At 37.9% G+C, this 122,091-nt stretch overlaps 1 protein-coding gene and 1 non-coding gene across 2 annotated transcripts; one reads left to right on the top strand and one right to left on the bottom strand.

Moving 5' to 3' along the window:
- Positions 1–37,371: 37,371 nt before the first annotated feature.
- OPN5 (opsin 5) lies at positions 37,372–121,828 on the bottom strand. The gene is made up of 7 exons (XM_055330871.1): positions 121,824–121,828; positions 63,856–64,008; positions 59,851–59,970; positions 55,869–56,039; positions 52,197–52,531; positions 40,560–40,801; positions 37,372–37,435 (listed from the first exon to the last, which is right to left on the bottom strand). The coding sequence occupies exons 2-7, from the start codon at positions 63,983–63,985 to the stop codon at positions 37,372–37,374; spliced, it is 1,062 nt and encodes a 353-aa protein (XP_055186846.1). The 5' UTR covers positions 63,986–64,008; positions 121,824–121,828.
- Positions 41,915–42,021, top strand: LOC129513237 (U6 spliceosomal RNA). The gene has a single exon (XR_008665199.1). It is a non-coding gene; the product is annotated as a U6 spliceosomal RNA (small nuclear RNA).
- Positions 121,829–122,091: the final 263 nt, after the last annotated feature.

The raw sequence follows: 122,091 nt of genomic DNA, 5'->3' as shown, positions 1-122,091 counted from the left end.
TGTCCTCCAAAAGGAAATTATTTATGAAGGAAGGCGATGAATATTATAAATTAAAATCAGGTTTTCTTTTTATGTCTGCCTCTTAATCCAAAATTGGGGTTGCCTGCCACAAAATCGAGTATATTTCGTCTCCTATAATTTCTGGCGCATTCATTCAGGGCTCTCACTTGGTATAACTTCCAGCAAAACACTTTCTAGGGAGCAACAAGAGATTGCATGGACAATGCTCAAGTTTAAATGTTCATAGACAGTCCAGTTCTGCCTCTCTTTAGCTTACCAGCTAGATGATCTAAAATGTTTCAGAAATCTTCCTGCTTGAATTTGAGTGTGAGATGTGAAAAAATTGGCATCCTTAAATGTATTATCCTTGGACCTCAAGGTATCAATAGAGGATTATTCCTAATTACAGTTTGCTGCAAAATTAGTATAATTAAGTTAACTTTGAGATGTGTTAAAATACCAGCTTGTAAAAGAAAACTTAATGGCAACTATTAGGGTGTTTAATATCTGTGTGCTCAACATAGTGCCATCTTTCCTAAAGGATTTACTTCATGTTTTCATTGCTATTCTCCAAATGAAATTCAGTAATTCGTTAAAAGTTTGCACCTCTTATATTTAGACAGTATTGCAGAGACATAGAAGCACTTTTCACAGACACATGGTTAAAGTGATTTGATGATGGTATGAAATTGGGTCAGCATTGCAATACAATTTTGAAAAAAAATTAGAATGCAATAAAAATGTAGATTTTACATGTGACTACTTCACACTACCAAGACTCCTCCTTTATAGTTTGAACTATTCTTTTATCTTGCTAAAAGGCAATCAGAAGTCAATGTGATGCTTGAACCAGGACAGAAGTTTTAAGAACTTAGGTATTTTTAAATGATGTAGTATTGCAGGACACAGGTTAGCCCCCACAGGAACGCCACATTCAGATGAAACTTTGTGTTGTCAACATGGGTCTATTCTTACTAGTCTCGGGAGAAAAAAGATTTACAGTTTTTCTGTTGATCAAACACCGTTTCCTGCAGGCAGCACAATACACCAGCACATTGTTAGCACCACTGGTACAAAATTATTGAAAGAAAAGAAAAGGTCATTGTTCTGGAAACACATGAACCAACACTGATCATACAGAATTTTTTCAAGTGGGGCAATACAATGATACGAATTCTTGTGTCTAGGTTTTCTCCAATAGATCATTTTTGCTGGATCTAGAAAACTCAAAAGTTCCCTAAGCAACTTTGATCATAAATTTTGTCATGCTTCAGCTTTTGGCAGTTTTGATTCATTACTGATTATTAATATTATTATTTACATATGAATATTGTCCTTTCTCATTATGAAAACACTATTACAAACATATATGGATTTATATAAAGGTTGATGACTATACGTTTTTTTATATTAGAAAACCGTGTGAAAACAAAATTAATCTGATGAATGCTGTTAATTATTTTAACTTTTTTATTAGGTATAAAATGTTCATAAAATTATTCTCTCTATAACTTACCAAGATTTATCAGCTTGTGTAATTTTTATAATCAGAGGAGTCTGGTTTTCTAATTAAAGTTTTGTCAAAGAAAATGAATTGTATGGCTGTTTCCTTCCTTGGAGGCATATTATTAAAATGCCAAAAATATTGTCCAGGTTTCTCTCCTCCTCTATGTGGTATGCAAATGAAACTGTACGCAGCCAACACACCCGGTTTCAGGCTATTTTAAATTCTCATTACAGGGAAAAACAAACCAAAATACTCCTATGCATATCTGAATCCCATCAGAAAAAGCTAAAATCAGGAAGACCATGCAGTTCAAAACCAATCATATTGGAGCCAATCATATCATTAACTTACAAGTCACTTTTCCTATCTACTCCCAGTTTGGGGAAAGGACTAACATGTTATCTTAAACATTATTATCCTTCCCTCAAACAAAGTGGGCAAATCTCTATATTTGTAAGCCTTAATTATTCCATTTCAAACCCTAAATGAAGAAATTTACTGGTATCGGAAATATAATCACTGCATCTCAAATCCCTGCTAGTCCAGGAAGTAAGAGCAACTAAACTGTAAGAAAAGACAAGTACAACATTGCACACATCAGCTGCCATTGCCAAATTTCCTATGAAACAGATAACTAAAAAGGAAAATATTATCAGATAGAGCTTTCATCGAAACTTTCTCCAAGGAGTCTGTCTTACTGAGTCATTGGGAGCAAATTGTATGAGATAAATCATAGGAGAGGCAACGAAGAAAAACATCTCCAAAATTATCAATTTCAGGACCAGGTATCATGATTTCACTCCTTTGACCTTTGATCTTGAAAACTTACCACTTTTAGGAGTTCCCCATCGAGATGCAAAAGTCTCTGGAAAAAGTGATATTGTAGATCATAGTGGTAAATCATTAGTACTGTAGCAGGGGTTGGCAAAAATGGGAGTTCCTTTTTTTTTTTTAATCTGAGGGATGATGTGTTATAGTTCTAACTAGAAGAAAACTTAGAGAGAGTTACATTTCACCCCCCTCCTTTGTATATCAAAGTCCAGAATTCCTTTTTTTTTTAAGTCAAGAATTGTCTCTTCAACACAAGTTATCTGTCTCAAAATAATCAGATCTGCTTGATTATATGCCAGATGGGCCATGAGGTAGATATTTTAATATAGAAAACACCAGGGCAGCCCAGGTGGCTCAGCGGTTTAGCGCCGCCTTCGGCCCAGGGCATGATCCTGGAGACCCGGGATCGAGTCCCACGTCGGGCTCCCTGCCTGGAACCTGCTTCTCCCTCTACCTGTGTCTCTGCCTCTTTCTCTCTCTCTCTCTCTCTCTCTCTCGCTCGCTCTCTCTCTCTTTCTCATAAATAAATAAAATCAAAAAAAAAAAAAAAACACTACTCAAGCCCTCAACCACTATTACTTACCTTACATAAGAACTGGGCTGTTCTTCTAGGCTCTATCAGTTTATAACCCCTGGGTCTGTATATCATCCCTTATATACTAAATAGCCCATGCATCATCAACAGTGAGTGCTTAGCTAGGCTAAACTGGGCTCACTGTAAACTACGATTCAGGACCAATGGAAATTTTCCTTGGAGAGTTGATGACCGGGAAAAAAAGTGGCTTATTGGTCAAGAAAGATCTTGTGAAAGATAAATCTAGTAGTAAAGAGAAAATTAATAAACATTTGAGCCATTTCAAAAAAAAAAAAGAGCTATGAGGGGTGAGGGGATAGGCAAAAGGTGTGAGGGAGTGTGAGAGGTATGGGCTTCCAGTTATGGAATGAATAAATCATGGGGATAAAAGGCACAGCATAGGGAATATAGTCAATGATATTGTAATAGCAATGTATGGTAACTGATGGTAGCTACACTTGTGAGCATAGCATAACATATAGACTTGTCAAATCATTATGTTGTATACCTGAAGTTAATATAACACTGTGTGTCAACTACACTTCAATATTAATTAATTAATAATAAAATGGTAAGCTATGGGGCCCATGCATTGATAGAAACGATTAAAATCAGGGTGAAAGAGAAAATGAATATATAAGCAATATGCCCCTATAGTCAAACTTGCAGAAAACATTTTAGATAATATTCCCCAAATCTTACTTGCAAATTGCTTGGGCTCGGCACATTCCCATGGTTGGAAGCCTGACAGCATCAACAAATGAACAGAAATGAATCTTGCTGAAGGGAGGTATCATCTGCATCCCCAAGAGTCAAGCATTGTTTTACATCTTCATTATTGACTCAGAACAACTGATAAACCAAATCTGCAACTGATAATAAAGTAGTCAATGTTCCTGAATTTCACGAGGGAAGAAAACCAAGAAATACAGGCATAAAGATGTTAAGGATGCAAGCATTAAAGAACTCAAATGAATTTTGTTGAGAAACACATGCAGAAATTTACCAGAAACTTGGGTTTGGAGGTTGGGTTGGGAGGAACATTAAAAAAAAAAAAAAAAGATAAACCAACAGAGTTCAGCCCAGTTACAAGAAAGCAAACTGAGACTACATGTGTAGTATTAAAAAAAAAAAAAAAGGCCAGTGCTATTTGAGGCAACATGCAGTATGAAATTGAGAGATGAAAATGGTTTTTATATACCACTGAAATGGGAGAATTGGCCAGTTTCAATCCCAAAAAAGTTTAGGACCAATTGGAAGGATCAGTAGTGAGAAGAAAGATTGGAAGCAATTAGATGAACACTTACAGAAATAAGCCATGGCTCAGGAAAAATACAGCAGTGACACACAGTGGTGATGGAAATTTGGAGGAAAATAATAGATCTGAGCCAGTAAGCCTAAAATATGTCCCACTTGTTCACTCTTGGGCAGTTCTCATGGTAGTAGTTGCTTGAAAAAGCAATTATTGGCATTTCTACAGGCAGAGAGTGAATTTCACTCTACTGTGAGAATGACGGAAGAAAGAAGAAGATGCTATTTGGCATCAACCAAGGTTTCTGAATTTTTAGTTGTAGAATCCTGTCTTCCAACATCAGTGCAAACACCACATTCATAGAGCAGATGAGTAGAACAGCACTGAAGCCAGGAGCCTTTCACATTTACCAGTCTGCTTCCAAGCCCTCAAGTCCCCTGGAAAAATTGCAAAGCCATGGGCAGATGAAAGCACAGAGAATCTCCTTTAATTCTGCCTCATGTAGCCCAATAACAACAGTTAGCTTTGTCTATAAAAGGAGTGGATTACATTAACGATTTCTAAGGCGCCTTCCATTTTGGGTCCCTCCAGGTACGCCTCTGCACGTTTGGCAAGTGAAAACCATCACATTCTACCTTAGCTCTTACTGACTGAATTATGCCAAAAACAGAGACCTTTTTCTCCAGTCAACCTGCACTCTTCACTGTCCACTCCACACTGTCTGTTGCCTGACTTCCTACCCAGACTTGCAATCCTTTCTACAAATAGCTAACCTCTGCCCATACACCTCTTATAATGGCCCCCTTGTGAGCCAACACCTCCTATCTTTAGATAATTGTTAGAAAGCTTCTCTTTAGTTGATCTGATATCTATGCCCACACTTTGACCCAATCAGAATACATCTAGCAATCTTTCACATAACGGATCCTCAAATATTTGTGCCTCTGAGGATTCTCACCTTCCAGAAAAACAAAATGAAATACCCAGCCCTACCAAGTACTGCTCACATGACATGATCTGCCGACCCCTCATTATGCTGGTTTCCCTATTTGAACATGTCCGTGCTCCTCAGTGACTAGACACAGAATCCAGCTGCAGTGTGAGGGATCATTTACTACATGGTAAGAGGGGCCATTTATTTCCTCCTGAAAACAGCCTAAGGTTACATTAGCTGCCTCAGCAGCCACACCACACTGTTGGCACAAGCACAGTACGTTATCACATAAGCAGAGCACTATTACTTCTCAGAAGCTCCTCAGTCACCCTCTTACTGATTAGACTCTGGGAACTCACTCCTCTGTAATTTACTGATAGGAAAAGCTCTGGGTGACCATGCGGTGGTGAGCTCCTAATTTCTTGAGAAGCCAACCACCAGCCTAAGAGAGAAGCTATTCCCTGCCAGCTTCCCTGACTCAGATCCTATGTAACGTCCTTCAAAGATTGATCTTTGATTGGCAGTTTCAGTGCCCACAGCTCTATCAGGAGTGAGTCATTCATTTATTCCATCAGCCAAAGTTTACTGGACATTCCCCACACACACACCTTCCATATTTCAGGTATTAATTCCTGATTTGAACAAATACTTTCATAATTTCTAGATAAGATAAAATGAGTACTAGAAAAATCCCACCTTCTATTTCTATTATATGCTTACAAAATCACAGTACGTTCAACCAGTTCTCTGTAAAGCACTTCTGTATGCTCCCCTCGCCATCTTGCTCATGGGAATAATCATTATATATCATGGCTGCTGCATCTAAAACATGAAAGGTGGGTTCTGAAGTATTTGTTCTGAGATACTGAAAGAAATCATCTCCTATCTCACATGTGAAAACCTTCTCATTACAGACCTAGTCCATAATGGTGTCAGCTTTCTGGACGGCAAGCTGGCCTTCTCATTCCCGCAGATCTCGGGGCATGTCCTGACTTTATAATTTGCAAGTCATGGGATATTTGGCAAGTTGCCTAATCTCCCTGAGTTTCTTGTACCTCACAAATAAAAATACATTTTTAATAATTACATCCTTGGAACTCAGTATTGTTTGACTTCTTTTTTCCTTTCTGCTACCTAGAATTTTCTTTCTCAGTGAAGTTTAACCAGGTGATGTACATATGTCATTACAGTTTTTATAGCCTAAAGATACAATATTTCAATTTCAAACATTTCTATCACGGCCCTGCTGCAGCTTCTCCTGGGCTGTATGGTGTGGAGAAAAATTATAGCCACCAGTGGGCCAGCGTCCAGAACTGTTCATTCTTTCTCCGGCCCATGGTACTACCACACCGAAATGTTTGTTCAGTCTTTATCCAGCCATTTACACTCACCAGTCATTAATTGAGCATCTACTTCATGGTAGACTCTGGGATAAGCACCATAGATATAAATACTCTGCTCTAAGTAGCATACATGTTGGCAGGAAGAATCCAACATGCTTTCTTTCCAAAAGTGTTAAAAGGAGTAATATATTATTTGATTGAAGTCTGCATGAAATTATAGAAGAGTACTAAGGAAAAAATGCTCAGTTCTATCTGATTGGAGGTAGGGAGTGGAAAAGACTTCATAGAAAATGTTTTTGGACTAAACCATATATTCTCCTTTGCTATTGTTCTCCCTGGAGCCCAGCAGAAAGTTCAGGTGCCAAAGGAGATTGAGACACAGAATTTGTTACAGTGCCAAGCAAAGTTACAAGGAAAGAGAAGGAGAGATTTATCCAAAGACATGGCATTTGTAACTCTTCTCACAGAAAGAATCTGGAAATTTGTCTACAGTCGGGGTCCTCATGTAGCCACTGACAAGGATCCCCTCCTCAACCAATACCTCCAAGAAACCGTTACCTCCAGAAAACAAGTTTTCTTTGGTAAGCTTGGATTCAAAGGTAAGCAAATTCTGTGGTCTGAGGGATATTTCCCTCAGACTATGACAAAGTCTAATTGGACATTATCTGCCCCTCAAAGTAGAGCAGAGTAGTACCTAGATGTCAGATGCCCCAGCATGTGTCCTGTGTTCTCTCCAGACCAAGGTGGAAGTAGGACTTGGCACATCTTTCCATTCCTCAGAAGAAACAAAATCTGCTCACCCCAAGACATTAGTGAGTAATAGGATCGAGAGGAGATTCAGAAAAGAAGATGAAGATATTTTATACTCAAACCACCGTAGCACATAATCCTGTGATGCTCTGAGTAATATTAGTGCTTCTCACCTGGAGTTTCCTTTCTCAGCCAGTCCCAAATTGTGGTCTTCTCTCAGATGTTTTTAATCCTTTGCTTCCTTTTCATAGAGAAATGATTTATTTCTCTGCCATGTCCTCCAAATTCACCTGCTCTCACTCAAGCACAGACCCATAAAGAACCTCCTGGCTACCAGGGCCTACCCACTTTAGAAGGCAATTGGAGTTTATAAATAACATTTGCAAGAAATATGTGTTTACCTTGTTGGATGCTACTGAATAACACTGAAAATTTGCTTGACAGAAGTTTCTTTTTTCAGCATTTCTCATTTCCATGTTTCCAATATTTATCCTCTTACACCACTGCAGTATGTCACTCTGAGGTATAGCTTAGTGATTAAGTACATGAAGCTTGGAATTTGAAATCCAGGTTTCCCCTGCTATCTGAAGGTAGAACATTCCTGTGAAAGCTTTCATAAGCCAAAATGGCATAAAGAAACAAATACCATTAATGTGTTTAGAAAAATGTTTTAGCATTCCCAGACCCCAAAAATAACATCTCTTGGGTTTCTCTGGTTCTTTAGGATACATTTTGCTAAAGTCTGCACAAAATAAATGGAGATGAAGCATAGATGCTCACAGACACAGTTCAAAGCTCTGGTGCCTTGATGCTGAGATATTCAGTGTAATTCCTGGGGAAGGAGCTTGGTGGGGCCATCCCCACTGTTCTGGGTACACACTGCCTCTACAAAGGCTTGATGCAAAACAAATGCTGAATGTTATTTTCACTTTTTGCACTTTTTTATAAAATCAAAAATCCTCTTTAAGATTTCTTTCAGATAGTGCAAGCAGGTACTATTGTTAAATCTTTCATTAAAGCAAAGTGGCATAAAGGGGGAAAAAAGCAAGTGGCATGACACAAACACCCAAAAAGTGGACATACCTCTATCTGGGTTCATTTCAAATCTTATATCTGCTGGTCACCCACTTGAGCATAACCTTGAGAGAGATAGTAAACCTCTCATTGCCTTGGTTTCCTAATCTCTTAAAATGTGAATGCATTATTTCAACAAATACATTTTAAAATTAATAACTACTATTTGTTTATTCACTTGTTCATCAACTATGTGTTCCATATGTTCCTACTGATGTTTACAAATTTGTTCTACATAATTACTGTAAAAGTTTTAATACAGTTTATCATATAACTGTTGAATAAGCTATTGTCATTATTTCTATAGGGCTTATAAAAACTTCTATTACTTGGAAAATCTATTCTTGTTGATCTCTGAACCTGTATTCATTCAATCAATTTGCCTTCTGTTTTTCCTCCTCTGTTCGTACCAGCCTCAACCTTGAGAAAACCAGGTATATTGAACTTCATGACTTCTAAATTTGTTGACTTTTCTCATATTTTCAAAGAGTTGGGAGATAATGACCTTCATTTAATATCAATACTCTACTAATTATAGAACAATTTTTCTTCAGTACCTTGAAGTCATAAGTCAAACTCCAAGTATCACTGTCTTGTGGAAATATGGGAATTGAAATATCTCATTGATTAAATTCCAGATTGACAGATTTTATTGTCCAACAATTATCAAGAAATAAAATATTTTATCAACCGCTGTGATGGGCAATGATTTAAGTGATTCCAAAAGGTTAGTTTGAATTTTCCTTTCTTTCAAGTTCATCTTTTCATTAGACCTATCAAGCCAACCCAGGTGATAATGCTGGTACCAAAAGTTAGCTTTCTCCATGGATGCAAGCCCAGATGATAGATTCCTGAGAAAAAATAAACTATTGGTTTTTTAAATCACTCAGTTTTGGAGTGGTTGTTATGCAGTGATAAATAACTAGTACACCATTACACTATAACATCTAAAAATCATACAAAGCAGAACACCAGTATTGAAAAACACTCTGGCTTTTGTTTTTTATAAATGGAATTACTAGGCTCAAAGAAATTAAGTGACTTGTCTATTGTCAAGACAATAGAAATTACACAATTAGAATATATAATTCATATTTTCTTTCCACGATTTAGGACCTTTTCATTGACTGTCTCCATTTTTAATGTCTCTTCTTGTTTTCTGGAATGTTTTTCACTTATTTAAAATCTTCTCCTTCTTAAAATACTTCAATATTTGTTTTGATTCTAGTTAAACATTTGTAAAAGGGCTAACATTCTTTGTATTTGTATTTGGGTTTTCTTTTTTAACCTTCATGATCCTTAGTTACAACTTGTTCTGTATCACCTATATCAAAGCCAAAACTGGCAGAAGTTATTTTCCTATAGTTTCAAGTCAATACTTTTTCATCCTTAAGGCAAAGCTGTGAAGCTTAATGTTCCCAGGAAAGAATTATGACAAAGGGGAAATACCCTGCCAGAAAGTGAGAAACAGGAAAAGTCTGCTCTCTCTCGGCTAATTGAAGTGTGAAGAGAAGCAAAAGTAAAGGAAGGTCATAGAAATACATATCTCCACTTCTCTTCTTTGTACCAGAATCCTAATTGGAGAAAGCAGTTTATATAGGCTTAGGGAAAACTGAAAGCAAAGGAGGTTTGGTTTTTTGTTTGTTTGTTTGTTTGTTTGTTTGTTTTTTCTGTTCTACTTTGAAACCTTGGGAAAAGCTTGCTGGGATGATTGACTCAAAACCAATATAAGACACTATAGCACAACAGAGCAGCTCAGGGAAATGACTAGGGAAATAAATGTCTTGTTTCCCAAAGCCTGCCCAGGGCATGTGGAGACAGAGAAGCTCCTGAGTATCTTGAGGAGAGAGTAAGGAGACATTGAGAGAGCCAGTGGGCTGATGGAACCTGGAAATTAGGCCCAAATGACATAGAGAATTCACTATTGGTGGAATAGACAGGTAGGTGGGAACAGGGATAGGAGAAGGAACTACTGGGAAGCCATGCTGACTGGAAAGAGCACAGAAAAGGGGAAGGATGGAGTATTCTTGTGGGACACCCTCCAAAGAACTACCTGGTAGTATCCTCTAATGTAGGGTGGGGGGAAGCAAGTTAAATGTACAAGATATAATCGCCAGGCTTTGATTTTGTAATGTTTCAAGATACCAGCTTTAATCATTTGGTAAAATGATTTATCAAACTTCTACTGCATCCAAGGATAGATTATTTTGCATAGATGGGAGCTGCTCATTAATCCTCAACTCTGTAACTCTCACACAATCACTGAGCCATCCACTGCAAATTAGTAGGAGAGTAGTAGGACTGGAAAGCAAAAACACTGAGTTTGAGACCTTTAATCTAATTATTTTGACTACCCCTTTTCCAGAAAGTGGTAACAGCTTCTCCTACAGATCAGAAAAAGTCTCTGATCCAAGAATTACATTATTAAAATTATTATAATTTTGTATTTCAAAGCAAGAGTGAAGGTTGGAATCTCTAAACCCAGTTTTAGTGTCATCTCTGATACCATCTCCTTCTACATTCATTTTCTCAGTAAATATTTAATGAGTACCTACTACATGTCAGGCACTGTGCCAGATACTTGGGATGCAGCAGTGAAAAGATAAATGAGTTCCCTTCCCTCATCAAGCTTAGACTCAAGGAGAGAGAAAGAGACGATAAGTAAGGAAATGTATTTTTTTTAAATAATCATTATAATCATAATGAAAATTGAGTGGTGTGAGAGAGGAACTTGGAAAGGAACCAGGAAAGTCCTCTTTGTGAAGACATTGATAGATCTGGCCCCTGGGAGAGCCAGTCCCACAAAATATCAGGGAAGAGAGTTACAGCAAAAGACTATGGCAGAGACAAAGACTCTGGGGGAGGAAAATGCTAGAGAAGACACCATAATTGCTGGAGCACAGTGAGCAGAAGAGTGGTATCAGAAATGCTGGGGAAGAAGACACCTTAAGCAATACATATATTATTCTAAACATGGTGGAAATCCACCCGAGAGTTTAATGTTGATGGCTAACCTACTCCTTTTTTAAATATTAAATAACTAGGCAAAGGAGGAGTTACCAGAAAAGGACAATGAAAAGGGATAGTCCGTGAGATGTGTGGAAAGCAAGACCTGTGAGGGGCCCAAAGACAAAGCCACTTTCCACAGAAGTAATTCAGGCTCAGCCAGTTTAAGTGGTCTGGAGATGTCATGCCCTCATGCCTTCTCTGTCATCAGTTATTGACTGGATGCCCATCTCCTGCTACTCTCCCCAGCCACGAAACTGCTCCAACATCCAGCCTCCTCTCTTCACTGGTCTGTGACTTGCTGATTTCTCTTGTCTTTGAGTGTTTCTCTGAATGCTCCCTCCACATCCATGCCTTTTCTCTAACCTGGCTTTTCTGTTGACAAGATTTCTCCTGTACTCTGTTATACATAGAGATGTGAAAATTAAATGAAAGTACCTGGAAACGTGTATACGATCAAACCCATAAGGGGTAGTATAGAATTAAACATGGGCATCCCATTCACCCAAATCAAAACAACGTGAGACAAATGTTAAGATTGAATCAAGTTTCAAATTCACTGACACTGTCCAAGGGCCATGGACTTTGAGAGGGAAGAGCAGGCAAGAAGAGCTTTGGTGTCTACTGCGTGATGATTTCCACATGACGTAGAAACTAAACCTGGGTCCAGAAAACAGGGAGAGATTACTACAGAGAGAAGAAAGAACATTCTGTGTAAACCAATCTGCAAATTTTTTCATTCTCTTTGCCACTCACTTTTTGAGGACTAATACTGAACTTTTGAGCCCTCTTATATGCAGTTCTTACCTCTGAGTGTCTTGGAATGATGCTTTTTTTAATGATTTCCACCTTTTCTCTGCATCTAATCTGCGGATCTAATTAGTTCAGCACTTCAAAGCCAAAAAGGCTTTTCTCTGTGCTCTCTTTGAACATTCTAAAATCTACCAGGAAAATTCTTTCTCGCACATCTTTTTTTTTTTTACCTATAGCCCCTCTTTTCATTTATTTCTTTTCAGATATACATTTTCTATTAATGCATTAATAGGGTTTGGTGCTGTACTTATTATAAAGGACATTTGGTTTCAAATTCTAAAACAATCAGGGGATAAAAGCAGAAGAAAATCTTCAAATATTTCTTTCAAAACTTGAGAGTTTCTTTTCATCTTGCGCTCTTTGTAGCTCATGATTAAGTTAAAATAACTGACTCCTGTTTAGATCTCACTATGTGCCAGCCACTGGGTGAAATGTTTTCTACAGTTCATCTCACTTAATCTTCGCAAACATACCACAAAGTAAATACCACTCTTACCCTCATTTTCCTGGTTAGGAAATTGATGTTCATAGAGGTTAAGTAACTTTCCCAAGATCACACAACTGGGAAAAGTTGGAGCTGAGGCATGAACCCAGAGCTGATGCCCAAGCCTATCTCTTAACCAGGCTCTACTGTTTGAGAATCAGTACCAATTGTGAAAATGTGAGTCCCTATCTGATACCTGTGAGTTAAAGTGAAAATATGAACATGCTCTGGAAACTACAGGCAGCCCAGATCAATTTTCCAGATCTTCCAGGCTTTGACTAGCAGGTCACAACAGGTGACTAAGATGATTGAAGAGTTGGTTGAGGAAAGTTAATGGAGGAGCCACTTGATCTTTTGAATATATGCTGCAAGGTGTCACTCAAACAACTGCCATCATGCTGAAGAGTACTAGCCTCTCTCATAATTTTTTCTAATATAGTCTAAACCCATTTGGAAAGTAATCATCTAAAATGAAATTACAAATCCTAGGAAGAACGATTTTGTTCTGCACCTGAGATCATACTTTCCAAGGCATTACTATTCAAGCATCAGGCTCATTCGTGTTAGTGGAAAAGAAAAAGAAATCTAGAGCTATGACGGGCCCTGAAACTTTTGGATCTCCTATCTGGCAGGCAATTTTGCTTTCTTAAGCATTTTGACAAGTTAACTTTGCTCTCCTGCCAAAAGGCTTCTGCTGAGAACACCCAGTTATTAGTACAAATCTAAGGAGCTATCACCCTGTCCCATTTTCAATTGAACTTGACCTTGAAGAAATATTAAGTATGACTTGTTTAGATGGTAAGAGAAGAGAATCACTTCATTCTGCCTTTGTCAGCTCTTCTTAATCAGAATAATTTCACACCAAGAGGAACCTGTGACATAATGAATTACTAAAGTGTAAAATCCTCCAGAGGTACACTGCTGCTTTACTGTTATGGGACTGAAGATGTACAACTGTAAATAGATTTTCATAAGACATCCCCTGTCACTTCGCCAAGTGAGATGAAGTAATTTCCCCATCACTGAATCTTTAGATTGTACAGGGAAGGAAAAAAATAAAATACTCAGTTCTTTTTACAAGGGAAGCTTGTTATTTTATTTCACCTTCAACTTGATCTTCAAATTTTATGAAATCCATATTACCTACATTTTATAATAAAAAACAAGAAGGTGGCAATTTTATTGACCACAGACAGTTCTAAATTTTTTTAACTAATATTTTCATTTGAGATTCTCCAAAGTCTATCAAAACTCCCTCTGTGGAGAGCTAAATGTTTTTTATTATCTTTCAGAGTCCCCTTCATTTCACACATATCAGCCCCACTTCAAATTTGCCTTTTTTTTTTTTGCTTTGTCACCAAGGACAACATCTCGGAGTCATTGAGTCTAAAGCCATCTTTAGACAAGCCAGTTCTTGGTCCCCTCCTATGTTTTTACATGTATCCCATATTTAACCCTTCTCTCCCTTTTCTAGGACCATCAGCCTTCTCTTGGCATAGCTCAATACAATGACTTTTATACAAGAGAACTCTGGCCCCCAAACCTCTAGTTTCCCATGACCATCAAGATAAGGCCAATGCCTCAAAATCACTTACAAAGCCCCTGGTCCAGCCTCAAGTTTTGTCTTCAGCTCCATCTCCTAATTTTCCCATTCCCCAGATCCTGTCCCTATCTTCTACAACTCTGAATGTTATTTTTAATTATTCATATCTATGGAACATCCAATCACTTATATTTTATCTCCTTGGTACATTTCATCTTCCACCCCAGACTCCCACTCCCAGTCTGGCTGCGCTCGTTGCTCCCTCTTCACACTCCTGGGCTCAAGGCTACTCATTTGTACCCCTGTAGCAGGATTCTGTGGCTTGTGCTACTGCAGACTTGCTCACTCTCTGTTTCCAACAGAATCTAAGATCCATGAGGAAAGGAAACAAAGTTGTTTTTGTTTGTTTTTTGGTTTGTTTGTTTGTTTTCCAGACTTTTATCCTTAGAGCATGACTCAATCCTAAATGCACAGAAGGCACACAATATATGTTTCCTAAATAAATAAACATGTGAATGAATTAAATAACTTTATTATCTACTACTTAACTTAAAATGCTATCCCCTGCCAGTTTTCTCTTCCCATCTTTTGGTAGGCAGAATAATGGCCCCCAAAGATGTCCATGTCTTAATCTCTGGAACCTATGCATATGTTATGTTATACAGCAAGGGGAAATTAACATTGTAGATGGAATTAAGCTTATGAATCAGCTGACCTTAAGGAAATTATCCTGAATTATCCACATGAGCCCAACATACTAACATGGGGGTTAAATGGGGAAGAGAGAGAAAAGAAGGTCAGAACTAGAGAGATGGCATCATGAGATATATTCAATCATCCATTGCTGGTTTTGAAGATGGAGGGCAAGGTCCAAGAGCCAAGGACTGTGGTCAGCATTAGAAGCTGGAAAAGGCAAGAAAATGAATCTTCCCCTACAGCCTCTAGAAAGAAATGCAGCCTATGTGACACCCTGATTTTAGCCTGACGAAATCCATTTCAGACCGTCAACCTCTGGAATTATAAGATAGTAACTTTGTGTTGTTTTAAGGCATTAGGTTGTGGTAATTATTTACAGCAGCAGTAGGAACCAGATAGAGTCTTCTAATAAATTTTCACCTTGGTTTGAGTTTTCAATATGTAGAAATGTTTAGCAACCTTCTTAGTCTGGGGCAGTGCTTCAAACTGTTCTATATGTAGTGTGTGTGTGTGTGTGTGTGTGTGTGTGTGTGTGTGTGTGTGTCTGTGTGTGTGTTTTGGATTGACACCTTGGAGGTGAAGAATAGATAGTGGATACAAACCCAAACAAAGCAAAAGAACCCCCCCCAAAAAAAAAACCCATATCAGTAGTTTAACATAATATACATTTATTTCATGTTATAACTCACAACCACTCAGCCAAGGGACTCTTCACTCCCCACCCCAATCTAGGAGACAGAGCAGTTTCCTCTCCTAACCTGACTTTGGGCTTCATTCCTAAAAATCCTAATCAGATAGGGAACCACAGTGCAATCTCTTCTCTGAAAGAGGGAAATTGACTCAGTTCCAGGACTAGATAGATAATCACAGAACCTAGAACAAAGGTCCATTGTGTGTATATGTGTGTGTAGCGGAGTTTGTGGGGGATTTGTGTATTTTGGAAAATGTCACCAACACATTTTCTAATACACTGTTCTAACACTGCTTGTTTTAAGCATGGTGGCTTTTGAAAGTACTGGCTGTCAGTACTAAACTGGTCAGGGCCCTCAGAAACCACTGAGTCTACACAACTCCATTGTAGTCAAAGGAAGGTGGGCAGAAGAGATACATAACACTTGCAGGCATAACCCATAACCTCTCACCCCTTGAGTCTCCACTCAAACTTCCTCTTTTTGTAGTAACCTTGGAGATTGCCATTGAAAATGGAGATATCGCCAAATGAAAGGAACCTGACTCTGAAGGACTGAATGGAGCAGGGTCCCTCGGCCGACTGGACCTGAGTTATGACATGAAATAAATGTGTATTACATTAAACTACTGGGATGGGGGGCTGTTTGGGGTTCTTTTGCTTTGCCTGGGTTTGTTTGTTCATGTATGTCATTACTACAGCATAGCATAGCCTTCGGTTTGTTTTGTTTTGTTTTTTAAGATTTTATTTATTTATTCATGAGAGACACACAGAGGCAGAGACATAGACAGAGGAAGAAGCAGGCTCCCTGTGGGACTCCATCCCAGGATCCCAGGATCACAACCTGAGCCAAAGGCAAACTCTCAACCCCTGAGCTATACAGGTTTCCCTAGCATAGCCTTTGTTTTAACAAAACTTAGCAGCAATATTTTCAAAAGTTTGAAAATGTGACTTTCACTCGCTTAAGAGCTGGTTAATGTCTGTCTGTATTAATCCCTCTTATTTGTACACATCTCTTTCTGTCCCCCAGACTCTCTCGCTCTCTCTCTCACTCTCTCGCATGCATCTACTTTTTTCCTTTTTTTCAATATTCTTTCCCATGTATTTTTTTTTTTGTTTCTTTCTTAAATGGCCACAACAGAGAATTGTGATTTTGGCTATAGTATTGGGTTTATTGTGTAGTATGTCTTTCTAAACTTCAGGGACTCCTGGGGCAATATACAATCACCTCTCTACTTCTAGTCAGTAGGAGAACAAGCTCTCCTAAACTAGACAATGCTGCCTCCCAAGATGAAGGCAAAAAAAAAGTTACAATAGTATACATTTATTGGTTGTTCCAATTTTTAGAGGGTGATCTTGGGGGATTTGCTTTTATTTAGGTAAAGAAATCAGTGACATAACTCTCAGAGATATTCTAAGTTGCTTAGATAACTCCCATTGCTACCAAATGTTTAGAAAAATTCCTAACCAGTGAGTATTTTTACTTAAATTTTGTAGTTTTAGAAAAGTCCACACAAATCACCATAATGGGCACATAGAGAGCTACTGAATAGTACAATTCGGCTGGTCCCTTTAATATAAGGTATCTTTATTTCAGTTCTGTCAAAGCCTCTCATTTATTACCCACTGTGCTGCTGAACCTTTGGATTTAAAATAAACAATACCAACAAAATCAAAATGATTCAGAGTGTCAGTGCAGTATATTTTCTTTATTGAAAAAAAAATGCACTTGACTAACACAGCTGTGCCTCAAAAAGAAAAGAGAGAGAAATTATTTTAAATGTGTGGATAAAGAGAAACTGACAGAGATGAGAAGGACTAATCCATTTTTTCTTCCCAGTGCAGGAGTCAAGTGTGCCCTTCAGTTCAACATACAACTGGGTTAAAGATAATGAATTAGAAACTAAAACAACTTCTGAATATTCTCACAGAGAGAACTTACAAATGCTTTGTACAAGTTGACTTGACAGATTATGCTTCTAGAAGTTTTCAAGATAATATTCAGAATACTAATCATCTAAAGGAAGAAATAATTGGTGGTTTCAAGGACATTTTTACAATAATAAATGCATCAAGAAGCTCAACTGCTGTTACAATGAATGAAAAGCTTAAGTTACCCATTGCTTTCCCATTGCTTAGAATGTTCTTTCCCTCTTGAGTTATTATTTTTTAGTCATCTCTGGATATTGAAGAGTGAGCACTTAACAATATATGGTACATATTAATGATTCAACTTCAGTAACAACACTTTAGCTGGCATTAGCCATGTATTATCTCAAGCTTAAAAAATAAATACAAATAATATACTAAATATTTTTTTCAGAATTTCAAAAAATATACTAGAACTTGATATTTTTTCTGAAACTCTGGTGAACAGGTATAGAGCTACTTGGTTTCAAAAGAGAGCTTCCTATTTCTTGTCATAGTCACCATTATTACCACAACTCCTTCCCTCAAGATCACAAGTAATAGTAAATATGTACCTGCTCTGTATAAAGAATGACAACATTTTTGAAGTGCAGCGAATTCATTGATTTTATCATCAATTCAACAGATTTTCATATCTGTTCACAGAGGATGGAACAATATGGACACCACAATCCCTGAGCCATACTTTCTGAGGCCAGACTCTCATTTATCTATTGATCTATACACATCTCAGCAATGAACACTGGGGTAAAGATGAAGAGTCGTTTGATATTTTACAAAGCAGCACATTTAATGCTTGCCTTAGGTAACTTTAGGTAGATTCTGAGGATGAAACTTCAACAGGAAAGAGAAATTTCCAAGAGTAGTCTTTGAACCCAGTTGAATTTATAGCCAGAATAGCCTATTGTATTGCGGCCCACTAAGAAATGTGTAAAACTTCTAAGCTAAGAAATGACTGTTAAACTTTCTGTAAATAAAACCAATTGTCACAAGAGTAAGAAATATGCAACTTTCCCATTTCAAAGAAATCCAGAAATAATGCAATTATTACTCAGCACAATTTCTTTACAAACATTTTTGGATGAGAGCTAGGCTTATTGGATGCAGGTATACATATGTGTATATAAAGATGATATACATACATACATAGGATTATATAAATAGATAAATAGATGGATGAATAGATAGGTGATGAAGGAAGGGAGGGAGGAAGGGAGGGAGGAACAAACGAATGAAGGAAGGAAGAAAAAAAAGAAAGAAATGAAGGAATGAAGGAAGGAAGAAAGAAAAAGAAAGAAAGAAAGAAAGAAAGAAAGAAAGAAAGAAAGAAAGAAGAAAAAAGAAGAGAAAGAAAGAAAGAAAGAAAAAGAAAGAAAGAAAGAGAAAGAAAGAAAGAAAGAAAGAAAGAAAGAAAGAAAGAAAGAAAGAAAGAAAGAAAGAAAAAAGACTGGTTGTTTCCTCAAATTCTCCCATGGAGTAGACAGATACATTTTGTACCTTTAATGGTATTTGTCATCTCACAATTGGATATTTGGATAGCACATTGTTAGTCAAAAGCCCCAAATAACTCAGGCATAATGGAATTATACTCCATTGGATTCAGATTGAACTTTATCTCTGCATGAGAAATTAGTTTTCATTCCAGCATTTCCTTATGTCAAATCACTAGGCAGAGGTAGCACATGTCTGGAATTGAAGCAGCCATTCCTCTCTAGGCCCATCTTGTCGAAATATACACCTGTGCCAGATCTTCCTCCCTCACCATTTCACACGTATCACTATTAAGTTTTTAGTTCATTTTTCTAATTTTTGACATGTTCATCTGCTATTTGATCCCTGATTTCTCTTTCTGTGCTCTGAAATTCAGTATCATGTCTCTTAAGCTTGATTTCTGAATGTTTCCACCATGAAACCATGCCCACAAGAAAGGTATATTAAATGCACGGTGTTGATAAGAGCCACCCTAAGGATACATGAGTCACTAATTGCCATTAACCATATGCCTCTTTCTGTGAAGCTTGATTAAGAAAATTATGATTGGTTAAAGAAACAAGGATTGGGAGAAGTCTGATTCTTTAACATCAAAAATTCTACTCAAGGCTAATTTTCTAGAAATCAATTCCTCTAGGTCTGCTTCTCTCGGTGCCCTTTTGTGACCTCTGCCCGACTCTAGCCCCAAAGCTTTCAGTCTAGATCCTTCTATATGAAGATTCAGTTCAATAAAAGGTAATTTAAAAAGTCTTTTTTTTTTGTAATGCAAAACCAATTTATTTCCATGTACGACAATGAAGATTGGGATACTATTAAAAGTAAAGCAGTCTTCTGTCAAATAGAGATCCAGATTTTTAAGTAGCTGCTTTTGGGAACTACTACGATGGAAGACTTGCTGTGTTGCCTTCGGATGTTAAGCCTGTCTGCCTGATGCTCCACCAAACTGTTCCGAGATGCCTTCCTTCGAAGTCAGCCTTTCTAATTCCTTCTGATAGCTATGCTGGTATTCCAGATATTTTATGTTCCTCTTCTGTTTACCCACAAACCTTTTCAGGATTCTAAGAGAATTTTTAGTTATTTTTAAACTTGTTTAAAGATAAAGTCTCAAGCACTTTGGGATTCCTTGATTTGTCTAAGATTTTGCCCATTTTTTTTCTCATATGCATATCACCCTGTTATCACTGAGATAGGATTGGAAGAAAGCTAATCAATTATCTTTGCTTTTATACATCTTTGTGCAATAATGTTTAGATTGTTCAATGAGATCATTTTACTATTTTGATTTTAAGTATCAAAAACACTTTAAAAAATTATTCTTTGTATTTCTTATAGTCTCTTTGGGATAAACCAAAATCTGTCTACATTTTCTCTCATTTTAACATTAGCAATAGAAGAGACAAATATAATTACACTGGAAATTATTTTCCCCCAACAATTCAAGTGGCCACTGAGAATATTTGTAATTCACACAAGCTTGCTCTGAAAAATAACTGGAAATCTTCTCCTTGGGGTTTCAGCATGGAGTCTCAAATGGAAAATTAACCTGAATAGTGTGATCACAACAAACACACAGTTACTGACACTAGAAAGGCCTCCCATCCACTGCCCTCCCTCCACCCTAACCTAAAATGAAATTCCCCATTGTGCCAGCTGACTCACTCTTTTCACCTCCTCACCTGATAATAAGATGCACTCTTCCACTGATGATAACCACATGTGCCCCCTGGGGCTTCCAGTGAGACACCACTCCTTTTTAATTTCAAAAGATGATATACACTACCTTCTCATCTAAGATTCAGTTATTGCAGACTCTCTCATTTCTTTTACCAGATCTCCACAAATCCCTCTGAAAGTTATCCTCAGCATATACCAGACACTTGTATACATGCTTGCAATGTTTTAAGGTCTCTTTTCCTCAATAATATTATTTTTGTGAAGTAACTGCCATGCTCAGGATATTTCAGGAAACACACACTTAACTCCCAATAGGTAAAACAGGTGGAAGATCCTGGATTCATGAAGGCTTGTCTAGCTCTATCACTAGCTTTCTGTGCCTTTGAGGAAAGCTTTGCGGCTCTCTGGGTCTCAACACCTCTGAGAGTGAAACATGGATGGATTGCTGACTTTGTGGGCAACTGAGTGCTTTAAACATTCATTGATTTGAAAGTTTGGTGTTAGCAAGGAACTCCCTAGAAGCACAGAATGGAGAGTTTTCACTCTGGATTATTGCAATCTAATTAAACCAAACAGAAAATAAATAAGATTTACACTCTCGCATCACAATAATCACTGACTGCTATTACGTATACTTGGAACTAGGAACTAGGTGGCCATGTCCAGGATAAAAAGGCTGCCTTCTTTCTTCCTAGGACTACAGATCTCAAAGTCAATACTCATGTATCTTGTAGGTTGATACTGTGTGATTGGCTCTTCTGTTATTCTCTGACTTATTGCTCTTGGACTGGCTGAGCTTCCTCTCATCTATGAAACTGGAGGCAGTCAAATGGACTCCTGTTTCAGAAGAGCAGTTCTGCTTGCATACCCTCAGACAATATACTTTTTACAGGGGGCTCTCTTCTCATTTTCTGCTGCCTTTCTCATAATTTTATTGTTCCATTTTTAACCTTTATTATTAATAATAATGTGGAATTTGTAGGTCCAAATTTGTAATGTTTGATCCCCAAGAAAACATAATAAACAAGGGTTTATTATGATCTCCATTTGCAAATAAGCAACCAAGCCTCAAAGAAATGAAATTATTTTCCCAAAGCCATATTGTCAAAGTATAAGAACTGATTCCTTAATGCTGATTGTCTAATCCAGGGACCAATGTTCTTTTTGTTGTATCATGGTGTCTCCATATTTTAAATTTATGCCTTCTTTAATTATGAGAGGGAATATAATAGTAATGAGGTCATGGTGCTTTATTATGTATTTTAATCACCTGCAATGAATGTTTGTTATCTAATTTTGTGGTCTAGATATAAACAGTACCTAAATGTACTGAATTGTCCTTGATAATTATAGCATGGGAGAAAAACCTATCATATTTGCTTCTCTCAACCTATTTGAATGAAGTGATAATGTTCAGTATTAGCAGCCACCCATCCAAATGTTCCCTATCTCCATGCAAGTGCGTCCTAGCCAGAATAAATGCTCAGATAATCAGAGGTGTGTTAGTTTACCCTAGTAAAGCTCAAATAATGATGGTGCTTAATTCTGTGTAGCTATTACACAACTGTCCTATTTCCCATGATACATTTGAAAACAATTGCATAGTTTTTTAATTTCTTTGCATAATTTAGTAGTCAGGGGAAAAGATACCAAACATGAACTTTAGAAGGTAATACGTTGACCTTGATGAGGAAAGTGAAACTGATGATAAATAGCTGCTCTTCCCAGCTATATCATGGACACTTCTGTGAAGGAACCATTATAGTTCCACAGAGCCTCTTCCATCACTGACTAGACTGGGGCCAGAGTTTCCAAAACAAGCTGGGGTCAGGGGTCTGAGGGTATCAGAGGAGCTCTAGCAGAGTTCTCCTTGTTCTAAAGGAGCAAAGGGATATGATAGTCATAAGTTGTCCTAAGAAAACTAAATCTTTAGACTCCTCCTTTCCTACCCTAAAACATGATCTATATACTGAGGGAAGCCCCAGACCTTACCTGTAGAATATTTTGAAAAGAGCATTACCACTAGCACACTCTTCTCCATCAAGTAATTCTAGATTAAGGTGGTCTCCCCAAATACCCTATCCCTTTGCCTCCCCAATTCACATTAACTAGAACAAACCAAGAGTCAGGTCATACTCCATGTGTCAATGCAATATTCATGGTTCAGTCAAAGTAAAATGCCCTGGACGTAATATCTAGGTTCTAATTCCAACTCTGTAATGAATCTGCAACCTGGGGCAAGACATGGACCTTCTCTGTGCTTTATGGGCTAAATAGGAATAACACCAATACTACCCTTTTTTCAAGACATTGGGAAGTTTATATAGGACAATAGATGTGCAAATAATCTAAAAGTACAAAGCACAATGGAAACAGAAAATATTGTTAAACAACATACCTAGCCTAGTGATTCTGACCAAATGTATTTTGCTATACTTTTGTTTCCCTTGTCATCACAAGAAAACAGGTGTATATCAATGCCACTAGAGGATACTTCCATTATCAGTTGTAACTAATACCTTCTCTCCAAATATATATATATATATATATATATATATATATATATATATAGCACAAGGGTTGAGAGCTCAGGCTCCACGGGTCACACAAATCTACAAGTAAATCCTGCCCTTGTCTCTTCCCTACTGTGTGACAACTGTCAAGTTATTTCATATTTCTAAGCTTGAATTTCTTTATCTGAAAATGGGATAATACATTCAGCTATAAATCTCATCTCAGAGATTATTATAATGATTAAGGGAATGCATATAAAAAATACTTTACAGAAAATTTAGCACATGGCAAGTGCCTAGGAAATGCAAATATTATCTCTTAACATTTCTTCCATATATGTAAATAGGATCTGCTGGAAATAAAGAGTTCCAGATTCAATCAAGTTTGGAAGATACTGGTTTAAATGAGTTTTAACATGCAAACTTCTCAGAACCATTAATGTGTTAATGTACAGGGCCTTTCAAAAAGGAGAGATGGTGTCTAGCATTTCCCCAAAGTACATAAAGTAACCCTTTATGTTTGCAGTAGCTTTGCAGGATAGGGTTTTTGTGGACCATGCCTTGGGAAATTTTGTTCTCACAAATCAGATACATAAAACTGTGGTGAAATCCCAGGGTGTTATTTGCTCCAAGAGGAGAGGGGAGGAAAGGAAGTGGATACAGGTAGACATGATACAAGATGAGCCATATATCGATCATTATTGAAACTGGGAGATGGATACATAATTTATTATACTATTCTTTCTCTTTCATCTATATATGAAAAATTCCATAAAATGTTTTGAAAAGGGACAGCCCTGGTGGCCCAGTGGTTTACTGCCGCCTTCAGCCTAGGGCATGATCCTGGAGACCCGGGATCGAGTCCTACATCAGGCTCCCTGCATGGAGCCTGCTTCTCCTTCTGCCTCTCTCTCTCTCTCTCTCAATGTGTCTCTCATGATTAAATAAATAAAATCTTTAAAAAAATGTTTTGAAAAGATATTAAGCCAACCAGAAAAAAATATGTGTACACATACACAAAGTCTAAGAGGAATGGCTGAGGTTTACTGATTCACTCAAGCAAAGGTTAAGTTATTTGCTTCTCTCACTTGCTTGGAGATGAAGCTCCTCCCATACTGATGAAAGAACCTGAAGAAGTCATCTCTGAGGAGAATCCAGCTAGTGAAATTTTTACTCTCGTACGCCTACTAGATGTACTACTATAGTCAGAATCAACCAAAGGTCTGGCAGGAGGAAAAACAGAATCAGCTCCCAGATGACGAGAATTGAATATGTCAAACATATTCAAGTGACCCAGTGCAATAATTAGTAGGCTATACTTTCAGACTCATGAGCATCTCTCATTTTAACAAAAGCTATTTTTTGGGAATACCAAGATTCCTAGCTGCCAGGAAATCCTGAAGGACTTACAGTTAGCCTAGAACCTGTGTCACTTGCCAAAGTGCCCGGTTTATTATATTAAGAGAATCATCTCCAGTGATAACAATGAAATTGCCAAGCAATTATCACTTTTCTGGCTTTTTAGACAAATTTTCCCTAATTGCCCTTTTGTTGTAAATGGCATCATTTTAAACATACCCCATTATTTTTAATCATGCCCAATAAAAGGTACTTTCATATTTGCATCATGTAGCTAATGGTTTAAACTCACTTGAGGATATTAACAAAATCCTATTATTGTTCAATTTAACCTTTAGAAAGTCCACAGATAACTGACCCACCCGTCACCAAGATTTGTGTTTATGCATTAGTCATTTCCCAACTAGACCATTTCATAGTCTCTTGGCAGGCTTTTTTATTCATCTCTTCTGTATTTACAATCCACTCAAAATTTATAAGGTGGTTAAATTTGTTTCCATCTTCTAAATTTCCTGCTTCCAGTCTCACTCTGGTCAGGCATAAGGACTTTCCTCCTTACCTAAGAGTTATTTTTGAACTTAAGTTTGACTTTTCTTATGTTGTTTCTTTATATATTCCAAAAGAGAGAGAGAGAGAGGAAAGGAAAAACAAAAGCTATTCTATTGAAATTTATAGGAATAATGGGTCTCTGTTTTGCTCTTTACAAAAAAATTGATTCAGGTTACCCTGGTTTCATTTCTTTTCCTCCAAAGAGTTCTAATAAGGGGCACTCCCAAGATCCTTAAGAAGGAAGAAAAAGAAGAGGAAGTAATTCGGTTATAAGAATCAGACCATTTCTGCCTACTCAGGATCCACTTCTAGAAAACTGCAGCTGGAAAAAGTATAATGACTGGGCACATTTTGATCATAGAAGGCCCACAGTATTCTCACTGGAAATAGTGTTGGTCCAGAACCCCGGAGAGGTGATCAGATACTATGGTGAAAGCATCAGGACCAAACCTTGCCTCCCTATTCTGGTGACCCTTCCTATCAGCAGAAGACGCTTTGCATTAGTTTTTCAGTTATAAAGATTTTTTTTCACCAGTCCACACTCACCTCTGCCCAGCACCTCATCTGCAAGAAAACAAGTCAAATTACAGATGTGAAGTTTTCCCAGATGAAGACTCAGATTAACCTCCTCTACCCCACACTGTATCTAGACCAGCTTTCTCAAGTTCCAGTTCAGTAGGAAATGAGTCTCTTACACACTAGGTTGCCATGTGCATCAGCAGATGTCGGAAGCTCAAATTTCCAGCACTCTGTAGTTGATAACTCTGCCTAATATAGGCAGCTAATATATTTGATTTCAGTATTCAGAGAGTGCATTGTCACTTGGGTATTCCTTGTTAATTACTTTCTCCTGACAAGGAAATAGGGTGGGATTGGGCAGCTAGAGAACTAACATTTGTAGGCTAACTTCTCTGTATGTGCCAGACCAAATGGGAGCATTTTAGATGCACTCTTCATGTCCAATATGTGTGTCATTCCTCTTGTAGAGAAGAAAAAATTGAGTTTCAGGGAGACACATACCACTGATAAGTGGACAGATTCCAAAGCTAAATTCAGACCCTAATCATCTAATCATACCTTCCCCACTACACACACACACACACACACACACACACACACACCAGGACAGGGATTAGGATGGATATTGTCATAAAGGACAGCTACTCAGTGAACTCTGTTCACCTTCTTCCTAGATGCAATTAGTTCTGGAGGTTTGAGCTTTCTGGATGCATATCATTCTGTTCCCTTCCTGGACATTCTATTTTAGTTTGGGCCCTTTTTCTTATCCATCCACCTCCATAGTCTCCCAACTCATTTCCTTGCATTCTACTCCTACACATCACCTAGAATGAAATGCAACCTCCCAAGACTAACCCAGAAGGCCCTCTAAGATGTGCACCCTAATCATCTGCACAGCCTAATTTTCTCCTACACACTCTATGATCCAACTAATACAAACTGTTCTCCATCCTTCAGGTATGCCTCAGGGACCAGTGCCTCCACCTCCTCCTGAGCCTGAACAACCAATTGACCCCCTAAGATTATGCTCAAACTATACTTCCTCCTTGAAGCCAAACTGTCTATCCATCCCCTGACCTTACTTTTCCTGTTAGGAAATAAGCTCCTTGAGGGTTGAATTCATATGTTATTCAACATCACTACCTAGTTATGTGCTGGACCAAGGTCACACAACTAACCAGAGGCAGACCCCAGTTCTTCAAACTCCCTTAACAATGTTCTTTCTAACAAGTATGTTGCCTGCACTTTGCTGGAAACATAACAGAGTTTTGTGCTATTATCTCTTGTGCTATTCAGAACAGCCAAAGCAAACTACATCCTGGAAAGCGTATCCCTCACACACATAGAAGAGATTTTTTACACCACTTCTGGATTATCAGATCAGTTTACAAATTTGTGAAGTTTGAGGATTTTGTTTGAAGTATCTGATCAACAGAAGTGTGGGATGATAAAAACCATCAATCAAATGACATTTCCTCAGAAAAAAATAACTAATATGATGTTGGTTCATAAACAAGTCTACACTAGTTCTCTCGTGGCCAATCTGCCCACAAATCAGACTCCTTAATTTAACTAAACTGCTCTTCTTGCCAGGCTCTACATCCTTCACATTAGCGTGACAACTGCAAAAAAATATAACATATTATGTATCAGGATCTCCATTTCAATAAATATGCATTCCAACTACTCTGTACATAGTTTTGTGTTTTAGGGAAACTAAACTGGGTGCTCATTTCCAGGCTTTCTGGCTCATTTTCAGAGTGAAAAATAGTGAAGCTACTGAGCAAGTATTTGAATTGCCTTGGGAGAGAAGACAGAAGGAGGTGCAATCTTAGGTGGAAGAAAAATATTCTGTCTTATTTTAATTACTTAAGCCAGAATTTTTTTAATCAGGGAGGACATTTCTTTTTCCTTTGCTACCCATTAACCACATCCAATTAATTAGCCACTCTTGTCATTTTTGAATTCCAAAATACTTCTAATCCATCCTTTCCTCTGAAACCCAGGTACAACTATTCAGACCCTCTTCAGCCTTCAGTTAGATAAATTTTTCCCCACTCCTTCTTAAAACCATCCTTCAATGGTTCTCAAACCCTGGAGTGTATAAAACTCACCTGGGGTGTTTATTTAAATAAATACCACTAGATTTAAATATCACACAGATTTAAATAGGCACCACTCCACAGAGAGCCTGATGTGGGAGGTATGGAGTAGAGCCAGGTGATTTACATTTTAAACAAGCAACTCTGATCCAGGTGCTCCAACTGCTGTGTTTTGATGAGAATGTAAATCAAATTGACCTCAAAGTATATGGTCCAAAGTGCAACTGTGAAAACAATCTTCATGTACTAAAAACACAAGTTTCCCACAGTCAGCTGGAAACAAAAAAAGCTATTGACCCTGATGTCATAATGTTCAAAGACCTTCATGAATTTACAACCCTTCCTTGTCTCTATTCAACTTCTTGGAGCCTCTGCAACATATCATGCCTTTACATAGAGTGTACTTTTCCTCACAAAACTCTCTCTAGTTTTGAAGACCCTTCCAGCAATTTCTTCTGACCAACTCCTATTAGAAATTTCCTCTTCCAGGACAGGTCCCATTCCTTCCAACACTAATCTGGTTTAGGAGAGCCCTCCTATGCTTATACAGCTCATTGAGCTGCCTCTCTCATAGTACTCCCCACAAGATAAGACAATCATCCTTTATTCATCTGTTTTTCCACCAGACCATGACATCTTTTCATAAAAGAGCATGCCTTCTTTTTTGTATAGCTTCCTACGTACTCATTAAATAACGTTTACTTGAGTTTATTTCACCTTAACACAACCTCATACAACTGATTCCCTTATGAAAAGTAAACAGACATGACTTTCACCTCCTGATTCTATAAAAGGAATGGAAAGTGGTTCTTAATATCCCATTACTTTTGTAAATTGAGCAAAGAAGTAAAATTATTATAAAAAACCTAGAGTGGGATTTTAAAACAAGCAAGAGGGAAAGAGAAAATTTAAATACAGAACAAATCTCTGTCAGCCCCTACAGCAATAAGAGGCACAGGCTGTGAAGGCAGCCTAAGAGAGCTGGAATCCCAGCTCTTCCAATGACTGTGTGACTTTGAGCAGGTTGCAGAAATTCTCTGCACCTTGGTTTCCTCATAGGGAACAAAGAATATCCTCTAGAGTTTTTAAGACATGTAAAATAATAGAGCAGATTTGGGCCGATCTTTTCTGTGAAGTACAAGAAAACACATATTTTAGACTCTTCAAGACAATTTCTCTGTCTACACCTCAAAAGAGGAGGTCAGCCACAGACAACATGTAAAAAAAAAATGAGTGGTTGTGTTCCAACAAAACTTTATTTACGAAAATAAGCAATGGGCTGGATTTGACCTGAGGGTTGTAGTTTGCTGACCTCTGCATGCTTGCAACATGTTAAACTTAGTAATATTGTGGCTGTTATTATATTCCTTTGGAAAAATTTATTTCTTGGCAAGTAACTTGAATTTTGACCTTTTATTCAAACTTTAATCATATAGCTCCCACTATAATGAGAGCACATCTCATCTATTTGTATTAATTGGAATCAATACAAAATGGACTGCCACCTGAGACTCACAAGCCCAGAGGATTTCCCATCAGTACTTATTTACATTGATCATCAGAAATAAAACCAGGAGAGTATTTTCTGGGAGAATATAGCTCCCCCTGTAATTTCAATCATTCTGAAAAACAGAACCTAATTTGAAAAAACTTGTGAGACTCTGTAACAGGAAACATGCAGCAATAGCAGCAGTCTGACTGATGTGAATGATTTTGCTTGTTTGAAAATCATTTATATTGAGTGATAAACGTTTAATTAATAGTTGTCCTAAATTAAATCAAGACAACACTGAATGAAATTAAGATGCTAAACTGCTAAATATGGAATAAATAACTTCTTTTCTCCACCCTATAGCACATTTATATTTATAGTAACAAAAATTATATATGTATCTCTAATTACCTATATATTTTTATATATATAAAATATGTATATAGAAAAAATCCTAAAGATATAAATATAATATATCTTTAGGATTATCCTAAAGATAAATATATAAATATAAATAAATATATTAATATAAATATAATTAATATAAATAAATATATTATATATATATCTTTAGGATTCTTCAGTTATTTCTAAACAGCAAGTCATAGCATTGATGCCACTACCTAGAAAAAGTAGAGTACAAAAAGGGTGAGGCCAATAGCTAGATGTTCAAGATGCAGGGAGGCAGAAGGCTTGTGCAACTAAATTATGAATACAATAATTTAATCCTTCTCGTATTTTCTTTAGGAGCTAAAAATAAATATTTTTTAATGAATTTAAAGAGGCCACAGCTGCCTCCTTTCTATATCAACTTTTGCAAGCAAAATTTTTTGTAGGGTTTACCTAGAAATTGTTGCTCTATGCCCACATGCTCAACCCATTATACTGTAGGCCCTTTGACCCTTGCCAGGAACACTTTTGAGCCAGTTGCTTCTTACACATATGCCTACCTGGTCTTCTGGCTCCAAGGCTAACCTGACTGCTAACTTCCAGGATTGTCATCCTACCAGTTCCCTCATCTTCTATTGCAGGCTCCTAATTGGTGCCTGCCCAGCTAACTTAGCAAACAATAGCAGGAAAACACTCGAAAGAGGTGGCTGGGGTCTTTCCTCTTGCCCTGAACTATCTTCTTCTTCAGAAAGGTATCATCTTTGGAGAGTGCCCAGTTTCATCCCCATCCTGAGCCAAGGGCTTCATCTATGCCCCCACATTCAGGCTCAACTGCAGAATTGGATTATCTTTTGGATGGATGCCCTGCCAATTCCCCTCTGGCAGCACATTCCTGCAAAACACTAGTTTGGAAGTGCTTGTATAATCTCCAGGCCTGGGCCTATATTTAGAGAAAGGTGCCAGTTTCTCCACTCACTGGGAGTATTCAGAGTGACTTGCTGTTTTAATACTATTATTCCTCACTTCCAATGCTTTAAAGCTTTTTATCAGTCGGGGCTCATATATGGCTTTGCTTCTACATGGATGGAGTGTCAAAATTTGTAGATTCGGATATAATTCTAGGCAGTTTGGATAAATCCCACATGCTTGCTGCCAAACTTGGCTCATTTTTCAAGTGGATCAGATGCTTTTCTTTTCCTCTAACAAAATTAGATTTTGTTCATTTGGGTGTGTGTATATGTGGGAAGGGTGGGTGTTACAAGTGGATGACTCTTTCAAAATAGAAAATACTTACAAAAATGTAACTCTTGGTATTAAAAATATATATATCCTTCTCTGTGAACAAGTTAGCTCTGGGTAGCTAAACCCTACTAATACTGCTGTATGTAAGGAACATGCTGACTCACCCAACAGCCTCTTATTCCCTTCCCTTGGTTCTTGGGAAGGAGAATGGGAGCCTTGTACCCAGCATTCCAGAGGAATTATTGTCTTAGATTTCTCCCTCCAGAACACCTGGTGTCATACTATATCCCTGTCCTGAAGATAAAACACAGCTTAGAGCGTATCCTTCTCAGAGAAGACTCTCATCCCCAGTGTCCAAGGACACTTTCAAGACCCCAGTTTCCTCCTGTCATACCAGCTGCCAATTAGCTGGGTGCTACTACTAGGCAAGTTCTGTTTGTTACCATGTACAGTGGGGAAAAACTCATAACCACATTAGTCTTAACATAACCACCGACTTTAATGGACATGCAAACTATCTTGTTAAATCGCAAATTCTGATTCAGTAGATCAGGGTTTTGGCCCAAGTTTTGTGTATCTAACCAGCTCCAAAGAAACACCCAGGTTCTGTGTCTGAAAAACTACACTCAGGGCAGCAAGAATTTAGACCACACTGTATACAAATCATACATAGACATTAGTAGGTTAAAAATCCTAGATAGGCCTTCAAAATGGGACATTTTCTGCTTTAAATACACTCTCCAGATAGGAAGCAGGGGTCAGGTAACTAAGAATTTCTATAACTAACTAAACCCCAGAATTTCTGACTCTGCCACTTTCCCACAAAGAAACATAGTGGGAAATTCTAGTGTTCTCACCTCAGTGAAGTGTCTACGAAAGACTGATCATCTTGATCCTTCCATTAGAGCTAAACAGACAAAGTACTCTGGCTGCCTTATTCCAAGATGACTCCCACTGTAATAGAGCAAACCTCTACTCTCTTGTTCTAAACCACAATCTGCTGCCCCCAGCCATGGCTCAGAGGAGCCAGCATCTTTCCAATATGGCAGTTCTTAACATTAGTAGTTCCCTGTGGCAGAGATACCAGTGGCCACTCCCACAGAATCTTGGTGTCATGTTTCTCACCACCTCAAATAGCTTGAACATTTGCCAGATCTATAGTTACTGGACAGCTTAAAGAACATACTCATATTACCTTTAGAAAAGCATTTACAGTTATCACTATAGAACCCACTTGGAATAATTATATGGTTTTTCTCATAGTGATGATAATAATAGCTTCCATTTATTGAATACTTTCAATGGGCCAGAACTGTCTTAATAATCTTACAAACTTTATTCAAATTACAATAAATCCTAATAAGGGTAAGACTGTCCCTACTTCACTGCTAGGACAACTGAAAAGACTAAGAGATCAAAGGATTTGCCCATTTCCATGCAGCAGGTAAATGACAGCCCCTGAGTTTGAGATCAGGCCTAGCTAACTCAGCAACTGTACTATACTTTTATATGATGCTGTCTCTCTGATGTTCTAGGCTTTGAGAGAAAATGTGCAATTCTCAGTGTACCAAATCACCTGACCAGCCCAATTTTGTTGTATCCTAGAAAGAAAATGGATTTGTGAACTTTCCCTCAAATTCCTAGAGATGACAGGAGATCATTGCCCCAGCAATGAATGAATTTGGCTCTAGAGGAGTTGGTGGAAGCCCCATATTTCCCTCCTCATCTGAGGCACAGAGGCACACGTACAAATCAATTCCCAGGATCTGTCCTGACATTTTGCAATTTCTCAAAGTATCCCATTAAAATAAAACCTATTGGCATCTACTGATCCCCAACTAAAAATTGTTACTATTAAAATCTTTGCAATGTAAATAGAGGTCAAGACTTTGCTAAATCTCCACATTTTTTAAGAACACATTCTCTTCTTCTTTTATATCTCTCAAAACATTCAGGATTGTGTGTACTGTAGACACTTAATAAAAGCTTCCACAATTCAAAGCTGAATAAGTAAATGCAGTATTTAGAGCAAAAGCAATTAAGAAATACTAATTCAAATATACAATTTAGAATCATTTTTGCTCTCAAATACCATCTAATGTATATAATGTGTGTCAGTCTTTTCTAGAGACTGTGGTACATGTAACAGTACCATATACACAAAAATGGGCACACATGCACACATATATATAGTCTATGATCAAATTGAGAAGGTCTATATATACAATTACTACTATTGCATCTCATCTCTCTGGCATGATTAAAAAAAAAAAACAGGTTCAAAGTAATCGAGAACAGTACTTTAAAAGCCAGTGCTTATTCTGATTTAAATCTCTTAGATAATATTATTTTAGGTGTATCTTCCTCAGAGTTCCACAACCTAATGAAGGTTGAAAGTTGTAAAATCTTTGAAAAATCATTCAAGGTCACAGTGGTGACCAATCGTTTTGCTATGTGGGTTCATGCCTTGACACTGGACATCTCTCCAGTATGTTTTCATACCAAATTCCTTTAGCTCTTATATTTCTTGCCATTCACTCCTTTTCCCAAAGGAGTGCAGAAAAGTCAATCCTTTGGCCTTCTGAGCAAGAGGCCTGCTTCAATTTCTACAAAATTAGTTACTGAATCAAAAGCTCATGCTACCTTCACTAACCTTTATTTTATAATGATGTATATCCTCACTCTAGATAAATCATCCTCTGACATTTCAGCAGAATTTCAGACATTTTATTCTGCAGGCATCAGCAATCCCTTCAATATCCCACTCACTCTCCATCTCATCCTCTCTCCCTCCTCCTACTCTTTCTTTCTTCCTTCACACTAACTTAATGGAGAACCATTCCCATTGGCATATTTGGGGTTCATATTTCTAAAAAAAATCATTAAAGATAGTACTGTGTTTTTCCAGGGAAATATAAATGAGACAAAAATTCTAGTTACCATTTCAGTTCTAAAGAAGTATAAGGGGCACCCTGGGTGGTTCAGCAATTTAGCGCCGCCTTCAGCCCAGGGCCTGATCCTGAGACCTGGGATCAAGTCCCATGTCAGGCTCCCTGCATGGAGCCTGCTTCTCCCTCTGCCTGTGTCTCTGCCTCTCTCTCTCTCTCTCTCTCTCTCTCTTTGTATCTCTGTGTCTCTCATGAATAAATAAATGAAATCTTTAAAAAAAATAATAAAGAAGTATAAGGCTTGATCTTGAAACAATTGCCTTCCTGAGAGTTAAATAATTGGGTTTTGCTATATAATATATTCCTATGCCCTCACTCAGAAAAAAATCAAAATACTTTTGGATTTTATATGATTCTTGAAATCCAACATTTCAAGTTAATAGGGCATTTCTATTCTTAATCTCCATTTCACAAATTCATTTATTCATTATTTATTAAGGAGGCAGTCATACTTAAACAGGTACATGGGAGCAAGTGAATTTAAAATAAAGTATAAATTAAATCTAGGATTTTACACTCTCAATTTGGTATTCTATTCCACACTTCCACATCTCTCCTTATTCAAACCTGACAGCTACTCTTTTGATTTCCAACCATTCAATTTCCCAGTGCCCTTCCCATAGCAGGCTCTAGGCCAGCCACCAGAACCCAAAGGAGACCAGGTATAATGTCTGCTCAAAGTTTCAGTTTCTTACACACAGCCTCACCGGCACAAAATGTAATGTCTTTTCTCTAAGCTATAGTAAGCTTAAATTGAATTTGTAGAAGTGTTTGGGGACACATAGAACTTTCTCAAATCATTGGAAGCCCCAGGGGAAGGGGCAGTTATCCACCAACAGCCTGGTATATGCAAGCCAACCCTCATGGGCTCATTTTTTTTCTTCTCCATTCTACCCTAAGGACCAGCTTTCTCCTTCCCTATCAATACTGGTAACAATCCTGGTTCCTCCCAGCTCCCAGAAAAAACGTGGAACCCAGAGCATACAGAATCACTTTTTAAATCATATTTTTCAAATGGAAGCAGAAGTGAATTTTCAGATCTTCCCCCAAAGATTCTAGTGTTTACCCTCTTCCTCCAGACCCCATAAGTATGCTGATCTTTTCTTATACATTTTTTCCCAGCTGATTAAAAGACCACACCCTAGTCAAACAGTTAACAAATGACAGGATGCAGTCTACCTTCAGAGGCTTCTATACAGTGTCAATGTGAATGAATTCCACCTTTTAGACACTAATCTGAATGTTCTTTTCCACTGCCCTTCACCATTCGCTTCCATAATCATTCCTTCAAAACAAAATGGAAAATTCTTCACGTCATTTTCTTGAGGTCTTTTGAAACCAGCATCTCTACCTTAATGTTCATTCTTTTCCTACCTGCTTAACTTGCAAATTCTAATCCCTATATGTCAGGTCCGATTTTAGATTTTTTTCACCTGTTATTTTAAATATCTTCATCTGTGTTGTGGACAAACCTCTCAAATACGATTCGTTGTCTGCCTCCAACCTTCCCCCCTCCTGCACGTTGCCCCTTTGTAGACACCACTAACCTCACTGTTTCCTCAGCTTGGTTCCGCATCCCTTGGTTCCTCCACCTCCCATGCAATCAACTGCCAAGATCTCCCACTTAAAATAACTTAAACCTATATTCTCATCTCCATGTCTGTTACCAGTCCTTAATTCAGGCCCTCGTAAGCTGCCATTTCTTTATAAAGCTGCCCACCTGGTCTCCCAAAGTCTACTCTTGAACCCCATCCCCATGAAGAACAATCTACCCTCCACGCTGCCATTAGACTGGTCTTTCTAAAAGTTATAAACCACATCACTTCTTTCCCCTGCCTAAAATCCCACAGGGCTCTGATCCCCTTCAAGGTTAAGATTCACATAACATCATCAAGAACAAGGCCTGACCACAATTTCATGCCCCACTTCTAACCACAACCCCACATGTTCATAATAATTATAGCAATTGCTAATATGTAAGGGCTGCTTCCTTCATTATAGTTATTGTGCTAAGTGATTTATGTGCATAGTTTCTCATCTTAGCCTTACAAGGACCCTGTGAGCAAGCTGTTGTTACTATCCTCATTTTACAGGTTTGCTGAAGGGTAAGGAGCTGGAGACACAAGGCAGTCTGACTATGCTCTGAACCTGCACCCCCCTCCACCTGAGATACCATGCTCTTCCACCTCTCCGTATTTTACTCATCTGCCTACAATTCCCTTGCTCCTCCAGTCTAATGATAATCTTGCCTCTTTTGTTCCCACTTGGGTAAGCAGTCCCAAGTCCCAGGCAGAGTGGTCACTTCTTTGGCTTTAATCAGAGAGTGTTTTATACACACATCTACTGAGCCTTTATCATAAACCACTGATGTACAACAACTCCATCTTCACTCCAACTCTGAAGAAAACTAATTAACAAAAAGCAAAAACAAGGTACCACATACTGGGGGCTAAACCTTGGAATATGGTCTGATCTCTATAAATCCTCAGATGGAAGATGTGGAGAGATTATCAAAGGCATTGGAGGGGCCTCTCCCTTCCCTCTTCCTCTTCTCTCACCAGCTGTTATCAGCAAGGTGGGATAAGAATTGTTGAGCAAGACTTAGGGTCATAGGAAAAGGAGGAGGTAAATGGGTCAAGGAGCATGGGGACACCTACCTAGAACTGGAATGAAAATAACTGCAAGAAAGATGACCCTACTCCTTGGATTAGGAAGGAAAATCAGATAGCCATGTCTTGAAGGCCAATTTGGACCTGGTATTTACATGTGTGCCCCCACCTTTCAGTAGTTTTTAAGGAGCAAGCATCTGCCTTTTGAAATCATTCTATCCCATTCTTATGTGCATTTCTTCATCTGTACATCTCACAAGGTATTTGTTGAAAACAACCAATGAACAAGGGAAATAACAAAGTTAACAAAGAACAAACAAATTTTAAAAATACTTATGTATAGCTATTTTCACTACATTTGTTTCTTGAGTAATTATAGCTAGTAATGCCCTGTTACATCCACAATGTTTGTATGCGCAGCTTAATGAGGAAAATCCATGTGGGTAAAATTATCATCAGTGGGAATTGTGTTTGTTCTCAAATGCTGAGATACAAGGGAGTTTTCCATTTAGGGGTTTAAGGCAAAATTGATTTCCCTAGAGGACTGCTTTGTGGGAATCACTACCATTAGAGTGTGACCCACTGTTAGCATGAGTGTAGAATGGCTGCAAGAATCAGAAGCATCCACCAGTCAAAGAACCACAGTCCCAACAATCACCCATCTAAATGGACCCCAAAACTGCCATCCTGGCCCTCCATTAAGAAATAATAATGATGATGTAATGAAGTTAAATAACATTCTAATAAATAAAACAATTAAACATTTTTCTTAGTATCTCAGAATACTTTGGGCATGACAATTAGGTTTTAAAATATAATAAAAAGAAAATTCCAGGGAGGCTCATCCTAGTTAATATTCGTTAAATAGTATCCTATAATCTAATTTCCATTTGGCCTTTGGAATTTCCCAGCAAATCCTGGCTGAAGGAAAAAGAGGGAAAGTGTACAAAATATAAAAATATAATATAAAGAGAAAAGTGTAGTCACAATCAAGCATCAACAGCAGTGAAGAGGCAAACAAGTGAATAATTGTGTCCATGAGTGAGGCTGTGTCCATCTTCATACCTCTTGATGTATTTCCAGCACAGCAGAAGACTTCCTGACTGTGGTAACAGTGTGCAGCCTAGACACAGAAGAAAGAAAATGAGATTTAACATATATATATAAACACACAAACACATACTGTGTATTTATACCATAGTAGGCATGTCTACCATGAAGATTATATGTGCAAGATTTGAATTAGGAGAGAAGGAAAATAATAATTTGCTTAAAAATAGTCAAAGTCAAGAAGTCCCTTGAATAGAGCTTTCCATAAACAAGCCACTTGTTCATGACACATCTGTGCCCCAGTGAGTTTCCCATCCTCTGAACAAAAGTCATTGCCTACCTTTGGACCAACCAGACAGTTGCACCCTGTGACTTACCTACAAAGAGTGTTCTTTGGAAGAAAACATTCAAACTAAAATAGTCAGGGGAAGTTTATTACAAGGGCAATGCCAGAATTGAGGGCTTTGTTATCTGTTCATTTTTACTCAAATATGAGGAATGTAAAATGCCTCAGTCCTTCACTCTGTACCCCCAGTGTCATTTGAACATTTATATTGCATGTAAGGTTGGCCTAGTACCTGAAGTCTGGTTCCCCTGTCACTCACTGGTCTCTCTGTAGGTGGCAAGAGAGGCCTCTGACTACATGAGCTTCACTGCCAATATTTTTCTTTCCTGGGCTCTGGTTCACCAGCTTTTAGTAATGGCTGGGTACAAGAACCATCTGGAAGAGTTAACCAATCAAAAAAACTAATGAAGCTTGGGCCCAATCCAGATCACTTGAAGCCAAATCTCTGCAAGGGAGGGTCTAAGCAGCAGTTTTTCAAAGTTCCCTCAGTATCTCTAATATACATCCAGGGTGGAGAAGCACTGTTTATGAAATACAGAAGACTACATCTGGATACCCAGATGTGATGAATAAGAGCATTTCAAGACGGGCTCTTGGCCATATTTTTTGCTGTAGTTCATCAGCTTTTACCAAAATCTCAGAGGACTCAATTTAGGGGGAAAAATTAGTTAACTTTTAATGAAACTATAAAAATTACTCAAAATTTATTTCCACAGTCTCACATTCAACACATTAGCTTTTTTATTTGAATTCAAAATATTTCCCAAGAGGGTCTCCCATGATAAGCAAATTCATTTCAGAGCTCAGAAGAGGAAAAAACAAGAATATCCATTAATCTAGTTTAATTTGACTGACTTGCTCTGGTGATGCATTAACCACTCTAGACTGCCTTCAAACCGCTTCACCTCATTCTATAAGCCTCAATATTATCCACTTTTTTTTCTTTTGCTTCTTTAGAAAATTCTCCTCTGAAACAAGAGTCTTCCAAAAATCAGGAACTCATCACACCTCTTCAGCATTCCTTTTCTGAAATGTTCCAAACTTTAAAACCCAAAGGCTTCTCCCTGCTTTAGTGCTACCACCTGCTTTCTCCACCGCAATCTGCAAGACTCTAGAATAAGGAAATAGCACTTGTCTTCCTCCAGCAAAGCAACTGTATTTCGTAGAAATGGCTAATGGGAGCAGGCGAGCTGAACCAATTCTTGCCTGCCTGGCTGTCCCAAAGGTCTGCGGCCTCAAGTCACTGCCTTCCTCATAAATTTCTCCCTTTTCATTATTGAGTGTTGAATATTTATGTGCTGTTCACACTTGAGAGCTAATGTACAGAACACAGGATCAGTCCAAGGCATGATTACAAGGTAGGTGAGATTTGCCTTCAGCCATTCCTGTCAAATTCCCATCATCTCTTTCAGAGGAAGAAATGCCCATTATTTTCTCCTGCAATTGCTCTATTAAAAATACTCTCTCTAACCTGGATTCATAACAAAGTATTAATAGTTGATAAGGGCAAAGTGTTATTACTGCTAAAATAGATGCATTTGAGCATTCAAATTTATTCAATTCAATAGAAAAGGCATTAGCCATCAACAATGTGAAAGAAAAAAAAAACCTGCTAACACTTGTTATCTAGCCCTTTCCAAACACGCATTTGGTGTAATTCTTACAGTTTCAAAAGATGAGTGTTGCAATCAGCTCATTGCAATTCTAGGCTCTAAGTAGTTCTTTTGCCAAAAGATACAGGTAAATCAACCAAATACTGGTCTTCTACCTCCAAATTGTGTATTTCTTCCCCTGTACCACAACAATGACAATACTACTTTTTCTTTGTGCCTTTTTTTTTCATTTGATACTGTACCCTAAATGGTAAGGAAAGATTTGTCACTTGCTCAAGTATAGTTAAAGAACAAGATAAACACCCACAATCTCTCCTAGCTAGTTCTACCTTTTTCTCTCTTCTGTCTCCTACTTAATCAATAAAAATAGTACTGAAAAATAACTAGACATCCAGTGAGTAAGAATTAATAGAAATCAGAGAACCTCGACCTTCTCGACACCCCTCACCTCAGACCATGCATTCAGGTGCCTGATCCACATTCCACTGCTAGGACTGGTCCTGAATGAACACAAAGCCCACACATCATCCTCGACTCTTTACTCACCCTGAGCCTTGAGTAAAAATGATGCTGGATCCCCAAACTCCCTTGCTTATTTTATAGCAGAAGTAGTTTAGAGTGTTTCCAAACCCAAAAGATCTGAATTTAAATCTCTGCTCTGCTACTTCCCGGCTGCGTTAAGCACAGACAGCTCACTTAAACATTAACCTACTTGTACCTCCATTTCCTTATCTGACAGAGAGAAGGTACAATAGGGCCTCTTGTGAAAATAACATAAAGAACCTGACAGAGAGTACAATGTCACCTCCCTTCTCTCCTTCTTTTGCCTGCCCAAATCCTATACTTGTAGCTAGAGATAGAAACATCCCAAACAGGAGAATCCTTTCTGTTGTGAGAACTTCATTTTGAATCAATGCCATGTGGAATCATATTCTTAGAGTAAAATGGATTTGGTCCCAGATAAGGAAGAGTGAGCAATAGTGGTTGCTTGAATGGACATAGCTTCCTATCTTAGTTGCTCTACAATCAAAAATTGAATTACTTTTCTCATTATCTACCATGACATCCAACCCAACATATCTGATGACTTCAGGAATTTTGATGAATAGAAAATACAGTCTTCTTTAGACTCCTCCTAAGTGATGAGCTCTAATCCCAAGGAGACAATATTTCAGAGTGGCTTGAACCCCACAGGGTTTTGAAATGATATCATTCATTTCTGGCTTCTGAAATTTTACCTGAAGTCTTCCAAAGATTTCTTCTTGGTTGCTTTCAAACGACCAGTTTGGCAACAGGCAAATTTGTAATCAATGACCTGGTAAATGATGGGGTTGTACATTGCTGCTGATTTTGCAAGTAGGGTTGGCACCACAGAGAGTTGAATGGGGATGGAGTCTGGCCTTCCAAAAGCTGACCACACAGAGACCACTGCATAAGGAATCCAGGCAATCAGGAAGCCAGCACAAATCAGCATTGCTACCTGGTAAGGGAAAGCAATAGAACAGAGTCAAGACAACTGATGGAAATGATGGGAGTGGGGAAGACCAGCAGCTGATTTACATCTAAGAAAGTCTATTATTTTTCCATTTACCTGGCCTGTGGATATATTTCCTATGGACTTCGAGATGTTCAGCCAGAGAAAGTTATTATAATGCTTTATCCCATTGACCATATCCTATTTGTTCTTTACTCCAGAATCTGAATGTACCAAAAGACCCAAAGTTTAACCCTAAAGAAGTTGGCAGATTTTACATTGGGTAGGAAGTCATGCTAAGAAGACATCCATGCCCCTGAAATTTCCAGACTTCTCAACCCACGTTAATAGAAAATATGTTCCATCATATTTGGAGCTAGATGGAAAACATGTTCACCTTGAAGAAATTTTAAATCACTCGTATTTGCCTCAGGAAACAGAAACTTTGCCCTTGTTGGAAATTTTAATATGAACCTTCTTCAGAGATTTCTATTAAGTGTTACTTCTTTTGGCTCATTTTCTCAAGTATGAGGCTTGGATAGTGAAAACTCACTAGATATAAAGTAAAATAGAATCACCGAGTTTTAACTTAAGTGACACAGTGGCATAAAGCAAGACTTTTCCAGAAAGCATTTTTTCTCTCACAAAATTATAATTACTTTAGGAACCTCTTAATTTCGGATCAAAGAAGAGAGAGAGGGTTTTAAACACCCTCACTAGTTTCTCACCATCTGAAACCCAGTCCCTCTACTAATGTAGCCCTAATTAGTGCCCTGTAACTACATACCTGACCCTACAGATTATCTCACTTGAATTCAATAATCCCTTTTTAGCAAGTGTTTGGTGCCAGACACAATGCCAAGTGCTGTTGGGGACAACAGTACACCTTCGTGCCCAATTGCATCCTTCTGGAATACAAACAACTGCTGTACAAGGAAGAAGAGTATTTAAGTACCAGCAGAAGAGGATCAAATTACATGGTACAGGGCAAATTCAGAATGGTTTCATGAGGGACGTGGCGTATATCCTGCATGATGGCAAGTTGAAATAAAGGAATGGAAGTGAGATCAGCATGAGCAAAGACACAGGTGTATGTGAGGTTTATAAAGAAACTAGCAAGTGCTTGCTTCAGCAGCACATATACTAAAATTGGAACAATACGGAGAAGATTAGCATGGTCCATGTGCAAGGATGACATGCAAATTCGAGAAGCATTCCATATTTTTGAGGGAAAAAAAGGAATTAAAACTAGCAAGCAATTCACTTTGGCATAGGAGATGAGGCTGGAAAGAAAGATAATATCTGTATATTCAGGGTTTTTTATTACATATGACTGTACTTGCACTTAATTCCATATGCTTTGAGGCACTAGTAGGTTTTTGGGTTGGAGACTTAATGAGAGCTGTGTTTAGGAAGATTAACCTAACTAGTGAAATAGTGCAGGAAGAAATTGCAGGTAGAAAAACCATTGTTTATTCATTCGATCAACAAGCATCATTGGCATCTCTTACATGTTTTTGTGTCAAGGATAAAGTAAAGAACAAAGCAGACACAATCCTTGGCCACATAGAATTTCCACTTTTAACAGGTTTGTTTAAGCAACAGTCTAAACAAGAAATGAAAGGGCTCTTACTTTGAGTGAAGTTTGAGCTTCAGTGTTTATCTTAAACATGAGCTATTTCAGGTCCTAGTTAAGAGAGCGTGCACTAACTTTGAAGTATTTTTATACTATTATCTACTAGAGTATTTTTTGTAAGATAAATAATGAGATGATATTCAAATGAGTGCTCTTTGTAGTGGACATCTGGTTTTGTTTGCATTTATTTTCCTCTTCTTCTTAAACCTTCTACTGTAGCATCACCAGTATCCCTTCTACCTGTAGGCAATGGTATGGAGCTAGCATCATATGACCTAAGCCTGACCAGAGGACTTCATGCCCCTAGCCACAATAGCAAGAATAGGAATGGGCAGATGACTAGAAAGAGCATAATCAGACTCATCTTAGTGATTTTATAAGGGATTTGTAGGAAGAGTGGAGCATCCTTTTATCCAAGTGCCCCAAAACCCAGAGAAGACAAAAACATGGAGCTGTCTGGGGCAGACACCACTACCTCTTTCCCCAGTCTCATTTAAGAAGGAAAAAAATAGTGTTCCTAACATGAGAGTCATGACAAGCTAGTGTAGAGGATCTATGAAAAGGAATAAGACACAAAATGTTTTATTAATAACAATTAAAGCAATAACATTTATGCTTGTTTTTTGTTTTAGTAATTCAACTGGCTAAGTTCTTTTGTAACAAAGTCATTTGTATGCCCATATGCATTTCAATATGCTTCCATGAGAACAGAGATGTGGCATGCAGGGAATGATCCATAGCCCTATTTGACCTGTGGAACAGCCTGTAAGTAGGATGTTTGTCCTGAGAATCCCACATCTGTGGGCTGTGTCAAGAAAGAAGCCTGGAAAATCCACCATACGTCTCAGGTCATAAAATTCTACCCAAGAAGTTCAAGGCTCAGCTCTAAAAATTAACTGTAGCTGAGACACAACTCAGTTATAACCATTTCACTCCATTTTACGAGTATTCTAAATCTCAAAGATATGAATGAAGTGAGCTCAGACCTCCTTCAAGTCCTGAAGCCCTGCGCCAGGGTCCTGCAGCCTTGCTTTAGGGTCCTGAACCAAAATTCTTGTCTATGCTTAACAGTTATCAAGCAGGCCTAGATCATACGTGTGATCTCCTGCTTGCTTGCTTTTCCACCTCTCTGCAGAGGGTTACCCAGGAGAAATTGTGTTTAGTTTGGTCTGTGTGACTTTCATTTGTAAATGGAACGGATACCTCAAGGCTCAAAGTGAGGGTCTTTTTTCTAAATTCCCAAATAAACAATAACTGTATAAATAAAACTTGCTTTAGCAGATGTCTGGGAACTTAACATAGCTCCACCCTTTCTCTTTGGTGACTCATCTGATGATTTCACGGTGTCTCAAAAGTTGTTTTGTGTTGCTGTCAAAGTCATTGACAAAAAAATAGATTAGCACTTAGTCCAAAATATTTTCTACATTTTACATATTTTCTGCTTTTATGAGGGTGTGCAATGGGAAGAGGAAGGACTTCAAACATGTGCATTACATTATCCTTTTTAAAAGGACATTGGATTTAAGTGCCTTAAATTGAATGACTAGAAATCAAGTTTAAAAAGCAGAAAGAGGGATAAAAGCCTAGATCTAAAAGCGCTGCAGAATGTTACTTATGTTTTTGAAGTGAATACAAAGTTAACATGAGGCCCATTTATTTTTTACAATCTTTTTCTATTAAAAAATACTCCACAAAATATTAAAACATTAAATATTAAAGGCATCTTAAGATATACTCTATAAAAACTTACAAAACTTGCATGTTACACTCATTTTCCCAGTGCTTTCTACTCAATGTGGAACATGTTTAATCTTTCATCAGTCTGCTCTTTCCTCATTTCTGAGTGTGTCCTCATTTTCATTTTCCAGAATTTCTATTCCAGATATCCTTAAACCAGTTCTAACACAGACACTGTACCTGTCAACTTTTTCTAAGTTGTTTATTTTTTAGTCACTTCACTTTTATCACTGCCTTTTGGTTTACTGGAAAAGCAGTAAAATTTCAATTCTTAAATTAGGCAATTTTTTGTGGGAGGAAATTCACAGAATATGTGTTTTGCTTCTACAAAAGAATCACACATCTGCAACCCAGTTCACTTTAAATAGATCTTGCTGCAGAGGACTAAGGAATATCTATATGTTCCAGCTACAATTCAAATAGGCATTAACTTAAGTGTCACATAGGCAATATTGTACATAGCACTAATAGAACAATGGGCTTAGAAGTAAATATTATATAAGGCTCTGTCTTTGGACCTAATTCATCTAAACCATTCCAGCAGATATGGTTTCCAAGAAGCAAAGTCCAGCCCTGTCTCTGTGCTGAAGCAGTGTGGAATCCACAAACATCATGGATAAATGTACTCAGGTTTGGATTCCAATTGTGGTTCAACTCCACTGACCAGTATGAGTGAAACAACCATTTTGGTTCCTTCCATCAGGCTCCTTTGCCTGGATATCAGTAGAGCCTCAGCCAATGTTTGAAGTTGTGTACTACCTTGAATAATAAAATGGTTGAAAGGAGGACATGGAATTGATGTGGAAGTGAAGTTTAAAAAGAGAGGCAATAAGATGGAATAAATTCCCCACCAATAATAAGATTGATCACATCCTAGAACCAGCCAAACTAGTGATAACAAGGATATTGCAGTGGCTAGGATGAGACAAGATCACAAGGAGCAAGATCACTACATGTATGCATTGAGAAAATGGTGGGAGAGCATAGAATTGACCAGAAGACGAGGATAATAAGATTTGGTTTTCCTATCTTGAGTCTAGCTGGCAAGCATATGGATTTGCTCCCAACTGATCAAAAAATTGATATGAAAAGATGATAATGCAAGAATAAATGCTAGTTATGAGGCCACTACCCCCACATGCAGGCAGCCTCTCATTGAGAGACACTACCAACTGGGGGGGGTGTTGCTTAGCAACCATGATCCACCTTCTTTGGCCCTCAGTTCCTGACATGTATAAAAATAGGGGTGATATTTAGCTTTCACACCACCTTTGAAGAAATAATTTGTTGACCCTAAGCGTGTGTAATTTGAGTATCTTCCTTCCTTCCATTTTATTGATAGAATGACAAAGAAGACAACTGTCCTAGGTCCTTCTTCATGCACTTAGAAAGAAAAGAATTCTGAGAGCTTTGCTGTGTCTACCATCATGTGAGCCCTGGTTGTGATCCAAGTAGAAAATATTAACTTGTACTTTAAAAAAAAAAAAGACATAGAAGGAGGGGTCTGTACTTCCCCACTGCAATTTTCTCAAATCTTAAAATACCACTCTTCTAGCAAAAGCTGTGATTGAAAGGAGAGGATGTGAATTAGGTCATGTCACTCTGTACATCTGTGTTGCAGGGTTTGGGTCTAAAACTGAACACAACATTCCCCAATGAGGCAGCGGCTGGCTTAAACAATAAGAGATACAAATCTCTATCTGGCTCAACCAAATGAGAGAGATTTTACTGTTCATTGCAGATGAACCAAACCCTTAAGGTGAAGAAATTGCTACTCAGCAGGGTAACATAGGTGGAGAGGCCAGGTGGTTTTAGCAGTAAGAGTTGTTGCTGTCTACCCTTAAACAATTCAACCAATCTAGCCATTTTTATACAACCTAAGAGTTTTAGAAGATAACTTGGGCAGCATTTAGTTCCCCTTCCCCACCTCCTTTCACAGATGAGAAAAACGAGGCCCAGTGAGGTAAAGTGGTTTGTCCAAGGTGAATCAGTCAGGATTCTGAGTTCCAAACAACAGAAATTGACTTTGGCTGAGTGAGACAGGAAAGGAATGGGTTAGTTAGAGCATCATTGAGAGCACTACACTCAAAACTGAGACCAAGCAGACAGAAATGATACCCAAAATGGTGGCCCAAACCAGCTCTGATACAGAGACCCCTGCTGCTGCTGCCATACCCTCAGGAGACATCTCCCTGCCCCTCCACTGGAGTCACTAGCTCCTGAGATACACGACTGGCTGGAGCCTAGGGTCATAGTTGTACTCCAACTGCAAAGGAATCTTGGAAAATCAGTGACTGGTCCTTTTGTATCTTTTAATTTAGGAGTCAGCCTTTGCTCAGATGTGTTGCTCCCTGCCATTCCATTCCCCAAGATTCAAAATGTTGGAAATTCCTCAGCACAGAAAGGAATTTATCCACTAGCAATTAAAATAACAAATGTCAGCTATATGAGACTCTCCATGGGCTAGTGGCAAAACAGATTCACCCCTAATTTGAAATTCTTTCCTTCAACAAATACATATTTTTATATGCATTTACTTATATATATCTTTATATTTCATTTATATTGATATAACATAATTAATTATATATTATATGATTTATGTCATATCATGTTATAATGTTTGATTTAAAATGTTCAAGACATCGTGCTATACCCTAGGGACACAAAATGAACAAAGTGATATGGTTGTTACTCCACAGGCCTTACTGACTAATGCTAAAGCCAGACATTGAGCAAATGATCACAAAAATAAGTATGTGATTATAAATTAATTATAAATTATGCCCAATTCTAAAAAAAAATGTAAAGACAGCATTGACGCATTGTAATAGGAAGATCTGAATTGAATTTGGGGAATACTTTTCTGGGAAGTGGCATTTAAGATAAGAACACTTACGAAGAATCAGAGAAAATAACTTAATTGGTTTAAAAAATAAAAAGCAAAAAAAAAAGCAAAAAAAAAGGAAAAAATAAAAAAATAAAATAAATAAATAAATAAAAAATAAAAAATAAAAAGCAACGCAGTTCAGCTTTCCCACAAACTGCCCTTAGAGTTCTCCTAAAAGGTTCTCTGAATATGAACCCTCAGTGATAAATAAGACTGGATGAGCAATCAAAGAGAGGAATCATTTGAGGAAAGCAGAGATTTACATTTATGATTTTTAAAAAGACTCCACAATCAGTGTAAAAGAACAAAGCGAAACAAAATGCCTGTCAGTAATAAAAGGGACAGAGGAACTCAAGTCAGGGGTCAAGGGACCAATTAACACTCATCAAGGTAATTAGATTAACTTAATTTATTCAATTATGTATTCATTATAGCAATCTTGATTAAGCATCTAGTAGGTGCCAGTGAGGCTCAGTAGCAAACAGGATGTTACACTACTGTTCACCTACCTACTATTTGCAAAGAAGGACAAGCGTGTGGCTCAATAAAGTGAATGTATGAAGTGCTCTGAAGACCAATTGCAGAGGGACTTAAACTAGCCAGGGAGGATCAGGAAGGCTTTCTGGTGGAAATAAGGGAAAATAAGAGAAATCCAGATGCCAAAGGATCAAGATACTACTTATAGACCCAGAACTTCTAGATAATCTATTTGTGCTAAATAAATAAATATTAATTACTAATCCACACAGCATAACAATATTTGGAAAAATTAGTCTATGCTTCTGGTATTTTCTGCCTGTTACTCCACCGCCCCCCTCATTAAAGCAAAAGCAAGAGTGTTCACTGCATTGTGTGAAGAATTTTTTTCAAGCAGAAATACCCAAAGAAGTAAAACACTCATTTCTCAGCTTGTGAATTTTAAAATAGAAATTTGAAACTTACAGAAAAAAAAAATAATAGAGAGAAAGGGGGTTTGAGTATGAAAAAAAAAAAAAAGGACAGAGTATCCACAGCCAGAAACTTGTAGGACCAGAGCCATTAATCTTACTAAATGGGAACAGTTTTTGAGGGATGCACATGATTACAGGTTTCCCACCCCAAAGTGGGTAAAGGAACTACAGAATACAGCTTGAAGGTGAGGGAGGACCTTGGAGGAGCTGGTAATTGACCTTGAGAAACTGTCTGGATGCTACTCCACTGAGCTTAGCACAAAGGGCCAGGGATGGTGCTAGGGGAGCAAAGACCGTCAATGCATTTGGGGATCTCAGAGCCAAACACTTGTGCCTTGCTTCCCAGGGTCCCAGCCAACTCCCAACATACACATGCAGTCAAAAAACAAGGAAGGACAGAGAAATAGCTGGAATTGCTGATGAACCTAAAGAGGACTTCCAGTTGGAACAAAAAGAATGCGAAGTGACTCATGACAACTGATGACTGAGACCGGAAAGAAACTTAAATATCTCAGCAATACCATGGTCAATAAATTAAAACAACTAGACCAGGAGCCCCCACCCATTAACACCACAGAATTATAAAAGCCTCTCTAGAATTTATACATGGACCTGGGAGGAGGAGGAAAATCCCCAATTCAACTGAATTTATCTTCATTGTTTAATATTGTTTGTTTTACAAAGTCAAATGCAGACATGAAAATGAGATGGTACGGAGTCCTAGAAATATAAAGAGAGTGTTTGTTTTTATTTCTTGAGCTTTTTTTACAGACCTCTGTTGGCAGTCTGTTAAATTTCAGCCTGCTACAAAAATCTAGCAAGACCATCGTTCTTAAAAAAATTAATTCAAGGGAAATTACAAAGCAGAGAGATATTTGTAGATGGGTTGTCAGCTTTCAGGTGGATAAGACCAGACTGGCAAAATGCAATCCCAGATAATAACCCAGCTGGAAATCATTAGAGTACCCAGAAAAGTAAATTATTTTGACTCCAGAATCCAAGGAGGTGGCCTTTAAGTAGTAAGCTTTTAGACCAGGCTGTTCTAAAAGATCAAAAGCACCAAATGAATAAGCAAACCACCAATCCTGGGAGGTGGTTGGAGGAAAAGCTTTCTAAGACTATGAAAAGGTGCAGTGTAAGGTTGTTTTTTTACTTATTTTTACTCAGAAAAAGTTAAGATAAAAACTAAATGGTAGGGATCCCTGGGTGGTGCAGCGGTTTGGCGCCTGCCTTTGGCCCAGAGCGCGATCCTGGGGACCCGGGATCAGTCCCACGTTGGGCTCCCGGTACTCGGAGCCTGCTTCTCCCTCTGCCTGTGTCTCTGCCTCTCTCTCTCTCTGTGTGTGTGACTATCATAAAAAAAAAAAAAAAAACTAAATGGTAATTGAAAACATTTTAAATTTAGCACAGAGATGCCAAAATAGAAAGTTATGTTTATCATTGTGGGTTGAATTTTGATTTATGTTTTTTGCATAAGTTTTAATAATTAGAAGCTTTTTATATTCAGGTTATTTTAATATAAGTTTTATATATATAAATGAGGTACAGACATATTGTATAATATATGAAATATATTATATAATGTAGACATTATATGTAATAGTGTCATTTAGTATATGTCAAAAGAAGATATGCATAAAATAAAATCATACATATAGATGCCTACACTTTTCATTTAAAGATTTTATTTATTTATTCATGAGAGACACAATGAGAGAGAGAGAGAGGCAGAGACACAGGCTGAGTGAGAAGCAGGCTCCATGCAGGAAGCCTGATGTGGGACTCGATCCCCGGACTCCAGGACCATGCCCTGGCCTGAAGGCAGGCGCTAAACCGCAGAGCCACCCGGGCTGCCCTACACTTTTCATTTAACATCTCTTTGGTTAATCTGGTCTGGGTGAGTCTGGCTATTAGATCTATATAGTCCATTCCAGGTCAAGGAGACTAATAACCACAAACCAAATTAAAGGGTGTGTGCCAAGTTTCACCTCATATGTATAATGAGCTTCAGAATCCCTCACTAAGCAAATTGCCCACCATCCAGAATACTCAAAGAACCAGATGCTAGGGTATTTATAAAAGCTAACTGTGGGTGGAATTAGGCAATTTAACTAACAGGAGAGCAGATGATGAACAACAGACTCAGAAAAACTGGAGAAGGACCTCATGGAAATAAGGATCCAGGCTCGCTAATCAAAACAATCAAAATGTCTTGAGTCCAACACCACTGGAAGGTGGCAAGAAGAGAGAGAGTCATATGACATCTCAGCAGCTTTCTGGTATGCCAAACTGCAGGACTACAAGGTAAACTCAAATCCACTTACTAATGTGATGGATATCACATCATTTTCCTGAACATACTTCCATAAAGTATTGAAAATTTTTATTATTGTTGCATTCACCCTGTTCCTAGAACAGTACTTGATTCTGAGTAGGGTTTGGATTATACGTAATCCAAATTTATCTTGGATTCATTTATTTGGGTTAATTTTTTTTTAAGTTATAGGTAAGACCTAAAAGGAGACCTAGAAATGAAGAACTTAGTTCATGACCTTGGATTTTATGTAAATAGTTTTTTTTTCTATTTTATAGCCAGTTATAAGATAAAAAGCCGATAATGATTCCTGATCCTGTGTTTTTATCCAGGTAGGACTTCTCTATTATGGGATTATGAGTATAGATTTAAAGTATTGAAAACTTTCTGGAGCTGTTACTCAGCACATGGAGTTGAAGAAGTAAAGGTCAACTGGAACCAACAAAAATCTCTAGCTCACGTTGTGCACCCAAAAGATCCTTGTACCATCTCAAAACATCTGCAATTCAAAGAGAGGAATATTACTAAAATAAAGGACCTGACTTACTAGAAGTGATCTCAGGTCTGGAGGAAATTGTTACTATAGGACCTGAGACAAGTGGTCTCCAAAGTAGGCTGTGAGGACACGTGAAGTTGGGATGTCAATAATATGACTGATTGGGATACCAGAAGGAATGGTTAGAACTTCAATCTACATTTAATTTTTTTATCTTTAAAAGTAAAATAGAAATTAGGGCATGCTAATGTTAAATATACAGTTTGATGGTATTAGCTGCATGTCATTTATATTGAGATACCTGCTGGGAAAATATCTCTTTCAATATAAGAGTAAGACAGGGGATGCCTGGGTGGCTCAGCAGTTAAAGCGTCTGCCTTCGGCTCAGGGTGTGATCCTGGAATCCCAGGATTGAGTCCCACATCGGGCTCCTTGCATGGAGCCTGCATCTTCCTCTGCCTGTGTCTCTGCCTCTCTCTCCCTCTCTCTGTGTCTCTCATGAATAAATAAATATTTTTTTTAAAAAAAGAGTAAGACAGGATGAAAGTGGGAAGACCCCTACCTTATACTTCCCCAGAATTCCTGAAAGTTGCAAGAGAATGAAGGAACTACAGTTTCTTTAACACCTTCTAGGCCCCAAATGACAGAACAACATGATTTATCTCATTGAATCTCCACCATAATCCAATGACATAGATGTTACAATTCTTGTCACACAAGTGAGAAAATAGATTTAAAGTTTAGTATCTAGCTCTGGGTCACAAACCTGGCAAGTGTTGCTGATGGAATGAGAACCCTAATCTGTTCCCAAATTATGTGTTCCTTTCATCATTACAATATCCAAGGAACTGTTGACTCTGAAGCTCTGCAGAAATTGCTCTTATGTTAAGCTCCCATAGGATAGTAGATGTGGTAAGCTCTTATGCTGTAAATAATATGGGGTGGCAGGATGTCCCTAATCACACCCACCAAAGTCCATACAAAATAGTAAGTACTATGAGGCATTTTATGATGCATAGAAGTTATTATTATTATGACTTAATAATATTATTAAGTTATTATTATTATGACTTAAATAATTTTTGAGAACCAAGAATGTCTTATTCAATAGAGAGAAAATGCTCCCAGTAGATCCAAATTTAGTAGATATTAGAAATGTGTGATGCTCTGTGTGTGTGTGTGTGTGTGTGTAAATGAGAGAGAGACAGAAACAGGAAAAAGAAATACTAGAAAGGTTTAGATAAATAATAGCAAAGTTCAGAAGTCCATAAAGAATAGAGGTTCTAAGTTCTCTCAGTCCCCAACACTCCCTAACCTTTTTGCCCTATGAAGTTTTAATCGATCAGAAAACCCCTCTGTAAATTATTCCTGTAGTTACCTTGGTTAGTTTCATTTCCAGCACATGGCTGCTATGTATCCGACTGTCGAAATGAGCTACTTCTTTGGAGGAGGACTTAACCTTGGCAATGATCTTCACATAGGAGAATACAATCACAGCCGTTGGGAGCAAGAGGCAGAAGAAGAGGATGTTCAGGATGAAAATCTGGCCACCCAGGGAGGCCTGGGCCAGCCACCAGTCCAGCGTGCATGAGGTTCCGAAGGGCTCAGGTGCGTAGTCCCCCAGACCTACCAAGGGCATGGTGGTCCAGAAAGAAGCATAGGCCCAGATGACTGCCAGGCAGATGTAGGCGTGCTTTCTTTTCAGCCAAACCCCTGGAGGTAGAAGAAAAGCATTACCGGGATGTAATCTGCCCTACACCCAAATACCTCCCCTCGATATGTCAAATTCCACATCCAAAGAGTTATTCCATTGGATTCTGGGAGAAGTGGTCAGGTAACTGAATTCTGAGGGAGAGTGGAATGAAGGGAGAAAAGTTCCAGAGCATGGGCCTTTTTCCAAGAGAATAAAATCAGAAGTGCTTTCACAGGGAAGGTTTCCATAGGCACGCAGGAGCCTTAGGACGGGTAAGTGACAAAAGCTGAGGAAAGGGGACAGTAGAGAGATAAGAAGATGCCAAAGACAATGAAGGAAGGATCTTAAGAAAGCATCCAGAATGACCTTGAGATCCTATCAAATACGGGGCCAACTGGTAGAATAGAAGGACCAAGCCCCCAAAAGCATTTATTAATGGTTCATCCAAGGTAGACTCCTTTGGGGAGGGTGACAAATAATAACACATTGTTTGTGCCTTTAGATACCCTTCTCCCTAAAGGCTTTCATGTCTCTCATCTCATGCATCCTCCTAAGTACTTGTTGTTGGGGGTTGGTGGGCCACAACCATGACTGCGTGCAGTGACGTTAAATTGGCCGACCCTGCATTACAGGACCAAACTTTGAATCTTCAAACATGACTAACACAGCAGTCATGCTCACATGGCCATAGCAAGAGAGGTAGAGAATCTAGGTAGATTTTACCAAGTTCTGCAAAAGTAATTCTGTGAAAATACTTTCAGAGAAACAAAAAATGAGCTCCAGGTTTTTCAGAAATAGTTTCCATCAACCAAAAGAGCATTCCAAGAAGAAGAAATAATGTAGTCATCTAAGAAAAGCTGTAGAGCACTAGTGATCATCTTCCAAAGTTTGACATAACCACCAAAATGGGGCAGCCTGATATACTGCTGTGGCCCACTAAGAAAATTATCTCCATCCCCCCGTGTATCACCTCAAAGAGAAAGGGTCAGAGTAGTGAATCCTCACTACCTTGGGTTTGGAGTAGCACAGAAAAAAAATATCAGAACACAGACAAAAAAAGCCAAATGACCCCTTCAACATAGACACAAGGCCTGCTTCCGCTTAGAGCCATATGCTGTTGGGGAAGTCAGTAGGGCCTAATTCTTCTCATTTCTAGCATTTGACCCTCTTCATGTACCCTTTCTAGATGCCCATGTTCTTAGCAGTAAGATGGAGGAAATAAGAATACATTGCTTACAGGTTTTGTTAAGGGTCCACTCAAATAATACAAGGCCTGATTTGCATACTATGAAAGACTATATTAACATGAATTTTTACTCCTGTGTTTGTCTCAGCACTAACAAGAAATATAATGGGTTGTATCTATACTCTGTTGTCTCTTTTTTAAAAAATATATGGCATTTTGTATTATAAAATTCAAATTTCTCAAGCCCAACCAGAGGGAGGTAACAATTATGTAACCACAATATATGTCAGCTCCTGATTATCCATTATAATGGATTAAACATTGGCACAGATAACCACATATATTTAGGGGAATGTGCATACGCATACGTATAAGCATTTATGGTTAGGGTTACTTGGTGAGGTGTTGTATACTTACATTCGAGTATGGTGAAAGGCTGTCAAGTACAGGAGGGAGTAGATTAGTAGATTGGTTCTGTGTTGCTCCAGAAGTCAGAACTAGGACCAATGGGTGGAGATTACTGGGAGGCAGTTTTGTCTCAATATAAGGAATAACATTGTAACAATGAGAGCAGACCAATCAGAGAATGGGCTGCCTTATGCAGTAGTAAGCTCCCCGTCACTGGTCACTGGAATTATTCAAGAAGAGGCCAAGTGGCTGTCTGTCAGGGATGCCTTAAAACAGTTTATCACATTAATGGGAGAAAGGTCTCCATGTTCCCAAGCGGTCTTCTAATTCCAACATTTTAAGACACTGTGTAGAGGGTTTAATCATGAGTCAAATCAAATGGTGAAACCATTCTATTGAGGTTCAATCTTAAAAGAAGCTGGAAAAAAATATACAGTTCCCATATGGACTGATGCCCTGCAATGATTCTGGGGAGTGGGCAGTCTCACCTCTTTAATGGACACCAAGCCTAAATTCAAGAAAATATTTTAAAAGCAGAGACATCAAGGTATAGTATTCCTCAAATATCCCCAGGAAGTTGAAATTCTGACTTCTCATTTGTAAAATCTATTAAGTATATTTAAAATCTACTTTTATGACCAAAAACAATTTTATAGAAAGTATATGACTCTGAAGTCATCCAGAATATACATAACTGAATATTTTTGTATTATTGGAAACTCTGATTTAAGTTATTTCTATTGGAAATGTTATGCTTTTTAGAAAAAGAGATGCAGATTAAAAAAAAATCAGTGCTAGTTCGTGAAGATGATGGTCCATGACCTTACCCTCCCCTGCATGGTTTCCTTAGAGTCTGGGACTATAAACTTTTAAAATATAAAGGAAAATTCTACCACATTGAGAGTGTCAAGTCAACTTGATCTTTCCCATCTCAGGCTCCAGGCCATCCTCCATCTCCATGGTCACAACTGTTCTGATTGACAGATTAACAAACAGAGAAGCTTTTTCCAGAAGGAGCCAATACTATTCCCCAGTTGCACCTGGTTCTCAGTATTAAACTTAAGAGCCCAAATGCTTCTCTTTTGGATTCAATAAGTTCCCAGAACCCCAAGAAGAAAAAACAATAAAAATTTATTTTAACATTATTTTTTTAAAAAATCTTGAGCCTCTGAAAACCTTTTTATAGCTGGCTCTCCCCTCACCAATTCTTATAGTCACTCATCTTTCTACCTACAATCCCACAAAAAGAATGTTGAGTGATATTTCGGTGTGTGTCCTTTCTTGCCGGCACAGCTGCACGGCTCTCTAACTTGGAGCTGGACATTTTGGAATTCCTCATCTCTGAAATCACAGGGAACCTGAGTCTGAAAGGAGGATCAGAAGCATCTTTCTTCTAATTACACTTACCATATGGGGAACCAGCTAGAACATCTCAGACCTAACATCCTTTCAATGCGTCTTATCTCTCTGTTTGCATGACAAAATATGGTAGAAGCTTATACACGTCATACAAGGAAATGATACTTGCCAAAAGCATTGTAGCCAAACATCAGACATTCCTATAAAAGTAGTATTAAAAGAAATCTACATCAGCACGGGTTTAAAGCTTTAAACTTATGTTAGAACAAAATAGGCTAGAAATGGAGATACTCTTGGTGTCCCAGGTTATTAGTAATCTTTGTTCATCACCTATCAGTACAGTATTTACAGTCTGACAATCCACTAGTTTTGACTATCAGGGAATGAGAAACCTTCGTACTTACCATAAGATAAATAGCAGATTTTCAGATATCGATCCAGGCTGACAGCCGTCATGGTGATAAGACTTCCACAGCCAAAGAAAAATCCAGCCCATCCATACCAGCGGCAGCCAATCCAGCCAAACACCCAGCGGTGACAGAAGCAAGAGATGATCGTGAACGGTTTGCCTACAACTAGAGCGCCAAGCAATTTGTCAAGGGAAGTTCCCTCCAGTTAAAATTAGCCACCTGCCTCAACTCACTGTTGAGTTATATTCTACTCAGGCAAGAGACAGCTATTTTAGTCAAGTTAAGGTTCAATTTGTTTACAGCCAGACCCAAAAACAAAATCAGAGACAGAGACAAACCATAAGAGACTGTTAATCCTAGGAAACAAACTGAGCTCTTGGAACCGGGAGGGGTGTGGGGGGCATGGGGTAACTGAGTGACAGGCACTAAGGAGGGCACATGATGAGATGAGCACTGGGTGTTATACTATATGTTGACAAATTGAATTTAAATAAAATATTAAAATAAATAAATAAATAATAAAAAATAAAAAGGAGGGCATGTGAAGGGGGTGCCTGGGTGGCTCAGTCGGTTAAGCATCTTCCTTCTCCTCAGGTCATGATCCAGGGTCCTGTGATTGAGCCCCACTTCAGAAGCAGCTTGCTTCTCCTCTGCCCCCCATCCCCTGGGTTGTGCCTGCATAGGCTCTCTTTCTCTCTCTCAAATAAATAAATAAAATCTTCAGGAAAAAAAAAAAAACAGAAAGGAGGGCATGGGATATAATGAGCACAGGGTCTTACATAAGATTGATGAATCACTGACCTCTACCTCCAAAACGAATAATTCATTATATGTTAATTAACTGACTTTAACTTTTAAGAAAATTAAATTGCAAAAATTTCAAAATAATTAAAAATAAACTATTCCTCAGCTTCCATTAGTGTTTTGCTTTCTAGAAAGCATTTTTTCTACTTTAATTCACACCCCGTGCCCTTCATATTCAGCTATTATATTCAATCTTCACCCTTCCAGAAGGGAATGTGCTGAGGAAGCTCTCCATGATCTCTACTTGCTCTTTGTGATCTATGTATCATAAGGTTCCTGAAACCTATCACCTGAGGAAAACATATTCACAGGAGCCAGTCCTGCCGCATCCCTCCAAGGTGTGTCCCTTCTTCCATAGCAGAGGTACACTCAAGTTCCTGTTAGTGTAGTCAGTGGACACATATTTCTCGAGTGCCTTCTATAGGTCAGAACATATTTCTTGAGTGCTTCTGTAGGTCAGAACCAACACCTCCTCTGGTTGTCTGGATAGCTAGTGTCGCATTCCATCTTGCTGGACTGTGAACCCCCATATTAGAACTTCCTGATCCCAGAGGTCTAGCCCCATTGTCAGTGAGGAAACCAAGTGTTAAAACTGTTCCTTATCCAGCAAATAATTATTCAGTGCCTCTTATGTAACAACCACAGAGCAAGGTGAAAGAGGACAACGTGGAGGTCGAGATCAACAAACATATTTTATAGTAAGGAGGGCAGATAAAAGAAATACATAATTTTAAATATAAGATATGATATGATGGAATGATAGTGATTAGTGCTGTGAGGGAAAAAAATGAAGCCAAAGGAGATAGAAACTGTTATTTTATATAAGGGGATCAGGAAAGACCTCTCTGAGAGTGTGACATTTAGGGGGATGTCTAAATCACTGGTAGAGATCTCAGGCAAATGTCTAGAGGGGAAATATTGTAGGCAGAGGAGACACGAATGCAAAGCTTGAGCTAGGTGTCAGCTGGGTGGGGGCTAAAGACAGCAAAAGACAAGTGAAAGTGACTCGGATGCAGTGAAATTAGTATCTGTTGTGCCTGGGGCTATTTTAAGCTTCCTTCTGGAGTGGAGCCTTTGGTAAACCTTTGGAATATCATCTAGGTTGCCTCCCTCTTCTTCACTTAATAGTTCTGAGCCCGGCTGCACACTAAAATCACTGGAGGAGTTGTTTTGTTTTGTTCTGCTTTGCTTGGCTTGGCTTTATCTTACTTTGAATATCAATTTCCAGGAGCCTAACCTCTAGAAAGTCTGATTTAATTTATTGGGAGCAAGCTCAGGCATCAGTATATTTCAATATACTGTTTTTTCTTTTTAGCTCTCCAGTGATCCTAATACACTTATACACTTGTGAGCCACCAGGATATAAACAACAAACACTAGTCATATAGATGAACACCTGGTCTCTTCTATGTACTTCAAGGTGTTTATAATGGAATATATATAGTTGACCAAGAAAAAAGAAAAACAGAAATGTTTAAGATTTATGGGAATGGGAAATGTATTAGAGATACTCAACGTCGAAAAATGATCTAGGTTCATCAGCAAAAGCTATCACATGGAAGAAAATGTTTTCTTGTTGAATTACTCTGAAGACACATGCAGAGGAATGAGGTGATTTGTGCAACCCTAGAGCAGATTTGCTTGGTGGAAAGCAATTTCAATGTATCAGACCAATTAAGGCCATTTTTATTCAAGCTTCGTCTAATTCAGCCTAAACATGAACCTGGTATTATTCGCCAGTGAAGGATGTGGATGAAATGGCAGGTTTCATTCGAGCATTTGACGTTCAGTACCAGGGAGAGAGCTGTCGGGGCTCAGCAGGGAGAGGACCGGGAGAGCCATCATTCATGTTGCGACACTGCCATCGTGTGGCCATTACTAGAATAGCAACCATTCTGCAGCCTCGCATATTGCCTAGGGTTCATTTCAGCTATTTTCACGGAGGAGGCCTGACATAATAAGCTTCTCTTAATGTGCATGAGCATTTCTGATAAGAGCTCATGATATTTACGCCTGTCCATACTGAGTAAAGCTTTCCCAAGTAATGAAGACTCTAAGGAGCATCACATCTGCTAGTGATAAGTACTGGCTCGATAGGTAGAGGCTTATTATTGAGCCTTGTTTTTGGAGATTGGCAGTGACAGAAAAAATCCTCTTATGAAGGGAGAAACAAATATCAGAAAACATTTTAAAAGGGGCCTTTTTGGTGGGAAACTGCTAAAAAAAAGTTTCCAGTAGAAAGAGGAGTTGTGTGCTGTTCATACCCAAATTTCCCCAATTTAGCAGAATTTAGGCTCCAAAGTCAGGTTTGAGTGTATCTAGCCAACCCTGGGACTGAAAACAAAGGGAGGCTACTTACCTAAAATCATTTATAGCTATAAAAATTAATTACAGTTAAAGAGAAATTGTTTTCGAATTCCTCCTTGGCTGGGTTATCAGAGAAGACAAAGAAGCAAGAAATAAACCAGTGATTTCCAATTTTGGCCCCGCATTAACTTACCTGATAATACTAATTTTAAATATCCTGATGCCCAGGTAAAATTCTCAACAAATCAAATAAAAAATTCTGGGTATAAAACCCAGCCATGAAGTTTTTTTTTTCTTTTCTGTTGTTCTGTTTTGTTTTTTAAGTTCCCCACATGACTTTTTTGTGCGTCCAACTCCAAAACCGACTGAACCAGAGGCTTCCTATACTTGCAATCAGTCTGAAAGCCACATTTGAATATACCAGTGGGGCAGCTCTCCTGTCTTCCTACACTCACCTCTCAGACTGTCTTCACCCATCATTTCAGCTTCAAGACCTAGCCCCTTGATGTTTATTTTAACTGTGTCCCATAAGGATGGCAGAGGTGTGAAGGAGCTCACCACAGGGATCTGTAAGTTTCTGTCTCCTAAATCATTTAGCAGGTTCATTTTGAGATGTAGCGTTACAAGGTATCATGCATTATTCCACATTGTAGTCTTAGCATCTAACGTGCTGGGCACACAGAAATGTTAAATGGATGATGTCTTGGGCCTGATGACACTCACTCAGTTGACTTACCACAAACTCAGTAAAGATGATTTGTGAAGGGAGGAGCAAAAGGAGATGGGGGAGGGGTGACCTCTGAGCCAGTGAGGACTTTAGAATGGGGCAGAGCTCAAACCCCCAAAGAAGAAACGGTTGTGTTACCTGAAATCCCCAGATCACAGATTGCTAAATTGATAGTCATTATTTCCGCAGGTCTCAGCTTCTTCTTTCGTCTAGAAGACATATAAAGGACATACCCGTTTCCAAATGTGGACAGAATCCCTACAAGGAAAAATATAAATTCCCACCGTTAACACTAGGATTTGGAGTTCACTCAGATATGAAACACTTCTCAACTTCAAAAATGGACACCATAGACTTAGGAGGGTAGTGAGAGGACTCTAAATAAAAATCTAAATTAAGAAGATGAAGTAAAAAGCATGAGTTGCAAGTGACAGGTGAGGGATGGGTTGCCTCCAAAGGGAGAGGAGTCAGGGATTATAAGACTGAACTTACCCAGAAAAAGGAAATGCTAACTTCCCAGTGAAGCTCAGGAGGGTGTGGGAATCCCCATGGTCAGTTCTTGTACTGGCCCCCAGGATGGAGTATTTCCTCAGCCATTTTTTACCGAGTATCGGCTTTATAGAACTCCCTCCCTCTAAGAAGTAGGGTTAGCCCCTAGGCTCTTGATAAATTCTGAAGTTGAAGTGACCCCAACCAGACAAGGTGCTCTCACTACCACTGTGGGCGCCTGAGGGAGCCCCAGCATTCAGGAGAGGCAGAGGCCAGGTTGGGCTGGCGTAACCCCCCGCAAGGAGAGTCTCTCCTGGAGACACATCCCAGGACTTTTTGCCTCCTGAGGACACATGGACGCTGGGTGTCTGCAGCTGCGACTGGACTAGGTATGAAGGGGAAGTAGGTGACAGTGGATAATATGGGCTCTCCCCCTCCCGCCAAAGGGAGAGAAAGTGACCCTCAACCCACCAACCTACCAATAATGGTATAAATGTGTTCCCACTTTTTTATATCCTTTTATTAATGACTACTTGGCTTTGGCATTACAATGATACTGTTCAAAAGTTCTTACAAACCCAGTTTAAATCCAAAAAGACCCAATCCCTACTGACTTTATTTAAGAAAAGAATACACCTACTTCCATAGCTTAACATGTAGAGTAGATTTCTTCAGGAATTCTTGCTTCATAGTGTAGCTGTGTATAAATGAGAATCTGGTACAGCTGCCTTTAGTAGTAAGGAATAAGGAGAGCATTAACAGGAGAAACCCAGATTTTTCTATTTTAATTTCTACTTCTCCACCACAATTCATTTTGGGGGCAAGGAAAGAAATGTGTGTTTCCACTGATGGTATGAAACCACCAGGAACAGACTGCATTGTGCTCTCAGGAAATTATGAATCCCTGGAGTCAGTGCTGCCTAATGGTCTGTTAAAACCTCTTTAGCTTTCTTAAGAGAGAAGAGGAAAAAATAGAAGAGATTATGGAGTTCTCAAGCAAACCAACTAAAATGAAACTTGCATCTCATTAAAGGAAACCAGCTAGCAAGGCACACTGGGAAATTAAAATGTGAAAACCTGGCTTGAAGACTTTTAAACAAATGCCTTCTACTTTGTATCCAAGAAGATTAAAAATAAGCATGCATTTGATACACGAAGCTCCTCTGAACACTCTTTGTCCTGCTACTTCTCCTTTGAGAATATTGATTTTCTTACTTGTCCTTTTTTAGATTATCTTTACTAGTGTTTCATAAGGCTTTACCCAGTGCCCAAAGCATTATCAAAAAATAGTCAACTATGAGCTGCATGTAGATTATTCCCAGAGGCAACCTTATCTGTAGGGGATTATCAAAAGAATGCAAACATATTTGATGATAGTTAAAGGAAAACAAGATTAAAAAAGCTAAAGGCTAAAGGCAGGAGTGGAAGTGGGGAGGGACATTTTATGATTATCAATATCCTGAATCTTCCTAGGAATACAAAATGATGAAATCTCATATATAAACTGTTAATAAATCAAGTATCTATAGTAAAAGAGTTGATGGAAATGGGTCTCGAATTTATTTCTCCTCTATTCCAAACTCAGATTTCTCTTTTCATCTTCCAGTTTTCCCTAAGACTTCCTGTATTTAACAAAACTCACCAAGAAGGTCATTCCACTCTGGTCCCTTAAAGAAAGAATCGGGGCATATCTCCATACCTATCCTAGGAGGGGTGAAAACCAGACATAGCACCAAATCCAAGACTGAGTCTAGATGAGTCCAAATCCCTGCAAATGACCCTGGCCTCACTCTGAATGACTGTTCTGGAACATATCTTTGGCTCCACCCCTAGCTCCCTGAGTCACCTAATGTTCCCTTTGTTTGGGGACTCTTATTGGACCCATTTTTCTAGCTCCACCTGAGCATGCTCATTTGAATCTGACTGTGGATTTTCCTTCCATCCCCACATACAAGTGACAAATTTTCCTGACACCCCCACCCACCCCTCCTGGTTGCCTGTCTTCCTGAGCTCCTCCATACCAGGGCGGGGAATGGACTGCGATCCCTCCCTCTTTTGTGCTTTCTGGAGTGCTATGTTTTAAGTCAATTCTTGCAATTGATTGAGACAAATTCAATTTATAAGATGTCAATTTTTCTGCTTTTTCTGATAATTGAAAGTACTTATGTTTAATGAAAATGCAATGTAGATTTTACTACCAGATAGTCCCTGTGCAGAAAGAGAATTTGCCCATTTTGTTCACTGCTATATTCCCAGAAACTTAAACAGTGGCAAAGAATGAGCAGTCAATATATACTTGTGTTTGAAAGGACATGAGGGTCCATTTATAAGAAATAGAATTTAAATCAGTGTGATAATAGCTAATCATAAAGCCAAGGACCCAGGGAACCCCGTTACAGTGGAATTTCTGATTCAATCTCATTGATTTCTTTTGCCTCAAGCACTGACCATAGAGGTGTCTCCAGACTTTTCTAATGAGTTTTGCTAATTTCAGGAGGTTAAATGAAATTCTTAGCCCGTAATAAATAGATGAGAAAGGAGGAAGGAGGGAGAGAGAGAAGGAGGAAGAAAGAGAGGAAGAGAGAGAAAGCTTGACCCAAATCTGAAAAGATTAAAGGCAGACACACCTAAAGACATAACCCACCTGTGCACTGGTTACCCAAATTTAAAACAACAGTTTTAAATTTAAGAAGTATTGTGGTCTAATTCTAATGGCCTAGACTAGTGCTGTCCAATAGAAATACAATGTAAAGCAGAAAAGTGAGCCATATATGTATTTCAATTTTTTTTCTGATAGCCACATTAAACAAAGTAAAAATATCACTAAATTAATTGTAATAATATAGCTAGCCTAGTACAGACAAAATGTTATGGGTTTGACATGTAGTCAATTTTTTTAATTATTCATGAACTGTTTTACATTATTTTCGCTAGTGCTAAGTCTTCAATGTCTCACATATATCCACACTACAGCACATCTTTTGGACAAGTCACCATTCAAGTACTCAGCAGCCACAAGTGGCCACCACATTGGATAGCATAGCCTGGAAACAGGTGCACCATGATTTGGATGATGTACAAAACTTTTTGACCCTGGGCTGACTCCCATTTTATTACCAATACATTTTTTTCAACTCTCACCAAAATCACTTACTGATGCCATCATGGTGCAACTCTACTTTAAATGCAATAAACTTAGTGTGTCCATTGTGACCACAGCCTGGGGACGGTTTCCTCAGTTGTGATAAGAGGAATTTGATCTGGTGATTTCTAAGGTCCGTTCTGAGCCTATCATCTTACAATTATACCAACAGCATTTTTTTTTAAAGTAAAAGCACTCTATTTAAATAAGATCTCATTATCATTAATTTTGTTATTCAAAAGACAAACCTACTTGTAAGGCAACCAAAATAGTCTCAGGATAAATGATTTTGCTGTAAAACTTCTTTGATTATCGAGGGATATCCATCACTAATTATAAAGATAATAGTCATTTGCATGAAACATTCACTGAACCCCGCAATGCCACCCCAACTTCTACCTTTCTCCCACTCTCCACCTCCAGTCAAAATATCTATCTTTGTGCAAAATCAACATATTACCCTGTAAATTTTCTAGATGCAGGCTTTGCACAGAAAAATTAAGGAAGCTTACCAATTATTGTTAAGTAAAAGCCAGCCACTAGATCCGCTTCCCAGGAAAGTTTGGAAGCAAAGGGGTCCCCTTCTCGAAGGTAGTGTGGCAGGCGCTCATCCTGGGGCGGGGCAGTGTGGTTTAGCGCCATGCTGTGCTCAAGCGACCAGGAGTCTGGAAGGCAAACCAGTAGAGATGGCAACAGACCCGAATAAGCCGACTTGAACCATCTCATAACCATGCCCTCTACTTTATCTTTTCAAAAGGTTTTATTTGGGACACTGGGTGGCTCAGCAGTTGAGCGCCTGCCTTTGGCCCAGGGTGTGATCCTGGAGTCCTGGGATCAAGTCCCACATTGGGCTCCCTGCGTAGAGCCTGCTTCTCCCTCTGTCTGTGTCTCTGCCTCTCTCTCTCTGTGTGTCTCTCATGAATAAAAAAATTAAATCTTTAAAAAAAAATAAAATAAAATAAAAGGTTTTATTTATTTACCCGAGAGAGAGAGATAGAAAGCAAGAGTGGCGGGGGCGGGGGAGGTTGTAGGGAGAAGTAGACTCTCTGCTGAGCAGGGAGCCCAATGTGGGGCTCTATCCCAGGACTCTGGGATCATGACTTGAGCTGAAGGCAGATGCTTAAAAAACTGAGCCACCCAGGTACCCTTATACTCCTATTTTAAAATAAAAATGAGTTTCTAGGATCATGATTGATTACCTAATTAATAAACAGTGAGTATCTTAACACTTTTCTTCAATAACCCAAATATATGAGTATTCAATTAACTATTCAGTGTGCAGATAGAGTATCCAAGCCTACATTATGTCATTTCTTTGTCATGCTACTCTCTTGTGTCACTTCACCTCTCCCTTAGGTGAATAAAACACTGAAGGCCAAACCGTATCCATTTTACTGTTTCTTAGCAAGTTTTATAAAAGTCTGAGCTAAGAGATTTATAGAGAGTGTACTTATATCTATATGTCTATATAGATCTCTATATCTATATGTAAAAGGGGAGCGAGGGAAAACATTCCATCAATAATTAAAATATAAATATATACAATGTTTTTTAATTTACCAGAGTATGAATATATTTTTCATTATCCAAATTGCCTAGAAGAGCATTCTATTGGTTATATGTTCAATGAGCTTTAGAAGCTTTCCAAAAGAAAAAATAGAATCATTAGTTACTAGAACATTGAATGCAAAGGAACATAGAATCTTCACTAAGTGAAGTTAAAAACTAGAGATTTTAAATGATATATTGAAATTTTTAGAAATGAATTCAATCTTGTCTGTAATTCACAAGGCTCATGCACAGGATGATTTGGGTTATAGTTTCCTAAAGCAGAAAGCAATTTCATTATTTCCCACCACCACCCTTCAAATCCATTCCCTAAATTTGCTCAGCCCTGTTCCAGGATGAAATCTTGAGCTGAGCGATAAGAAACTCCCAAAACACACAGGCCTTTGAAGTGTTTCTATTGAATTTTGATTTTATAAAAGCCTTTCAGAAGTCTTTGATGATCCCTAAAAAAAAAAAAAAAAAAAAAAAAAGGTCACATACTACCCCTAATACTGAAAGTTGACTGCTGTGTTATTTTGGAGCTAAAACGTACTGCTGATGTCATAACTTCCTCTGGAATGATTATTATTGTTTGTTTTCCAAGGGAGAAATATGAATCATGAATGTTTCTACCACTTTTGAGCTTGTTATTTCAATTGAACCAATAGATGTCACTGTTCAGCCCTCTAGGAAGCCTTGGAGGACAGAACCCATTAGCCTTCCCATAGAACTTAGATAGAGTCCTATGCCCCACAATTGGTGGCAAGACTGATGACTGGATGTCTAAGGAAGCCATTCAACCTCCAAAAGACACAGATACAGAGATTAAATCTTTTTCTAACTTCCAACTTATAGCTTCATAGGAATTCTCAACCCACCCATGACCCTCCTAGTGCCTAGTGGCTGAATCTACTGTCACCTTCCACACACAGTTTGAGGACAGTCATGTGGTTAATGTTCATTCAAAATCCTTCTTCCTACAAGCTGTAAGAAGTGGAGCTGCCAGGAGAAACCTCTGGCTGCCAACCTCCCCCCCACCCCAACCTCACTATCCTAGACACCCCCCAAAATCTCAAGTCTTGCCCTGAATCCAAATTTATCTTTAGAACTCCTGATTTCCTTTTAATTGCATCTCCTTCTGGTATTCTGGTAAATTCTCTCCTCACCACAGATTCTCCATTCCCACTACCTGACTAGTCCTGTCCTCCACTTTAGATTTAAAATCATAAGATGAGGATTTGAGTCCTACTGTGATATACATCCTCTATTATTTCAATTCTCTGAACCCCAGTCATTTCATTCATAAAATGAGTAATGTCATTCTTACCCACCACTCAGGCTTCTTGTAGAAACAATACAACATTGGATGTGAAAGCACATTGCAAATAGGGAGTACTATCTGGTTATTACATGCTGGGACACACTTTTCCCAAACTTGCCCATCCATGAGAATGCAACTATTAAATGACGAATTTCCTCGGGGTTCCATGCCAAATAAATGTATCCTTGAGTAACAACTGAAGTACTTACTGAGCATCTACTATTAACCAAGATAAGGTAGGATAAGATGTATGTATCATAGACTTGCTTAGACTTAAGGAGTATAATTATCATTTTGGACAGGAAAAAAAACCACAATTAATGATCAGAAAATAATAATATGAACTATATGTTGGCAAGTTGAGTTTAATTTTTTTAAAGGGGAAAAGAAAATAATAATATGAGAATATAAAACAGTAGAATGCTGACATATTTGGCTTTAGACAATAATTTTTAAAGCGAGGAAATAATTATATGATCTGGGAAATTTACTAGACAGGGAGCTTTATTGGACAGTAAGAACAATGGAGGGTATTTTCAGTGGGGGGATGACATAAGCAAGTATTTGGAGGCAAAAATTAGTGTAAAGCGTGTAAGGAATGGAAGACATCTGCTTCACTGGAATAGGGCCCATGATGGTGAGAAGTGAGAGCCACCTTGGCTTGGTGAAATGAGGTCTTGTTCTGGAGAGCCTGGCAGAGAAGTTGCTTTTGACATATTATATGTGGGCTTATTCTTTTCTGGATCCACTGATCAGAATTTGTATTATTCAAGTTTGGCAATAAATCATTTAAGGGGAGCTGTTTCCAATTCTTTTCAAAAATACAACTTAGGTAGTTTCCTAAAGCAGAGTAAGAGAAGGAAGTAGGAAACCCTAAATATATTGGTTATTTGGGGACTCTTCCTCATACACTGCAAGCTCATTTTCAACTCCACACTTTGCACCTGGGGTTCCCACTACATGTAGCATCTATTCCCTTTCTTCCTAGTCTTATTCCACTTGACCTTCAGGTCCCCATCCATTGTCCATATCCTTCAGAAGGTTAATCTGGCTCCTTCAATATCTACTTGAGAAAAGAGCCTCTCTTCTCTTCACTCCTTGACATTTCCTGAGTGGTACTTCATCATGCTTAAATTACTTAATTCTTCTTGTTTACCTACCTATGTGTAAAATAGCTCTTGGTCCTACAGGGAAAAGGCAGAGGTATCAATGCATAGAAACAGAGCATCCTGGGCACCTGGGTGGCTCAGTGGATTAAGCATCTATCTGCCTTCAGCTCAGGTCATGATCCTGGAGTCCCAGGATCAAGCCCTGAGTTGGGCTCCCTGCTCACTGGGGAGTCTGCTTTTCCCTCTGCCCCTTACCCTGCTCATGCTCTCTCTCGGGCATGCTCTCCCTCTCTCTCAAATAAATAGATAAAATCTGAAGGATGGACAGATAGACAGAAAGACAGGCAGAAAGAAAAAAGAAGAGAAAGAAAGGAAGAAATCAATCAATCAATCAATCTATCACTGGCAATGGTATCATTCTCATTACTCTGTGGGTATGTTGTTTCATCACTGGAGTAAGCTAAAAGAAGTCCTGATTCTACTTGTTCAGAGATCCATCTTAGGGAATTCCTTTTCGGGTACTGAATGGGCCTGAGTTACTTCACTGTGTAAGTACCACAAGACTATTTGGTTATTTGCTTTCCTGTTTTATCCCTGTATTTGAAGACTGCCTATGGCACATAGCTTCCCATTCCGTCTTCCTATGAGCTCAGAACCCTCACCACCATATTTCCCGTTCCCTGGGATAGCATTCTGCAATCAAAACCAGTGGTTCTCAACCACCTACACATCTGAATCACCTGCACACTTATTTTTGCTCGTTTTAATGTTAGCTATTGGTTGTGTTCTAGTTGTTTTCTAGACACTGTGGTCTAGGGACAACTTCCAGAGACTGTGTGAGAGCTACAGAAAGATCATTTCCAAGAGAGTCCAATAGTATTCAGAGCCTACCAAATTTTGTAACCATGGAAACTTTCTTTTCTGTCACAGTATCTCCTGTTACTAGTGCTCAGAGAGACAGCATACCTGGGGAAACGCTGCTTTAATAAATTGCATTAAAAATCAAGAATTAAAATAACATATTTGTGACTAGAGTTTCTAAAGTATATGGCATGTAGAGAAAGGTAGCCTTAAGTTGAAATATAGAAGTGTTTGGCTGCTATGGAAAGATTGCATAATACCAGAAGAACTTATTTGAAGAGTCTAATATTTCAGGGAAGGTTGCAAGAGAAACATCTTGTCTAACAATGGAGAAAAAAATAAATAAATGACCTCTCAAGATCGCTGCTGAATTTATGATTCTCTGCAAAGATATAAAGTAACCTTTTGGAGTAAATTATATGTGATTATTCACATTACTCACATCAGCATAAGCCTTTAAGCAATAAAATATACTCTACTGCCCTCACATTTGCTAATTAATGGTCCTTTTGACCATGAATTATACTATCAAGACTGCTCTCATAATAGCTTATTACAGAAAAATCTGAAAACATCCTCACTCTCATCACTCATAAAAATTTTAAATATTTTGTTTTACTAAAATAAACCTGAAAAAAAATCCTTTATGATTCCACAATAAAAACTGAAAGGTAACTTGAAGCATAGCCAGACTCAAATCCTCATGTCTAAACTGAACACACTTATAAAAACAGCTATTTAGCAGCTATGGAAAAGAGAATGACAAAGGAGCACCTCTGAAGAGGAAATAAAAACAATGACTATCAAGGATGGTAGTACAATTCTGTTCACTTTATTCAGTATTAAAATTAACTGCAAAACATGTTTAGGCAAGGGGCATCTGGGTGGCTCAGTGGTTGAGCGTCTGCCTTCGACTCAGGTTGTGATCCTGGGGTCCTGAGAGAGTCCTGTATTGGGCTCCCTACAGAGAGCCTGCTTCTCCCTCTGCTTGTGTCTCTGCCTCTCTCTGTGTGTCTCTCATGAATAAGTAAAAACTTAAAAAAAAAAAAAAGTTAGGCAAGAAATCTTCCCTTTGATCTGCTAAATTCTCACTGGTGTCAAGCAGGAATTAACAAAAGGCTTGGGCATGCGGATGGCTATTTATGCAAGATGTTTGAGAGTGTTCTGCTCAAAACAAGCTTCCCCACGTGCTTTCGGCCTCCTCTGGCCTCTGAGACTTTTACCACTTTTTTGCCTTAAGGAATTTTGCCAGAAATTTATTGCCAGGTATATGTTATCTGAGAATAAAAGATTTTACTCTATCAACCCCCATGAAAACTTTAACATGAAGGAGTTTATGAAATTAGTCCTTGCAGCAGCCAATGGAGCTGAAATTAGCTGTGATATGGCTATTATTAATTATAGCACAGAGAAAGGAGCTGGAAACGATTAATCCATGGGTACCTTTGAAAGAGCATGAAGGTCATGAAATATCCAGAAAGTTAACAAAGGAGCAACCAGGAGCTAGGGAAAGGATGCCAAAGAAAGATGAGCAGTAAGAATTGAAATATTCAAACTTTAGGAGTAAATTTTCTTAGTGTTAATCCTGATAAAACTTAAGCAAGGCAACACAGGTTTTTAAAAATTTAGAAGTCCTGTGGATGACTTCTATAGGTCTTCATCAAGTGGGTTTTTGTCCATTTTTACTACTATCTTTAAGGGTTACCCACAATACGCCTACAAGAGAGAGGATCTGTGGTTAGATTCATTTTGATATCAACTCCAGAAATTTGTGCTACTCATTAGGCTATTGTTTTATGGTGAGGGGCCACCAATACAGAACCAAACATCTTTGCTCCTTAACCCCAGTGATTAGCAAGCATGGGTCCATCATTTTGCAGGAAGGAAATTATTATAGACCAGGAAGGAGAGATTTCCTTGGCTCCTTTGTTCTACTCTGCCCTCCTCAACCTCACAGTCTGCCTCCCAGCTGGGCATAGGTATCTCCTGCCATGGCCCCTTTCCTTTCCTGTCAATTTCTTCTCTTAAAAAAATAGTTGATACATTCTGTTGACATAGTAGGTTGCTCACAATATATTTGGTTAAAAAAAAAACCTAATTATTGAAGAACTATGAAACTTTTTTAAGAGAGTATAGAAAGAAATATTTAGGAAACTGTCAAGGGATTCAAGCTTTATTATGAATAATGTCATATAGTTATTACATATAGGGATGCTAGGAGTAAGTTTTTCTTTACTTTTTATTGGGAGGGGTTGATGATATATCCATTTTCTTATTATGCAACATTGTTATGTTACCTCCAGACTTATTGTCCACATGTTTAACAAAGAATTTGTTACAAATTATTTATAACATTAGTGAAATTTTTACATTTATCCACACATTCATTTATATAAATATTTAATGACCACAGATTATGTGGCGGGCCCCTACAGAGTCCGCTGGGGTATTTCCCCCAGGGCTTTGCCGTTAATGGGGCACCTCACAGGAGCTGAGATAGAAGATTTTTCTGCAAAGGATTCTACTCAGAGTCTGAAATCCCACCACACAAGTAGCAGCTCAAATCCATGCTCCCGATCATGTGCCAGCACTGCATTGGATGTGTGTCAGCCACAGGTCAGAGCCCCAGGTGACACCTTGGGGATTTTCTCCCCAATAATTGTGTCTCTTCTTTCTCACTGAGCGTTTAATGAATTCAATAAGCACAAGCCGTGCTCTTCATAAATGATTTCTTTTTTTTCTGTGCCAGCAGCTACAGGTGCTTTCTGTGTATCAAGCAGTAACAATATACTCTTACCAATATATTGTCGATCAAATCAAAATCCAAAGATCTGGATTCTTTTGCATAATCAAGGATATTGTGTTTTTTCTTTTATATGTTAAAAGGAAAGCTACAGCAGTTCCACAGGGAAAGTAGCAATCAAGAAATAAAATAATTTGGGGCTCAGAAACCCCCAATCCGGGTTGCCAGAGAGGGAACCTTTACCTATTAGTTGGTGCTAATGAGATCCCTGCCTTCTCTTCAGGGGAACTGTTCACAACCACAAAGAAAACTTTTGATCTGCTGAGGTTAGCCGTCACACAAAACTGCACATACACTCTTTGGATTTTTCCGCCATGGTTAAATACGATGCTAGAGAAGAAAATAAAATACCTCGAATCTTTTCAACCCACTTGACTAGAAATAGGGCAGGAAACATGGGAAAGGATAGAGGGAGGCAAAAAGGAAGGAAAAGAATATTTTCCTCTACAAAACCAAGCCAGCAAGAGAGCAATCAATTCAACTCAATAACTTCTAAGTCAAGTAAAAAACAAGCAGAGTTGTCTGTTCAGAATAATAACCACTGGGTCAATTTATTCCTAAGCAGGTTCAGCTTGAAGCAAATTGACAAGTCTCAGGTAACAGGGGAATTGTGAGCGATAGAAAGGCCTGCTTTAGTATTATCATAAATTGTTCCTATTAATTCTTTTAAGTATCAACTGTCCTAACTTCTATTTCAACCATCTCTCATCTCCTGCATTTCTGAGTAATAAGTTTTACACTAATTTACCCCCACATTCTTTCCAACACACTCACTTCCCCCAGGTAAAAGGGATGAGGCCCAAATTTTATAAAATAATTACTATTTGAATCGCCAGCCCTCAATACCTTTCATTCACAGAACAAGAGGCTCCTCTGACTCAAGTTCCACATGACATTGCCTGGCTCTGACCTGAGGCCCATTCCTCTCTCCCTCTCCCAGGGGACCCAATACACCCAAGAGCCCTTCCTAAGGAAGCAATCCAACAGCTCAAAAGTCTACAGATAATCAAGGTAGCGCCTGGCGTGAGCCTATGGGAAACTGTAAACCCCAGAGATTAAACTGGAACCTCAGGATTCCTGTCAGCATCATTACAGAACACCAGACCTGCGCATCCTGCTCGGACTGGGAATATTTTTGTCTGCATCCTCGCCCTGAAATTTTAGTGTAAAAAGACACTTGAACAAAATAAAATCATCTTTAAAAAAAGGTCAGAAATTCCCTTTTTTATTCCTCAAATTCACATACTCTAGCTCATACACCTCTACAGATCCAGTTAACTGTGATTTATGGTAATGAAGTTGCCCTCAGCAATTATAATGGCCAACACAAGTACAAGAAGAATTTTAAGCAATTGAATCTATTCATTTCTTCTCGAAAAGAAATAAACCACATCACACAAGGTTTAAAAAAAAAAAAAAAAAACAGGGAGGAACAAATAGACAAAAAGACACACAGTTTTTGGCAAGAAACCCAGAGTACTTCACACGGATCAGAAACAGCAGCTTTACAGTTTCTCATTGTTCTACTGCTCGGCGCCTGCCTTGTTTTATTCCTGATCTGAAATTCTGTTTCTGAGATGTCTTCGTAGCATATAAAGTTGGTAAGCATTAGTTGATAGATTTCGGCCTAAACTCAACAGGAGAAAAAACGTCCAATTAACTTCATCAATTTCCACAGTTCTATTCAGAATAAAGATTCAGACCAAGGACTCTAACTTGCTCCTAGTTCTTACGGCCACAAAGACAAAGGGGGATCCCATTGTCTGTGTACCCCATGAATCATGCCTCACCTATGCTCTACCCTAGTAATTCCCTTCAACTGACCTTTCAATTCAAAGTCCTATTTTCCAAACAGTAAATCTTAGAATCTGTTGTTTCTTAGTTATTTCATCCTCTGGTTAAAACTCACCAATTTAAGGGACTGCCAGAAAGAAGTTTCTTTCCCTGGGCTTCTCAGGCTGGGTTTGCTCGGATCTTGCTATGTCTTCTTATTGGTTCTTTCCAAAGCAACCTCTATTACTGGGCACTTCAGCTGCTTTTAAACATTGTCAAGTGAAAGGTATTCATTTTCTAGACTTTCCTGCTCTCTCCACCCCTTGGCTGAAAGGACCAATCATATCTTTGGAAAAAATAATCTCATCTTATTGAATTATGAGGAGAGATGCAATTTTTGGAAGCTTAACTTTTTGGTGATTAAAAAACCAGCAGCAGCTCCTTGGCCCCTATATTGATCAGAAACTAGAATAACACCGTTTGCTGACTGTGCTTTAAAACACCATATTCTTGCTTTTTTTTTTTCTTTTCAATTTTAAACATCTCAGATCAATCTTTAAATAATAAAGAATTAAATCCTAAAGCTTTTATTAATTATCTTCTTAGGCCATTTTTTTAAACCAAAACATACTCTGTTCAATTGCCTCATATAACTGCCTAAGAAAGACCACTAAAATAGAAAAAGAGAAGCTCACACATCATTTTTAAAACATAGAAGCTAACACTTAGTCCTGACCTGGATTACAGCCCTAAAAGGTGTGTCAAGCACTAAAAATGAAGCTTTTGTGCTTTGGCATGAGGCAGCCACAGGATGGAATGTTCAGCACCGAACAGGTTCACTCCCCATAACTGGCCCAGTGCCTAGCGTTTCCCATGTATGTTCCACATACTACCACAACAATGCTTTGAGGAAGGTTTTGTCATTATCCTTTATTTTGACAATGAGAATACTGAGATGCAGAGAAATTCAGCACCTGTGCAAGGCTTTGCTGCTCAGCTCCGAGTAGAATATTGTTAAACATTGGTTGACTAAGTCAGTGAAGCCTTTAACCCACACATAAAAGTGCTTCAAACAAGTTTTCATGGAGAAAACAGAGAAATTCTATTTATTTTAGAGGGAAAAAAATGTAACATGTCAATTAAACACAATCATTTTAGGCAAGCCTTCTTAAAGATAAGGTGAGCTCAGACCAGGCCCTAAAAATAAATTTCCAGGTCTTCCAATTTAATCTGTTTTAAATATCCTATCCTATCAACACCATAATTGTGCTTCTCCAATCATATGATCCCATTTTTTTTAAATTTCAGTTTTACTGAGGTATAACTGACATACGAAATTCCAAGATATTTAAAGTGGACATCATGGTGCTTTCATACACATTGTGAAAAGATTCCCTTCCACTGAATTAATTAATAGCTCCATCACCACACATATTTTATCTTTTTTTTGTGTGTGTGAGACCATTTAAGTTCTATTCTCTTAGCAAATTTCAACTGTCTAGTAGTACAGAGTTATCAACTAGTCACCATGTTTTACATTAGATCCTCAGGCTTTATCTTATAGTTGAAAGTTTGTACCTTTGCCAAACTCTTCCTATTTCTCCCAACACCCAGCCTTGGCAACCACTTTTTTACTATTTCTAGGAGTTAGACTTTTTTTTTTTTAGATTCCAGATATAAGTGATACACCATCAGTATTTGTCTTTACCTGACTTATCTCACGGAGTATAATTCCCTCAGGATCCTTTCATGTTGTTACAAAAGGATTTCTTTCTTTCTCATGGCTAAATAATATTACATTCCATATGTGTGTGCATGTGTGTGTGTGTGTGTTTATATATAATGTGATACTTGATATATATATCAAGTATCTTTACCTATTCATCCCTTGATGAACACTTAAGTTGTTTCCTGGCTATCCATATGATTCCACTTTTGAAAAGATTCTTATCATGAATCATGCCTCAATTCATTTCCCACTCACCCACTTACACCTGGAGAAAAGATACCTAGTTTTTAAAAGCCTGGGCTTAGAGGAGAAATTTATCTTTCTTGGAGGTGTATGATTTTCCTTAACCTAAAAGCTATGTTCCTCCAAAGAATGATGCTAGAATGAGAATAATAAAAAGATGCTCAAATGGGTTGTGAAAGAAGGTACAGAACAGTACAAACAACACTGACTCCTTGATTTGCCTATAGATTCTACTATAATCAAGGCAATACTGTAGAATTTATACTACACCTTGTGTATAAATTCAGGCTTGCCAAAAAATGAAATCTCTGTAGATTCAGCAGACTGAGGTTCCAGGGTTAGTTATCTTTACAGTCTAGATGAAAAGATAACTAACAGCTACAGAAAGTCAGAGTTAAGTGACCAAGGAGAGGCCCAAATACTGGAATTTCAAGGAGGAAAACACAATGTTTTGGAAGATGCTGACATTGTCTACACGTTATAATAGTATCCATATGACAAAAAGGGTAATATTTCTATTTAAAAGAAAAGAATATCAGTTTGTCCACTCTAAGTCAGGAAATCTACTAGGTCCTGAGGATACAACAGTAAAAGACAAAGTTGGCTCCACCTTCATAGTTTCCATTTTAATGGAGGTTTAAGGTCACTACACAAAAAATTCTTTTTTACAAGTTTGTATTCAAATTCCAGTTAGTTAGTATACAGTGTAGTTAACTACATTAGGTTCTATTTTTTTTTTTTAAGATTTTATTGATTTATTCATTCAGGACACAGAGTGAGAGGCAGAGACACAGGCAGAGAGAGAAGCAGGCTCCATGCGGGGAGCCCGATGCAGGACTCCATCCTGGGACTTCAGGACCATGCCCTGGGCTGAAAACAGATGCTCAACCACTGAGCCACCCAGATGTCCCACATTAGTTCAAATGTAGAATTTAGTGATTCATCACTTACATACAACACTGGGTGCTCATAACAAGTGCACTCCTTAATCCCCATTACCTATTTAACCCATCCCCTGCCCACCTCCCTTCCAGTAACTCTCAATTCTTTTCTCTATAATTAAGAGTCTGTTTTCTGGTTTACCTATTTGTTTTTTTTTCCTCATGTGCTTTTCTGTTCATCTGTTTTGTTTCTTAGATTCCACAAATGAGTGAAATCATATGGTATTTGTCTTTCTCCGACTGACTTATTTTGCTTAGCATGATACTGTAGCTCCATCCATGCCATTGTAAATGGCAAGATTTTGCTCTTTTTGATGGCTGAGTAATATTGCATTATGTGTGTGTATACATATATATGTATATATATACCACATATTTATTCATTCATCAGTTGATGGACATTTGGGCTCTTTCCATATTTTGGCTATTGTTGATAATGCCGCTATAAACATTGAGGTGCATGTATCCCTTTGAATTGGTATTTTTGTATTCTACAACACAAATGGTTTTCATTACAAGTATAATAAATACCTATCCAATAACCATTAAAAGGAATTTAAAATGTCTCCAAAACCTTGTGGCAGCAAATCTCTATTTTAATAATAAAAAATAGGCCAAGAGAAGTGAGAGGAAATGCTTCTGGAGGATACTGAAATAGGTCAAATCATCAAACCCAGGACAAGGGTCCCTTTATCAGATCCAGCACCTAACCTCTGTTGGGACCCCTTGTATCCATCCAACGCAAGAAACTATGAAGTGCACATCTCACACACCTCAGAGTCTCAGCCAAAAGTATCTGAATGCCACCACCAGGACAAGAGTTTCCAGCATCTGGACCACTAAACTGTGATCCCGTGTTATATATTCCCAAATAGTCTTGAACCTCTCCTTTGTAAAACTGGCAATTACCTTTTTAACGTGTCTCTTGTGCCTGACAGAAAAATTCATGAGAACAGAGACTATGTCTCCAGGTCATGGACAATGTTCTCAGGGCCAAGCACAAAGCCAGAAACACACTTAGTAGGCACACAGTAAATATTTGCTGAATGAATCAATTGGTGGAAAGAAGGAAAGAGAAGAGTTTTGTGTTAGAAGTAGAACAAGGGGCAAAGAACCAGGATGATATTGCAGGGATTCTATACAGCAAGACTTGATAATGTTGATTTGTCCCCTCATGAAAAAAAGAGAAAGAGTAGGAATCTGACTTTACTTGCATCTCTTCTCTCTTGCTCCTAAATTCTTTAAATGATTAGTCATTGAACTATTTTTCTGATCCTTCAATACGACTTTTTCCTTATGAGCTCTTTATTAAGCTTCAGACTCCAGATTTTGATAAAGAAACATTTTCTTGTTTGTTCATTTTTCCTTAATCTTCTCTGTCATTTTGACTTACCACCAATAACACTCAAGCAGAGAGTTCCATGTTAATGCTGCATCCCTGAAATTTAACATATAAACTTGAGCATCAAGAAAGATGCAGAATTGTTCCTCCAGTCAGATAAGGAAAGCAATCATTGTACAAATCCATTTCAATGAATGTTCCTTCCATACAGAAAGTGAAGAAACAAAACAAAACTATGCATCAACTAAAGTGAAGTAATCCAACTTGTCACTTGAGCTACAACAAATAATTTATCCAGCAATATTTTATTTTCAGAATATTAGCCTATATTCAGTTGCTGGATCCATGGTTTTGAAAGATTGCTTTCATCTTAGCTGGGAACAGACTTGAATTTTTCTAAATCATTTCACTGGATGCAATAATTATTTTAGATATCTATGCCCCAGAACAAATTACTGGATAAGTAAATTAGTGCAACATTTAAGTTTTAGGATAGCTAGCTATTTTTCAATTCTCCTTATTTCTTCCTCTGGGCCTTGGCCCTTTTTCTGGCTATAAGATTCATACTGCAGACATCTTCAAAGATTTCTGTCTAACCTCCCATAAGACTATGAGACTCCAGTGTTTCACATACTTTACAACTCCACCCAATGACATGTTTATGTTTGTCCTTCCCTGGCACCACTTTCTGCCTTGACAGAGTTTCCAAGTGTGACCCAGGGAGGAAGAATCCTCAAGTTGAAGAAATGGAGTTCAGAGGTAAAAAGACAGGAAATTGCCATCTCTAATGAGGAGATAAGTCAACCAATCAAAACTGACCCAGAACTGAGCCAGATGTTAGAATTGATCAGACTAGGACATTAAAACAGTTATTATGGCTGTATTCCATATATACATTTGAAAGTTAACTAGAGGTATAGAAAATATAAAATACAAAAATGTCCCAAATCCAACTTCTAAAAATGAAAACTAAAATGTCCAAGATAAATATATATAATACAATATATATATAATACATATATATAATAAATTATATATATTCTAGATGGGAGTGACAGTAAGTACATTAAACAAACTAGATCAGAAAAAAAAGGTGAATGATGTAGGACATCTTCAAATGGCCTAATATATGTGTAATTGGAGTCACTTTAGCAGAAAAATGTTCCAAATTTTTTCCAAATTTGAGTAAAACTCTAAACCTACAGATCCAAGTTCAACAAACTCCAAGCATAAAACACATGTTAAAAGTAGTAAGGAGAAAGGGAGGAGGGGTGGAGATTTACCTAGAATTCTATAGCAAGACAAAATGTATTTCAAAAGCAAAGGCAAAAATATTTTGAAATATACAATAGCTGAAAGAATTTAGCAGCAGCAAAAAAATAAAAATAAAAATAAAAAATAAAAAATAAAAATAATAAAAAAAAAAGAATTTAGCAGCAGCAGACCCACACTACAAGAAATGTTCAAGGAAGTCTTTAATAAGGTGGAAAGACAATGATGCCAGATGAAAATGTGGGTCTACAGAAAAGGAATGAAGAAAACAGAAACACAATCATATGCTTAAAAATAATCATATGCATATACATTTTTCTTATTATTTAAATCTCTTTAAACTTTCATTGTTTAAGCAAAATAATAAAAATGTAGTATAGTATGTGTGCCATATGTAAAAGTGAAGTAAATCACAACATTACAAAGAACAGGAATGAAGATATAGAAGTATAATATTGTACGGTCCTTATGCTATATGTGAAATGCCTATCACTTGAAAGTAGACTGTGATCAGTTAAAGATGTATATAATAATTCTTAAAGCAACCACCAAAATAACAAAATAAAGAACTGTAGCTGATCAACCAACAAAGAAATAAGATGGTATTATAAAAGTAAAAGATGAAAAGAGGAACAAAGGTGAGATGGTGTATTAGTCAGGGTTCTTCAGAGAAACAGAACCAACAGGATGTGTGTGTGTGTGTGTGTGTGTGTGTGTGTGTGTGTGTGTGTTAGATAGATTTATTATAAGAAATTGAGTCACATGATTTTGGAGACTAAGAAGTCCCAAGATTTGCAGTAGGTAAGCAAAGGACCCAGAAGAGTAAATGGTATAGTTCCAGTGAAAGCCTGAAGACCTAAGAACCAGGAGAGCTGAGGGTACAAGTTTTAGTTCAAGTCCAACAGCAGAAGACTGAGGTCCCAGCTTGAGGACATGCAGTCTTCCTCTATTGCAGGAGGAACTTTGTGATCTATTCAGGTCTTCAATAAACTGGATAGAACTCGTCTGCATTGGGGATGGCAATCTGCTTTACTCAATTCAAATGTTAATCTCATCCAGAAATATCCTTGCAGACACACCCAGAGTAATGTTTAACCAAATATTCAGCACTCTGTGGCCTAGTCAAGTTGACACATAAAATTAAACATCCCACATGGGACAGGTAGAAAACAAAGATGTGGCTATTGATACTATTAAGTTTATCTTAAATGGTCTAAACACCTCAATTAAAAGTCAGGTATTACCTGATTGGGTTAGAAAGCAAGAGCTAACTACATTTTGCCTACATGAAATGCACTTTAAATATAAAGACACACATAAATTAAAAAAACTAAAGATGAAAAAAAATTAAAGATGAAAGAGATACCTCATGCTAATGATTAGGGAGCAGAAGGCAAGCTGAGAACAAAGCACAAACTGACACCCCACAACCCTACCCATTCTCCATCCCCCCCACTCCCAGGTGGCATATGTGTGACATTCCTCAGGTCTTCCTGGTTCCCCTAAAGCTAAGGGAAGGAAAACCAAATGGTTAATTTATAAAAATTACAGTCCAGCATGACTTGAGTCTCCCTCAGTTTACACATGTCTTAGTGATTTACAAGGAAAAAGCATTCTTATCAATAACCTAACTTCCTGGAGAAAATGTAGATTAAATTAAACATCCTTATAACCTGCAGCCCATTGACAAATACTTGAGGCAGGCAAAGTATAACATTCCTCTATGAAGCTCCCAATTGTCTTAATGTTAATGTTTTGCTAGAGAGAAAAACAACTTTAAACTGACAATGGCAACACTTCTAGTATTTTGTAAATCCTCTTTAGCATATGAAAAGTCCTCTTAAAAATCTCTCTTTTTCCTTATCCCCAACTCCCAAGTATAAAATCAATGGACTATCCCTCACAACTGGGATTCAGCAGCTCTTTCTACCCACAGGTCTTGCTTTAACAAAGCCACCATTTTGTCCCAAAGACATCTCAAGAATTCTTTTCTTGGTCGTTGGCTCTGGACCTCACCTACATTCAAAAACTACATCACTAATACTGATCGAAAAAAATCTGTTGTGGTTATATTAATATCAGAAAAAGTAAATTGCAGAGCAAAGAAAATTACAAGGAATTAAGGTCCTTTCATAGTAATTAAAGGTTGAATTCATCAAAAGTATGTAAATACATAATTTATAATGAAGTTTCTCAAATCAAGGACTTAAGAGTCCATCTTCAGAAACTAAAATGAAAAATAGCAAATATAAACAGAAGAAAGGAAGTAATAAAGATAAAAATGGGAATCAGTGAAATAGAAAACAAAACCAGTAAAGAAAAATCAATAAAACCAGCAGTGGCCATTAAAATGTTTCCTGAAAGAAAGAACAATCCATGAAACTGGGTATCCAATGGCATTTGTCTCAATGAATGATTAAACAGTGGGAGGATGAAAATTTATAATTATGTAGGTTTAGCTCAGGGATTTAAAACTTTAACTGAACCTTAGAATTCCTTAACAAGCTCATTTAAGTGCCTGGGCCTCACTGGGGATTCTAATTCAGGTGTTTTTTTGTTTTTTTTTTTTTTTTATGTATTTTAAAAACCTGATGACTCTTATGAACTCTTATGAACACACATCTCATGAGGTATTGAGATGGAGTTCTCCTAAAAACAATTCCTCAGAAATGAATGTGTGTCAGCAGTAACATCAGGAGAGCAAGAAATGAGAAGAGCCTTGGACCCTTAGGGTAGAAAACAAACATCACAACATACCCCAAGTCATAATGTAAGATGCCATCCATGACACCCAACAGGAGAACCCAGTGTCCTCCATGTAATTGCCCAAAACATGATAGAAAATAAAACACAACTGAAAAGAAATCAGCTATCTACATTATGAAATACCAGTCGGGGTCCTTAGGTTCTAAAATAATGAGAACAGAACAAATTTCTCAAGAGAAACAAATATTTTTTTAAAAAAGTGAGAGAAACAAAGATCAAACAGCACCTGATGGAGAAATTTATCCCAACTGTTAGGTTTTTTAGTAACTAAATGGCCAAGGCAAGCGAGGGTCCAAGAACAGATTTTATTGCAGGCGCCCTCGGGCGAGGTTCCACGACTCACGGAGGGGAAGAGTGAGTCGGGGAAGTCGCGCCAAGACAAGGTGGCAGGGGGTTTACATAACGTTGTAAGGCAGAACGGTTTCCTATTGGTCGGCTCATATGCAAAGGAAGGATTGCAACCCAACCAGTCAGAGTGACCCTCACTATGCAAAGGAAGGATTGCAGTTCGGCCAGTCAAAGGTGACTTCCTCCTCTGGGGTTTGAAGGGCATTGGGTCCGGTTGCGTAAGTCCAAAGGAGAGGTCTAAGGGTCTGCGTCAAGCTGTCAGCAGGTCATTGGTCCTTGGCGTCCCAAGTGGAGGTAGTGACAGGAACTTCAGCCATTTTGGGGTACCCGCCATCTTGAGGAGTTTCTCTTCCCGCCTGGCCCCAACACCAACCACCTAAAGAAAAATTTTCTTCAACTGATAACTAGGACTGACTAAGATGATAGTTAAAAAATAATGGTGATGACGGTAATAATAATAATTCCTCCTGACTTTTTGAAGATTTTATTTTTAAGTAATCTCTACACCCAGCAAGGAGCTTGAATTTACAACCCCAAGATTAAGAGTCACATGATCTGCCAGTTGAACTAGCCAGGTGTCCCAATAACGCCTACTGTTTATTGAGTCACTAATATATGCTAAACCTATACTTGTGCCACTATGTGCACATGTATGTAGGAGGGAGAGAGATTATATTTGCCTAATAAGTATGGGGAAGGAAATAGTCCCAAAGCTAAGTTCACAAGAAATGTTCATCCTAAATCAACAAGCCAATTATGCCCATCACAACCATATTTTAGGTTATTAAATGTTAGTATCCCTTGCTTGAACCACATAAACTTCCATGAACTATCCTGGCTTTCAGCTGAAGACCCAACAGCAGAGATAGGATGGGGCTGTCTACATGTTCCATCCAATAATCCTTAAGAGGAGCTTTTAAAAGCACTCAGAGAAGACAAAATAAGATTGCTGGCACATCAGCCACTGATCTTGATTCTGCACAGCTTCCTGCCCAAATGAAGCAGCGAGGAAGATGGAGTCCAACCCAGCTGAAGTATTAGTGGGCACACTCATGAGTTCTAGCACAAGTCCCCAGAATGTGTGTCACTGCTGAATGTTGTGGTTAAATGAAACACAACTTTGATAAAGAGTTCTGTGGGTGTGTGTTTTGAAGGGAATTTATAGATGTTTTCATGGAATTGGCTCTCTAGAGATTTACAGGGAGCAAAGTGCAGAAATATTTCCTGTCACAGAGACTTTCAAGGAAGAAAAAAAGTGAGTGAAATGAAGTAAATGATATTTTAAGACATAGTTATTTTTGTATCAACTGAAATTTCCATTCAGACATAATTGGAGAATCCCTCAGGTGACACTTCCTGTCTATGAAAAAATGCTATAACATAATGACAGTATTTTAAATATCTATCAACCCTCAAAATTCATTTTAACAGCAAACAAAATTTTCCCAACTTTTCTCATGTCAATCAGGAGTATAAATATGACAGGTAGTCAGCTAATAACCGGGGTGATCATGGACCTCAACAAAATGATTTCTGAACAATAGATTTTATTTACAAATTTTATAGAAACTATTACTGCTATTCATAACCTCAATACAAAATGAAATATAAACATTTTTTGCTTATTCCCATTATCTAGCTATATTCTTCATATTTACTATAATTATGTAATAATGTATAAATACTGTGAATAATAAAATATAAAACAAGAATGATCATATCAGTGTGGGTGTGTGTATCACAGAACTTCTTTGATTAGATCTGTGTATCTTTTTACTGTTACTTTATATTTTTAAAGATTCTATTTATTTAATTGTTTATTTGAGAGACAGAGTAAGCGAGAGAGAGAACAAGTGGGGGAAAGGAGAGGGAGAAGCAGTGTCCCTCCTGAGCAGAGAGCCTGATGCAGGGCTCAGTTGCAGGACTCTGAGATCATGATCTGAGCCGAAGACAGACATTTAATGGACTGAGCCACTCAGGCATCCCTTACTGTTACTTTAGACACAATTCTAACAAGCTTAGTTATCTGGCTTCCCTGACAGCAGGATATCAGAAAGAGATTAAAAGTACAGAGGTAGCATAATGTCTTCAAAATTCATCAATGTTGTAGCATAAAACAGATTTTCTTCTTTTTTTGAGGCTAATATCCCATTGTATGCATATGCCACATTCTCTTCACTCATCTGTTGATGGACAGTTAGTTTATTCCCAACTCTTGGCTGTTGTGAATAGTGCCGCAATAAACAATGGAGTGCAAATATCTTTTTGAGATCCTATTTTCAATTCTTTTGGATAATACTCAGATGTGGGCTATCTGGATCGAATGGATAAATATTGGATAAATAATGGATAAATATTGCCCCATCACTTATATGAAGATCTAACATAGTGAACTCATAAAATGGAAACTACAATGGTGGTGGCCAGGGGCTGCTGGAAGGTGAAAATTAGTTGTTGTCCAATGGGTTTAGACGTTAGGTCATGCAAGATAAAAAAAGTTCTATATATTTGCTGTACAATAATGTGCATATAGTAAATAATACTATTCTGCACACTTAAGAATTTAAGAAGGTAGGGGCACCTGGGTGGCACAGTTGGTTAAGCATCCAACTCCTGGTCTTGGCTCAGGTCATGATCTTAGCGTCATGAGATTGAGCCCTGTGTGGGGCTCCATGCTCAGAGCAGAGTCTGCTTGAGATTCTCTCTCCCTCTCTCATTGCCCCTCCCACTTGTGCACTCTCTCTCTCTCTCTAAAATAAAGAAATCTGGGCTGCCCGGGTGACTCACCAGTTTAGGGCCACCTTCACCCCAGGGTGTGATCCTGGACACCTGGGATCAAGTCCTGAGTCCAGCTCCCTGCGTGGAGCCTGCTTCTCCCTCTGCCTGTATTTCTGCCTGTGTCTCTCCTTGTGTCACTCATGAATGAATGAATGAATGAATGAATAAATAAATCTTTTTAAAAATTAAGAGGGTAATCTCATGTTATGCGTTTTTACTACAATAAAAAAAATGTACAGAGGAAAACTAGAGATCTCAAAAACAGAATCGATTGCAACAGTCACTTTGGAAGACAAGTTGGTGATTTCTTACAAAACTGAATATACTCTTACTATATGATCCAGCAATCACATTCCTTGGTATTTACTCAAGTGAGTTAAAACTCATGCCCACATAAAAACCTGCACACGGATGTTTATAGCAGCTTTATTCATAATTGCCCAAACTTGGAAGCATGCAAAACATACCTCGCTAGGTAAATGGATTAAAAAAAACTGGTACATCCAATGGACTATTTTACAGTGCTAACAGGAAATGGGCTTTCAAGCTACGAAAAGACATGGAGGAAATTTAATTGCATGTTACAAAGTGAAATAAGTCTATCTTAAAAAAAAATGCAAGAGCAGCTGGCTGGCTCAGTAGGTAGAGCATGCAACTCTTGATCATGAGTTCAAGCCCCTTGTCTGGCATGGAGCTTATATTTAAAAAAAAAAAAAAACATAGCATGATTCTAGCTATATAGCATTCTGGAAAAGACAGAACAATGGGTACAGTAAAAAGATCAATAGTTGTCAAGAGATAAAGGTGAGTAAGGGATGAATAGGCACAGCATGGCAGATTGTTAGAGCAGTAAAACTATTCTGTAGAATAGTAAGGGATACTTGTCATTGTACATTTGTCAAAACTCATGGGATATATAACACCAAGAGTGAACCCTCATGTAAACTCTGGAGTTTAGATGATAATGAGGTGTTAATACAAGATCATCAAAAAATGTACCTCTCAGACTGGGAATGTTGATAGCATGGGAGGTTGTGCATGTGTGGAAGCAGGAGATATGTGAGCACTCTGTACTTCCTGCTCAATTTTGGTATGAACTTAAAACTGCTGTGAAAAAAAATTGAGCTTGTTCGTCAAAAGAAGACATGATTGCAGGCCACTAGCCAGCAAAGCAAAGACAAATATATATATATATGTATATACACAATGTGTGTGTGTGTGCGTAACAAAAATATACTCCAATAAATAGTGAATGTATTAGAGGATTAAAATGCAGAGAACTTAGGGTCGAGGTAAATAGCTCTGCATAGGATGATAGCACCTGGGATCATCAGTGCTTATAAAGCTTATAACACAATGCAATAATGAAATATTAATATCCATAACTATGATGTTAGTAACTACAGATATATTTATTTATTTCCCAGGTGACAAATATTGAAGGGAAAGATGTGGCTTATCATGATGTCAGTCAGAGATGCTTACCTCCATGGGCTTTTAGTCTGGTAAGAGCAGAAAAATTAGGATGTGCAGTACAATATCTAACCACACAATGTAAGAAAGGTCTAGGGCCACAGTTCCAATGGTGTAAGTTAGATGCTTGGGAATCAGCCTTACATAGTCTGAGACAGTGTAACAGGTAAGATGAGCTCAAGTGTGGAAATTTGAAGGGTAACTAAGATTAAAGAGGAATATATTGTAGTGGTTATGAGCATAGTGTCTGGAGTCCTAGTTGCTGGGTTCACACAGCAGCTGCACTACTTCCTAGTTGTTTGCTCGTGGGCAAGTTACTTATGATTAAATGAGTTAATATAGGCAATGTTTAGAACAGTGCATAGGAAAGTTTGCTGTCAACATTTACATAGGAGAGGAATGAGGGTTAATGATTCCAAAGGTTGTATACAAAGTGAACAATATCATCCATGTGGTCAGACAATCATAAATAAATTATGGAAATTAGCATTTGTTGTCCAGCAACTTCCTTAATTTAAAACCCTAGACCGCAAGAGAACTATTAGTGTGATGTCATGGGGGAAGCATTCCTGGAAAATAATGTTACTCATTCTCATCTCCAATCTATATTTAAAAGTTGAAATCTCAAGCTTGTCCTTATATATATCCTTCTCAGGGAGATTGCCTTGGGAAGTATTGACTTTGCCTTATTCTCATTCATTCTCAAGTAATTTATTTTTCCTTAATAAATGTATCAGAGCTTGGAGGGACCTTTATTTACTTTTATTGTGGCACTATGTTTACATTAAAAAACTAAGATCAAGGGCACCTGAGTGGCTCAGTGGTTGAGCATCTACCTTTGGCTCAGGTCGTGATCCTAGGGTCCTGGGACTGAGTCCAACATCAGGCTCCCCATAGGGAGCCTGCTTCTCCCTCTGCCTCTGACTTTCTTTCTGTGTCTCTCATGAATAAATAAATAAAACCTTTCAAAAAAAAAAACCCAGAAAACAAAAACCTGAGATCACATTAGCTATTTAGTTTCTTTTGGTTCTAAGACAAATTCCAGTGTGTGTGTAGCAGGGGACATACCCCCATACCACCAAGCAATTCTCTAGACACCAGTAACAATTCAACTCAATTCTTCCACCATCTATCCAGAAACAGCATCGAAGTTTTCTGGCTAAATAAATAAATAAACAAAGTTTTCTGGCTAAGGGTAACTCCTACAAGCCTGCTCCTCCCCGCATCACTCCCCTCAACTTCAGATGCCAGTTGAAAACCAGGTTATCTGTGTGCCTGACCAACCCACTACAAACTAGAAGTTCTAACAAATGGTAGTCCCTCCTCAGGTTTGATTACTTTACTAGAGTGGCTCATAAAACCATGAGAAACATTTTACTTACTAGATCACCATTTTAATATAAAAGGCTGTAACAGCCAGATGGAAGAGATGCACCTGTACAGGTACAGGGAAAGGGTGCAGTGTTTCCATGCTCTCTCAGAGCTTGCTACTGTCCCCAAATCTATATGAGTTCATCAAGCTTCCTGGTTGGAGGGTTTTGTCTAGGCTTCGTGACACAGGCATGGTTGATGAAACATTAGTCATTCATGGGCCCCTCTCCTCTCCTAAGAGGTTGGCTGGGGAAGGCTGTGGGGCAAGACTGAAAGTTCAACCCGTTCATCAAAAGGTTAGCTCCACTGGCAACCAGCCCTGAACCTTAAGTAAAGGTCCTAATGCAAATAAAAGACATTTTTACTTGCTCTCATCACTTAGGAAATTCCAAGGTTTTTAGGAACTCTGTGCCAGAAATGGGAATGAAAACCAGGTATATATTTCTTATTTTAAATCACAATCACAGGGACACCTGAGTGGCTCAACAGTTGAGCGTCTGTCTTTGGCTCAAGGTGTGATCCTGGAGTCCCAGAATCGAGTCCCACATTGGGTTCCTAGCATGGAGCCTGCTTCTCCCTCTGCCTATGTCTTTGCCTCTCTCTGTGTCTCTCATGAATAAAAAATAAAATCTTAAAAATAAATAAATAAATCACAATCACAAATCACAACTATCATTTCAATGAGAGTGCAATTAAATTAAGCTCCTGGGTCCTTTTCATGTCAGTTCATCTGGTATCTTACTGGTACTTGTTATTCTTTTGAAACTAAAATATAAATTAATTTATTAAAAGACCTATATATTCCTACCAAATTTTCTTTCTTTCTAGTTATTATTCTAAACTGTAAAGATCTTTTTTATCACTGTTTTGAAAGCTCACTATCCTCTCCATAAAAGAGGTAACCCATAAATCTAGCAGGAGATAAATGATTAAATTATGGTATATCAACATCATGGAGTACTGGAGGCCATTAATTGATATCTATGAAAATAGGATAATAGAATGAAGAAATGTTTTGGATGTAATATTATACACATCAATTAAACTTTCAAAGCTTAAAAAATGCTCAGATGTCACAAATATGTAAATGAAAATTTGTGGAAGAAAATGTAAAAGGTTGATTCTAGGTGGTAAAATTATGGGTGATTTTTTTTTTCTGTTCTTGTTACATTTTCCCAAGTGTTCTAAACTCCCCTATTGATTTTTAAATCAAAGAAAACATTTAAAGAAAAAAAATGAGGATGGAGATTTTAGATTATTACTCTGAAAAATCAGAAGAAAGTAATTTTTCCCAAAATGATTCCACTAATTCCCTGGTTCCTGCTGCCATTGCCACCTTCTGCTGCATGGCCTCAAATGTGCTTTGCAGCTGATTCTCCCCTCCAATTGAAACCTATGGGGTAGTCACCAGGTATGTCACTGCTTGCTAATTACTGACCTGCTTTTGTGCCTCTAAACTTTAGCACATGTACTTTGGTCTAGAACTCTTTCCACCATTATTCTTATAATCCTACATGATGTTCGAGGTCCATTTCAAGAGCCACCTCCTTCATGATGGTCCCACTTTGTTGAGGATTAATGTGCTTATTCCAAGTGGAAGAAAATGAGTTGAAGTTACTTGGAACCAAATGAATAACAGCTAAAACTTATATGACTTTCTTAGGCTATGCTGTTCAAGGAGGGAAAATCCAGAGCCCAGACAATGAAACAAGAGGAAGCTGGCCTTAGCCACCCTTCTCACCCCACCTCCCTCAGATTCTCAGGCTTCAAATCACAAGCACATGTCATCCTGACCTGCCACTGCTGCTTCCTCCCACCAGCGGTACTCTTTACCTCCAGTTCTCTGGTGACTCTTTCCAGTGTCTGTTCCATTGCTAATCTGCTCTATTGACCATTTCCAACTCCTCTCCAACACTTTCAGTCTCCAGCACTGATGACTGCCTCATTTCTTAGCCCCTGACAACCTTAACACAGCAAAATTTTTCTCAGGTGATGCAGCTCTTTTCAGCCAGTTTTAAATCATCAGGCTCTAAGTAGTTTGTGCCCTCAGAGGTAATCCTTTGCTTTGAACTTTATTTTTTTAAAGATTTATTTTATTATTTATTCATTTATGATAGACACACACACAGAGAGAGAGAGAGAGAGAGACAGAGACAGAGACACAGGAGGAGGAAGAAACAGGCTCCATGCCGGGAGGCCGACGCGGGACTCGCGGGACTCGATCCTGCGAATCCAGGATCGCGCCCTGAGCCAAAGGCAGGTGCTAAACTGCTGAGCCACCCAGGGATCCCCTGCTTTGAACCTGTTCCTTGAAAAGCAGGTCTCATGTCCCATAGAATCTGAATCTGGAAAGTTTCAAAATGACATTTCCTAGCCGTCTTCTTCTAAGAACCCTGGCCAATCTCCCAAAGAAAAAAACATATCACTTCACTCACACAGGCATGAATCAGACCCAACTCTTCCACAAGCACCCTTCTTAATTCTTGTAGTTTCAAGGGACGTGACCTTGAGCCCAAAGTCCCCTTTCTCAGTTCCTCTTTTTCTCCCAACCCTTCCTGGGGTCCCCAAGGAAGAAATAAAATGCCCAAGGTCCTGCTGTGACTTTCTAGAGTTCTTGAAGTAGCAATGTAAATTTAGCCCCACAGATGGTCAAAGCAATCAGGACTATAGATACCAGTTGGACTTCTAGAAGTTTGAGGTTACTGTACATTGACAATATAAGAAATTAAAAAGGCAAATATTTGGAGTTGGAAAAACAAAATCCTAACACTTCCTTAAGTCCCTAACATATAGGAATCAATTGTTTATTCACTATTTAAATTGAGGACCAAATCATATTTTTAAGAGCTTGAGAAATATGACATTGGATTCTAGGTACTTAGAGGTTAATTATTCTATTGTCTCTACTTTTTTCTATGTTTAAAATTTTCTAGAATATGAAGTATATATGTATATTGTGTATGTATACACATACATATAAACACATAACTATTTACTTATTTAAATTAACTGCACATTGAAGAATCTGTCATGATGAAATAGGAGAAAGAAAGAAACTATGTATGTGCATGTTCATCATAGCATTACTTTAAATAATAAAAAGTTAGAAAAAATCTAATTGGATTCTGTTATTAGTAAAATATGTAGTAGAATAATATTTAATGAAACAAAAAATATTTAACACATTGCTAAATTTAAATGAATCAGATTATAAAAAGCATATATAGGATTCCATTTACTCAAAAACCAAGATATGTGTGTGGTAGAGACATACAGCCAATATATATATATATTGTCAGCTCAGACTGCCATAACAAAATATTGTAGACTGGGTGGGTAGCTCAAACAACAGAAATTTATTTCCCACAGTTCTGTGAGACTGGAAGTCTGAGATCAGGGTGTGCCAGTATGATCAGATTCTGGTGAGAATTCTCTTCCTGGTATATAGACAGCTGCCTTCTCACTGTGTCATCACATGACAGGGAAAGAGACAGAAAGGTCTCTGGTGTCTCCCTTTTAAGAGCACTAATCTCCCCTGACCTGGGCCCTGCCCTCCTATTTCATTACCTCCCAATGGCCTCTGTCCAAATATCATCACATTGGGGATTAAGGCATCAACATGTATATTTTGGGTGGATACAAACTTTTAGTCCATAGCATATATGAATGTTAAAAAGTAATTATTTGGAAGATGAATGACTTATTTTAATATTTTCTGAATCTTCCATAGTTGCTACAACAAATATGTATCCTATATATAATCAAGAGGAAAAAAATATATAGATAATGCTGGTTTTTATGGCTTAGAAAAGCTTTTGCTTCCAGCTCTAAAGGCTTAACTTGGAAAAAACCAATTCTCCCAACTAAGAATAACAATGGAAGTTTGTAAAATACTAAAAAGAAAAGATAAGAAATGCCACCCAGGCAGCCAGGATTTTATAGGCAGAGATCAAAGAGATGAGTCTAACCTTCTTCAATGCTTTCCTCTTCAAGACATTTGCTGGTTCAGAAGTGATACCAGCCAAGAGACAGATACTGAACAAAACTTGGATAATAGAAGAAAATTTGAGTAGAATTTCCAATGACTGAAGAGACATATTTGTAGTTTAGGGCTGCTGATATAATCAGGAATTGAGCAACCAAAATCCTACAGAGAGAAGCTCAGAAAAGTGAATATGGTGCCTATGGTCCACAAAGAATGCTTGCTAAGAGGCTGAAAATCTCAGCACAACTCTTGCCAATCTCAATCTGCTCGATGTGTGGAGCAGATAAAAACTGGAGTTTACACGTGTGCTTATATGGAGGGATAAACAATCTGAGGCTTTAGAAGGACTGAATCCTAGAAATTAAGGTTAAGTGGAAATTGATCAGGTCTTTTAAAAGATTGAAATAAAACTTAAAATCAATTTAAGCCCCAAGTGAAGATGGAAGAAAATAATCATCTAGAACCTCTGCAATATTTCATACACAATAAAAAATCACCAGGCACACAGTGCCAGAGGAAAAAAAAAGATATAGGACAGATAATAAAAAATACTGGGCTACAGATATTGCAGTCAATGAACAGAATCACTTTTTTCAAAAATCTGTGATTACATGTTCAAAATTTAATAACAAGAAAAAGAACCAGAGAACAAGAATTAACAAAAAGTGGTATAAAATGGAATTCTAGAACTGAAAAATATAACTGAATTTAGAAATACAATAGATAAAGAGCAAATTAGATTCTAACATAGCTTCAAATATATAAAGCTGATGGAGTTAAAAGGAAAAATAACATTTCTTAATCAGTGAAATATCTGGCTTTTTAAAATATTTTATTTAAACTCAATTTGCCAACATATAGTATAATACCCAGTGCTCATTCCATCAAGTGTTCTCCTTAGTGCCCGTCACCCAGGAAAGATCTTAACATATTCTCTGTTTTGAATAGAACAAATGCAAAAGTACATATAACAATTTAGAATTGTGCAGTCCAATTTACTAGCCATGAGCCACCTGTGACTACAACTGAAGAATTGAATTTTTTATTTTATGTATTATTTTAAATCATTCAACTTTTATAACTGAAGGACTATAAAATAATTTTTGTTCAACATAATTGTGTTTTGGTAAGGCTGCATTTCATTTTCGACTGTTGCAAGCTGTTATTGCAGTATGTAGTACATGTGTCAGGTGCTTGCACCAATTCTAATATAATACAACAATCTAGGTGGCATCAACAGATTAAGTTGGAATGACTTTTTTCCTACATATCAATGTAATATTTTAATATGTTTATTTGAATATTTTGTGGAGACAGCAAGAATTAAAGATTATGTGATTAATTACAATGTAATTAAATTATTTCAATTTTTAAAATTAGTAAGAACAATTTTTTAATTTAAAATTAAGACAATTTACAGATACAGAAATGAGATTAAATGCAGAAACAAACAAAAAAACAACAACAACAGCAAAAAAGATGCAGGAACCAGTGTTATAACTGATACAGTAACCTTTTTTTTGATACAGTAACTTTTTAAAAACTGGGGAAACATGCTACAAATCTCATAATAAATGGCAATTTTAACTTTTTATGACAGAATAAAGCAAAAAAGCTATTTGTTAAGTTAAAAAATGTTTAAAGATATAGTGAAAATATTGAGACATATTTAGCATTATATAAGAAGTTCGCCTTCAACAGTCAAAAAAGAATTGGCAAAACTAGCCACTTAGAATCAGAATTGAATGTCCAATAACAAGTGTTAAACAATTTTTAATAGGAGCTAGACCTGTAACTTTGCCCAGCTATAAAGCAGCTTGATTTTTGCACAAAATAGAAAATCATTTTTACATAGAGGTATGAGAACATTATAACCTTAAATATGGAAATTTAGCTAGAAAGTTATGGAAAAAAGTCCAAAAATAGATTTTTACACAAAGCAAAAGATCTTTGATTAAGCCGCCAAACTATTGCCCATAAAATATAAGACTTTAAAATGCAAATACTTTTCTTTAGCTTTAAATGAGTTATGTAATGTAACAGACTCTGCCTGGTTAATATTTGGGACATGTATTGTCTCAAGGGCTTCCCAACTTACAAAAAAGTTGGAAATTCACAGCCAAAACTTTTGTACTGATGGCACAGATATTCTTAAATCTTTTACATCTGTCAAAGAAAATTTTCAACTAAATATTTAAATTAGTTTCTGACACAACAGTGGTCCAGGAACTTTAGATCAAAAAATCCATATTTATTGGAATTTTAAACAAGAAATTCATACTTTCCTCATTAATTCATTTAAATATATGATACATATTGAAAATATTTGTGCTCACCTTTCTGAAATGGTCTCTATGACCATATATATATATATATGTGGTGGGATTCATCACCAATTTGTGGACCTACTGAGAGAAATAGAAGACAATGAAATTCATTATCTCATGTTCTTTGCCAAAGTTCAGTGTGGAATATTTAACAAATATTTATTGTATTGTTAACTCCAAGATTTCCTTGAAAGAAATAGATGCCTTTCAAATATCTAATAGTCAAAGACAAAAAATTTAGAAGTGTGATTTATGTTTCCTCACTGATATCACACTGCATATGAATGAGCTAAATTTTCAGATTTCAAGGAAAGAAACAATTTATTATAGTCTAGCTAAATAGGTATGACAATCTATGTTAACATCACAACTTTACATAATACAAGTCAGTAATACTGAGTTTTACACATTTTTCTAACATGAATCAACATAGAAGTTTTAATTGTCTTCAACACTATTTTATAAATTAGCAGCAAACACTACAAGAAAATTTGAATGATGCTTTCTTGATGTTGATAATTTTAAAATTGCTTTTCAACTTAGCAATATGAATTTAAATTGTTATTATTGAATTGGCACAAAAATTAGTCAATTTATTAAACTTGAACAGATATAATTTTGAAAATTATATGCTTTTGCCTCAAAAGTTAAATCAAATATTCTAAATAAATAAGTTTTATTGACATTAATGTAAATATTAAAGGAAAATTATTTTTGGCACTTAATTGAAGTATTGAAAACTTTTAAGTCTGGGTAGAACAGGCTGGATATGTAAGTCTGTATCCATTTTTTAAGGAGTAAATTTTGTGAAATCTAAATAAGGGTCAAAATTTAGCACTTCCATTGAAATGCACTGTAAATATTAAACATATATCAGACACTGAAGGATAAGTTAAAAGAATAAGATTTAAAAACTCATTAATTTTATACTAATTACACATTGAGATGATGTTTGGGGCATATTGCATTAAGTAAAATATATAATTGAAATTAATTTCACCTGTTTTTTTACTTTGTAATGTGCCTCCTAGAAAATTTAAAATAATTATATATAGAGACAGCATTTTATTTCTTAGACGGTGCTGACATAGAAGATTTGAAAAGCAAGAATGATCAATGTCACCTAATTAACACATATAGAACACTGCATTCACCAGCAGAATATACAAATTTTCATGTGTATATGGAACATTTACTGAAATAGATCATACACTGGGCCCTAAAGCTAGTCTCAATAATTTTCAAAGAATTTGAATTGCCAAAAGTATGTTCTAAAGCTTATAATATATTTGCTGTACATTTATAATAGTGGAGAAAAAATAATGCCAAAAAGAAAGGAAAGAAAAAGAAAGAAAGAAAGAAAGAAAGAAAGAAAGAAAGAAAGAAAGAAGCAGGAAAGAAAGGAAGAAAAATACTCAATGGCAAAATAATACTCAAGGAAACAAAAATCTGGCTGGTGGACATATATTATGTGATCATTAAAATGGAAAGTATGAAGAACATAATACAAAGTTACATGTGAGAAATAAATTTTGCATAATAGCAGAACTCAAAATAATATATATCTACACATATGTAAACAGTTTGTATTTTTTTAATACTATACAAAAAGACCTTAGAGACTATTTCAAATATTTTTAGTGAAATTGTTAAAGACTATATTTTAAACATTTTTTAAAAACATGCTTCTTATTAGTTTGAAAAAATGAGATGTTACCTAATGGTAGTCCTAAATCATACAAAAGACACCATACCATCATAAGCAACTATAATTTGAATGTTCTAATTAGGCATTTTTAAAATACAACTTAATTTCTAATTCACACGAATAGGACTTATTAAATGATCATTCAGTATTAAACTACGAAGAAACAGAACTTTGAAATATACTGAAATATAATAAAGGGATTTTCTCTGTAATAAATGCATTAACAAAGTTACCTATCATGATTCATAAATAGATAAAATATATTTTCTTTAATTTCGGGCCAATTGGTGGAGAGTTGAAAGGGATTTTCTTTTTTTTTTCTTTTTTATTTCTTTTTTAGAAAATAAAATAGAAGCTACATTTAGGTGGAAAAAATGAACCATTCAGGTTCATTTGGGTTCAATACATGCAGAAATAGGATAGGAAACAAGCCATTATAGAAACTGACACTTTCCTTTATATTTGCACGTTCAGTACTTGTTTTGCAAAGAACAAGAATGTGTGAATATTGTCCACCAGTTGGCTGATTTAGAAGAGCTGTGCTCTACAAAGTCACTAGTAGCCTAAACTTTTAATTGGACGCTAAAAAAACATCACTTGCAGTAATCAGAAAGTTCAATATTATAAGTAAAAAGGATAATAAGCGAGGAGCCATCAAAAAGCTATATTTATTTAAAGGAAAAAGATTAAATTGGCTTACTAGGGAGAGTAAAGTGAATTACAGTAAACTTCCCCAGAGACCAGGCTCCCATTAACGCATGGGAAGAGTCTTTGTAGCCAGAACCAAAGAACACTTTTCTTCTCTCCCTGTGATTTCAGGATGGCAGAGAACACAAATTGCTCTATTTTCTAAATTTTTCTCCATCTGTTCTTGCTATATTATCAATATTTTTCTAGGCTTATTTTTTAATTTATATGTTTATTTTCTTCTTTAGACTACCCCAAAAACTTTGTGGAATAGTATGGTCAGTTAGTGAAGAAAAAATTCACAATAAATTAGTTACGTAAATACTACGTTTGCCTATTTTCTCTATTGTTAAGATCCTGTAACATAACCTCTTAGCTCTGCTTCTCAATAAAAGATTCTTCATTTTGTCTCTTCTTAACTTACAACTTGTAAGTTTATAAATATGATGATCTTCACCATAATGGCTGGTGTGTCCTCTTGGATTTATTCATTCAGTTTTTATTCACAAAGACAGGATGTTTAGTTGAAAGGTAGGATGCCATAGAGAATGCTGTCCTGGTCACTGGTCTTCTGTACTGAGAGGGTGCCAGCACTATGATCTACTGGGTCTACGCATCCCTTACTCTTCACTCCTCTTGGGGTCTAAGCATTAAGTAAAGAAGCAAGGGTTAGACTGGAGCTCATTGAATAGGCAGTCATCATAGGAAGTCTTCCTGAATTGGAGACTTATGTAGAAGAGTTGGCAAAGAATGGAATGAAGGTATGCTCCTAAGCACATCATAAGATAAACAGAACCAGATTTCCAGTGAAATATGAAAAAAAAAAAAAAAGAACAGAGGCAAGGATCATAGCTGTTGACTTTGAATCAGAAGATAATTATTGGAGGGGTGCCTGGGTGGCTCAGCGGTTGAGCGTCTGCCTTTGGCTCAGGTCATGATCCCGGGTTCCTGGGATCAAGTTCCACATCAGGTTCCCCCTCCAGAGAGCCTGCTCCTCCCTCTGCCTATGTCTCTGCCTAAACAGAAGCATGTGTGTCTCTCATGAATAAATAAATTAAATCTTTTTTTTTTTTTAAAAAAGAAGATATTTACTGGAGGTTGGTATTCCAGTAAAGAATGCAGGAATGTCACAGGAGCATCCTGAACACTTTTTGTATATTCCTAACATACAGGATACCATTAAGAATGTGATAAAAAATAATGTTTCTATTTCTTAAATGATCTTATCAGTGCCACCTGGTATGATAAAAAGAACTAAAGGGGCAACTCAGAATATCTGTCTGCTAGTAGTATGTACCCAGTTCTATTAATTACTCTCTGCTCCTCAACCAAGACCTCGTAGACTTCTCTTCTCAGTGATTCCAGGCAGAGTATAGCAGCAAGAACGTCTTTTTGCAGTGTATCATTACTTTCTTTATGCCCTCAAAATTGACTAAATAAGCTGGCTTTGTGACTGCTCTTTCAACAGCACTTGTGAGTCTACAATTAGTACAGTAATCCTGCAGTCCTGAACCAGCAGATACCTGAGCCACTTTATCATAAGGTCAGTACTCTCATCCCTATCTTCTTGGATTTCCATAAAACATGCCATAAATGTAAACGAGTCAACATGGACTATTATTCAGAGAAAGCCAAGCAGGTAAAAGTATTGATAACTGCATCAAGTGAGTTGACAAGATGCCCTAGGCTATGCTCATTCATTGAAAGATACAAACCTTTCTCTTAAATCTGATGATCATCTAGATAGTTAGTAACCTGGCTAAAAACTGTCCATTGGAAGGAGAGCAGAAGTAGCTTTTTGGTGCCTATTTTATATATATATATATATATATATATATATATATATATATATATATAATACTATATAATACTATATACTATACTATATATTATATACTATAATACTAATACTATATATTATATATATAATACTAGCTAGATTTTTCCAAAGTGCAATATATATGCTCATATCATTTCTAATGACAAGATTAATATTAGCTAGAACAACTATGTCCAAAGAGACACAATCATATCAAATCACAGACCCATAGTCAGATATAAAACTTAATAACTTCATCTGATCCAAAATCTTAAAGATAATTTTTCATGTGTTTTCTCCATACTTACTAAAATCACAGCCAACTATTAATTTTTGTCTTCAGTACTTTAAAATAATAGAAGTGGATCAATTGTCCTTATAAGAAACCTATAAAGTTTTTTATTTTTTTATTTTATTATGTATTTATTTATTTATTTATTTTAAAGATTTCATTTATTTATTCATGAGAGACACACAGAGAGAGGCAGAGACACAGGCAGAGGGAGAAGCAGGCTCCATGCAGGGAGCCCAACATGGGACTTGATCCTGGATCTCCAGGATCATACCCTGGGCTGAAGGTGGCACCAAACTGCTGAGCCACTGGTGCTCCCCTATAAAGTTTTTTAAAATGATGTTTATAACTTACATACTTATATGGACTTAAACCTTTGCAGAAGTAGTTAATGGAATGAAAAGTATTTATAAAACACTCTCTTGTTCCTAACATATGAAGCCCACTAAGATCTGCTTCCCTGTAACTAACACATATTCTTATTAGAAGTTTAAATGGGATCTTGAAAGATATATGATTTCTAAAGATAAACAGACCAAAATATATATTGAGTCTGGCAGCCACCAATAGTATCACTGAACCACTTACAAAGAAGCACTATGGCTGTACAATCTCTTGCGATTATTTCTTGGCTATGCCAATATTACTGACATGAAAACAAACTACTTTTATAGCAGTAATGATATTGTAGAATTAGCACTAACTTGACTTTTTGGCATTGATATCATTAGGGGTTTTTGCCTTTATTGAGATATAATTGATATGTAACATTGTATAAGTTTAAGGTGTACAAGATGATGACTTGATGCATATATCATTAGTTTTTTAATTGAAGATAATAAACCAAAAACAAATAAACAACCAAAAATGGTAGTGAACTAAGAAGTCAGATCTTCTACCTTCCAACCATTTGATTTTCAAGATGTTTCATGACCTCACTAAATCTCAGTTTCCTTATTAGGAATTCAAAAAATACATTCCCTTCTGCTTAATTTCTTCAACCATGCAAAAATCCTGATTAAAACATTTCTGAACTAGGAGGACATGAAATCAGTACATTTGCTAGCACTTCTACAAACTCTGTGTTATAGAAAGTCAAATTATGTTTTATCTTTTGTAGTAGACTGAATTATAGCTTCCCAAAGATGCCCATGTTCTAATCCCAAGAATATGTTACTTTACATGGCAAAAGAGACTTTGCAGATGTCATCACTAAGTTAAGGATTTCAATGTGGAAAAAGTATCCTGGATTATCCCGGTAGAACCAATGTAGTTACAGGTTTTCTTAGAAGAGGGAGGGAGGAGAATCTGAGGGAGAGGAGATGTGCTGGTAGAAGCAGATTAAAGAGAGAAAGATTTGGAGATGCTGCACTCCAGGCTTTGAAGATGGAGGAAAGGGATGCCAACCAAGGAATTTAGGCAGCTATAAGTGCTAGACAAAGCAAGGAAACAATTTTCCCCTAGAGCATACAGAAAGAATGCAGCCCTGCTAACACCTTGATTTTAGGACTTCTGACACAAAAACTGCAGGTAATATATTTGTTTTACTCTGAGTCACTGAGTTTGTAGCAATTTGTTACAACAGTACATCTTTTAATACTAATTCCACTCAGAGAAGAGTCTGCTTGAGATTCCCTCTGCCCCTTCTCCCACTTGTGGATGCTCTCCTCTCTCTGTCTCTTTCTCTCTCAAATAAATAAATAAATAAATAAATAAATAAATAAATAAATACTGTATAAATAAATAAACACTCAAAAATGTTATGATAGAATAATTATGGAATAGTAAGAAAAATAATAACAATACACAATTTGTATAAAGAGTCATCCTCACAGCATCATTAAGAAAATATCTGTATAAGAATAAAATGACAACCAATAGAAAATACAATAAAATGTAGAAAATGGTTACCCTCTGGGTGAGTAATTTTTATTTTTGAAACAAATATCTTTGTAGATTTTCCAAATTTTCAATAATAAGTATGTATTACCTTTACAATTAGTAAAAATAAATGTAACACTATGTTGTTAACCCATGCCACAATTCAAAATGGAAACAGGTGACTAATGAGAAAGGGACTTCCTGACATATAACAAAAACAGTCAATCTGAAAGAAATCAAAAGGATTCATTCTAACGATAAAAACTGGTCACCAACATCTATCTAAAAGAAGGTCAGACACATGTCTGACACCCCAGCTTCAGCGGCTGGGGTCCAACTTCTGTTTAGCACACATTGAGGGGCTGGCTATGATCCTCTCCAGAGCCTGGAGGAGCCAATGGGCACTTCCACCACCTGCTCCCTCCTGCTCTCTCAAACAATAAAACCAAGTTGCCAGTATCTTCCTAGAAGGAGCTTGTTAAAATATCTAGCACCCCAACTTTTACAACTGCTGCCTGAAGTACAGACCCCCAAATTACATAGCTCTAATAGTTATTATGGCTTCTGCTTGAGTCCCAAAGGACTGTTGCAAACAAAGAAGCAGTTTTTAAATTGGAGAAGGAGCACCTGCTGTAGCTATATTCCTGGATCCAGCACAGAAAGAGCAGGCAAAACCATGCATCTCCCAGTTCTTTTTGGAAGGAGTTTAACTAACCACATACTTTCCCAGCTGCTGCTTGAGGGTCTGGCATCTAATCAGCCTGCAGCTAGGTGCTGTTTGTGATCCTTCCCTTTGGGACACTGACAGGTCTTGACATACTCACAGATGTGGGGAGACTCCATGAACAAATGTGGCTGGGACAGTCACAAAAGTTTCAGAGATAACCAGGAGCTCAGTCAGAGCTGATTAACAAGGTTCATCTCCTACATGAGACCAGTCTGTCAAAATTGAGAGAGGTGATTGTTTTCTTCTAATGCACAGAAACCAACACAGAGAGTAAAGGAAAATAAAGAAACAAGAGACTATGTTCCAAACAAAAGATCTAGATAAATCTCCAGATACTAATCTCAGTGAAATGGAGATAAATGATTTACCCAATAGAGAATTCAAACTAATGGTCATAAAGATGCTCACAGAGGTCAGAAAAACAATGCACGAACAAAGTCATAATTGCAACAAAGAAAAAATATTAAAGTACCAAACAGAAATCATAGAGCTGAAGAATACAGTAACTGAACTGAGGAATCCAATAGAAAGTTTCGATAGCAGACTAGATGAAGTGGAAAAAAGGTCCATTGAACTTGAAAACAGGGCAGTGGCGTGCATCCAATCAAAGGAGAAGAAAAAGAGTGAAAAAGAATGAAGATAGCTTAAAGGACTTAGAGTATACCATCAAGACAACCAATATATGCGTATGTCACAGAAAGAGAAGAAAGAGAAAAGGGAGCAAAAAGCTGACTCAAACACATAAACCTGAAACTTCCTTAACTCAAGGAAAGAAATAGACATCCAGATCCATGAAGCACAAAGAGTTCCAAATAAGATCAATCTAAAGATACTCATAACAAGATACATTATAATTAAATTATCAAAAGTTAAAGACAAAGCTTTAAAATGTTTTAAAAGCAGCAAGTAGGGATCCCTGGGTGGCGCAGCAGTTTGGCGCCTGCCTTTGGCCCAGGGCACGATCCTGGAGACCCGGGATCGAATCCCACGTCGGGCTCCCAATGCATGGAGCCTGCTTCTCCCTCTGCCTGTGTCTCTGCCTCTCTGTCTCTGTGACTATCATAAATTAAAATAAAAATTAAAAAAAATTAAAAAAAAAATAAAAGCAGCAAGTAGAAAGCAATTTGTGATGTACTAGGGCACTCAATGAGACTATTAGCAGATTTTTCAGCAGAAATTTGCCAGGCCAGAAGAAAGTAACATGATATATTCAAAGTGCCAAAAGAAAAAAATCTACCGATCAAGAATAGTCTACCTGGCAAAGCTACCATTTGTAATTAAAGGAGAAATAGAGCCTTTTCCAGAAAAATAAAAACTGAAGGAATTCATCACCACTAATACTAGCCTTCTAAGAAATGTAAAGAAATTTCTTCAAGCTGAAACAAAAGGATGTTTATTAATATCATGAAAATATAAAACTTACTGGTAGGTGTAACTATATAATAAGAATACTCCAATATTGGTCACCTGTGTGACTCTGTCAGTTGGGCAACTGCCTTTGGCTCAGGTCATGATCCCAGAGTCCTGGGTTGGAGTCTCGCATAGGGCTCTTGCTCAGTGGGGAGACTACTTTTCCCTCTGCTCCTGCTCCTGCTTATGCTCTCTCTCTCTCTCTCACTCTTTCTCAAAGGAATGAGTAAAATCTTCAAAAAAAAAAAAAAAAAAAAAAAAGAATACCCCAATGTTGTAAAGGTGGTAGGTTAGTTATACATCTAATTTTAGCCTAAAAGTTAAAAGTCAAAAAATATTAAAATTAACAATTAGAATAACTTGTTAATGTCAACACTATATAAAAAGATATAGATTATAACATCAAAAATATAAAATGTGAGAGGTGGGATGCCTGGGTGGTACAGTTGGTTGAGTGTCCAACTCGATTTCAGCTTAAGTCTTGATTGCAGGGCCACGGGATCAAGCTCCACCTCAGGCTCTGTGCTCAGTGTGGAGTTGGCTTGTCCCTCTCAGTCTGCTCCTCCCTCCACTCATGCTCTCTCTCTAAAATAAATAAATAAAATATTTTAAATAAATAAATAAAAATAAAATAAAATGTGAGGGAAGCCTGGGTGGCTCAGTCAGTTAAATGTCCAACTCTTGATTTTACCTCAGATCATAATTTCAGGATCTTGAGATTGAGGCCCATGTCTTAAGATTCTTTCTCTCCCTCTCCCTCTGTCCTTCCACCCGCCCCCCAAATATATATATTTATATATATTTTTTTATATGTATAGTTTTCCACATGTGGAAAACTATACATATAAAATATGGGAGCGAGGAATATAAAAATGTTGAGCTTTTGTATGTGAAGTTAAGTTGTTACCAACTTAAAATAGACTGTTATCACTATAAGGTGTTTTATGTAGTCTTCATGGTAAGTACAAAGCAAAAACCTATTATGAATACACAAAAGATAAAAAAATAAACAAACAAATAAATAGATAAATTCTCAAAAGATAAAGAAGGAGGAAGAGGAATCTAAACATACAACTACAGAAGATCATCAAATCACAAAGGAAAATACCAAGAGAGAAACAAAGGAACTAGAGAACAACTAACAAAATAGCAGTTGTGAACTCCTACTCATTGATAATTACTTTAGATGTCAGCGGATTAAATTCTCCAATCAAAAGACTTATAGTGACTGAAACAATAAAACAAAAACAAAAACCGAGACCCAAGTACGTGCTATAAGAGATTCGCTTCGGTTTTAAAGACACACAACAGCTCAAAGCAAAGGGAAAGGCAAAGGTGTTCTATGTAAATGGAAACCAAAATGAAGCAGAGCTTATAAATGCTTAAAGTCTCTTTAAGCCAAGTACTGCAACAGGAGACAAGGGAGGTCATTCTATAATGATAAGGGGTCAATTCCTCGAGAGGATATAACAATTATAAACATTTATGCACCCAACATTGGACACCTAAATATACAAAGCAAACATTAGCAGATCTGACAGGAGGAATAGACAGCAATACAATAATCATAGGGCATTTTGATGCCTCATTTTCTTTTTTTTATTTTTTTTATTTTATTTTTATTTATTTTTATTTTTTATTTTTTTTAACTTATGATAGTCACAGAGAGAGAGAGAGAGAGGCAGAGACACAGGCAGAGGGAGAAGCAGGCTCCATGCACCGGGAGCCCGATGTGGGATTCGATCCCGGGTCTCCAGGATCGCGCCCTGGGCCAAAGGCAGGCGCCAAACCGCTGCGCCACCCAGGAATCCCTGATGCCTCATTTTCAACAACGAATGGACGTCCAGGTAGAAAATCAGTAGGAAAACATAGGACTTAAACAGCGTGTTAGACCACACAAGCCTAACAGAAATATACAAAACATTCTGTTCACCAGCAACAGGAACACACATTCTTCTCAACCGCATGTGGAACATTCTCCAGGACATACCATAGGTAAGGCCACAAAACAAGTCTTGATGAATTTAAAAAGACTGAAATCATACGAAGCATCTTTTCCAACCACAAGGTTATGAAATAAGAAATAAATTAGAAGAAGAAAACTAGGAAATTCACAAATAGGTGGGGCTTAAACAGCATTCTCCTGAACAACCACTTGGTCAAAGAAGAAATTGAAAGGGAAATAAAAAAAATACCTTGAGACAAATGAAAATGGAAACAGAACATAACAAAACTTATGGGATGCAGCAAAAGCAGTTCAAAGAGGGATGTTTATAGTTATAAATGCTTACAGGAAGAAACAAGAAAAATCTCAAACAACATAACTTTATAAATAAAATAAAATGAAATAAAAGGAATTAAGAAACTATCTGCACATTAAGAATTACAAAACGTTTTTTTTTTCCCCAAAATATGTCTAAAGTAGAGTGACACCTAATTAATCAGGGAAAATGATGTGCTTCACATAGCTAACTTCTCTGGATAATTGAAGCCATTTGATTTATATTCTTATTATTTCAGAGATCTTAATACTTTTATGGTGGAAATATTTGGATCATGTATTATATATCTCTGCTCATCATTAGATTTTGAGTAAAATGTACATGATTTGTAGGATCATTTGATATCAGGCGTATCATTTGAGCTTTCATATTTCTGATTCCTTACCTATAAACTGTAAATAAAAAATTCATAGCTACCATACAAGGTTTCTCTGAGGATCACATGAGATAAGCATCTTCAAAACTGGGAAGTACTATACAGAAAGAAAGAATGGTAGCTATTATATTCTAGATGATTTGTTGTAAATATAAATTTATTGTAAATATCAATATTTTGTGGATACTAGAATAAATGATACGTTATGAATCAACTAATCACTCAGCGCTACTTGTTCTTCACTTCATAGGCCAATATGCCATGGTTTTGTGAGTTCTGGAGTCTTTTTAGAACCTAGGCTGCGGCTATTAAATAAAAAAGGATCAAAATTAGTCTCAGCAAAGAACAGTAGGTCAGTTTTACTCATTTCATCAGGAATTACTGACAGCCTTTGAACAGTGGGGAATTGGTTAGGGCTCAGAGGATGGGAGATGGGCAGTGGATAGGAGTTGAACATAGAGAATTAAAGTTCATATGTTTATGTGCTTGTATGTGTACGTGTGGGTACACACATACACTCTTCATTTTCATTTATTATCAATATTCTAACTATGTTTAAAAAGGTAGCGATTCTCTCTCCTTTTAAAGAATAAATATTCTATTTTTTTGTATAATTAAAACTTTGATCATAAATTTTTAAATAGCCTTCCCTGTATTCTCAATTCAGAGAAAAATGTAGGCTCTGATTTAGTGTCCTGTGACACTGTTTTCTTCTCTTTTCCACCCAAATTTGATTCTCCAGTACTTGTATTTTTTCTCTACAGATGGGCTCAGTTCTAAGAAGAGAAGCTATGAGAAAAATGAAACAATCACCAACTCCTTGGGAATATTTTATTTGCACTTTCTGAGTCATTTTGATTCACACAGCTAAGATTCAGGGTTTAAATTAGGCAATTTCTGGCTGGGCAAGTTATACTGTTCCTAAAATGGAACCTGGAGAACCGAGGTGTGACAATCGTGTAAAATGACTCATCATCAGCCACAATTAGACTTTCTCAATCGCCTGCCAAGTGCTTGACAGGCCTGGGCCCGGCACTGCAGAGCCCCTGTTAAAGGCTCCCCTGACTTCTGGTAATCTTCCTCAGTTACTGAAAACTATTGATCCTGTTTCCACAAATCTCAATGTTAATCGGCTTGTCCTCAAGCATCCCCATGGACACCACAGACCAACTCGACCTGTTAAATAAGCAGAGTTGATTCCTATTAATATTTTCTCTCTTCTAAGTTAAGGGGTTAGACACCACCAACTGAGGCAACTTTTAATTTGTTCTAAAATAGGACAAACATTTCCAGATGACCCATTCCTATGAGTCCCTATATTTGACAGTGATTCAGCAGTATAATTGGGATCAAAATGGATGATGGGACAGAGCAAGACCTAGATGGGAAAAAAAAAATCATAGGAGACACAAAATAGGCCGTATGGACTTTAAAATCAATGAATTTAATCCCTGATCAATCACTTTTTAGCTTTTTGTGATTGTCTCTAAAAATGGAAATATAAAATACAGATCTACAGTTCTCAATATATTCATCTTCAGAATGCGGGGGGAAATTCCTATTATGGCACCTTGGCATTTCTGGCTGCAGTGTATGTAGGACTTGCATAATAATGATAAATTCAAAAATCAAACATGCCTGCAGGAAAACAGTACAAAGAAGCAGAAATCAATCTGTGTTTTAGTTTTGCTTTTGGCTTTTGATTTGCTGATACTTTATGAAAGTCAAACTCTAGGTAAATAGTAGAAGATACATTTCAACAATATCCGTGATAGCCTTTGGACCCTGGGACAGCACTGACTGTATATCCAACACTTTTCACTATTTTCTAACTGGGTCTGCCTCGAGGGCAGATGGTGTTACCCCTTTGTTGCAGGTCCTGCAGCCTGCTGAACAGTGCTGGGCATGTAGTGGACACTCCATATCAGTTAATGAGAAGAAACTCAGGGTTCTCAGCACCTCTGAATGCTTCCAATGACAGTAATGTAAACTTTGTTCCTTTTTTAGATAACCATCTGTCAAGTTGGCCTTCCCTTTAAGGAAACTTTACTCTGGTTCCTGACCAGAATCCATACTTAATTTTGTGGAAACAAGATGATGCCTTCAACCCTTATTATGTGTAGAGAGAGGTGCCATTGATACTACACCTGCTTCTCCAGGAATCTTCCAGGATGTCAGTAAGGACAGAACAGACACCCTTGGGGTGAGGCCCAACACCCGACATGGTAAGGGACAAGCATCCCTTCAATCTACCTAGCCCCATCATCAGAAATAGAAAGGCAATCTGGAGACCTACCATCTCCAACTCTGTTTAGTCAAAGTCTCACCCCCAACCCCTCCCCTGGGTCCACACTAACCACTTTATTTCCATTTATGGGAATTACCTCAAGAGCCCCAAAACCCAAGGTCACCTCTCACCTCCCACACTATAGTCCATAAGGCTCTGAATATCCCTAGTTCTGTCCACCTCTTTTCCTTTTCCCCTGATCCCAAGACCTCTTCACTGCACTGCCTAGACTCATAGAGAACAAATCTCCTCTATTGTCATCCTCTTCTCCTAATGTTTCCTGACCTTTTTGTTCCAATAGAAACTTGGTCCTCAGGAAGACACCGTGCTTCCTGCAGAAAACTCTAGTATTGGCTGCTTCCCCCAGACCTGGAAGGGATTAAGTGTCCTCCTTGCTCACCCTCCAACCTCCATGCTTTCTGACCATTCTCTTCCCTTCCATTCTGAATCTCACTGTCACTCTCATCTACTGACCCCAAATCATCCCTCTTCATTTTCCAAAGGTTGTTTCATGTCATTCATTCTGATTAGGTCTTAATCCTTAATAATTTCAATACACCATGTAGTAGAGACTTCCTTTCCCTGGGCCACTCCCATGACAGAGCCTAAGACCTCAACATCACCATCATTTACAGAGCTGTCCACCCATCATAGCCTCAAGTGTGTACATCTCATTCTCCGTCCCCTCGTGCTTTGTGCCAACTATCCTTTCACACCACTGAGAACTATGATTCATTGATTCTTAAATCTCTTTTTTGTTCCTCATCTCCTTGATGGTTTCACTTCCCTCCCTTCCAGGATGAAATTTTAGAGTCAATCATTGGCTTAAAACTCTGATCCCTTTTCCTTCTCTTATTTGCTCCTGCCTGCTTGGCAAGCCACAAATTTGATTAAAGCTAACTTGCTGCCTTCTTGGCCCTCAACCTCTTTAAAGGTATCACTATAAAAAGCAAATGCCTTTTTTATGTTGCCCAGCAGTTAAAAGATACCCCATTCTCCAAAACAACTATGCCACACATTCTCTTCTTCCAAACTTGTACACCATCCTCCCCATCCCTCTCACCCAATGACCTTTCTTCCTATTTTCCTGAAAAAATAGAAACAACCAGAAAAGAATTTCCATAGAATCCTACCATCACTGCCGCTCATCCATCAACATCTATAGTCAATGATTCTGACTTTCTATTTGCTACCGGAACTGCTGTTATCTAAAGTCAGCCCCGATCCCTGGGTACTAGATCACACCCACAAGAAGTGTTATTTTTGCTACTCATATCAATATTTTTCCAAGTGCAAGAGAAGCTTCTAAAAGAACGTGAAGAGGACATTTTGTAATAATTTGGAAGTACAGGAGATTTGACTATTATTCTTCATATAGGCAACAGATCAAAGACAAGAAACACTTGTATGAGCATTACAGCTGATCATAGGCAGCTGTTAAGTAATGGAAAGAACCTTCATTTGGGGCTTAAATGCTAGAGCTGAATGACCTTGGGAAGTATTCCAGAGTCATAAAAACTTGAGCTTGAATCATAATTCTGCCACCAACTGGTTTTATGATTTGGGAAAATTATTAAATAGCAAAGGTTTTCAGTCTCCTATACACAATTGCACTGCCTCATATATTTTATTGAAGGTTAGATGTGTTGAATCCCATAAAATGTAGCTGGTATATATGCCTTTCATGCTTGCTTTCTTTTTCCTATTTTGGCTTGTTAGTTTTTAATAAGTTAAACATATACATAGTTTAAAAGTTTAAAAAATTAGAATATCATTTCCATGCTGTGGGAGGCAAACAATGCTCACCTCCATGCCCCTCACACACACGAAAAGATGTCCTTGTTTCAATCCTTGGACTGTGAACATGGCACTTACATGGAAAAGGGGACTTTATAAACATGATTGAGGGTTTTGATATGGGGAGATTATCCTGTACTGTCTGGGTAGACTCAGTATTAAAACCAGGATTCTTAACGGTAAAAAATGGGAGTCAGAAGAGTGAAGTCAGAAGAATGACCTCCTACAAGAGAAGAGGTCAAAGTGACTCAAGGGGACAAGGACTCAACCCATGCTTGCTGGCTCTGAAGATGAAAGGGTGTCTGCCTTATAGAGCCTCCAGAAAGGAACACAGCCCTGCTGACATCTTGATTTTGGCTCAGGGAAGCACATTTAAGAACTCTGACCTCCAGGGGGATCCCTGAGTGGTGCAGCAGTTTGGCGCCTGCCTTTGGCCTAGGGCGCGATCCTGGAGACCCGGGATCGAGCCCCACGTCGGGCTCCCAGTGCATGGAGCCTGCTTCTCCCTCTGCCTGTGTCTTTGCCTCTCTCTCTCTGTCTGTGACTATCATAAATAAATAAATTTAAAAAATAAATAAATAAATAAATAACTCTGACCTCCAGATTTGTAATATAATAAGTGTATGTTGTTTTAGGTGATTAAGTAAATGATAATTTGTTATAGCAGCTGTAGAAAACTAACACATGCCTATTAAGTCCTACCCATGCCTCACTCCCACCCTACTTATCAGTAACCATATTTCCTACTTTCATCTTTATCTTTCCTGTGGATATATTTTTAATAAACAAATATATATGTGTTTACCCTAATTTTTCCTTCTTTCCTGTGCAAAAGACTCTCTACTATATACAGACTCTGTCCCTTGCTTCTTTAAATTTATATATAGTCTTCTGGGTTTGTTTTTGTTTTTTTTTTTTAACACCTGCACAGTACTGCATGGTGAGGATATGTCACAGTTCATTCAACCAGTTCTTTATTGATTAACATTTGGGTTGATTCCAATCTTTTTCTGATACAAATAGAGTTTTAATAAATAACTTTGTGGATACGTTGTCTACTATCTGAGGAGGTATCTCATCGCACTAGTTTCCTAGAATTGAAACTACAGGGAAAATAATGAAGCCACATGTACTTTTGTTAAATATTGCTTAATCTCCATCCACCTCCTATTTTTTATGGCAGCCAGCCATGTATGAGAGTACCCATTACTTTACACCTCACCAGGAGCATATGTTGTCAAACATTTGTATTTTTGCCAATCTGATCATTGGAAACTGGTATCTCGTGTAGTTTTCATTTGCATTTCCCTTATTATGAGTGAAGGTAAGCCCATTTTTCTTCTATTTAGGGACCCCAAGGTTCGAGTCTTTATCTATAAATTGCCCTTTTGATCTTTATCTCATACCTTTATTTTTTTCCTCCTCAATTAAAAAAATTTACATACAAGGGAAGGTAGCCTTGAACACAGCTATCTTCCATTGCTTCAATGAAGTGCAATTTCTTTAACAAATCATGCACTTTTTATCTACCTTCTTCCAAATCTTTGATGCTCTAGGTTCGTTAGAGACTTTTGTTCAATAAATTCCTTTTTTTCCTTTACCTCTAGGCCCCAGAGAGACTCATCTCTCTGTTTCTGTCCCACCACCCCACTACCAAAGTCTTCCTGAGATTGCTACTCCCACTCACCTTCCAGACTCTTCCGTTTGACTGACTCTGCAGCATCCAGTTCTCTACTCACTAGGCTTCAGGCTAGGTCCCCCTCCTGTTGGCATGGAATCCTAGTTGACATGATCTGTGATCTTCTGCCACCGAGACACACTGCCCTCTGGTCTCTTCTTTGCAAGTCCCTCTTAACCATCCCTTCTAATGCAGGCTCTGGAAGCAGCTTTGCTAGTCTTGAATGAAGGTGTGTGATCTGAAGGGTGTGTGAACTGAAGGTTTGTACTACCGTCTCTAATTACATTATAATAGTGGGGTTTGGTTGATTTCATTTGGCTTCCTTCTTGATCTGTATGATTTAGGGGAAGGGGACATGGAATGTGTGAAGATACTCATATTTAACCAGCACTAACAAGACCTTGGTATGTATCTATGTGTGTCTGTATTAAGTTCTAGATAAGTGTTAGCAGTTATCATTAATTGTGTTAAAAAAAGGGTATATGGAAATCTGAAGAATAAGTATTGGGAAAACTGGATTGCTATGGGTAAAAACAAACAAAACTGGATTCCCCTCTAACATCATATTGTTCAAGAGTGGACTGTCCAGGGTGCCTGGGTGGCTCAGTTGGTTAAGTATCTGCCTTCAGGTCACATCATGGGGAACCTGCTTCTCCCTCTCCCTCTGCCCCTCCCTCCTGCTCGTTTTCTCTCTCTCAAATAAATAAATAAATAAAACCTTAAAAAAAGAAACAAAGGTGGCCAATAGATCAGAGTTTCTCAATCTTGACACTATTGACAGTTGGAACCAGATAATTCTGTTTTAGGGGCTATCCTGTGACTCTAGGTACCAGCAGCACCCCTAACCACCCAAATCACTGAAATCAAAATGTCTCCAAGACATTGCTCAGGGAAGCCTCATTTGTCTCCCAAGAGGCAATATCACTCCCAGTTAAGAACCACTTCTGTAGATATAATAAATACCTGAATGAAAAGGAGCCTCTTTGTGACCTAGGGATACAAAAAATTTCTTTAAACGAAACTTCAAAAACATAAACATAAAGCAAAACATTGATCAATTTCATAACCTCACTCAGGTTACTTTGCTGATAAGTCAGGAGTCAAGAACTGTTTCAAAAGAACCATTTTAGGCAGCTCATTTTTTAAAAAAGATTTTATTTATTTATTCATGGGAGACACACACACACAGAGAGAGAGAGAGAGAGAGAGGCAGAGACACAGGCAGAGGGAGAAGCAGTCTCCATGTAGGGAGCCTGATGTGGGACTCGATCCCAGGTCTCCAGGATCACACCCTGGGCTGAAGGCAGCACTAAGCCTGTAAACCACTGGGGCTGCCCAATTTTAGGTAGCTCTTAAACTGACTAAGGTGTCAAAGCTCACACAGCAGGCAAATGGTGGAAAGAGGATCCAGTGGTGGAACTAGGTGTTGTCTTACTTCATGCATATGCTCTTTAACTCCACTTGCTACTGGATTTTGGGAAGTTAACCTAAGGACAGTTATAGGCTGATGAAAAGCCTAAGAGAATTAAGTTAGCTCAAATCCTGAAAAGTTTCCTTAAAATAGGTTATGTGATTAAGTTCAACTTCTAGACTCAGAGATATTATAAAAGTTATAAATAATTTGAAAAATTACAGTGGAAAGATCTGAGCATAATGTGACCATATATTTATACCAGCAGGAAATGACCCATGGCTGGTGGAAAAATTGGACTTTTTCAATGACTAGTACAAAATTGAGTTATAGGATAAGAAGGTTAAAGCTATGCTTTTGTAGTTAAGTCATATAAAAATGGCAAGAGGAAGGCAATTCTTGGGACCATGTGAATAGAGCCCACCCTCTGAGATATAGAGCCTGTTCTAATACCATGCTGCCAACATTCCTCTCCAGAATACTAAGACCTTCATGGTTCCTCAGCCAAAGACCTAGATGACCCATGGGAGGGTGGATGTGCCACCTTCTGTCCTCTAGCCACTACTGTACATCCTCTACTACCTTGCACTTTTTTTATTGTAGTAAAAAATACACATCATAAAATTTGTCATCTTAACCATTTTTAAATGTACAGTTCAGTAGGGTGAAGCATATTTCCATTGTTGTGAAACAGATCCCCAGAATTTTTTCATCTTGCAAAACTGAAACTCTATGCTCATTAAATAATTTCCTTTTTCCTTTCCCCTTAGCCCCTGATAGGGGATTTCAATTCTTTAGGATATACCCAGAAGTAGGATTGTTGGATCATATGGTAGTTCTATTTTAAAATTTTTGAGAAAATTCCACACTTTTTCACAGCAAATGCACCATTTTACAATCCTACCACCAGTCCACTAGGCTCTGACTTCTCCACATGAACCATAACACTAATTTTTCTGTTTTTGTTTTTGTTTAGAAGTAGCCATCCTAACAGGTACCAGGCACCTTGCACTTTTAACTAAGCCATGTATGCTAAAACAGGTCCAGATCTTCCCTATAGGAAAGGCTTAGAGGGTGCTTTCTGGTTGAAGCAACGCTGTATTTTCACTATATTCTATATGAGATTGAGAAAGTTTAGTTGACCTTAAATAATACCAGGAGAGTCGAGGTTTGATAGATTTCATGGAGTAAGGTTTGGGTGAGGGAAAATTCTCTGTCAGGTGCTTCCTGCTGGCACCATCGTTGACTAATGCTTCCTAGGCAGGTCTCACAGGCCCCCTATTTTCTGTCACATACCCTTACAATAAAATGCTATATTTTTCAATGTTTACAAGTTGAGTTCCTTTTTTCACTGTATTATTTGACAATTCAAATGAATCATTTAAATGATTCATTTTTAGTGAAGGGGAATATAAGGGAAGGGAGAAGAAATGTGTGGGAGATATCAGAAAGGGACACAGAACATAAAGACTTCTAACTCTGGGAAATGAACTAGGGGTGGTGGAAGGGGAGGAGGGCGGGGGGTGGGGGTGAATGGGTGACGGGCACGGAGGGGGACACTTGACGGGATGAGCACTGGGTGTTATTCTGTATGTTGGTAAATTGAACACCAATAAAAATTAATTTATAAAAAAAATAAAAAATAAAAAAATAAAATTAGCTTATACATGAAAAAAAAAAATAAATGATTCATTTTTTTTAAATCATTTGACCACAAACCATAAGCCTAAGTGCCCTGCTTGAAGCACACAGTATTTCTACTCTTTAAAGGGAATAGCTGTAAACTGGTATCATTTCAAGTCATTCACTGCAAGATTTCAGCCACCAGGGGGCACCTAAGTGTTTCATTTATTAAAATCAATTGCACTGTTGGTTTTCCAAGTTTTAAATTCATTAAATTCATTAAATTCATATAGAGTCAACAGAAAGTCATTGCTTATAATCATATAGTTACAGCTACTATATTAGTTTCCTATTACTGCTGTAACAAATTACTACAAATTTATTGGCATAAATGATACAATGGATTATTTTATAGCTCCACAGGTGAGAAGTCAAAATGGTCTCTCAGTTCATTAAAATCAAGGCATCAGCAGAGCTACATTCCTTCTGGAGACCCTAAGGGAGAAATAATTTCCTTACCTTCCTCAGCTTTTAGCTGACTGCCTGAATTCTTTGGCTTACAGCCCCTTTCTCCACCTTCAAAGTCAGCAGTGGAGTATCTTCAAATTTCTGATTCTGACCTCTCCCTTCCATTTATAGGAACCTTTGTGATTCCATTGGCCCACTTAGATAATCCAAGATTATCTTTTTTTTTTTTTTTTTTTTTAGATTTTATTTATTGAGACACACACAGAGAGAGGCAGAGACACAGGCAGAGGGAGAAGCAGGCTCCATGCAGGGAACCCGACGTGGGACTCGATACCGGGTCTCCAGGATCACACCCCGGGCTGCAGGCGGCGCTAAACCGCTTCGCCACTGGGGCCGCCCCAATCCAAGATTATCTTATCTCAGCTCACCTGATTGGCAAATTTAATACCATCTGCAACCTTAATTCCCCCTTGTCAGGTTACTTAACATAATCTCAGGTTTCAAGGAACAGAATACAGATACCTTTGAGGCCATTATTCTGCCTACCACAGCTACCGTATGTTCTGGAATTTCTAATATGTCTTGATTTTTAATATTTTTGCCCTGTCATATTCAAGTCATACAGCATGCTCAACAATTTTTCTGGAGTATTCAGAAAATTGATGGATAAATGGATAGATGGAAGGATTAACAGACAGATGGACAAACGGATGGATGCTTGGATGGATATTCAGACAAGTATAAGACATGAATCAATGTTTTTTACATATGCAAACTCTTTTCATTTCATGACCTTTTCCCTCATCCCATTTGGTCTTATGGACATGAATCATTGCCATGGAAACAAACATAAAATTCTCAGTTTTCAGGGGCAACTGGGTGGCTCAGTGGTTGAGCGTCTGCCTTTGGCTCAGGTTGTGATCCCAGGGTCCTGGGATCGAGTCCCACATTGGGCTCCCGGCAGGGGGCCTGCTTCTCCTTCTGCCTTTGTCTCTGCCTCTCTCTCTCTGTGTCTCTCATGAATAAATAAATAAAATCTTCAAAAAAAATTCTTAGCTTTCAGTTTTGTAAAAATTAGTCTGCGGATAAAACAGAAAGATTTAAAATAGTACCCGAAGAATTCTTTTTCCAGTTTCAAAATGAGTCTATTCTATCCACAGAATAAATTAGGATTCTTCTGGCTGTGAGAGAGAGAAGAGATGGAGAAGCAGGAAGATCATCTGCTCTTGTGGGCTCTGAGGGTAAATACTAGACTGGCAGAGAATATAGAATAAATCAAATGATAAGTTTGGGGGGTTCAAGGAAAAAAATACTTTGTCCACACTCCTACCTGAAATTTTGGAAGTCAAGGACTCACAAACGTTGTCCCTGCTATACTGGCAGAGATTGTGGAGTGGACATGGCTATGAGGCTAACAGAAGGGAGGGATAAGGCAACCTGACAACTCAGAGAGTCATGGGATAATAACTAAATCCTCTGCACACAACTGAGAAAAGGGCATGGAAGTTAGGAGAAAGAGAAAAGGAAAAGGAAAATGGGACAAGCCATATGGCCAAGGACTAGATATATTCACAGAAGTCTCTGCAAGTGTCAGCATGGACGATGACTTCTGCCCAAGGACCAGATGGTACCCAGTAGAAGCCAATATATGATAGAGCATGCCCAAGGAGTCAAGGTCTTCTTTTCATTGATGTATGAATCTAATGGAAGTTTCTAGAGCTAAAGTACAATTTCAGGAAGATAAGAGTAGGAAATGGATAAGGGGAAATATATCCTGAACTGACTGAAATTGACCTAGAGGGAATAATTTTCCTTAAATGGATATATATGTAAAATTTATATGAAATATAATAGAAATATAAATTATGTATAATACACAACATATTTTTATTTAAGATGAGGCAAGTCCCAAAATGAATACTAAATTGTGATTTTAAAAAAAATCTGGTACACTTGAGTTAAAACTATATATCTACTAGATGTAAATATATAATATATAAATAGAGCTATCAAGTCATATGTTTTGTTCAAGTCAATTTTTTGTTCAAAATTAGGCAATCACATAGGCATGCTAGGTGAAAAATGATATACTAGAGAAAACGTTGTACTAGTTAGAAAACTTGAATTTTGATCCTTAGACAACTAACCCCAGTTTTTTTTTCTATAGCCTTTACCGTCTTCTCATGGAAAGAAATGCTGATGTTTAAGTGCACTTTTTCCATATTTCTACTGGTCAATAAATATCTGCCATCAAGTTAAGAAGTTACTTTAGAGAGTACATGTCAAATACCCATAAACCTAAAAATTTGAAGTTTTCAACCTTTTTTTTTAGAGAGAGAGAGGGTAAGAGTGTGGGAGCCAGAGATGGGGAGGGCAAGGGTGCTGGAGGGGAAGAAGAAGAAGAAGAAGGTAAGAGAATATTAAGCAGGCTCCATGCCCAGCACAAAGCCCAGCAAAGGACTTGATCTCACGACCCTGAGATCATGACCTGAGCCGAAATTAAAAGTTGCATGCTTAATGGACTGAGCCAATCAGATATCCCATATTCAGCTTTATATGAGTCTTAATCTTAAATATTTCTATAATTGCCCCACTAATACTTATCTGAGTAAAAGAAGAATAAAACTAAATGGTGAAATCAGGATTGTCACATGGAATAAGGCATCAGCATTGATCCCCAGTTAAAGACAATTTCAAAGAGAGTGTTTACTAAGATCAATGATAGCGTGGCTCTCTGAAATGGGAGCTGGGTGTCACTTTGTGAGATCTCAGTAATTCTGACCTCTGCAGCCTAGGAATAAAGTGAGCATTGGATTTACCCAGAGTTAACCATTACTTGATTCTCTAGCCCCTACGGGAACTATACAGGCCTTAGAGCAGTGTAGAGGGGACACTAAAGAGGTTCTCCGGGTATAACGGCAGGGTTGGCTGTGAAACAGAACAAGGCTTAGGAAAGTTTTTTAACAAATGCAGTCTGTCTGTCTCTCTGTCCATCCCTCCTTCTCTCCTTCCCTTCTTCCCTCTCATTCTTCTGAGGCGTTGTCTATGCATAAAGAAATAAAAAATAAACACAAAATGATGCTAACAAGTCTTCTGTGATCTATGCAGAATAGAATGAAACTCTCACTAATAAATGAGTCATACAGCTAACACAGACCCAACTCTTAGGAACAACAAGTGCCACCCACTCCTGACTCTGGCTGACATCAGGTATACTACACTCTGATATGGTTAATAGGGCCACTACTGAGTAAGACTCACTTTTAATATGGCAAAGACAACAGAAACTTATGAACTCAGCCAGAGAAAAGTGTATGCTATGACACCCTAATCATGCTTCATTTATTCAGATAATGAAATGATATAAAAACAGTGAGGCAAGAAAAAGAAATAAAAGACGTTAAGTGTTAGAAAAGAGGGGGCTGTCCTTATTTGCATATAATGAGATTGTATTCACAGAAAAAAATCTAAAGATAAGCTATTAGAATACATAAATAAATTCAACAAGGTTTCCAAATATAAAAACAATATACAAATATCAATTCCTTTCTTTCTACATACAGCAATAAGCAATTAGAAATTAATATATATTTTTAAAATACCAGAACTGGGTATTATATAAGACTGGTGAATCACTGAACTCTACCTCTGAGAGTTAATTAATTGAATTTAAATATAAAAAAAGAAAAAATAAATAAATAAAAATACCAAAAATAAGCAAAAAACACCAAGTACCTAAAAATAAATAAAATAAAAAACAAGGCAAGGTACCTACATAGAATACTATAGAACATGTAGAGAATTTGAAGAAGACCCACGGACCAAAAAAAGACTAACATGGAGGGATAAATTATGCTGATGAATGAGAAGATGCAATCTTGCAAAGCTACTAACTCTCTGCCAGGTCAGTGTAATTCCAACCAAAGTCAGTAGGTTGTTTCCCTATTAGTTGACAAACTGTACTTAGACTTTTCATCACACAAGATGAGGATTATTAATTAATACAGCAAAGTTAGACTGACCTGGGTTCTAAATCTAACTCTGCCCCTCTTGCCTGCATGATCCAGGCCAATCTACCTAAACTAGCTGAGCCTCTTTCTCCACATCTATAAAATGAAGATAATATCCCCCTCATAGGATTCTGAGAATAAAATGGACTAATTTAGATAATATCTTTAATAGAGCTATCTACCACTAATATTTCCTTTTTTAATACACAGTAAGCTCCTGGGAGATGGGGACTGGGTTTTGTTCACAGCTTTAAATGCAGTGTGGATGCCCAATACAGGTTAAATTAATAAGTGTATCTGGAAATATTGAAAAGGAAATAGATGGTAGTTCGAGCAAATATTGGGCAAGAAGGCATTCCTGTGGAAAGTAAAAGGGGTTTCCAAGTCAGTGGGCAGACTGATAAAGAACATCTGGAAACAGACATTGGCTATGGTCAGGGAGGATCTAGAAGAAAATAGAAGATGTGGGACAAGGAGAAGATCCAGACTTCTGTGGACCTAGAATCAGAGAAGCCTATCAACACAAGGCATGTGTTTGTTATTAGGGCTGGTACACTATGGAAAGTGGGTCCCAGGAGAAAGGTGGAAGTTTCCAGGTGCTACAACTGGTAAATAAATAAAAATAAAGTCATGTTTAATTATTATTGAATCAGCTAGTTCCTCCCAAACAAGGCTTCTTTCCTCTTGATTAAGGACAGAATCTGTCCTAAAGCCTTAGGCAAATCTGATCCTAAATGTTAAGATCAGGTGACCCCAGCTAGGAGAAAACATTGAAGTTCAGGTTGGTCGATCACATGAGACACCCTTGCTATACACACTGATTAAAACATAAAATAATAGGAGGGTTTTTTTTCTGTTTAAAAAATCCTATTGGGGAGAACTTACTATCGTTAAGAACTTTTCTACTGAGCTCCATTGAGGAGCATGGCTAGACAGCAACATCAGATTGTGAGGTGAGACAAATAGGGGATAGAAGAAAGAGACTCTTTCTTGAAGTATTCTGAGACCTCAGTAGAAAAAGCTAATGGGGAAGGAGAGGAAGCAAACCTGGGCTGGATCCATAGGGAGTGAGCAGCCACCTGAGTCCCAGACAGAGTTAACAGGGTCTGGGTAACAGTGTTTGACCTGGGCCATGAGCAGGAGACTGACCTGGGCCATGGGTCTAAGGAGTCTAGAATACCACAGGGTACAGCAGCCAAGCACACTTGACAATGACAGTGGATCCCAAGCAGCTGACCAATGGAGTAGGGCTCCAGCCAGGACATGGCACAGTCTCCAAGGATGAAACTGTCCAGAGGGGAACTCAGGGTTCTAGTCCTGAAGGTGGCCTACAGAATAAGGAACAGTCACAGCACAACAGATATTCAGTAAACCCTGCTAATATAAGAGATAAAGGAAATAGAATGAGCCAAAGACACTCAGGACTCAGGACTAGGACACTTAATCCTGATTGCAGGCTGTAAATTGCATGTCTTAAGTTTCAGTGTCTATGATGCTCTGAGCGTACTTTCCATAATGGCTGGACTTAGAAGTGGGTAGAGTTGAGCTGATAAGTAAAAGACTTCAGTATCACAGTGGCCGAGGCTGGGAGGCCAGGCTGAAGCACAGATGCTCTGTCCAGAGCTTGGGTCAGCGGTGGCCCCACTAACCTCAGTACTATGGTAAGTAGGAAAACTGGAGCCTGCAGCCTAGGCCACTGATCCAAGATTTAAAGACAAATATTTGCTTGTATTTCAAGCACTTGTCTTTGAGCTCACTTTAGACATTGAGAGTCTAGATAACAAACCAAGGACATGTGACCTTGGGCCAGAAAGACAAAAGGTGGCCTTGAGGCTCCCAGTGACATGGTCCAGCCCCATTCACCAATCCTGGCCTCCCTGTGAGAATATGACTCCACATAGAAGTGCTTATGAGAAACAAATAGCTGTAGCATTCCCCCTGGAGTTCTTTGGGAGCCTCTGAGGTCAGGGAATTGGAGACTCAGGATCAGAGCCAACATTCTTTAGTCTTTATCCGCAGTGACAGATGAGGAAATGGGATGAATGGAAAGGTTGACTTTTCTTAGGTCCCATGCCTCGTAGCACACAGGTACTCTCAGAGTTCATAGCAGGTGCTAGGACCTGAGCTTTTCCTTGTTTGTCTTTACTATATAATCACCCTAAAAATCAAGAAGAGCACTAGACTGCTTTTGAAGTGGCCTCATTCCTCGGGTAAACAATCACATCTCAAAGTGTCTTCATGCTGGGTGGCCACGTTCAAGATCAGGAGCTGTGCTTCCTCTTTACAGGATCTTATGTCAGCCTGCAAAGTCATTGATTGGTAGGTCTCTGATAATAGCTGATGAACTTGAAATATTGAGTCCCGGATTGCCTTACGACGCTTATCTAAAACAAAAAGTGAGACCTACTTCCATAGGACACAACATATCATTAAATGTTAAAAAAATCTCCACCAACACTCCCTCAGTCTACCTTTCAGAACATTCAGACTGTGAATTGCTTCAACTCACTCTGCACAAAGAACAGCATTAGTGCATCCATAACAGCAGTCTACCATGCATAGTGTCATTGGTCACATGCCCTGGAAAACAGACTCTGAGATGGAGGTTTGCTTGCATAAAGTTTTTTGGGAAGTACTCACAAGAACACCCACGAGGGACAGAAGGGAGCCTGAGAGGGCAGAGGGAGGATCAAACTGCGGTGTAGTGGCAACAGAAGCTTTAGCCAATCCCACAGGAAGTCTGGAGGTGGGTGGCCCTTCAGAAATGTGCCAAATTTAGGCAAGGGAGCTGGGCCTTTACATGCAGTATCATTCAGCTGGCAGTTGGAGGAGAGTCGCCGCAGTGCTTCATGGCATCCATGGATGGTTTGTCTTCTTAACGGTAATAGGAGTGTCAAGCCATCTCTCCCCAAGGAACCCTCTGTAGACACATTAATTTTAGCATGTGGAGAGCCCTTACCACTAATCTTCCATGAAGCTTGCTTTGAATTATGGAATTAAGTGACTAAAGTTGTTCAAAAATGAAATTTATCTTCTCCATTACTCTGAAAATTATTGTTTTATCATACAGTCCTGCTGTCTCTTGTGCTAGGCTCCAGATCCAGTTTTAATTTTCTTTTTTTTTTTAAAGCAGTTTTATTTTTATTTTTATTTTTTTATTTATGATAGGCACACAGTGAGAGAGAGAGAGGCAGAGACACAGGCAGAGGGAGAAGCAGGCTCCATGCACCGGGAGCCCGATGTGGGATTTGATCCCGGGTCTCCAGGATCGCGCCCTGGGCCAAAGGCAGGCGCCAAACCGTTGCGCCACCCAGGGATCCCCAGTTTTAATTTTCATTCCTGAGGCAGGTCACTGCTCTAAAACCCTCTCTCCATTCCTCTCCTGTGACCAGGCCAATCCACTAGAAGGACCTTTGAAGCCCTCCTCCAGCTCTTGCCCCAGAGCTCAATGAAGGTGCTAGTATGGAAGTCCTTGATTCCACTTCTCCAGTCTACACCCCTGCTTTGCCTGCTACACAGAGCCAAAAGCACCTTCAGAGAAAAGGCAAGGTATTCACACTCTCATCCCCAGACAAATAAAGGGATAGGGAGGGGAACAAACTTTTCTCAAATGTCTCCCATCTACTAGGCACTGAGAAATGTGCTTTTACAGACATCACCTTCTTCACTTTCCATAATAGCATAAGATGTGGTTTAGATCGCCAGAATTTTATGGATGAGCATTTTATGGAAACTTCTAGGAGCTAAATAACTTGTCCAAGTCACCCCAAAGAATGTAGAAAGGACAGAATTGAAACATACATCTGGCTGTCTTCAAAACCTGTCTTTTTCCCCTGGCCCATCCTGCATATGCATGAAGAATATCATAGAGCCAAGTCCCAATCCATACTTACTCTATCCAAAAATCCCCAGGCCCAAGGCTGAGATGTTTACAGTTCTCATTCCCTGAACATCAGAGCCCATTCCTGTGTCTTAACAGAAGTTCTTTCCATTGTCTTAAAATGCCTTCTGTACCTTGATGGTTTCCTGCTTACCGAGTTTTAACATTCTTCACATGTTTTATGAGCTAAAATTTTTCCTCTGCTGGTTGTCAGGTCCTGCACTGAGGGCTCTTTAATCTCAATAGGAGTTCTCCTAGAGGAAGTTCAGGGAAAGACACAGGATATGAGTTCCATTCTCTGGTTGCCTCTTTTAGTGGTGCCACATCTTGCCTGTGTCCCAGAGATCCTGTATCTCTCTCAAACCACATCCCCACTCCCTGAGAAGATTTTACCTTTCAAAAAATTGGGATGGGAAACCAAA

The sequence above is a fragment of the Nyctereutes procyonoides genome, unplaced genomic scaffold (assembly GCF_905146905.1).
Source record: "Nyctereutes procyonoides isolate TBG_1078 unplaced genomic scaffold, NYPRO_anot_genome, whole genome shotgun sequence".
In the NCBI taxonomy this organism is placed as follows: Eukaryota; Metazoa; Chordata; class Mammalia; order Carnivora; family Canidae; genus Nyctereutes; species Nyctereutes procyonoides.
This window is presented reverse-complemented; position numbering and strand designations above follow the sequence as displayed.

Bases quoted from the DNA above. Each gene is read 5' to 3' on its own strand.
- OPN5 (XM_055330871.1), bottom strand. From the start codon at position 63,985: ATGGCGCTAAACCACACTGCCCCGCCCCAGGATGAGCGCCTGCCACAC. The intron at 59,971-63,855 runs GTAAGCTTCCTT...TTTTCCTTGTAG, and splicing joins CTTTTACTTAACAATAATTG to GGATTCTGTCCACATTTGGA. The intron at 40,802-52,196 runs GTAACTACAGGA...TTCCCTTACCAG, and splicing joins TGGAAATGAAACTAACCAAG to GTAGCAATGCTGATTTGTGC.